This window comes from Culicoides brevitarsis, chromosome 1, assembly GCF_036172545.1.
Source record: "Culicoides brevitarsis isolate CSIRO-B50_1 chromosome 1, AGI_CSIRO_Cbre_v1, whole genome shotgun sequence".
Lineage (NCBI taxonomy): Eukaryota > Metazoa > Arthropoda > Insecta > Diptera > Ceratopogonidae > Culicoides > Culicoides brevitarsis.
The window spans coordinates 25,724,095-25,834,265 of NC_087085.1; the positions used below are offsets into that span (position 1 = coordinate 25,724,095).

Genomic DNA, 110,171 nt, shown 5'->3' on the forward strand with positions numbered 1-110,171 from the left:
AACTTCCATTAAATGAAGCAAGTAAATTAAATTAATACGCTCAAACCTTGTTTTAACACGATTTGAACTACATTATATACTATCATTATATTATCGAAAATATTTATATTCCTTTCATGTAATTAAAATGAGAATGCATTTTATAATAATAAATGCAATAAATATCATGCAGGAAATTCCTGCGTTAAATATCATGTTGGCACAAAAATGAGCATATTGCTTCATGACAATGAAAAATTGAAATCTATCGTAGTAAAATTTTAACAATATTAATAAATATATTGAACAAAATTTTATTAAAATTATTGTTTATAGACAAATATTTTTTAAAGCTCAAAAATTAGTTTTTTTCATCATCAATAAAATATTTGCCTTAGTTGTTAATAATTTTTAATAAACTAACTGATTCGTTTGTATTCAATACTTTTACTAATATTTACATTATTTTATAAATATATCACAATATTAAACAAAATACTATCACTACCAGAATTTTATGTACATTTACAACATATTATTTATTTTTTACATCCGAGGGTCAATTTAATTTGTGTAATTTTCGTACTACGCGAAAAGTTTCATAAATTTTTCGCATTTACATTAGTACACATTTATTTGTTGGTTTAATTTTTTTTAAATACACACATGCAAATACTAATTAATATATGATAATTTCATTTACTCTCATATTTAATATTAAAATTTTAATTATATCTATTAAATTTGTGTTTTTTTTCAATTGACTGTTATAGGGATCACATATGTTTGTAATTGATTTCGTTTTTTAAGGATTTTTTTTAAAGTAGTAGGTTAGGATAAGGCTAGATTTGCTTTTTATTCAATTTTATTTTTAGTGAATCGAAAGTGCTATGAACGATAATCCAGCTTGTGTTCATGTGCGAAAAATTCATCGGAGGAAACAATTTGAGAAGCAACAGCTTCATCATTCCAAAATATATAATCCTCTTACAGCTTCAAAATGTTTGATAATATCTGAAAGCGTGGAATTACAAGTTGCCACAATGAAACTACTACATTTGTGCAGAAGAATAACGTGAGACTTTTCTCTAAATTTAGTATGTATCAATGGATTAAGGGTAGATTATAATGTAATATTTTCTAAAAATCTTATAATTTATGATGTTATTTACAATTTTCGACTCGTTCGATGATGTGTGAGTTGTCCTGATTTTATTTTCATTCCGTATCCCATACACCATCACTTATAAATTATTAATCAATTTAATTTTCTGCCTGATTACACAAAAATTCATGGAAAAAAAATCATGTGAAAACATCGATTCCTACCGAATTAATGAAATTACCGAATTGTCAGTTTTTATTGCTTTTAAATTAAAATTCAAAAATTTTTGATTGTTATTTTATATATTACGAAATTCCGTCAAACAATTGAAAAAAACAACTCAAAAAAGGTAAAAAAATAAATTGTTAAAAAAAAATCTGGTAAATAAATCTACGCGTCGGTCGCCAATCTACGCATTAACAGATTGTATGATGCCGCTTGTAATAAATTATGGTCATTTTTTGTAAATTTCTTTTCTCATTTCATCCCGTAGCTATGGTTAAATTTTGATAAATTATGGATTTTTTCATGCTCCGCTAGTTAACGCACATCCAGTCGAACATTTATAAATATATATACAAAATTTTTAACTTTCAGACGAAAAAACAACAAAAGTATAATAATAAAATTTGACGTTTTTGTGCAAGTAATGATCCTAATATTAAACACAACCACGACAATCGATGTCATTGGTAATGGTTGGCATCTGTGTCGTTCATCGTCATCAATCTCGTGTCATTTATATTTCTTTTCAACACTGCCGCGGCGGCGTGGAGATCATCATCATTATTATTTATATTAATATTATTTTTTTAAACATAACTTTTTTCTTGTTGAAGAGACATTTTTCCTACGTAGGTATATGGAACAATACAACACACAGCTATATATACAAATGTAATCTTTACAAGTTTCATATTTTAGAACAATTCGCTTTTCTTTCGCTGTATACTTTAAAAACTTTATAACTCAATATTATTTTATGTTATTTTTCTTATTTACAATTTATACCGCATAATGACAATAATAATAATGATAAAAATATATTTTCATAGAATAACTTACGCTAATTAATTTAGCTCTGTGTGACAATCATAATAATAATATAATGAGCAACACTACCTGTACACATACACTAGAGGGAGAAAAGTAAGGAAAAAAAAAACAAACAAACACAAAACTTTTCAAATATATAATGCGAACGTGTTTAATTATTTATTGGCACAAATGAGAATGTTTGTGTGTTTGTTGTTACGAACTTAATTAAAATTTTTGCTTTTAAAAAAAATTATTAATGATTGTAACTTGAGAGAAATGTTTCGTCGTAACTCGATTCGTCGTCGCATTGGTACAAAATAATATTTAATGAATAAAAATTGGCACGAAAAAATTATAATTAAATCGCTTTATATTCCTTGAGCGCGGAGCAAACTTATACGTTTCATTCTATTCTCTTATATAATATAGATTCATTGTTTCTTGCATCATATATATATTTTACAAGATACATACATATTTCATAGTATATATACAATTCAGCGAACAACACGTGTTTCTCTATCCTTTTATATTTTACATTACATATCTATATGTGAGGAAAAAAGTTATGCAAGAGAAACAAGAAAAATGAATGAATAAAACACATCATCACAGAGTTGCCCTCGAACCTTACACAATCTTTCCAATATTACAACTCGCAACTTTTTTTTGTTATTTTTTATGGCGAGTACAACGCGCTTTATTACTATTGATATTCTGACGAGATACTTTCACGAGAATTTTCCACACAACCATCACTGGTGTTTTTGTTGTTGTTTCTCTCATTTTTTGTGTTGTTTGTTATAAATTGTTCAAATGTAAGACAATGCTGTTGTTGTAATGTTTTTCGTCGACGTCGTTCGTCGTCGTCATTACATATTGTACTTATACTGTGTAAATATTCTTAAAATTTATCTTACATCTAGTTTACAACACATTTGATGTGTGATCGTGTGATGGTGGTGGTGTTGTTGCGAGATTGAAGGTTATATTGTAGCGTGTGTGTTTTGAAGTAAAAGATAATTTTGACTGCTGTTGAATATTAAAATTTTCCTTTTGCATGCCAACATACATGAATAATATTAATAAAACAAGGAATATTTAGTGAAAAATGATCATACGTACATGTGTGGTGTATTAAGGGTCCTCAAAAATTTTAATTTATTTCTAGATCTCATAACCAAATTTTTGATTTTTTTTTTGCAAAAAAAAAATATTGTAAAATTTTTCAGCCATCCATAGCGAAATCAGAAAAAGGTCATCTAAAGGTCATTTTTTAAATTTAACTTAACTTAAAGTTATCAAGAGTACAATTTTTACTTCATTTTCGTAATTTTATTTCGAAATATAATTATGAGCAGTTAAAATTTTTTTTTTTGTTATTTTTCGATTGTTATTTTAACGATTTTTATTTTTTTTTAAATTAAATTAATTTTACTTCATTTTTTTTCAAATTTGAACTCTGAAGTTTAATTTTATCAAACAGATATTTTTGGAAATTTTTTAAAGGAGAACAGAAAAAAGTCACTTATCTTAATATGTTTTCGAGAGTAAGTTTAGTTCGTTTTTTGTAGAATTTTAATTTTTATAAATTATAAATTTTATTCATAAAACGATCAATTTAAAATATGAATTAAATTTCTAAATGCTCAAAGCTGAAATTTTTTATGATTTTTTTATCTTAAATGTCAAAAAACTTTCACAATTTAATATTTTATTCCCATTGAATTTTTTAGACAAATTCGTTTCCTTTAAAAATGAAATTAATAAATTTACTCGCTTAATTTTTTAAAAATGTTTTTGAGGACCCCTAATGGTGTGTGGAAAAAGAGAAATTTTAATGAATGGAGACAGTGATGGGCGATGACATTCTGAAGGTTTTTCCTCTCGATTCCAAGCAATTTATGTGACGACATTCAAGGTCGGTTAATTTCGAGGTTGAACATTCAAATGACTTACAACGTACTTTCCTGAATTCGTAGGAAGTCAATTTCTCCCTCTACTCTTTACTGTTACGCAACAGAAGCAAAACTTCTTAAACGGTAAATTAATGAAATTTTCTGTCATTGATAAACGCGGCGATATGAATCTCAACCCATCCTCACGCACAGATTTTTGAAGCAACATTAGACAAGACGTTCAATCATTCACGCATTTACACGCGCCTTGCCTTGTCTTAACTGGAAACAGAGCAGAAAAAAATCATTCAAAATGTCATGCAGCACTTGAGCAAGTGCCGAAATTGTACGAAAAGATGGTGGGAAGACATGAAAAACAATGTGTGTGTGTGAAAATGTGTTTGCACCTTCTAAAATAAAATAACACTTACAAGGTATTTCAGTGTGTTTTTTGCATGTCACATGTTGGGAGAGATAATATTTATGGAATATCACGTTCACATGACTTGAGATAATTTTATCCTTTATATTAATTTAAATATATGTACAAGTGCCTACAAGCTAAACAACATGAACTTACAACCGATATGATGTTGATTTTAAAGAGAGATTTCTCCGGTATAGGTGCTAAAGATGAGTTCACCGCAATGTGTGTGTGTGTGTGTCCTTATGTATCATCGCGCGTCACTTTTGATATGTTTCGGTTAAAATGCTGAATAGACGAAATTTAATCTAGTCATTGGTTGTGTTAGAATTGGCTGCAGCCGCTGCTGCTGCTGCTGCCGCCAACGTTTTACGTTCGTGCTTTGACAAATTATGTATCGATGGTGCACTTAAGCGCGAGCTTCGCGGCTCAATTTGCAACGAGCGCGTATACATTTCATCATCATCCAATAACAGTGATGTGTCGAGCAGATAAGAAGTTACTTTTGGTATGTGATCTATTTTGTAGGGCGTCTGTTGGAAATGACGTATTTCACGGATAACATGAGCAATCTGCAATAAACACGAAGAAAAAAAAAACGTTAGAGCACACGAAAAAGGAATGAAAAGAAGAGGAAGAACAAATATTCAATGTGAATGATTAAGGAATGATGATATTGCCTTTTAAGACATTATGTCGGATGTGTGTAGTACTTAAGTATGCCTGTTTGGAGCACCATTGATTTCTTTTTTCGACATCATTTCCACTGAATGGCGTTACGTCTTTTACGTGTCGATTATATTTGCACGTTGATGATGGGGAGTAACACGGATAAATTTTAATGAAATTTTGAGTACAATCAACACCGAATGACATTTCCTACATATCTCATTTAGATAATACACTGTAATTTGTTAAAAGGAACTTTCTATGGAATTGCGATAATCTCCTTTGTACAGCAAAGTAACGCATGTGACAATTTCACATTCATGCAGAGATGTTCACAAAACAAAATCTCATATTGGAATGTTATATTTGGTGAAAACGTTAAGCTCCGTCACTGAATGTGAGACAACATGTATGTATTTATTTAACATACGTGAAACAAGATAATCCTATTACTTCCTGTCAAATATGAACAAAAAATTCACAAAAATTTCGCGTGTAATGAAATTAATTGAAAATGACTTTTAAACGAGATCAAATTAACAAAATCTAAATTACAGGCGGCATTAATGTAAGAAAAATTAAATTGCTGAGGAAGTTTTTTTTTCTTTGGGGAAATGTAGGTTAACAGAACATATTTTCTTATAAGGGTGATACAATTGTCGAAAATGTTTTATTTATTTCTTGAAAATTTCTTTATGATTTTTCCATATATTCGCATCGATTTTAAAAATTAAGGTTAATTATAAATTAGAATTAAAATATAGACCTAATTAATTTATAATTTTTTACTAAAATTTAAAAAATACTTTAAATAATTTTTTAGATCGGTTCAAATTATTTTTCAAATTTTGTCCCTAGTTCTATTTAAGAAGTACCTTTTTGAACTTAAATAAAAGAAAAAAAATTCACGAAATTAATAAAAATACTTTTCAAAATTTTATATTAAAATTTTTATATTAAAAAAAAATTATGCTTCATAAATTTTTCAATTTAATTTTTAAATTTTTTTGGCTGTTAATTTTCACTATTTTTGTCTAATTTTTAAATCATTTTTAATATCTTTAAAAATAGTAGAAAGTTAATTGAACTGTTTTAACTTAGTCATTTTGATCAGGGATTGGAACAATATTATTGTTTATTTATTGTGAAAAAATATTTTCGACAATAATTTATTTTCCATATTTTTCTTCGACAATAATTTATTTTCCATATTTTTCCTCGACAATTATTTATTTTCCATAATTTTTCTCGGCAATTATTTATTGTCCATAATATTTTCACCCAATAATTTATTTATTGTAATATATTGCCATATATTGTTAAGATTTTTTTTTATTTTTTGTGAGTTTTCAACTAAAATTTGTTTTTTTTGTTAAAAGGTATATAATAATATTCATATTTTTAAAATCACATTTCATGGTTTTGTAATTTTAAAGGAAAAAAATGTAAAATTGGTTGTCAAATTTTGTGAATTAATTAATTTTCAGAGCAAAATATTGCTTTCAATAATTTTGCAATATATTGTCCATATATATATTGAACAATTATTTATGGTCTATATTTTAATTAAACAATAATTTATTAATGGCAATATATTTTATTGACAATATTATTGTTCCAATCACTGATTTTGATGAAAAAATATTTCAAAAAATTTCGAAAAAATTGAAACTAAAGTTTAAAAATTGAACAATTTTTTTTTTCTTTCAGAAAAACTTTCTGGAAATATCTAAAAAAAATAAATATCATGAAACCCAAAACATTTTCGAAAATTGGTTCACCCCAAAAGAATAAAAACATGTAAAAAAAAACTTACCATTCGCATCTTGGAGAAATTTAATAAACCATCTGGCGTGAAATCTGGCGTTCCTTCCTCAATAAATGACAAGTCAGTGAGATACATGCCGAGATACGGGATGCAAGGTGGATCACATCGATGTAATGCCTCTCGCATCACACGGAATCTACCCTCGGCACAAACGACAGCTTGTAGTTTGTTGATGGTGTGTTTGATCTGTTGTGCAGTTAAATAAGAGATACAAGAAAATAAAAACGAAACAGAGAAGTTTATATAAAATTTCTTGGATTTGACGTCAAGCAAATAACATTTGTTGTCATATTAGTCTCCGAAGTTTATCTGAGCAAAATGTACGTCGCATATATGCTAATAATCCTCTTTTGTTATGTATGCGACAAGTTCAATAGAAAATTCTTCTAATATTATCATGAAAAAGAGATATTTTTGTATGCCGATGCCATGCGAAAAGAGTTTGCAGAATGTTTGCTTAGGATGACATACGTAAATATTATTATCGAAGAGCAAACAAATTACTGGGAAATGTCGATAAAAGAGACAAATCTCAAGCCTGCAAATCATTAGAACCAATTAAGATTAATTCTGTGTGTCGTAAGGGAAGTTGAACTTGTGACCTTGGACCAAAACGAAGAAATAATTGGACGAAAAGTTCGTCACCTGAGTCCTTTCAATGTCAAATAAGGAAGAATTTTTCAAGGTTTTGTACAAATAATTTTACTCACATTTTTCGGAACTTTGTCCCATGTCTTCTTCAAACGGTACACTGCCGCATTTGTGAATGCAGCACAAATTTGTAGAACGCCATTAAAATTATGCAAACATCGACAAATATCTCCAACAGCTGTCCACTTTTCAATAGCAGCAATACGTGCGGCCATGTTAGTGCTACGAAGACGATGACGTTGAGAAAAATTAGAGATGAGGAGGAGAAAAATTTGTTTTTGTTTTATACTTTATGTTTGTATGTAAAAGCAATTTTAACACAACAACAATAAGGATCACATTTTTTGCCTCTTTTTAATGTTTTGGGACAAAACACACCGCACACACAAGAAAGAATGAAAGAAAGAGCAACAACATACCGTGAAACAATTTCTGAACTGACTAATCTTGCACCGTCATTAAAACGTTTTGTCATTTGGATAATATGCTCGGCACGAAACTTTTTATCTGCTTTCATCCATGCTTGACCCAAAAATTCTCTGTTTAAAAAAAAAACAATAAAAATTTGCATCTTTCAAAGTGGTGATGGTGACTTACTCGCTGCGTATCGCCAGGAAAATTTGATGGTCCAAAAATGTCATTTGCTCGGCAATCTCGAGGGCGGATAATGTTTCGATGCTCTCTTTGCTTGGTGTCTAAAAAAAACAAACGGAATAAGATTTAAATTGGAAACATTTACTCTGTGGACGAAAAACGGGTGAAATTGTCCCTTAAAATCCATTAAATTCCTTAATTATCGCTCAAGGGGTCAATTCATCTCTTAGTTGAACTCTTAAGAGGCATAATGACCCCATAGGACCCAAATTGACCCCTTAGGACCCAAATTGACCCCTTGGGACTCAAATTGACCCCTTAAATGAAATTTTTGATCTAAAGGGTCAATCTGACTCTTAGGAAATCAATTTAACAATTTAAGATATCAATTTAAATTCTAATGAGTCAATTTGATTTTTTAAGGGACCAATTTCACCCGTTTTACGACACAGAGCAATACATTCATGATACTCACAGTAGGTGGTGACAACAACACTTCCAGCTGCTTTCTACCCGAGTCAATGTCTTCGCGACACAATAATCGCAGTAATTGAGATGCCGCCCGATGTTCCGTTGGCAAGAGGTTAGGACTGCATGTAATATCATCAAGAAAGGCGATTGTTTGTGATCGCAATGCCGCATCTTGCTCGAAATCCTGAAAGTGTTTCGAGACCCAGTGGCGCAAAACGTTCAAGACCCGCATCGTGGCAGGCGAACTCACGACAGATTCTTTGCGATTACGAGCTTCAACTTCTGGTGGCTCATCTCGCGGATTGCTGGATGCACTGGTGGCAATGGCAAATGCTGCCGCAGCAGTTGACGTGCTACTCCTGAAAGACGTTTGCGACATATTAAAGCTTCGAACTTAAATTTCGACGAAACACAAGAAAAGATTCATGTATGGACTCAACTATATGGTGCAGAGTGTTGTTGACTTTTTTGTAGTTTAGACTTGTTCAAATAAAATATAATGTTCATGTCGCGTTTATATACCTTTTTTTTGCGTTCCCCTTTCAAAACTTGTTTATTTTTGAGTAAAATCATATGCGAGGAATTGCACTTTTTTGTTTATTTAAACATCAATTTGTAAAAAAATATTCAATTTATATTTTTTTTCTCTTTAGAGCTAACAGTTTGTAAACATATTTTCAAACTTGTGTATATATTAAAAGAGAAGTCAAATAAAAGAAAATGCTTGGCAAAGTTATGAAAGTAGAAAAATGTCATGTTGGAGTGTTTATGAGTGCCACTACGTTACAGAGTATATTTTTATAGCAGAATAAATTTATATATTTTAACGAGCTTGCAAATGCAATCTATTCTATGAAATTATTTTTATCATTCTAACTACCACTATTTCATGCTGGAATAACGCTAAAGAGTACTTTCAATCATTTTCATTTCATACAATTTTCAAAAGTATCATATGAATATCAAATTTTTGATAATAAAAAAATTAAATAGCTTTTCAATGGACTCTTGAATTTTTTTTAATAAAAAAGAAAATAAGTGCTGCAATTGACGTCATCCATTTAATGGATACGCCTGGTAAGTTTTAATCTTTTTTAATAAAACATTGCAAAAATCTACAAACTACTTAACAGAAAAAAAAATTCATGCAAAAAAAAAGCAGCGAAAATAATTTTTATTTTTAGCACAAAAACAAGCAGCAAATAGATTACAAAAAAGGGCGAAAAAACAGTGAAAAGTGTAGAAACAAGACTTACCAAAGCGGATCAGGTCCCATACTTCAGTAGAGTTATGCAACATTGATAATATATAGAATGATACAGAAATTTGATGATTCGAAGATTTTTTTGTACGATTTCGAGAAAAAACGCGAAGAAAAAAGGATTTTTATTTATTTATCATGTTTTGCATTGTACAGAGAAAAAAAGCTTTTGTCGTAAAGAGTTTACAAAGAAAAATCCTCTTTGGCAGAATTAACGGCATTTTGTGTAGATTTTAATATTGCCGCGCTCGTTTCAATGATCAACATTCAAAGCACAAAAGTCTGTCTACGTTTCGTTTGAAATAATAGTAATGTAGAACAATAATGATAAAACGTAAAATAATACAAAATTACAACAACATTTCTACCAGAACAAAAATCATTCGAGAAACAGCGTTTTTTCTTCTTTAGAAGAAAGGAGAGAGAGCAAGAGAAGGAGAGTCAGGTAAGCGAAAGACGATTGATAGAAGACTATTAATATTGATAAAGAAAACAAAAGACGCAAACCAATTCAATGGGAATGCGATGAACGATGAAAATAGGCTTCTAATTGAATGATGAGTTGTCTTCAGGAAATATAACAAAAGAGCATGAAGAAGATTGTTTGTTTGCTTGTTTGCCTTTCTTGTTGATGAAATGCTTGTGCGCTTGATGATTTAAGGTAAATTTTGAAGGATATTGTTGATTTGGGGATAAAAGGAAAATAATTGATCATTATCGCCCCTTCTTCACTGAAGACACAAACAAACAAGTACCGGTTATCAAGAAAAAAAAACAATATTTTTCAAGTGGATTAACTTGTATGTCAAAGTCAATCAGCAATTTTGCGAGTTAACTCCTTAAAAAAACATAAAAATAAAGAGGCGACACAGTAGTCGGCAATCCACGACGAAACCGACGACAATGTGAAAGAGCAATGCATGTGTCTTATTTTTTTTTTATTTGTCTAAAGATAAAACGTAAAATTCGTTTCGTTTTATGCAATCGTTTAGAAGAAAGAAGTATTTTATGGCAAAAATATTCAATTCCACACACCAACTCGCACAGATACAACACGCACGATATCTAGTTTAACATTTGAACGCCAGTTTATCACATTATCTTCCTGTTCAATGAACATATCATCTATTCAGTTGCTAATAAAAACAACAGAGGAAACGACAGAGAATTGGAAGAAGACTTTGTTTTTATTCAATTTCACACAATGCCAATCGTTTAACTTTTTTTTCCTCCTTTCTCTTTTTTTATTGTTTTGAAACCCCTTTTTTATTTTTTTTTTCGCTTCTTACTTGAAATGTGCCTGTTTGTGTGTGTGTGTGTGTGTGTGGTAACTTGACTTGTTTTTCTTCTTGCACTTCCAAGAAAAATATAAAATGATACGATAACCATCATATCGACTTGCCTACATAATTCGACTTTTTCTTCTTCTTCTGCAATTTTTCTTTCGATTTTATGTGAATATTTTATACATTTAATTTTATTGTTTGTTGTGTTTTCTGTGAGCGTGGCACACATTGACAGAATTTTTCTATTTTCTGTCATTTTTTTCATCTTTTTCTGTACGTTCGATGGTCTCATAATTTCCTCAGGTGTACTTCAATTTTATGATTATGCTTTCAATATCCGGGTTTTGTCCACCACCGCACTTTTTTCTACACTGTGAAAAATCGATGTCTCGCAAAAACCAAAAAAGAAAAACGTGAAATATGAAAAATTAGGAATATTGTTCCAAAAATATTGTTAAATCGCCCACAATTTGTTCTGAATCTGTTTAATTTCGTCCATATATCCCTTGGTTGATTGAATCATTTCAATGCAACAGTAAAATCCATCACAATTGACAAATTTGATGAGTTCAATCTTCAAAAAAAATTGTTTGAAAATTTTAAATTATTTTTAAAGAACTTTTTTTTCATAAATATTAAGCAAACCAAATATTTAAATATTTTTCAAAAAATTCTTTTTTTTATCTCTAAAAATGTCAAATGATTAAAAAAAACTTTTTCGTGGTATTTTTTAGGTTAGGAAACACCAATTTTTTATAGTGCACCTATGAATGACAAAACAAGCGACAACACAATAGGAGATAGAAGAAGACGAAGTGAAAATGGCCTCATATTGTATCTCTATGGCAATAAATAAGTCAACCAACTCCTTTATCTCAAAGCAAGAAAAGCGTCTTGAAAAGTGAACGGCACTAAATAACACTTCGTTCAATTGATTTGTATTCATTATTGGCATTATTATGCCAAAAATATATCCCTCCTTTTCGTAACACTGATTGTCCGAATAAATTTTCTTGCGTAGCCTTATCAAAAGCATAAGCAATTCAATTTATTCCCTCTGCTAAGATTTGAGAGTTTTGATAAAGTGTCGAGTATTAACTGAATTCATTTTCTTCGTCTTGTCTGTTCGTGTGCGTGTGCGTATTGTTATTGAGTATTATTATAATAATAAGTGCTCACCATGCCGATAAATAAGATTCAAGAGAATTGATTAAGTTCGGTGGGATTTGCGTCAGGCTTTGAGAGGAAGCTTGCTAAGTAGAAAATGAACCATTAACCACATACAACTCAAAGCAATCCCCCAGCCAATTCAATATACAATTTTGTACAATTCTCAATTAAATTTGTATAAAACACGTTCAAATTAAATATTCATGAATTACACACAGAGCCATCTAAATGGCGAAACAGAAAAGCACAGAAAATCTCATGTGAGAGTCTTTGTACATTATTGCTTTTTTTTTGTACAAAAAAAAAAGTTTTAAAAAACTTTATTAATTAAGCCAGATTACGAACTCAACATTTTTTTGTGTTTGACTAAGCAAAGCAATTTGAATTTACATTACATCCAGCAGCCCACACTTCTTGCAAGAAAATCAGAAAATATTTTTCGCCAAGAAATATCTTTAAAGAAGGTCAGAGTTGCGTTGTATTTGTGGCCAAGAGGTTACATTTGCGCACAATTTAAAGTTATTTTTAGCTTTGTATTAAATTTGTTCAAATAGTGGAGACGTCTGGTATATTGTTCTGCACTTTTAAAATTGAATGTCAAAATTTTAGTAACTGAAAGGTCGAACATACAAACTTTTTATTAAGAAGATGTCAATGTGTGGCTCGATCGAGTCTAGAACTAGCTGACCTGCTGTCACAACTCAAAGAAAGTTGATCCAATACTGTTCAGTGGGTGGACTTTTCATATATCCTCGAAAAATGAAATTGAAAAGTATTTGTTGGAACGAATTGCTTAACTGTATTTTATGAAACATACTAATTCGTGAAAAATTAAGAAAATTCGTTAATAAATTTAAAAATGACCTTGAAATGCCTTTTAAGCAAAATAGAAATGAAATTTTTTATAAGTAATTATAATTTTTCAAAACTTTATTGAATTTTCCCGGTATTCCATGAATCCGAGTACTCTTCAACTCTTTAAGAATTTTCGTGTAACGTACGAGACTTCCTCGAACATTGTAAAATTTTAAATTGTTCAATTCTTTTTCTGGGAAATCCGAAATTTTCCACGGGTTTTCCACGAATTTTCATCATCACGTATCACATATTTTCCAAGAAAGAAGCACGTGTTTAAAACTTTCCACTAAATTCTTGAAATCAATTTCACTGAATGTGCCTTTTGCTGATTCATGATTCAAAATAAAAAAAGATTGAATTAGCAAATGGCAAAAAGCCACATCGATACGGACAGACAGACAGTTCCGCATTTTTTTAAAAATAAATTTTAAAATGCGTCAAGAAAACAATTTTAACAATAAAGAAATTTAAAAGACAGTTTATACGAAAATTTTCAGCAAAACTTTCCGAAAAATAAAATAAAATTACACGACATTCAATGACAGCACACTGGCACGTTGGAATTAGAAAACAGTTTTGGTTATGAATACCAAATGAATGGAAAAAACTTTTTCCTTTTAATTTCCTTGATACACTTGCAAGAAGCCGAAAAAGCGAGAAAGAGAGATCAAGCGAAATTGACACGAAGAACAAGAGATAAGAAGCGTTCGATTGTCCATTAAATTTAAAATGCGAAAAATATACATCTGAATTTGCGTATATTTGTTGTTGAACTTTTATACGTGACACAATATTATTAACAACATTCAGCAGCAGTCTAAACGAAGGCCTCTTTGTTTCTACATTCTCTATTTATTATTATAATGTTTGTTTGTTTGATGAAAAAACTTTTGATGGCTCGTGCTGAATGTTTTTTTCTCCAACTCTCGCTCACTTGTAACTCTGAACGCACACACATAGGAAAAAGTTTAAAAAGTATGCCAATGTCGATTTCCGTGAAATGTCATTTATTATATTATTTTACTCGAACTCGACTCTTCCACCAACTCACTATCTTTGAAGGGTGTTCTACCGGAATACGATTTATAGCCTAACGCAGGATAGAAAAAAAAATCTGAAGAAAATGAAAAAAAAAGCGAAGAACGAAGAAAATGGGTTGATGGGTAATATTTAAAATTATTTGTGATTTACACGCATATAAATTTGATTTTCCTCGTTTTAATTTTTTTTTGCTGTAAAAACTTTACTTTCACTTGTTAAATTGTTGGGAGGAGTGAATTTGGTTTAGTGGTTTAGGTTTTTACTTTATTCTTCGAAAATAAAGTCGAAAATAAAAGAAAACGAAGATGAGAATGTTTTCGGTTAGAGAACAGAATGTAAATTATGTAAATTTTGAGGAATGTTTATAAATGAATTAATTCGTACTTTAGGATAATAATTCTTCGGCACATATTGAAATCAAATGTGGTTTTTGGTTTTTTAAGATTACGTTTCCGCCTCAGCGCAAATCTCTCGTAAATTGATTCTGTGGGCTCGATGGCTGAGTAATGATGATAACATCATCTTGTTAATAGTTTTGGGGCTTTTTAAGTTTCTTGTTTGTTTGTGTGGTGCAGAAAAACTTTTAATTTGTCTTGACTTTTGGTTTTCTCTTGTTCTTCATCGTTCACATGTGAAAATTTTGTTATATTTTCAGTGAAAGCCGCAATGGAGGAATTTTCACAAGGACACATGTGAAAATTAACTGAATTCGTTAAAATGATACATCCTTAGTTACGCGTGGCCTAAATAAATCTCTGACGTCATTCTTTTGTTTTTTGCATAGGAAGCCTTGAGGTTGTCATTTGATAATGCAAAAATGTTTCCAGTATTACATTTCGTTTCCATCAACGCGAAATTAGGGCAAATTTGATCGAAAAGTAAAATTAGAATCGAAAACCCATTAATTTCTAGCGTAATTCACCCATAAAACGTCTTCTAATTGAACGTTTGACAATTTCTAGTCAATTTCAGCGTTTTGCTCCTAAATTCTTATTATATCTATTGTATACGAAACATTACAACACGACGACGACGACGACGATGATGACGACAACAACACATTACAACACAAACACATTAAATTACATTCATTACTGGAAAATAACAAATTCGCCACGTTCAATTTTTATTATTATTGCACGACTAGCGAGATTTTTATCTTTTATTTGGTTCAACATAAACGAGAAAAAAAAGAAAAAAATTAGAATAAAAATAGAAACGTCCACAGAAGCGAGATTGAAAGGAGGAAGGAAATGACAGCAGCATAAAAATTACCCCACAACAAACGTAGAAGAATGCTGGAGAGCTTTAAAAAAATATATCGAAACCAAAAATATACTGGGAGACAATGAGATAGAAAAGCAATAATAGTAGTAGTAGAATCATTTAGAAGCAAAAAACGAACGAGCCTGAATTCTAGATAATTAACGTAAATTTGCATTTCCTTATTTTATTACGCTCATAAAATGTTTTCGTGTTATCTCATTTTTTTCTCAAGTATTTTATTTTATTTTAATCCAAAAAAAAAATTTTTTTCTATAGTTGATGATGGCATTGGAAATTTGTCACAAAAGAAGGACAATGACTCGAACTTTTAATTAACAGATATTTAATTATCTCTCATCACTTTTTTTTTGTGCTGAGAACCCGTAACATAAATTATCGAAAAATAAGAAAAAAGAAAAAAAAAACGACACGAAGAAGAACATTGACGATATAAATTCCATTGTTGTCAATAAAAAAGTGATAAGAAAGCGAAAAAAAAAGAAATTATGAAACACGAATTGACAGACAAGAAATTGAGAAAAAGGACATTAAGGAATCGAAAAGAATGAAATATTTGTAAGCGAAAGAATGAAAAAATAAAAAAAACATCATAAAAAAAATTCCGTTCGTTCGTTCACTCCGAGGATATAAAAAAAAGAAACAATTTTTTAATAAAAATTCTCACCTGCGTTGTGCTTGCCTGAAGGATGTGATGACGACACCCGCTTTGCTGGAACAGTGTGAGATGTGATCGTGCTGCATCGAAGGACGCGACGAAATGGTGCTAAGAGAGACACCGCCTAACGAACCGCGTGGTGTCGCATACATCGATGACGACATGTCATCGTCACTCTCGGAAAAGCGACTAAAACAAATTACTTATTATTGACAAATTTGTCCACTAATAGTGTGAACGAGGAGACATACCGTGGCGGCTCACGTTGCGGGGTGCCAAAAATACTCTTTCGCTGTCTCTCGGGTGTTTTCGGTGCGGAAAACTTGCGATGCGAAATACGTGGACTTGATTTGTCACTTGCCTAGGAAATAAAATTAGAGTTTAATGAGGGTGTTAAAAACATTTTTCTGTTTCGTGTTACGTTGTTGAAATATTTAAATTTTTTTGTGGCCCAATTTTTACTTGAAAAATTTTAAAAATTATTTAATTTTCATTCATGATTTTGTTATTTAAATAACATTTTGACTAGCTTTTCGTTTTTTACAAAATCACTCAGGCGACCTAATTTAATTATTTGACTTTTTATTACCTCTCCCCCATATCTGATATTCACGAGGATATTCAAATAGAAAAATAATTATAAAAAGGAACATTTTTAATGAAATATTCCAGATTGGATATTTACTAAACTTGGTTTAATAAGACATCAATTAAAAATTAGATGAGCAGCCACGTGACCAAAATTAGATTTAAAAAAAATCGATCTCGTGCTAAACGCTTTTTATTCAAAATTGTGAAAAAATTAAAATGATTAAAAAAAAATAATTTTTTTGCTTTCACTCAAATAAATTAATTTAGCTATATAATTTAAAAAAAAATTTCGTAATTTTTTGAAAAAAAAAATAAAATTGGAAAAAAATATTTTAAATAAAAAAATCGATTTTTTATTAAAAAAAATTTCAAAATAGCTATAAAATTTAAATTTAATTAATAAAATTTACCGTAGCTTGAAAAATTTAAGTTAATTAATTATAAATTGCCAGAAAAAATAAAAATCAGTCATAAATTGAAAAAATATTTCAAAACCAATATATTTTAAAAATTTTTTCATCATAAATAATTTTAAACATTTTTAAAAATAAAAAAAAAAATTAGGAGAGATAAAACACGAAACGAAATAAGTTTTTGAAAAACTTTATAAGAACAAAATTTTTTGAAAATACCAAAGGACACAATGCTTATAGATATGTAATCCTATTAAAGTGTTCTAGCATTTTCAATAATAACAGTGTCATTGAAATTTTATGAGGAACAGGGAATGTTATGTGAAAATGTTCGTTTTGGGAAGAACGTTCAAAGTAACGATGGCTCATTTGCATCTCGAACCACCTGTATATCATCGAAAATGAACAACAATGTGTCGTCTGTTTGCCTTACCTTAACACCTCCGTCGCCATTGAGCTGTAAACTATATCTGTGTTGACACAATGCTGCATGTGGAATAACATTTGCTGCTAAGCCAGTGCTAGGACGTCTGTCCATTTGTGCAAGATGTGGAGGTGAAATTGTCTGTTGTTGCTGTTGTTGTGATTGTGGCGATGTCGTAATAATTACGGTTTGTGGTGCATGACCTATACTTGTCGTCTGTTGTTGCTGGTTTATCGTCGATGCGAAATTTGTTGTTTTGCTCGGTGATATAATTATTGCCGAAGGGGGTGGCGAAACATGCGTTATTGCTGCCGTTGTGTTCTGTTGTTGTTGTTGCTGCTGCTGCTGACTGTGTGGTACAACTGCGAATGCAGCAATTGCCGAAGATGCCATTGCCGTTTGAATGGAATTTGTATTTTTTGTCGGAGACACCGTTGGAGATGTCGATGGAATTGCCGCAATCGATGTGTTGCTCGAACTGTGACCGTTGTGATAAATTTCTACGGGACCGAAACCCACAATCGAAGGTGTCTCGTTAGGCGTTTCCACGGGCGTTGGCGGTTGGACATTTGTCGTTGTCTCACTAATCACAATACATTGCTCGTCGTCGTCGTTTTCTTTCTGCAATAATTCCTTAAAATCTCGAACCGCACCTCGAGCACCGAATTTCCGTTCAGGCAATGGTGACTTTGGCGCCTTGCCATAGGGGAATTTTTTCTCTTCCGTTGGCGTATAATCTCCTTTATCGACACTGCCACTTCCAGTCGACCCCACTAATGTTACAGAGCTCAAATTGGATGGCGACGACAATCCACTGGCACTCAACAAATTTTCGATTATCGTGTCGGAGCTACTGGATGTCGCAATAGTTCGTGGAATAGCTAACAACGACTCGTCTGGTGGTTCAGCTTTTTTAACTTCAGCCGTTTCTTCGGTGTCTTTGCCTTCAGCATGCACAATAACTGTGGTTTGTTCCGGTATGTAACCCAAAGAATTTTGTTCGGAAAACGCAAATCGATTTTCCATCTGCTCTTTATACCCGGCAAGCAGTTTTCCGGTACTTGGTGGTTGCTGATGACAAATTCGTCGCGATGTCAAACGATTGAAACGTAGTTGACTCGAATCGCCACTCATGGATCTGTCGCGATCAGCGCCTTCTGAACAATATCCCGACACGGAACTGGCTGCTGATGTTCGACGAGGTGTTGCACGTCCATCTTGCCCGTAGGAAATATCAAGAAAATCCGTTTGTTGTTCACATTCGCACAACGGTTCCATCGGCGGATCGTAAAAAACGTCTTTCAGCGCATTCAACACCGTTTCGCCATCCGTAAATACGCGATATGTCAGCAGAAAAGTGTTGAGAAAATCTATCGAAAGAAATCTGAGATCCGTGAGACGTTGCAAGAGACGTTCGGGTGTCGCGTAACGCACTTGCGGTAACTTGCACGAATTGAGAGTGCGTGAAAAACGAATGTCAACGTCGTCTTTGAAGAGACGCGGATCTGTCTTGACCGCATGATGAGCTGCAAAGGTAAATCCTTCAAATGAATAAATGACAAAAAAAGAGAAAATTTGGGACAAACATGAAAATTAACACCGAAACATTAAGAGGGGTCACACGAATAAATACCTCCGGAAGAGCCACCGATTCCGGGCGACAAAAGGGAATGCATGTGGATGTTGTCCAAGCATTGCGAAATGTCGCTGATCCATGCTTCCTTGTCTTGTGGTGTCGGAGCGACCAAATGGATGCAATGCGTTTGCCGTGAACCACCTTTTGGTTCGATTATGATTTTGAAATCGCGATTTCCCGCAATTACGGAGTCAATGACACTCAATGTGCTGCCACGTGTTGACCCGGAGCACACACTGCCGTCTTCGTCGTCGTTATTCGAATCGCTGGGATCCTCAACGAGCGTCGCCTCGGCAAGTGCAATCTTTCCCACATCTGGTAATAAGTGTAATCGGCCGTTGGAAGCTCTGTGGAATTGAGATTTTTCGTAAAAATGACGAAAATTATAGAGCGGTCATAATTTTTTTTTACAAAATAATTTTTTTTATACAAAACATAGAAAAGTTGGTTTATTTTAAAAGTATTATAGAATTTTTATAATTTTTTTCTCATATATATTTTTATTTAGACAATTTAGGATATTCCCTCACAAAATTTTTATGTCTTCACTTATTAAAAGATAAAAAGTTTAAAAAAAATATTAAATCGCAATTTTTTTTCTCAATTCTTTAAATCTCTTGAATACATAAAGATTACAAAATTTTGTAAGAGCAAAAAAATAAACCAAATATCCAAAAATAATATATTTGAGAAAATAAATTATCGAAACCTTCTAATAATTTTTAAATAAAGTATGAAAAAATTCTTTTGCAAAAAAAAATATGATCGCTTAGAAACAAAAACTCACCTAGTCGCTACAATCATGTGGTTTGAGAATAAGAAACATTGTCGCACGGCTTCACGTTCACTTTTGAATGAAGCAAGGCGGCTCCTTATTCGCCCTCTACCTGGTGGAACTTGTACTAGGCTTCCTGAAATGGTATAAAGCTCTTACTTTCTAAAGCTCTTATCACGCATGCGTTAAAATTACAAACGGTCATTCAAATTTTGAATTCCAAGCTTTTTTTGACAAAACTTACGCAGCCACTTTTCATGTTTGAAACACATATTTTCATATAAACAGTTAAATTACTCACCTTGTCGCACAAAAACCTGGTTGACATCCAACAAAATATCGCATCCCTCAACAATCATCCGTTCAACTTGCAAATTTTTGCGTAAATTTTCCGTTTCCGAGACCTCGTCGTGCATTTGTCGCGACAAGTCTTCGAGTTGTTGTCGGGCATTCTGTAGACTTTTCCGTTCGACATGGTCATGTGGTGTGTGTGCGAGCAATTCGTGCAAAGTTATGATGTAACGTGGCACCTGATGCATCGGATATGTCAAAAATGATTCGAGCGATCTTCCCTGACACACAGGCTTGGCTTCCAATCGTTTCAATACTGCCGCAAATTGCGGATTACTCTTGCACTCGGTCAACACTTGCAAACTGTAATGATGGTTACGGACATATTCCTGGTAGATGCTCAACATGGGCAGCAGCATGTCGAATAGGTCACCTACAATATTTAATTTGATTCAAATTTGTTTCCTTTTTTCGTAATTTTTATTTAATAGCGCGGCTTACGATGTGCTTGCTTAAACCGCATAAAATTGTGATCAATTCCGATATTGACCTTTATGCAAAAAGGAATAAAATTATGACGAGGAAAAAAAAGGAAATAGTGCCGATAAAAGGTGTAAAATCAACATAAATAATAGGAAATCGTGACTAAACTCCTAATGGTGTCTTTTTAGGCGTGTATCAGAGATAAGCGCGCAACAACGTGAAAAGATGATGATGTTCGAAAATGAAAATATAAAATGTCATAAAACGAAAATTGCTCACCTAACACCAACGTAGGCCATGATTCCAACCGACTTGTGAGTCCCTTGTAGAATATTTGATGCAAGAAAAGCACCGTTTCCGAGTTCAAAAATATCGAATTGACGTCCTCGTGCGAGCAAGGTGGTCGTTTCGAGCTCGCTGCCATCTTAAAGGGTCTCAAAAAGCAAGCAACCAAAACTTCGAGTTGCTCCAAGTACTCTTCCTCTGCCTCGACCATGCTAAAAACGAGACTATTTCTTTTTCGCATACTCTCAGCATGCGGTGACTTGATATATTCCTCGACAATTTGCTTCCAACGTCGTCGACACAACCAGCCACGGAAGAAACTCTGTACTTTCTTAATTTTCCGCAGCTCAATGGAATCCTGCACGGATTCGCATAAATTTGATAAACTCGGCTCATCAACTATTTCGCAGGCACCCGTGCTAAAACTTCCTCGTTTCACGGGTGTTGCGGTACGCGATGGAGGTCGTGTTTCCTTTCGCAAAACGCACAACTGAAAATTAGATAATACACATGATGAAACCGAAAGGCAACATGAAGAAGAATTTATATAAAACTATCGTTACCCGTGAAATTTGTTTCACCCCTCGATTTTTTTTTTCAAGAGCAAAAATTAATCCAAAAAATATGCAATCAACGCAATGTTCAAAGTAGTTTTAAAAAAATGATAAGGTATGCAATAAATTTTACACGTCATATTTAGTAAATTTTCTTATTTTTTAACGAATTTTTAAGAATTTTTCTAATTTAAAACCTTCTCCTAGCTAAACTTGACAGTCTACAAAAAAACCAAGTAAAATTTTTTGAGCAGCGCTTGAGTTAATTCGCTACAAAAATTTATTTGGGTTTTGATTTGCAATTTCATAAGCTTCTAAACACATTTTGTAACGAAATAACTCCAATTCGGTTTCACAAATCTCTTCGGGGTTTTTTGTAGAAAATCGTGATTAATCAAGAGAAGGTTTAGGGATATCAAATTATGACGATTTGTTTGACGATTCGTGGAAAAATAAGAAAATTGGAGTGTAAGGTTTATTGCATACCTCAACAAATTGTATTTAAATTTTCGAAAATTGCGTTGATTGCATAGTTTCGGGGTAAATTTTTGCTTACAAAAATCTAATTAAAAAAATCGGTAGGTGAAACAAAGTTCACCGGTAACGTTAATTTCATACGAAATCGTAAAACTGCTAATTGAACATATTTTAATATGCATGCGATAAAAACAACATACCTCTGCTCGTAATTTACGTATTTCGGATGCCAGCTCATCACACTGTTGCGCGTACTGCCACTTTGCCGTTTTCTCGCTCTCAACCACTTGGAGCAAGTGAACATGTTTTTGCTCCAACTCCTCTTTTTGCAAAAGAAGCTTGTTAAAACTGTTCAAAAAAGAAAATTCTTTTAACTCTTATTCATTTCATCAAAGAAAACAAGTGTAGCAGGTGTTCACATAAATAAAATATAGAGAGAGACCAGAATAAATTTAAAGACGCAACTCGTGTGCAAAACATTATAAAAGGATGTTAATTGTTTTCTCCTAATAGACCATAAATTAAAATTATACAACGACGCGTAGGGAATTTTTATCATCATTCTGGTGATTTAAAACAATTATGAGAAGAGCGAAGAAGAGAAGAAACTATCATCATCATATTTCTTGAAAACAAAATAGTTTGCAAAGAAGACGCGAAACAAAACAAGAAAGAAAAAAAACATAAAACTTTACCTTGCTTCTCTGATTGATATTATCCATGCTGAACACTCTGACTCGTTTGCGGCTCTTAACTCATAATGTCGTTGGTTTTCCCGGCGGTATGATATTGTAAAGCAATGCTATTATTATGAAAAAAAAATAAATGTAGAAAAAGTTTTATTATTAAATAGATGGAAAGAGACAGTTTTTATTATGAAGAATCTTAAGATGGAAATAAGTGTCATTCGTAAACATTTAACCGCATTTTGTTTATAAGAGGTTTTATTTATTTTTCAACAGATTCTACTGTTGTAAATAAACTGACTTAAAATCTAAAATATCAAAAAGTTTAAAAACTAAATATTTTTTTTGTGTCACATTATTTCTGATCAAATAGTCCTTTAGCCAAAATCAATTTTTTAAAGAAAAAAAAATTTTTGAGAAACGACATAAACAATTTTTGAGGTTTTTCCGTTCTCGTTATCCAAATTTTAAAAATTAATAATTGCAAGAATATTTTTAATATTTTGTTTTAGGACGCTCCAAATGATACAGAAAAATGAGCTCTGATGCCCCATTTTTAAAGTCAAAGGTAAAAATGGGGCAAAATAAAAAAAAATGAAAATTTTATGAAAAAATTATCGTTTTTTGTGCATTTTCATATTTTTAAAGGAATTTTCAAATTTTTTAAGGAATTTTCAAAAATTTAAAAAGAAAATCAATTTTTATTAGGTATTATTTTTTTTTCGAAAATTATATTTTAATACAAATTTTCTTCTCTAAAAATATTTTTCATAAAATTATTGAACTTATTTTTAAAATTTTTCGACAGTTATTTTTTAATATCTTTTTCTTTAATTTTTAATACAAAATATTCTGAAATTTATTTTAAATTAGCAAATCTCATACTATTAGAAGAACATCAAAAATATTATTTAATGTTCAATTTTTTCTTAAATGACAAACATTTTGTATGAAAATAACATTTTATTTTTTTTTTTTATTTTGCCCCCTATTGTAAGATTTTCAAGCTTATAAAATTCGGCCTTTTGAAATTTTTTGCTTAAAGCAAAAAAAAATTACAAACAACAATCACATATGTTACCTTAAGCTCATAATATTTACGATCCATAATACATTACAAAATATTTTATTATTATTTAATGATGAGATTATTTAAAAACGTAAGTACATCATTTTGTATTTGAAAATGCATTTTAATAGTAAAAAAATAAAAATACGATTTGTTCAAATAAAGCTGATTTAAATATCTAAGCAACCTCTTTTAAAGAAGCTTTTACAAAGTATCATTGAAACTGCCGTTGGTTACCTTTGAAGTACATAATATGTTGGTACAATAAACAATTTTATAACAAATAATAAAAAAAATACTTTTTTAATTTTCTCGTAGTTGTAAAATTACACGAGAGTAAAAATACGTCATCAAAATACGTATTTTCGGAAAAAATTACGTCAAAAGAGCAAAAAATTTATTTCAGTATTTTTTTCAATTAATTATTTCGAATAATTAATTGGGAATGTTGTTTTTCAACTTTCTTTCTCATTGTAATAAATATTTTTCTAAACAAACCGTACAGTTAGGTTAAACTAATCAAAAAAGTTTTAATGATCGTGCTCATCATCTCTATCATTATTTTGTTGTAAAAAGAAACTTTTTCGCAGATATTTTTAGATTCTCTCATTATTTGTTGTTAAATATATATATTTATAAATAACTCCGTATCTATGGCCCAGCATATGGCGAACGAGCTACTTTAATGTAAATATATTTACCCTCATTTACTTCGCCCCAAGAGAGAAATTTCGGTGCGCAGCTACGTAATACAATAAATAAATTTATTCATGAACCTGATGATTATTTTGTTATGTCTGGATTTTTTCCATGATTTTATTAGCATTTATGATGTTTATTTAAACGATAATTTTCCACTGATGGACCCACTTACGGCACACTTGATTTAATTAACTTGCCATAGCAAACTAGATCAGTGTCACGTTATAAGGCAGACACAACACGTCTTTTGTTGCGTTAGTCATTCATGTGCTTTGAGAACTCGGGTTTCGTATACATAAACAACGTCATCGGCAACAATGCGCTACCATCACCACCACCACCTGAGGCATTTTCTAACAAAAAACCTTTAAACAACAGAGATAACAAATGAAAACAGTACACTCTTCTCGTATATCCTCTTCAACGTCGTCGTCGTACACAGAGAGGAAAATGAGAAAATTGTTTCTCCCCCATATTTGTATCGTCGTTGCTGTTTTTGTTGTTGTTCAAATCCGGCGAGTAAAAAATCTCTTTACGAATTTGGGAGCAGATAAGAGAAACATCACACAAAGACGATACAAAAGCTCGTAAATTCGGGGCACGTGCTTCAATTTTTTGGTCATAACATGCAACAAAAACGAAAAAAGGAACAAAACCCAAGTAAAAGGAGAACGAAACTGAGTTATGTAGGCAATGTAGGCAAACAAAGGAGCTTTTCCTCTTGTTACTCAGATTATATATTGACAAACAAAAGCTCAACTGTGCTGCGAGAATCCACACATAATACGAGTAAATATCCCCCTTAATAGAGAGGAAGAAGATAAGTTGAGTAAATAAATTAAATTATTGGACTGATAACAAGTATGGAATGATGATTAGGTGCCTGCCTTACATTTTCCACCGTCGTCGTCGTAATTGACGAATTTTCTCGTCCATTACACGGTCACTACTCATTGTTTGCGCAAACGAACGAGCATCAAAAGAAAGTTTTTTCTGTCATAAAAAAATTCTAATAATTTTTGTAAATATTTAAGGTAAATAAATTTATAAAATTGCGTTTTCAGCTTTTTTTCTTCTTCTGCCAACCAAGAAGGTGAATAGACCAATAAATTACTTCTGCAGAGAAAAAAAGTTGAACGCGAATGCCTTTTTATCCGCACGTTATTTCAAAATCATAACAACGTTGATGTTCTCGTCTGTTTTTTCCTCTTTTTATCATTAAAATGCTTGTTTGTTATGGCAAAAGATGTTTGTTGTAAAACAAGTTTAGTAAGATTTTTATGAACACTTTTATTTTGTGCTGCTTGTAAAAACATTGATGTCGATGTACGGCATCGCGATAACATCTGTCGTACGCGAACAATGGCAGGAGTACCTAATAATAATAAAAAAGTGACAATAATCACGTTTACTTACATAAAAAAAGTTTCCATATCACTTAAAATTAGACGTAATGTGATTGCTTTGTTTTGATGAGTTGTTTACCGGAGAAGCTTTTCGTTCGTCCTTTGTTTCGGAATACAACGCAATAAAAATAATAAAAGGGACAATCTTCATTTGTTGCCATTGAGCAAAGTGGCAAATATCCAACAGGTACAAAAGTCACAAGAGAATAAAAGATAATTTCATTTCATATTCCACTTCGACATTGCGAGTGTGTGCGACCAAAAATAGAATATCCTTTTTATCGTTGCTCCTTTTGCTGCTATGGCTGAATGTGACAAATGAAAATATGATGAGGTCAAAAAAGATTTGCTTAAAAGCCGGAAAAAACCTCTTAAGCCATATCCTTTTATTGTACAAAGAGTTTTGTTCTGTCAGTTTCTTTTAATTAATAATTATGTTTTTGTTTTAAATATAAACGATAACTAATATTTATTGATAAACAGGGACAAAAAATATTTAAATAAAAAACTTCTTTAAAAATATAACTTTATAAATATATGAAATTTTTAAAGCCAGTTTTTAAAACAAATTTAATTTTTTTATTCAAGTTTTCGAAAATTTAATAATATAAAAATTATTTGTTTTAACTAACAATTTAATATTTTCATGAAAATCAGAAAAATTAAAAGCTTTATTAAAATTAAATATTGTCTAGGATATTTTGAACAAATTATGATAAAATAAAAATAATTCAACTAATTTAAAGAAAGGAAAAATAAATAAATAAATATAAAGGTTTTATGTATTTTACCTCTATTAAAATTAAATAATTTTAATTAAAACTTCTTAAGCTTTTTTAAACAATAAAAAGTTTAATAATTTTTTTTACAAACTTTTATGATCTTTAAAATAAACTTTTGATTTATTAAAAAATTTTAAGATATATTTTTTTTTAATTTTAATTTTTTACATCACATACATTAACATGTTTTAGTAGCACATTTTCTTCATCCCTGTTGGTAATAAAAATACAGACATTTTACCAAGAAACATTTTGTCTAAATTCATTAAAACTGTACATTTGCATTTTCAAAATAAATTAAATATTATTATTTCGATAAATTCACCAGGGAGAAAAATAAATTGCATCTTGAGGCAAAAAGTAAGCAAAACAAATCAAAGTTATTTAAATGTTCACAGTCACTGCATTCGATTTAATGGTAAAAGTTTTACGTACATTTAATAGTAAATTTTCATTCGTTTGACTTTTATTTGAGGTGGGATTCAACGAACGAATAAAGTATCAACAAGTTGTACTTTATTGGATTTTATGTATTTTGTTACTTATTTTTAGAAACTATATTTGTGTTTCTCTAGGCTAAAAAAATATTTTTCGTTTGAATATAGATACTGATAAATTTATGTTTAAAGGAATCATACTTAAAATGAACTTCGAGTCAATATTTTCTTTAATAAAAAAAAACCAATCTTGAAAAATATTATTGCATAAATTGAGAATATTACGAAACATAAAAGGGTTTTTCCCAGAAAAATATAATAATATTTTTCCTAGTACCACGTATTCCAATATTTCTCCTCTCGTTTTTTTTCTAAAAATAAATAATATTTGACATATTGTAAATTTTTACGTGTCATTCAGTGACATTTTGTGTTTACTTTGATGTGATTTTATTGATTTGGATCTGCTTTGAATTTTCTTTTTATCAAATTTCCTTATTAAGGAAAAAACCTCTTATGCTTTTTTATTACATCAAGTTAATTAAAATTAAGATTTTAAAGATATTTCCACCCTTTTCAGTAACTTTCCTCATTTTCACGTTCATTAATGATAATTATAACAATAAAATGATGATGGAAGAAATTACTAACCCGAAACCATCATCGTCATCATGTGGAAGCGTAACTATGTGATTTTCCTCTGTTTTTCGTGCGTATCATTTTTCGTGTGTATCCATAATGAGAAATATTGATTTTTACTTACAACGCACTCAATGTCAATAATATAAATGTTGATCGTATTGAATCTACTTTCGAGAGACGCACAAATGAACGATAGTGTGAGATGTACCATTGTAATATTATTGCCTGACGAAAATATGTTTTGTGTTGCACGGAAAAAGATTGTGGATAATTAGGATGTTTTATAAATAAATATATCAAATAAATGTATAATTAATAATCTGACATGAATGATGAAAGTAATTGGCCTTATCAATTCGCCGAATGTATAATTAATTGTCTATATGTGTGTGTTTTTGTTCCAACAAAATATTTCGGAAAAACTGATGTTCATTTTGTGGTATTTGGAGTTAATTTCAACACATACCGAAATTTAATTGTTTCAATGGAATAATTACATTCTGAGGTTATTTATGTGTTATCTCGTTTTGTAGGTGAAGTGCTTCAAGAAGTCAGAACAATTGTTATTTACGCAATTAAAATTTTCCTTAATTTCTATTATCATTAAGCTGTTTATTGTTAAATTATCCGAAAATCGTAAATACATTAATGTCTGAGGTACGTCAATGAAAGCTATTATACTAAGTATTTTGCTTCGGTCGAGAAGTTGAGCTGAAATATGTTTACCCCATTTCGAAGAAATTCGTACTTGATCGGCCTTGAAGTGGTGTGTAGCGCTTTAATTAAATAAGAAGTTTTACAATAACAAAAATTAAATTCAATTGATATGTTATTTTTTTCGCCGCATTTTGAGTAAAAATGTGATGTGAAACCACGGGGTCAAAAAAAAAATTTAAATTACGTGGGTTAAAAAATTAGATAAACCACGTGGTTAGAAAAATAAATAAACGTGGTTAAAAAATCACGCGGTTATAAAAATATATGAACCACGCAGTTAAAAAAAATAAATAAACTACGTGGATTAAAAAAACTTACAAAACCACTTAGTTAACAAAGTCGAAATGCGGTCAGTTGTTTTCAGAACAAAAAATTTTGATATATTTCTTCAGAAAAGTTTAGAATTTCTTTCTTAAGAAATGCTACAAACAAGTTTTGAACAAGAACAAAAAAAGCTCAACCAACAAAACATTTAACAAAATAAATCAAAGTTTGAATTTTTAATTTATCTTCTTTCTTATTATCTTGTTTGTATTTTTACCACTTGTTGTCACAAATACTTTCTTCACGGAAAATTTCCAAGACTCGATTTAATTCACGCAAAAACCCTGGAGTGAATATATTTGCTCGTTTTTTCTCAAATTTCATTTCAGGCCAAGCCAAAAAAGAAAAATTAATCAAATTTCAAAAGATTTCCTAATTTTTTTTCGTTTTCAAATGATATTCAGGTAAAATTAAATGTTGAAACATTTGGGCTTGTTGCATCTGCCTTACTTCACTAATTATAAGGGGAAACCGGAGAAACCAGACAATCGTCTTTTAAAAGTAAATTTGTTATTAAGAGATACTTTTGTTTGTGTTTGATGGCAACATTTCCATAGAATACGACAATTGGTACACGGAATATTGTAATACTTAATTACAAGTCGTATATCATTAGGAAAGGTTCGGAGAAGGTAGTGTGGTAAGCAGAACAAAAGATATTTTCATGCCGCAACTGTTGAATGTGGTATTTGTCAAATAGTCCTTTTCCTTCGCAGTTGAACAGTTCATCAAGCTAATGAAAAGTTCTTTTTCGTTTCGTGACAATCAAAGGACAATGACAGAGTTTTTTTTCTGTTATCCTGCATTCTATCAACACAATGGCCTATTTGTAGTACGTGATATTGTAAGTGAAACGTGACATATTATTGTGTGACACTATTTAGATTTCATTTCACCGAGCGACAGACACTATTCTTATTGCATGATTCTATCAAAACACGACAAAAAAAAAATACAAACCTGTAACTTCTCCTCTTTGCTTATTTTTGAGCTGGTACCTGAGGCAGCATTGCCACTGCCAGAGACGCCACTGCCGCCGCCGCTTGACAACGTGTTTGATGGCACATATGACGGCGCAGATACCAAGCGTTCGCAGTAACATCCTTCAAGAAATATTAATCCCAACGGGCGCGATGACGTCTCGGAGTCGTAGTAGAAGATTAAATTCTGTGCGCGGCGGCGAGAAAAAAGAGAAATAAATATTTTTAATATTTGATGAAGACTGTCATCGTTATCTCGGAGACAGAGTTCGTCATCTCATTCATCATTATGACAAACAAATATACATTACCTGATACAAAATAAACCATCGTAGCTGCCACTTGTTGCTGTCTGATGTTCGCTTATGTAAATATCCGTGCTGAAATTAAATTTTTTGCAGTTCATTATTTGTTTTTCTTTTTCAACAGACACATAAAATTTCAATTTAACAGTGTTGTTGGCGGTCGTGTGTGAGGTACACGCCTTTTTTAAAGCGAAAAGTATAATTAATGGAAGTTTCGAGTTTTCTCTGTTTGCTTATGAATTATTACGCGTTTTGGATGTCTGGAGAGTAATTTAATCTGTCCTTGTCCTTTTGTCATGGAAATTTCAGTTGTTCAAGAAGTCAGGGATCAACTTTTTTTTTCTCTTTCAAAGAAAACAAACACTATTCATTATTTCGGATGCGATAAAATATTCGTTATCATTAATAAGTCACGCGTTAAAATTTCTTCCTTCTAAGAAATTAGTTTTTGCCTCGCAGCAGCGAGATGAAGGAGAAATGTGGGAAAACAACCTTTTGTATCGCAAATAAGTAAAATGGATCTCTCCATTATATTATTGTTAATATTATTAATACTCTGTCAAGATGTAGCGTTATGTGAACTTCCATTGGCTTCTCTCTCATTATTATTTTTTCCCACGTTACATAAAAATATATTTATTTTTTTGTTGGCTTGGACTACTAGACACGTGCTTAGTACAAGAAACCCGCTCATACATATTAATGACGAACACAGACTAGAGGAAATTCTAATCATATTGACCCAATAATTGATTTTGGCGAAATAAATATGGTTCGAATGTACTGTGGGAGGAACGTTTCTTGTTAAAACTTAATTACAATGATGATTTATCGGCAAAATGGGTAACCCACTACAATTGTACTTGACTTTGGTTTCTTTCAGACGGTTACGGATGAAATATTTTCTATCCATTATTTTTAATGACGTCTGTTCCTACGCGGCGTAAAAATATTCTCCTACGGATTGAAAATTGAAAAAGGTAACTCTTTAAGATACCCAGTGGGAATTTCATTCATATTTTGAGACCCTCAGGTAAATAAGATCCTCCAAAAAAATTCTAGAAGGTTTTTATAAAGAACTTTTTAGAACAGAGTCTTATTTTAAAAAGGGGTATAATAAAAAATAATTTTTTTCAGGAGTTTTTCAGGACAAATTTTTTAAATCCTTTGATTAAATTTTGAAAAGGAAGTTAAATTATTTTTTCTTGACTGAAAATTCTTAAAAATCGTTTTGATCATTTTTTTCCTCTTTCCACGCCAAAAATTTGAAAAAAAAAATAAAACCGTTGAAGAGACATGAACCTCATCTCTAAGATTTAAATACTCATATTCCTCAAAGGTTTTAAATTTTTTCAAACTTTTGGTGCCGAAAAATGTAAAATTTATTTTTATTTAAAAAAATTCAATTTTCAGTCGAATCTCTTTTAGCATTAAGGGATTATTTTCCTCACTTTTCAAACCGCATGATGATATCGGAAGGATTGTGGCTTTAAATTCTTGTTATTTTAAATAAATTTTTAATACAGGTGAAAGTTCATCTTTGATAAAATATCTTCTATGCTATTCCGACAATGACCTTTAAATAATAAATCAATTCTAAACAAATTTTATCAATTATGGGATATTTTTAAACCATATGTCTTTGAAATATATTAAAAGAGATTACTTTTCCCTGATGGGCAGATGAACTAAACTTCTTCTATAAAAAAATAAATAAATAAACAACTTTCGACCAAATAAACAAAAAAGTTTATCCTCTTCTGGCATACTTTGTGGAATTTTATTATCATGAAATTTAAAGTTTGTTTAGAGCTCGAGAGCAAATTGATGGTTCAAGATGATAAATTTTGAGTGGTCTTTATCACTCATTATTGTATTTCTTCTTCTTTTCAGTTCATCATGATATCTCTCGTCTGTTACTCAATAAAAATGATTCAATGTCAAAGTTTTCCAATTATCTCACTTTATTTTTATCGCACGAAGGATGAGAATGAGAAAAAGATAATAATTGTTGGCGAAAAAAATTAATTGACCCATAACTGACCATCACAATGTGGAAAAAAAAAGATTGAAGAGCGGATAGAAATTATCAACAAAAGAAAAAACGACGATAGGCAATTTGAAGTCGTTTTATTTCAAGTTACGATTAGTGTAGTTTTTTTTTATTGAGCTTCAACATTTTTTATGTTGTCATTTTCATAGGTATGAAAAATAAAGAAAAAAAGTCGATACTCATTTTTTTATTGAGCCATAAAGATTGTGAACTAATGCCTAGCCAGTTTCAGTTTTCTTTTACACAAAAAAGTACCCCATAGAAAGAAATATAATCTGCCATAAAATAACACGTTAAGTCTGGTAGAATAATAAATAAAATAGAAAGTGTTGATCATGATATAAAACATCGCATTCCGTACGGTTCTATGCCTTTTGACTCAATTTTCAACATGAACAACAAATCCATTACAAGTCATCACGTACAATTTACTGTGTTAAATGATTGTAACAATAGAAAGGAACATACACGAGATAACTTTTTTTTCTATCTTCTTCTTTTGTTTCTCGCTTTGAGAACACAACTTTTTTATGTTTACAGCGTATGTTTCCAATGTTTAAAAGTTTCAAAGAAAAGAAGCGTTTAACTTGTTTTACATCTGAATTTTTCACTAAGAGATAAAAATTTCCTGCAAAAAACGCATTTCAAACAATTTCCGATAATATTAACAGAAGCCTTAAAACTTGCTAAAAAGTAGAAAAAAAACTGCTTATACAAGGACACGAGTTGAAAAATGCCAGTCTAGTCTAACAAAATTTATGGACACAGAAAATCGTGGTAAAACGAGTACTTGTCTTTATTAGGTCTCTCAACTTTTGAAATAACGGTGCGATGAACTTTCGTATTTTTTTTTTATTATGATTCACATTTCATGAGATCGTAATTTTTAAGTGGAAATTCGTCTCTCTTCATGGGGAAAATACCACATCCTTGAATATTTTTGGTACAAAGTCCCCTAAGTTGTTTCTTTTTAAATAAATTTTCTTTTTTTACATCTTTATTTTTCTTTAATATAGAGGTTAACAATTTTTTGTTTCTTACATGAAAAATAGCAGATGTAATTTTTTTTTAATTCAAATTTTATGAGTTGTTTTTTTCCAAATAATTGTAATGACTAATTATTTGAGTCATAATGTTTAATTGAATTTTCTTTTATTATCATCTTATTTTGTGTTTTTTCTCGGATATTTATTCTCCGTTTAGGGATTATTTATTTATATTCTGGATACAACTTTAAATAAATCAAAGAAAAAGTAAAAAATACGAAAGAATTCTGTAGAGAAAGCAAAAAGAGTTTCATTTATTAAATTTAAAAATTTATTTTCATTCAAATCAAGCAAATTAAATTTTTTTTTTTTTTGTAAATTCTAAAATTTTGATATTTTTTTTTAATCAAAAATTTTAAGTTTAATTTTTTTTTTCTTAAAAATCTTTGGATTTTTATTAAAATAAATTAGATAAAACGTCTATAATTAAATACTTAATTAATTAATTTAATTTTAATTAATTTTTCATTATTTTTTTTACGTTTTTCTGTGTTTTCAAATTAACAATCAAGTTTGACTTAAGAAGAAAGAAAAAAATAGTTTGAAATTATAAAAAAAAATAATGCTAAAAAAATTGTAAATTTATTGATTTTTTTAATCAACAAATCTTAAATTTATGATTTTTTTTTAAATTATCGACTATGTAAAAATACTAAAATTTACGCAAAAATCGGTAGAAATTTTTGAACTTTCATCTTTTGTACTAGTTTAATAAATATTAATATTCAAATTGAAGAATAGTGGAGACGTCTGGTACTTTTGAAAAATATTAAACATAATATAATTTGTAAATCTTCTTGGAAATCTGTGAAAATGTTAATTTCGAGAGCACCGTTCGGCAATATCCGCCTTAATTTCCATAAATACATGAATTCACAACAAAAGATGAAGAGAGTAAGCCAAATATATATTTGCAGACGCTCTCCGTACACGTATCTGTTTGCGTAAAATATAATGGTATTTTATTACATGTTCTGTCTAAATACGTATCTGATGTGTTCCTCACTTAAAATTATTATAATACTCTACGCAAGCAAACCCGTTTTATGGCAAGAGAGTACATTGTAATGTAAATTGAAATGTTATAATCTATTTTAATGTTGGTGACGTTTTATACGGCTTTGTAAAAACGAAAGTGAGGAAACTTTCGTAGCCAGGTTGTTATCATCATCGTGTTTTCATTTGTACTTACGCTTCCACTCTCGGTGGCAGAATAATTCTAAAAATATGATAAATCTTCAGACAGAAACGAGGATTAAGCTGAATGATGTATACGTAATTTTTGCGTCAGAGATGATCTCTTTGAGTCTGTTTTGTACACTAAATACCGAAAGATGTCGAGTCTATTTCAGTTGATTAGGTATGTAAAAGACAGATATGAATTTGCGTGTACCAACGCCTTAATTTACACAAAAAAAAATTACAGAGCAAAGAAAATAAACACAGTAATCCACTTACCATCGAATGATCGTATTGTGCACGTTCCGACAACGTTTGAATTTGTGTCTCGTTAACACGACACGCTCTTTGCATCTTGGGACTCAGCATTTTGATAGGGAAATTTTTCTTGTATCCTTTTATGTAAAATATTAATTATATTTTCGCTAATTTCTGATCTAATTATAGCCTCAGTATTCCATTAATGTTCACTTGAGTTCATTCACTATATATTTGGTGGTGTCGTAGCCATTAGCTACTCATTTTTTTGTTGTTGTTGTAATATTTTACCCAGAAAATTCACGGCGACCCTTCTTCATTTTTGCAGCAATAATTATATTTTTAACTTTTTAACAAGATTAATCATTTAACATCACATAATACACAACATTTACACTACGAGATTGTTGAAGCATATTTTTTTGCTATTTGGCATCCATTTTAACGAGGAACAATGATGCCGGATGAATTCATTTTCATTAAATTTGAGATATTTTCACTGAACATTGTTGTTACCTGTAAAATTTTTTATTTTATTTTTTTGTTTTTCTATATTACAGATTTTTTCTCCATTATGAGTTCATTAGTAACTTCTGGGTATTTTATGGCTGCCGAAGCGCTAGATCTAAAAAAAAGAAGAAAAACAAAACATTAAAAGAATAAAATTTATCATATTATTCTTGAAACAAAAATAAGTTAAAAGAATCTTATAAGACATCCAATTGTTAATTTTATACAAAAAAAAATACTTAACGGTAATTCACACGTCCATTTCAATTGTACTTATTTTTGGAATAACGCATAATTACATTAATTTCGCTTTATTTAACGATTTCATCTGTCGTTATACACTGCAAAAAACTGGTGTCTCGCAAGCTAAAAAGTCCGCGAGACACGCGCGAGACACACGCGAGACACTTTGCGAGACACTTCGCGAGACACTTTGCGAGACACCATGCAAAATTTTAAAATTTTGTAAATTTTTGGAGGAAAATTTTTTTTTCGATATTTTTTGTAAATTTTATGATTGAAAATGGTAAACAGGTGAATAAATCAACCATTGTAAGCTTTTATTCGTGCAAAATTTACTAAAATTTCTAAGTTTTTTTTGTGACTTTTTATTTTTTCACCCAAAATAAAATTGAAATTAAATAAAAATAAAGTTTTGGTAAAAACGAGAATGAATTGCATTCGTGTATAAAACGAATGACTTGACCGCATTTCAATGTGTTCAATTCCATGATTTTTCATAAATTTTTCGAGTTTTCCCGAAGATATTTATCAATTTTCACTTTTCATGTTACTCACGAGACTCCCCTGAACATTTTAAAATTTTGAAATTTTTCAAGATTTTTCGATTTTCCATTAATTTTCCGAGTTTTCCCGAAAATTTTCATCATTTTTCACTTTCCATGTTACTCGCGAGACTCCCCTGAACATTTTAAAATTTTGAAATTTTTCAAGATTTTTCGATTTTCCATTCATTTTCCGAGTTTTCCCGAAAATTTTCATCATTTTTCACTTTCCATGTTACTCGCGAGACTTGAACATTTTAAAATTTTGAAATTTTTCAAGATTTTCCGATTTTCCATGAATTTTCCGAGTTTTCCCGAAAATTTTCATCATTTTTCACTTTCCATGTTACTCGCGAGACTCCCCTGAACATTTTAAAATTTTGAAATTTTTCAAGATTTTCTGATTTTCCATGAATTTTCCGAGTTTTCCCGAAAATTTTCATCATTTTTCACTTTCCATGTTACTCGCGAGACTCCCCTGAACATTTTAAAATTTTGAAATTTTTCAAGATTTTCCGATTTTCCATGAATTTTCCGAGTTTTCCCGAAAATTTTCATCAATTTTCACTTTTTATGTTACTCACGAGACTCCCCTGAACATTTTAAAATTTTGAAATTTTTCAAGATTTTCCGATTTTCCATGAATTTTCCGAGTTTTCCCGAAGTTTTCCACTAATTTTCATCGACAACATTTTCCAACGGATGAACACTCATTTAAATTTCCAACGGATAATTTTTTTAAATATGCTGTCAAATCTGTCAATTGAAAAGAATTCGCCAAACCTGCTAATTCAAACAAAGTTAAAGTGGCACACCACACAGACGGACGGACAGACAGACGGACGGACGGACGGACGGACGGACGGACGGACGGACGGACGGACGGACGGACGACATCACGAGCACAATACCGCATTTTTTTCAAAAAAATTGAAATGCGGTAAAAATAGTTAAAAACATCAGAAATAATGTTTTTTAAGGAATTTAATAAGTTAAATTTTCTAAATTTTTTTTTGTGTCCTGCAATATGTGAAATAAAGAGTAATAGGCTTCATTATTTGAGATGATTAGTTTTTTGATAGACAACATGAGTCGTTGTTGTAAATTTAAAAATTTCAGTTATTTTTTAAAATTTTTGTATTTCTATTCAAACAAAAATTTTGATGGAAAATCGAAAGATGATGCGTAAAAAATATATAAACTCGCGCAAAACATTTAAAATTTAATTTTAGTAGTTTTTTTTTACCAAAGAATGAATTTTATAATTTTGCCGAAATCTTTCTATTTTTTACTCATCAACCTACTCGGGGTCTACTTACTTTATATTTTTTTTTAGCTTTTTTCCATGTCTCATTTAATTTTTATTTATTTTTTGTATTATTTTTCTTTCATATGTTGGTCAAAAAAAGAAAAAAGTTAATATTCATAAATATTTTTAACAAAAAATTCTTAGAAATTTAAACAAATTTTGCAGAAATAATAGCTTTTGTTAGTTGCTTAATTCATCTACTAATCATTTTTAATCAAAAACCTAACAAAAAACTTCGAAATAAAATTTTTCCTTCAAAAATTTACAAAATTTTAAAATTTTTTATGGTGTCTCGCAAAATGTCTCGCGAGTGTCTCGCGGATATTTTTGGTCGCGAGACACTTTGCGAGACACCAATTTTTTGCAGTGTAGTGATTTTTCCGTAGGCCATCGAACGATATAAATGCATTAATTTATTATTATTATCGTTGAATTGAGTTAATAAATTAATCAAAATGAGCCTACAAGCGAAATTCCGCAGATAAATTTATTATCACGTTGTCGACATACAGGAATAAATTTCTTCTCGTTTGCAATGAGTCGGAGCTGTGGAAAAATGTATTATGTGACGGGATCGAAATTCGTTTCACAAAGTTAAAATATCAATTTTTTTGCTTTTTTCAGTAAATTTACAAAATAAAATTTTAAACTTTCCTGTTTTTTCCACAAAAATTTAATTTTTCTTAGATTTTTTTGTGTTTATCTCAAATTTTCCCGAAATCGTAGTTCGCACGTTCCCGCACTTTTTCATCACCACATTTTGTTACGGGAAACGTCAGGTAACGAAATTAAATGCCAATTATTACTCATTTGGCATGAAGGTTAAATGATCGACAGTTAACGCTATTAGTTCGATTAAATGGGGAAACAAATTAATTTTATTTATTTAACGAATTATTTCATGTTTATCGTAGAAAAACTATTTATTTATTTATTTTGCAAGAAAATTAAATAAGAATGAACCATCAATATTTTTCACGTGACTTTCTGTACCTGTTTTTTCAGATATTTATAAAATTCTTGATAAATTTTTTTAATCAAAATTGATTTTTTTTGTCAAAAATGGTATGATGAAAAAAAAAAAAACAAAATCACATAAAATTTTTACAAATTTTATAAAATCACGACAAAAATATATTTTAGGAGAAAAATGGAAATTTTTTATTATTTTTTTTTAAATTATCTTTAAAAATTTATAAATAAATAATTAATAATTAAATAAAATAATAAAAAATAATAAATAAATAATTAAATAATAATAAAATTATTAATTAATTTTTTGATTTTGAAAAAACGAAAATTTCTTAACTTTTTGCATATAAGAATTGGTTTCGAAACAAAACTTCGTATTTTCGAGGCTCGTTTGTTTTATTTGAATACAAATTAAGGAATGTAATGAGTCCCGTAATGATAATTAAGTTATTTCACTCGTTTCGCCAAAGCTCAAGAGACGATGCATTCCCACAATTTACATTTAAGCAGAAATTTTCTTCTATTATTTCTCTCATTTTCCGAGAATAACGAACAAAATTTTAAAAGTTAATGCACAGACAAAATCCCATGTCGGTAACTCAGCAACAGGTAAAAACGTCAATTCTATTTAATCTTCACTGTCATTCCGCACTATTTGACGATAATTTACTGTGGAAACTACGGCTGCTTTTACCATTTGATTTTATTGCTGAACTCCATTTAAATTGATTGACTCACTTTGTACGTGTCTGCAGCAGATTTTCTGCAAAAACCACAACAAACATGTTGCATAAGTCGCTCTTCGTGTGTGTGTGTATCGCGTATGTAAATATTATTTGTTACGGTTTACCTTCATTCCCCATAAATATTATAATATCATTATAATGAAAACAAACGCAGACACACTTATCTACACAAAATAACAGATTGTTGTTGTCAAAATAAATAAATTAACTTATCTCACATAATAAATAAACTAATGCTCATTTTTTTCTCCTAACGTGTCACACATTTTATAAATGATGGAAATATTTAATTATTAATGTTCAACGCTCATCCTCTATGAATTTTAGGTTAAATGCGTACCGAAAAGGTGAAAACTTACGGAATTTACGTACATAAAAGACGATGTGATGATAAAGGTTGTGACAACGTCAATACCTTTTACCAGAATTTCGTGTATTGTTATCCGTTTCGAACAATAAAGCAGTTATCGTTTCGACAGAAACTCAAAAAAAAAATCGATATGCCATATTAAATTCACATGACAGAAAATTTAATTCCAATTCGAATGTCATGTCTGGCTGAATTCAAATACTTTCCCTCAATCTATAATTCATAAATGACATTTTCATGTAATTTTTATTTGAATTACACCGAAAAAAAAAATTTTATGTTAAAAGAAACTTTTTTTTAAATTTCGTCACATGCTTGAGTTGGGATACTCGTAATCTCGTGCGCTTGTAACACGTCTTTGCCAAAGTAGGTCACGAAGACATTTTGCGGATCATATTATTTCCTCATGACAAACTTACGAAACGACTTGTGAGAATTTCCTGCATGTGAAAGTGACAATTTTCATGAACTTTGTTATACATTTTGCATGTTCACCAGAGTTTGTCGCATATAAAATTACTAATTGATAGCTCGAAAAGCAAATTTTTCATATTTCATAATATTCTCATGAGATTTTTTTTTGGGTCGGGAATGCATAAATGGCAAAGTAAATAAAGAGTTTGAGAGTTAATGTCATTAATCAAAAATGAGATCTCACATAAATTACAAGTCAAATAAACGAGAAAAGTGATAATTTTTGTTTCGTAGAATTTTTTTATTAAGGCCAATTCAATTTTTTTTGAATTTATGTTTTTTTTATTTTAATTTTAGGAAAAAAGTTAAAACTTTATTTTTTTTTAATTTTTTAACACAGTTTAAAAATTTAATTTTTACAATGAAAATTAAATTTTGCTTAAAAATTCTTATTTTAATAAAAAATATTTTATATCTTTGAAAAAAATAAGTTTTAAAATATTTTTTTTTGTCCATTAAAAAATGTTTGTGACAAAAAACTTCGATATAAAATCAATCCGACCTAAAAAATGAAATTTTTTCACTTGAAATTTTCGCAGCAAAAAACATATTTGCTTCACGATTAAACAAATAAAAATATTTGCAAAAAAAAATGATGAAAGCACGAACAGCGAATGAGTTTTTTTTTTCGTATTTGACGTCGTTATTTACGATTCAGCCACGTGGCTGGCCATTTATTGTCAAGAGCAAACAAGGGACTATAAAAAATTCAATCATAAAGTATTTTACGCATTGTTAAACAAAAAACAATTTGCGGAAAATTTTGTAACGGCACGAACAAGTGTATCATATTAATTAAAAAAATATGAATTTGTTTGAATAATTTTTCAAATTTTGTTTAATATTGTAAAATAAATCTAAATTATTGGAATCGACTCCATCTGATCAAAAAATATCTGAAAGCATTCAAATAATGTCGAATGCAGAAAAATTTTTGGAATGATATTCCATAAATTCCATTTAAAATAGTCAGACTGTCCATGAATTTTAAATCAATAAATTTATCTCGTAAAAACCCGAAAAAATATTTGTACAAATTTAAAATAAAAATTTCTTGCAAAAAAATAAAACACAAAATAATGTTGCGATATTTCACAATTTTTATGATAATGTGACAACAATCCTCGTGTAAAAAAGGGATAATGCCGTTATATGCTTGTTTTGCACTACAGATCGATACGTTTTAGCACACATGAAAAAAAAAACACACACAAAAGAGAGTAAAGACAAAATTTTATTCAAACATTCAACGAATCCAATTGTGAATGTTTTTTGATAACAGGTAATAAAATAATAAAGAGGAAAATTGAATATAAAAAATTCAGACAATCCAAAAAAAAAAACAAAATCCCAATGGAAAAGCTTTTGAATTGGATTTTATAATGATTTTTTTCGTGATCTGGGAGTTTCGCGATTCTTTTTATTTGATTCTTGTTTGGGTCTTTAATGTTGGCAATATCAAGGCCATTTAATAATAAAGTCGATGATATTATTTTTTCTCTTTATTGGTCCAGTTTTCAACATAAAAAAAAATCTCGGTACTTAACGAAACGGTCTTCTTTCGTTAATGCAGAGGAGTAAACAATTTTCAGAACGACGATAAAAATACGGAATGTAGGAAGGGAAAAAATACTTTCAATGAAAGTTGTTGGCGCATTTTCTTTTTTTTATTAAAAATATTCTAGAAGTCTTTCTGGTTTTATAAAAACATGGAAAATACGCTAACGAATAATTTTAAAGAGACAAAAATAGAAAAAAAAAGTTTTTATCTTTACGCTATTGTTATTATTATTTTTTTTTAATAAAATAAGAAAGGACGGGAGTAGAAAAATGAAAACATTTTCTAGTTCTGAATAAAAAAGAATAACTTGCACAACAATAGACATCAGGTGTAGGTAGATACAATATTTTTTTTAGAATATTACTGTTTAAAGACTTCCTGTCCCATTTTATCCATAATGGGACTTCAATGACCTCATTATACATCATTCAGTGAATAATTTATTTATAACCTTTGTGTCAATAAAAATTAATGCCATTAGATATTTTCAACCAAAGACATCTTAAGCAAACACTTTATTAAAATTCATAAAATGCAATTAACCTAAAGCGAATTACTTGTACCAACTTGTTGTCGTCATTCACCCACAACACGAGAACAATTGAGGTAAAAATGTTTCTATTTATTTTTGTTTTTTTTTTGTCTGTCATGGGGCATAAGCTTCTGCAAGATTAAGAAAGTCACACACAAACACACATACAGAAAAAAGGACAGGTAAGAAAATAATAACAATAAAAATGCAAGAAACGAGTGGCACGAAAACATTCATCCAACCCGCAGAAGAGAAGAAAACATCGTACAGTTTAAAAACATTCAACTTAATTACATTAATTTTTAAGGCCGAGGAATGTGTACATTTGTCTCGTCTGCTCCGTTGGCAACCATGAGCAATAAAAAAGCGGCTCATATAACAATATATGATAGCTCATTAAATTTTTACTGTATCTCTTTCGTGCATTATTCTTTTTCTCTTTTTTTTTTCATTTCAATGTCGGAGAGGAAAGTGTGCGTTGTTGTTTGAAACAATGAACTTGTACCTTACTTTTTCAACTTTTAATTAAAACTAATGTCGGAATTGCAGGTACTGGTTTTATGGCTTGAAACTAAAAAATAACAAGAATTAACGTCACACCACATGCTTGCATGTTCTTGCAAAAAAAAATAGAGTGGAAAATAGTTTCGAACAGAAAAGAAAAAGGAATAGAAAAAGCCACCTCTTGCAGTTTGAAATTTACAATTTCAATTTTTAGTGTCATCTTCAAAGTTCTTTGATTTTTTTTTAATTTTAAGATTTTAAATTTAGATATCATTAATATATTCATTTAAGACCTAATTTGTTTTTTGTAGAAAAATATTCTAGTTGTTAGGAAATTTTATCCATTTATCTAATACAAATTATCCGAAATTATACAGAAGCTTAATTTTAATCAAAATTTAACTTTTACAAAAATAACGTGTTTAAGATTTATTCATTTATTTTTTTTATTGAAAAACTAAAATTTTCATTTTCCAAAAGTTGATTGATTAGAATTAATATTTTTTTCGTAACGGAATAATTTTGTATTTTAATAATTGATCAATGATGGGAAAAAATTAAGAATTTTGCAAAAAAAAAAATTATTTTGAAAATTCTTTTAAAATTTCAGATAATTTTTTATTTTCTGAAAATTTTCATTTTATTTTTTAACTTTAAAAAATATTTTTTATTCAAAGATAGTCGAAATAAATTGTTCTTTTTCTGATTCTAAACTTTAAAAAAAGCCTTTTACATGAAGTTTTTATGTCCTCTTTATTTTATTTTATTTATTTATTTTATATTTTTTTCTAACAATGACTTCTGATTCATACATCTAGTATTTGTTTTATTTTTTTGCAAACAAAAAAGCTCTTTTATTACAAACTATGATTTCATAACATCAAAAGACTAATTAAAAACATATAGTTATGGTTTCATATTTCTGTTTCACTTAAAAAAAATCACATAAAATCTATCATGTCCGTAAAATATATTTTTTGTACTTTAAAATTTTATTGTGAAATCGTTTATAGCAATTTTCATTGACTTTAATTCTTTCTAGCAGCAAAAGGCACGTTTTTCGCCTAAAAGGATATTTTCAAGGTAAAAAATAAACAAAATTTTCTCTAAAAGCCGATTTGTATAACAAACATATTTATTTATTACTACCATGAATGAAATGAAGACGGCAAACCTAATAAATCATAAATTATTCAAAAAAAAGTAATAGTAATAATAGAAATAGAAAAGTATACGCTTCACAAAATTTTCATGCATATCCGATCGATTTGCTATTTTGATTGGAAAGGCAGTCAGTGAGCAACATCAACAACATGAACATTGAGATACAAAAATAAAAATGACAGACAATGAATACTTATTTGTTTCTACCGCAATCACAATCAATTCCAATCATCTCTCGTTGGGTTGCTTCTGACATGGGAAAATATCGAAAATATTCTGATAGTTTTAGATAAATTTGAGTTTGATGCTCGAATATGCAATTTTACAAAATTAGCATCGAGTTAAATTCAACAGAATCCATCAAATTTGTGGTCAGTTCCCATAAAATTGAATTAAATTTTCTGGAGGAGATTTGAAAAGGATATCTCAACTTATCTTCAATACAAAAAAAAGATTATTGATTGGCTGGTCGGTTGATTGACCCGCATCGCATTTGATTGAGGAAAAACGTAATCTAATCAAACACTCGTCTTACCATGAGGATTTTTTCATGGTTTTTTTATCGGTTCAGTATGTAAATGGAGTCGGTTACCGATTTTTTTGTTATTTTATTTTTTTTGTGTGCGATACATCATAACAAAAGAGCCTACAGTGTTGTTATTTTTGAAAAAAAAAACATTCGGGTGTAAATCTCGGTGTGTGTTTTTCTGTCTGCAGCTAAAATCGATAGAAATATTGCCAAAATGTTTCAAACAAACAACAAAAAGGTCGATAGGTATACGAGGATCCGGATGAACTAATCACAAAAATATGAACAAAAAAAGGTCCAATTTTGCAGTGGTGGTATGAGTTGCTTTTCCGGTGAACTACAATCAAGGCGACATGAGAAGAATCCCTTCGCTGTTTGTTCTTTCGCCATACTTTGATTTATCATGTAAGTTTGATTTTCTTATAACTTTTATATGAAAAAATTAATTAAAAAAAAAATATTTAGTCACAAAATTAATTTTGAAAATAAATAATAATTTTAACTAAACTTTTCATTTTATATTTTCAAGAGCGTTATTAACAATTTTATAAGTTATTTTTATTTTAATATTTTTTCTCTATTTTTATTTTGAAAATTTTAAGTACCTATACTTTTTTTAAATTTTATAAAATTAAATTTTTCGTTCGTTCAATGGCTTGTTGATATTTTAGTCACTATGATCAACTTTTATCCTTTTTCGCAATATTTTTTTTATTTTATTTTTATTTTATTTTTTTTTGTTTAAGTCAGAACAATCGATATTTCCGAAATCAGAAAATTGGCCTTTTTTAAGCACAAAAAAAATATTGAAACATATATAACAAAAATAGATAAAAAGGTGAAACAGAAGTGAGAAATTTTTTTTTCGCAAAACTTTCCCACAAAAAGCAGAGTTGATTTCGTGTTGTTTTTTCCATTTTTTTATTTGCAAATATTTGTTTTTTCTTTTATATTTTTTGTAACAGATTCTAAGAGATTTCTTCCAAGAAACAACCTTAATGTCACATGCCTATTTTTCCACTCGAAAACACATATCATAAATAGAATCTAGGAAACCATAAAATAATAATTATGGTTGGATAAACGTGGTTTTGTGGCATTTAACTTCATAAATTTTACAGTTTACCAACAAATTATTCATAATTTAGGGGTGTATTATGGGTTATTAACTAAAATTGTCACAAATATAGAAATTTTCATTAGTGACTTGAGAAACATTGTTTGAAAATATATCAAAAAGTTGCTGTTTTGTAGCATGTTGAATATTACTCAAACTTTTTTAATTAAGGATATATCTATTTCGATGAAAAACTACCAAGGCAATCACTCGAGACATTCACCATGACTAGTTTGTTAAATTCCACAAGTATTTACTGGGAATTAGTAAAATATTTATCTATATTGCTATTTGTGTTTTCTTTCAACGTAGGGTTGCCATATTAAAAAATTCAAATCTGTTTGAAAAAAACTCAAATTAGTCCAAAAGCTAAAAAAACAAATTATTTTTAATAGTTTTATCTTTAATATTTTTTTTTTTTGAAAAAAATGCGGTAGATTCGAATTTCCGTCCGTCCGTCCGTCCGTCCGAAACAATCTGTCTGTCCGTCCATCCTATTTGGTTGCCGCTTTAACTTTGTTTGAATTATTATTTTTTTAACATTTTAAAAAAATTATCCGTTGGAAATTTTTTTTTTTGTGAATTTAAAAATTCATAAATTTTACAGTTTACCAAAATTTAGGGGTGTATTATGGGTTATTAATTTTTAAAAATTCATTAGGAAAATCTTGAAAAATTTCAAAATATTAAAAAGTTCAGGGGAGTTTTGTGTAACATAAAGTTGAAAAATACTGAAAATTTTTTAATTATGGAAAATCGGATATTTTTCAAAATTTTAAAATGTTCAAGGCAGTCACTCGAGACATTCACCGAACTAAGTTTGTTATTTCAAAGTATTTACTGGGAATTAACTAAAAATTTTAAAAATCTATAAATGCTTTTATTATCCCAAAAAATATTTTGAAAATTAAAAATAAATTTATGAAAACTTTTGATCTAAAGTTCTTAATAAAATGTCAATAGCGAAAAATCTTTAATTTGGTTAAAATAGTAGTTAAAAAGTTTAAAAATTATTTGTTTGAAATTTTAAAATAGAAGTACGAAAGTTAGCAGCACCTTTAAAATATTCGACAATCGTATTGGCCTTAGGTTAATTGTTTCTATTTTTGGACAAATCTCTGATTTTCCTTTTGTTTTGTCCCAAAAATAAAACAAGTTAACCCTAAAGTAATTCAAAGACAAATCTAACATTTCCACAAATTTGACACCATAACAAATATTTTCACCTCTATCTATATGTCGATTCCCAACAGTTATTTTCAAATTGACTCTTCTCATAACACTAATGCTAAAATGCGGTTTGTAGTACTGCGTGGTCAAAACTGCCATTGGCCGTTTGTTCAAACTTTTCACGATACACTCAAACATATAGATCTGTTAAATGATGCGTGCATACGTAAAAAGTATCATATTTTTGGTAACCATACAACCTACACACGACAAAAGATGTGTAACGACGATATTTGGGTCATCCCTCTAACATTCCTTTTTTTCATGTGGCAACATACACATGATCAGGTAGCAGGCAGCATGACCATGACCGAGATATGCACACACGATTTTTCATCATGCTTCATGTTTACCAGGGCAATTACAGATAAAAACTTACGTAGTCGACTAATATCCGATTTCTGAAGCTTATTGTCTGGTGCACGCATTCACACGAAAATATGTTTTTTAATTAGTTACAGTTGTAAATGTTCACATGTGAAAAATTTTTGTTCCTGTAGTGTCAATGCTTAGGAGAGAAATAAATGGAGATACATTGAAAAAGTTTCGCGAGCGATGAATTCCGGGTAAAAATGAAAAGTTTTTTATGCACTATAAAAAATTCATGTCTCGCAACCTCGAAAATTTATGAGAAACGCGCTTATCGACAAAAGCTTTTTTCTTGCTTTTTTGCAACCTCAAGTACGTGCATCCTCTCTCCACCCCATAAAAATGAAAATTTTCTATGAAATTATCAAAAATCGTCTGGAAACTATCAAAAATTTACTTTTTATGGAACGAAATAAAAAATATAAACAATTAAAAATAATTAATTTTTTTTAAAAAAACTTTATTGGGGACTTTTTTCTCAAATTTGAAAATCTTTAAAAATCCTAAAATAACTTTTAATAAAAAAAATATTTGCCGAGTCGTAGATTTTTTAATCAAGTTTTTGTCTTTTTAATAATAAATTTAAAAATAAATAAATTAATATAATTATTTTTTTTTATAAATTTTTAGCTTTTTTTAACCAAAATTTATCATAAATTTTCTAAATAAATATCTCAAGCAAGTCTATTAAATATTTTACCTTGCGAGACTTGGCACAAAAAAAGTGCAAAAAAAAAAACATTTTATTTTCTGCGAATCGATTCCATCGAGACATTTTCATCATCATTTATGAATGTATTCAATACTTTCAGTAGGTCGTTTCCGAGAAATGCTTAAATTACTTCCGTATGCAAATAATTGCTTTTTGCTTGGTTTAGTTGCATTTCCCTTTTCGTCAACTTGTTGCATGGAATTTATTGTGTAAAGTTTTGTTTGAACAAGTTTCAGTGTGTATGCTACAGACAACTTTTGAATGGAAATAAGTGTATCCTGTATTTAAAAGTTTTTGTTTGTTCGGTTTTTTTTTGTGTAGACTTCAAAAGAGCGTAACAAACAAAATACTCAAAAGCACTGTTTGTGCTGTCAAAAGCAAACTGACCATCGTTGGATGCAAGAAAATGTGAACAAAGGACTCGGTGTTAATTATTAATGTGGAGAAGAAAGCATCAAACACAAGCCAAAAAGTCATCAGTCTTCCTCTCCACCTTTCTCTCGTTAGTCATTTATTTATTTAAAGATCCCATCTTGTTATTTTCTCTCCTTATTTTATTTTATTATTTTTTTCCTTGTATTTTTTCCTCACTTTTAGACTCGGTCGAAGTGCTTTTGCGCCATGTCACCCAGACATCTAATTCCTTTTTTGTGTGTTTTCTTTGCCATTAACATTACTCGTGTAATTTCCTGACAAAATAACGATTTAAATCATCACAAAATCCAATTTGCTTAGATTTTTATGTGAACATTCACCTTTCTTTATATTATTTTTCTCGGCTTTTATATTTTTTTGTAAAAGAAGGCAAAAGATTCGTTTTTACCCTTTTTTGTGACCTTCTTTGCTTCGTCTAAATCTTGTATATGTGTCTTCTCGAACACTCATACACACAAAAAAAATGTGTTTAAAATTATACTTCAAAGAATTTATGGTAAATTTGATTTTTTTTTTTAACTTTTTCACTTCTCGCTCGTTACTTTTTTCCAAGAAAAAAAAGACATTTTGAACTACATATGAACTGACAAAAATTATTGAAAAGATCTGAAAATCATGTCCTTTTATTGTCAAAAAAAGGAAACAAAAAATCGTTAAAATCATGACAGGATGACACACATCGCATAAGAGAGAGAGAGTGATTAATTGAACGAGGATAAAGATTACGAAATGTCGTAAATTTGTCAGAGGTATTCATACAACAAAACGACTTAATCCACATGTATTACAAAAGTCGTTTCTCTGAAATTCTCGACAAATTTTATAAGCTAATTTTCATAAGAGCCCAAAAAAATTTTAATGAATAAAACAATTATTTTTGTTATGACGGACTAAATTTTAAGAAGAGAAAAAAATGAGACATAACATCATGTATCAACAGAAGGATCAAAAATAAATTAATTCAGTGAAAGGTTGTTGCTCTTGTAAAATATTTGTGAAAATGTATGTCCTCAGGAAATTGTCAAAATGGGAAAAAGTAAGATCCGTTTTTTTCGTTGTTTTTATGCAAAACGAGAAAAATGTTCAAACTTGGAGTAAACAGAAAGATGTATGCAAATTAATTTTGTGTAAAAACAAGTTCATCGTGAATTTTTGACAGAACTTTTTTTTATTTCATTTTCTTTTTTAAACAGTCCCTAAAAATAGGTAAAAGTAAGGATATTAATACAAGAAATATATTTGAAATTCACTTAAAAATGTTCTTTGATATGATGTCATAAGCTGAAAATTCTTTTTACGTTCGTTTTACGGTTTAAAAAGAATATTAAATGAATTTCTTTACGGTTGCTTTAAATTTATTTCTTTTTTTCCACGAGAGAGAATTTTATTATTGATTTTTTGTAACGTCAAAGATTAATTTTAAAATTGATGAAAAATATATTCTCCGTTATTAAATAAAGGTTTAAACAAAAGCTCAAACAAACAAAAAGAATTTTTTAATAAAAACTTGTACAAATAAGAAGTTTATATTTATAAATGAGGAAAAATCAATAATGTAAAACATGAACGAAACAAACATTATTTTGATATGATTTATAAAGGTACTTTAATTAATTAAATAATTAATAATAGACCGAGTGTTCATTCAATTTTTCCTTTACTTTTTTAAATTTTTTCACCTTTTTAATTTTTTTTTATTTTTTCTACTTTGACTCATTTATTAAAAAAAAAATAATTTGCTTTTTGTTGCTTTTTTATATTTTTATCAGTATTTATTTTTTATTTAGTTGTATTTAAAAAAAACATTTACTTGATTTTTTTCCGAATTTTCCGCTTCATCAATTTTATTTTCTTTAATTTCTACTTTTTTAACTTTTTAAATATTTTTGTAATTATTATTTTTAAAACATTTTTCAAAGGTGTAAAAAAATAATTTAAATTAATTTATTAAATATTTTTTATTAATTGAGAAAAAGTGGGAGAAATAAAAAAAAGTTGAAAAATATTGAGAGATAAAAAAAAAGTAGAGAAAAATTAAATTCATTAAATATAAGTATACAAAAAATTGTAATAAATCTTAATTAATATTCGATTACGATTCATTATGATGAAAAAAAATAAACAGAGTATGTCTATAAATAAAAATATATATCATAAATAAATTTCAATTACTTTCGCGATTTAAAAAAAAATATTGAAAAAAAAAATGTTTTATAATATTATAAATAAAAAATTACACAAGTAACTCCCATTATTTCGATATAATTTCAAAATCAATCATATCTCCTGCACCAACAAACAAAGCAAATACAATTGCTCCTCAGAAGCTATTTAAATATTATGCATTCATATCACTTGTGTCTTACATTTCTCTGGCAAAAGGAATCATATTTCATTTTTAATGACAAAACATTTATGTATTCATCCGTATAAGTAGCATCGATATCGACAAAATAAACGCTCAACTTGAATATTTCATGGCATAAATTTTCCTTTGAACGCTTTGAACTTACCTTTGTTAGCGCAAGTGTTTGTCTGTCATTTGTTTCAATTTTCTTACTTTTCTCTGTGTTACTATTTTATTTATAACAATTCTTTCTAACACAAATATTTATTTTTTATTCAATTTTTTTAATCCAAGTAGATCCATATTTGTTTTATTTATCTTTTAATTCAATTTTCCACTAATGCACATTTTTTTCATAGAATTTCTACGTGTATGATGGAGGTTATGTGTGTTAAAATGCAAAATAAAACATTTTCACTTGTTATTGCCTCTTTAACAGCACGAACAAAAAAAAAGATTCAATTTTCATTCAACAGGCAATAAGCAAACACACGAAAATATATCTGGTTGGTATGATAATATGCAATATTCAGCACCAATTTTGTTCTCTAACGTATTTTTTCTATATTTATTTTTTTTTTTTGCAGCTTTGCTGGTATGTAGATTTGCTTTATGAATTATATATTGTGGTACATGTCGCTGTGTGTATGTTTATTTATAGATCCGACAGGTGGTTCGTGCTAAAGGCATTTATCCTGTGTTTCCTTCTCTTGCTTACATTTCGCCATGCAGACACTAAATCTTCTACAGACACAATTTTTTTCGTATTGCGAGAGGCTCACCGTTTTATTTCTATCGAAGGTAGGTAGAGAGTAAATATCTAAATATATTTCTTTCTTCTTTTTTTTTTGGGGGAAAGCAAGATTTTTCCTCCCTGTATTTCTTTTTTCAAGTGTTTCTCAATTGACGGCCGCCCGAAGACTGAACTCACGATTCTCAAAAGCTCATCATTTTGTTCAGCACAACAATTTTTCGTGTGTCGCCTGTGTGTGTTGGGTGTACGTCTTTGTACGTCAAAAAGGAGCCAACACAAATACGAGATACGCACAACAACCTGCTGCATGCGCAGTGCCATTGTACTAGAACAGTCACGTTTGTCTGGTAAATAAACGATGGCAAAAATGTAGTTTTTGCTCCTTTTTTTCAAGTTCATCATAAAAAAAGGGGGATAGTGTCCTCTTATAAGGCAAAAACACTCACGTCCTTTATTTTTTTTTTCGTGTCAATTGAAAACTCTCTTGAAAAATACTTACTTTCGCGAAAAACACATGGCTTTGGTACGCACTCCCCAACGTATGCACGAGCTCAAACAGGTTGCGTATAAAAACACTCGAACACAGCTGTACGATGCGTACTTGAAAAAACGGGAAAAAGGACCGTGAAAATACAAATAACGAGCAAAAAACCTACGATACGTGCGTAAAAATAGTACCAGTAGGCGCACAACAAAATTCCCGTTAACGTAGGCATTGTTTGTAAACGTTTAAAACGGTTTCCTTTCGTGGAAGAAATTTTCTGCAAAATAAAAGGGAAAAAAAGTTCAATGTCAATTTTTCTTTTTTTAACGTAGAAATAAAAAATTGCAAAAAAATTGCCATGAAACCTATTTATCATTGTGTGCCGCCAGATGAATAATGGAGTTGTTGCATTTGTACGGGCATTAACAGCACAATGAACGCTAATTTTCCCATCATCAAAACAACCTGTGGAGTTCAATGCTATGAGAGTACCTAGACTGCGCGCCAATGCAACAAAGAGAGAAACAGTTACAAGAGAATATTATTTGCAGAGAGCTTTTACTCGTGTTTTGTTGCGATTTGAAAAATAAAACATGATGATAAAGACGACACGCGACCAGCTTGTTGAATGACTTGCCTTCATGCTGATTACTTTCTTTCGTTCTTTCTTCATTTTTTTTTTTTTTTTTTTTTTTTTTTTTTTGAACAAGAGAAAAGTCCAGACCGAATCTCGAACGTGATAAGAAACGAAATGAAATGACAAAAAGAATTTTTATTATTTATCATTGTTTGTCTGAAAAATTCAAAAGACAGTAAATGACCAAAGAATGACACTCCGATTAAAGGTAAACTTTGGAGTCTAGAAGAAAGTGCGTCATCAAAAGTTGTGGAATGTAGAAAGAATTTTGATAAGAATTAATTATTATTTATTCTTGTTTGAAATATTGTTTAAAGATGAATTTATTACAAATAAGGATGACCCTTGTTCCACTTTTGAAATTCATAAAAATGCATGAAATACATTCATTATCAGTGGCAACAATTTGAATTGTTTTAATTCATATTTCTATTACTATTTCTATTATGTGACTTATTTTTTCATTTACTAAGTCATTAATTTTTTAAAATATTTTAGTTAACTATTTAATTTAATTAATTATTTAGTTTAAAATTTTAATAGTTTTTTTTTACAGAAAATCGAAAAAAAAACTTAAAATAACAACAAAAAAAATTATTTTCATATTATCAAATAATATTACTAGAAATATTAATAAAATAATAATAGTACTATTTTTACATAATATATGACATCGAAAAACAAATAGACACAATTTACATCACTTAAATCACTTTTTGTGTTTAGCCACTATATATCAATCGTCGTGTTAAGTATAAATATTTTTTTTTTGAATGGCAAATATTTTTTGGAAAAATAAAACCTTATTAGAACATTTTGAAATAGCAAATAACACAAAATAATTCAAAATTAAACCATTTTTAAAGTATTTTTTGCAAAAATATTTGAATATTTTGTGTCGGTATCAAACGGTAAAAAACGAAAAATTCATTTTGGCGATATAAATCAACAACTAACATCAACTCTAAGCTTGCTGAGATTCAAAATTCCTTTTTTAAAATTCATTATGTCGAATGTCGTTGAACTTATTATGGATATGAAGCGTACTATGTCAGCAAATATTACTACTGACCTATCTCAAGAAGTACAGTCAATCAGGAAAGTTATTCAAGACGAAGTGAAATCTTGTATTTCCTTAATTTTTCGAATAAAATCATACATTTCTTCAATTTTGAATAATAGCAGAACACATAAATTTAGGAATTTTCCATTGTTTACCGGTGGACATTTAATGTTCCCTCAAGGTAAATTCTAGAAAAAAATCGAAAAAATCATCAGAATTCAACCAAACATTAAAACAGCCTTAAATTAGTATTTTTTTAATCACAGATTTTGTTACATCGTTAAATTGACTTATTGTAAACAAACAAAACAAACTCAAATTATTTTTTTTAGAAGAATCATTCTAGACTCTAGTTCATAGAAAATTGATAAGGAAAGATGTTTTTATTATTTACCTTGTTATATTTGTATTATTGCATTCCGAGGAAACGGAAATTGTTTTAACTCCTTGCATCCGTGATACCTTTCCATATATTTTTGTTTCGGTAAGATCGCTTCATAATAATTAAATATTTCAAATTTTCCCTTACAATTTAAATAAAAGCATTTTTAAGATAAAATTATCTTTGATGAAATTTCAACCTATATACGTTTAATTTTTATTTCTTTATATAAAAACAAAAAAAAATGTAATGTCCTAAAATTCTAAAAAAATTTTTTGGTGATTTCAAATTTTTTAATAACAATTTTAAATTTTGTCATTAATCAATTAAAGACACTTTTATCATTTCTTTATCATCATCCCAAGTAAAAACTTTCCTGATCTTGTTCGTACGTAACAATGACTCATCATATATCTTCTATATTCACAAATAGACACAATTTACATCACTTAAATCACTTTTTGTGTTTACTTTAAATACATTTTGACAAGCTTTACAGCAACATTTTCATTGATAATAATTTCAATTCAAACACAAAACCTCACTACCGCACTATCAAACTTTGTTCACACATTTTTCGATTCAGTTTCAAATAGGCAATCGTCGTGTTAAGTAGACATAAAATATTCACAGCTTGATTAAATACTAAAATAAATAAAAAAAAAATACACAAAAAGTACGGAAATTATTTGAATGGCAAATATTTTTGTTTTCAATAGATTTTTTTGTGATCCAAGTAAAAGTTTAATCTGTTTTTAACTATTTTTTAAAAATTTCAATAAAATTCCCAAACGAAAAAAAACAATAATTGGTGCGAATTTTTTAACAAAAATATTTTTGCATATTTTTCCTGATTTTTAAATATTATTGAAAAAAAAGTAGGAGACATCTGTGATTTTTCCAATTGTTGTCGATTAAAAATAATAATCAAATAAAGTTCCCATAAACGTCAGAATAAATTGATTTAAGTTTGCATTAAAAAATAAAACATACACATGTGGCAAACTTGTAACAACAAAAGAACTCTATTGTAATAGAAAATAATCATTGTGATGGCTGGAAAACAGCAGGTATCTGATCGTGACACATTTTTTTCATGAAAAAAAAAAATTAGATAAAAACAGCCAGAGTGCGAATCGCTATTTATTGTCATTAGATAGACTTTTTTAATGGCTAATTGTAAGTCACAAAGGTATCATCATCGTGTTCAATTACATGAATGGACATAAAGATGATCCCAAACTCGATAAAGTTATTATCATTGAAGAGCTCTTTTTGTTTGCCATTTTCGGTGCGATTATTATTTTTGCAGCAAATTATCATCTTTAAATCCCCCGTTTTAAATATATGGAATTTCCTGAGTTACTCAAATAAAACGTGAATTTTTTTCTGTGTCGAGTGAAAAAAAAAATAAACAAACAACATTTTTCAAACATGAGTGAACTCTAATTGTTGTCGCAGCTTACGTATATTTTTTATGAATTCTCATTCTGTGCGATTTTGCGTTTGAACATGTTGCGAAGTTCAGTCAAGGAACAAAAAAAGAAAAGTTTATGATGTTGCTAATTCAAACTTTTTCTGCGATCTGCGTGTTCTTTTGATTGTCTTTCCATAAAAATATCACGTGCGACCTTGGAAGTGAATCATTTTTGCGATTTTTTGAGAAAATTTACCAATGTTTTGAAATTTTATGAAAAAGTTTTTTATAATGAAAAGTTAAAAATTTAAAAATATTTTAAAAAAAAGTGAATAACATCGAAAAAAAAATATAAAAAAGACATTAATATTTAAAAAAATCAAATGATAGCTATAAATATTATTATAATTCTTTTGCCAAAAAATATTTAAAGGAGAAAAAAAATATTTTTTTAAAAAATTAATTTTACTCAAAAAAAAATATTTTGATCTGTAAATTTTAATTTCAAAATGTAAAAAAAAATATTTTTAAATTTTTTTTGCAAATATTAAGGTTTTAATTCAAACTTTCAAGTCAAAAAATTTTTTCAATTTTTATTTAATAAAAATTAGTTTCAAAAAATTTTAAATATTAAATTGGGTGATATAATTTAGAATATAAAAAAAATCAAGGTTGATTTTCTCAAAAACTCGCTGCCATGTGATTAGTGTAGCAAAAAGGCGTAAGATATCAATCAAGATAAAACGTCTTTCCGTTTCAAATTTACTTTCATTAACAAAAGAGCACTTTATCAGACAACAACGTCAGAAATGAAACGATCATTTACCAGATATCGGCATTTATTTGCATATTTTTTTGTCATTTACAATTAAAATTTTTAAAAATCCTAAAAATACAAAAAATAAAACAAAAAAATTTAAAATGCACTAAAACTAATAATATATAATAATAATTATGGGATAAAAGTTTGCGGTAAATACTGTCCTACTACTAAAATTAATATTCTGCTTAGTAGTAAAAAAAAGATATTTTTCTTCTTTTGAGCAAGAAAGGGACGTCACAAAGATAGTATAAAAAATTAAGTTAAAACACGATTAGTTATGCACAAACTACATTCAATTCGATAATATCCATGAGATTTCTGTCTCAATCTCAAAAGTCTAAATTGTTCATTTGTTTTTTTTTTATTGTGGTGGCTGATATGGCGCACCATAGTTGTATTGGCCTTGCTGAGGCGGCATTTGTCCCGGTGGACCAGGTCTTTGCGGATAATTCTGATAGCCACCTTGATAACCGCTTTGACCCATTGGTGGCGGATATCCTTGATAAGCTTGATGTCCATATCCTTGATGAGGAGGATAATTTCCTGAAAAGAAATTTTTTTGTATCAAGTTTTTGTTTAATTTTTAATTAATTTTCGCATACCTTGTGGATAACTTTGTCCAGCAGGAGGTCCTTGATAGGCATTTGGTGCTCCGGGATTGGGGGCTCCAGCTGCTGGCGGCGGCAATTGTTGTCCAGGCGTTTGATTTTGCCCGGCATACGTGCTTCCTTGCGTATTTGGCGGCGATTGATACGGAGCCGTGCTTGGGGGAACGCCAGGAGGTGCTTGCGACGGATTTGTTGTGGGAGCTGCAGACGAAGTTGGCGGAGTTGGAGCATTTGGAGGACCCTGGGGACTTGGAACTGGATTTTGATAGTTGCTGGCAGCGGGAGCTGCATTCGGAGGTGCTTGAGATGTCGCGGGATTGGGTCCCGAAGCATTTGCCGGGGGATTTTGTGGAGGAGTGTAAGCACCTGTAAGCGTTTTTCATTGAAAAAAATTGTCGTGGAATGAAAATTTGAACGAATTACCTGGCGGAGGATTGTAATGTTGTTGCGAATATTGTCCTGGAGGACCATAACCAGCGGGATTTTGTGGAGGAACTTGTCCATAACCTGGTCCGTAACCGTATCCGCCGGGTGGTGGAGCAACTTGTTGCGGATATTGTCCTTGCGGACCATACATTTGAGGATTTTGGGGCGGACCGGGAGGATAAGAGCCTAAAATTCAATTTTTTTTCTTTGTGAAAAAAATTTCAAACTAAATTTTATGGATTTTACCTGCAGGAGTTGGTCCTCCTTGTTGATGTTGCGACGTTTGAGGATAAGCAGGATTTGCCGGAGGACCAGCAGCGCCACTATTAGGCGGCATATTTGCGTGATACGGCTGGGGAGGTCCTTGTTGATACGGATAAGGTCCATAACCGCCTTGATACGGCTGAGGAGGATAATGCTGAAGACGAAAAAAATATTAAAATTTAATTTTTATTTAAAAAAAAATATTTTTACCTGTGGATAATGCTGCGGCCCAGGCCTATTAGGTCCCCACGATTGCGGATACGATTGTGGCACGGGGGGAGTTTGCGGCTGTTGACCTTGACTCGCCGAATTTGTTCGTGGTGGCGTTGCGGGAGGCGGTTGCTGTGCCGGATTCGGTCCACTTGGTTGCGAAACCGGTTGATTTGGAGCGCCGGGACCACCAGGAGCTCCCGGTCGATTAGGCCAATTTTGTCCTTGTGCTGGCGGATTTTGTGGCGGTTGCGGACCTACCGTCGATACAGGAGGTTGCTGATTTGGCGGACCAGCCGGACCTGGCGGTTGTTGCAACGGCTGTGTCGGAGGAATGTTTTGTTCGTGTGATGGCGGCTGATTCGGCTGCGATTGTTGTTGTTGCAAAATATGAGGAGGCTAAAAACGCCAAAAGTCAGTTTTACACGACGAAATGCGAAAAATTCAATGACTCACCGGCAAAAGTTGATTGATGTTTTGCGTCGAATCAGCTAATTGCGCAAGATAGACCAAGTTTTTGTGCAACGCCTGATGATACGTCATGCATTCGTGACCCTTTCCCATCTGCTGGTAGTCCTGGATGGTCTGTATGAGACCCGAGTTCTCGTCGAGGATCTTCTGAATTTGCGCAGTCGACGGCGGGGCTGGCGGATTTCGATTGCCAGGATTCTGATGCGAATATGCTACCGACATTTTTCCACACAACTAATAGATTTCCGTCAAAATACTGATAAGCAAGTGCTAGAACACTACCAAGGGCACACTTTGAACACACCAATACCGCGATTTTCACTCTAATTACACACAAATATCGCGATTTTTTAATTTTTGTTCAAAACAGAAGCTCAGTTTGTCGCGTTCCAGTTTCGAATCAGTGCGTTTCGTTTGCACATCAGTTTCAATTTCATTTTTCAAAACGTTCCGCACCGATTTTGAATTTGAATCGGTTGAATTTCGGTTAAAAATCGGTTGTGAATCGGTTGAAACATTAACGGCACGCTGTTATTCGCGAACTTCATTCAGTTATTGTTTGAATTGTGATCTGAAAAGACGCGAACAACGGAGAAAGATTGAATTACCGGTATTAAATTTAATTTTTCGTTACATAAAAACTTGAATTAAGTAATTTTATCGCGCAAAGTAATTGATTTTAATAGAGTGATTATTCGAATTTGACTTAAATTATTATTTTAAACACGAGAGAAATTTAAATTTTATGAGTTTAGTAAATTTTCGAATTATTAAAATTACAAATAATAGAAAATCTGAAATTTAAAAAGTGTTTCGGGATCAAAAATCGTTTATTAAAGTTAATTTTTTTTTATTTTTGCACTTTTAAAAATTAAAATTAAAACAAATTTATATATTTTCAAGTGATTTTTAAGCAAAAGTATTAATATTGAGTAGTGTTTTTTTCATTTCTCATTAAAAAAATTATTTTTTTAAATTTTATTAACGAGGTTCTCGAACTTTTGCCTTCACAGATAAAAATTTCTCAAAATAAATTGAATATTCATTGACGTACTTCAAATTATCGTGCAAAAATTCTCACATATCCTCCTTTTAATAACTCAGCTTTGAATAAATTATAAACTGAATCATTTAAAAAACATCGAAAATTTTGTGCACAAAAACATTTCAATGTGAAATCTGCAAATAATTGCCATATTTATTCAAGTCATCCTGTAAAAAAAAATAATAAACCTGTTTCTGCACCTCATTGGTATTACCTAACTTTGTTTTTTTTTGTTCGTTTTATTCAAAAATCACCAAGAAGCAAAAAATGAATACAAAAAACGTTCATTTCCTATTGTTGATCTGACAATGTTGGAAGTCATCAAGTGCATTAAATAATTATGAATAGACCATGTTTAATTAAAATTCTTTGAAATGAAATCGAAAATTGGTGTCATTGTCACAAAAAACTAATTATTCAACTTCCATGTTGTTTAGTTTGTTACCTTCCAAAGATGTTTCGTCGTAAAAAAAATTATTAAAAGTTATTTAATTCATTTTTTGTACGAACAAAACTTTTTTTTTGTACAAATTATCAAATAAAAGATCGTGCACTACCTGTTCCTGCATCGAATAGATTATTATTAAAATGTTCAATGAAATATTTAACTACGGTACGAGACAAAGTTGTATGCATAAGTTTACGTATAAAATATTTTTTGCACGTGACGCGACTGAATTAACTGTTTTGTGTGTGAGATTGTTTGTTTGTCAACAAAAACATTGAACTTGATCAAGGACTTTTACAGCTCTCACTTTGCATCGATTTTCTATTAAGTTATTAACGAAAACGACAAATAATTTATCTAAAAAGGTCAACAATCTCTGATGGGAGCTTTTGTGAAACTCTTTCACAATATTTTTTGTGTTGATTTTTTTTACGTCATTTTAGTCATGTGATTTTTACCGGTCGATGATGGAGTATGATGATGACCCACTTTTTCAAGTATCGAACCTCGAAGAAATGTGTTTTGACGCAAAAAATAAACAAATAAACAAGAGATGTCTGAACAAAAAATAAATATTTTTTTAGCGCTTTCGCGTAATAAAAAATAGTGACTTAGGGTCTTTGACTGAGATTGACGAAGATTCACAATGAAGGATGGTTAGTGAAAGTGAGGTTTCAAAATACGCTCTAGTAAAAAATTAAATTAAAATAAAGCTTTTGCGATTGCTTATTGCATGACAGTTATGGATATCGAATGTGGTTTGAGAGTAACTGTTTTGTACTGCAACTATAAAAACGTCTTTTAGGCTACTTCAAATTTATTTCGAACTTTTTGTCTTACAATAATATTTAGGTAAAAAGCAAAACATAGAAAGGCCGCTCCAAATGAAAATCAAAAATAAAGTTCAAAAATTTTTAAAATAAAATTAGGGGTGAAAGTTTTAAAATGAGAAAATTTAAAAAAATTTTTAGTAATTTTTTGAAAAATATTTTTAGGGAAGAAAATTCATGATAAAAAATTATTTTCAAAACAAAAATTAAAATTTTTGGAAAATTTCTAGAAAAATTATAAAAATACACAAAAAAAAAATATTTATCTTGGATTTTTGACTTTTAAAATGGGACATCAGACTTTATTTTTGATTTTTATTTGGAGCGGTCTAAAGTCATAGAAAATTTATTAATGTAAATTAAAATTTTAAACAATTTAATTTTAACAATTTTTCAAAAAAAAAATCTTCCTTCTTTCGTAAAAACAAATACAAAAATAAATAAAAACAAATTAAATTTATTAAACTTGAAAAAAAAATTAAAACTGTAAAAAATCTATAAAAAAGTGAAAAAAAAAATTTATTAATTTTGTGAAAAAAATATTTAGAAAAGATAATCAAAAAAAACATGTTGCAAACTAATTCCGACATAAAAAAATTGAAATTTACGTTTTAAAAAAATCTTGAAAATTTTTTTAAAAAAAACCTCAAAAAGGGTAATTTTTGGGACATATAACAAAATCTTTTAACAGATTTGTAAAAGCCTTAATTTCTTTTTTCAAAAAAATATTAGTTTGGTTCAAGTTTTTTTGCCATTATTTTTCAAATGGCTTCTTCAACTGGTGGATTAATGTTTTTTTTTTCATTTCAGATATTAACGTTTGATTTGACTATGTATTTGTGAAAGGAGAATACGAGAAGAAACGAAGATTGTAGTCGTTGAACAACTTTTCTAGTTTTTATTCATTTTACCATCGTCTTTCGTACCGAACAAAGTTTTTAATCAAATATGGGGTAATACTTAGTATTTTCGAGACTGCTGTTATTTAATTTTAATTAAAACAAACATAGGAAAACTACCTACGCCTTGAGCTCATTTAAAGCAAGTGAAACGCCGAGCAACATGGAACCAAACAAACCCGAGGAAAAACAAGAGGTCAGCAACTTTCGTCGAATCTTACCTCAAGTCTTGGCAAGTACAGCAAAAAATTTCCTGTTGCTGGATCTGGGAATGTCAATTTCGATTCCAACGATAGTTATTCCTGCGTTGAGGGGTTTAAAAAACCGCGATCCAAATGAATTTCTGGAGTTTACGGATGTTCAAGCTAGTTGGTTTGGTAAATAAATTATTTTTTTTTTTAAAGAAATTTCTTATAAACTTTTTTGTTTTTAGCAAGTATTGCATATATTTGTCAACCTATTGGAAGTGTCCTATCCGGAATTGTCCTTGAACCACTTGGACGAAAGAAAAGTATGATTTTGGTGAATATTCCTCATATTATTGCTTGGCTCATGCTTTACTTTGCTGGAAGTGTGACGGAATTATTCATTGCTGCAATTCTTCTTGGATTGGGAGTTGGTTTCATGGAAGCGCCTATCATCACTTATGTTGGAGAAATTACGTGAGTAACTTTTAGTCGTTCAAAATGAAACTCAATAGTTTTGCTCAAATTTTTTTTCTATATTTTTCATTTAATTTTTAAAAATAAAATCACTGTTTTAATAAAAAATTAAAAAAAATCTTCTGAAAGAAAATCTGAAAAATTTTTTTTTGTAAAAATCATAAATCATAAAAAACTATAAAATCATAAATTTATTTCAAAAAAAAAAAATACGTTTTAAAATATTTTCAACCCAAAGAAGTTTTTCGTAATTTAACATAAAAGTTTATTTATTTTCAATATAATTTAAATAATTTATTTTATTTAATTTTTATTTTTTTTTATTTTATTTCATTTAACTGAATTTTTTGATGGTTTTTGAATTTAAAAATTCGATTTTTTTTTGGATCACTCGATTTTAGGATTGAAAACTATTGAGTTTAATTTGTTGGTTTCAGCGGCTTATTAATTTTAAAAATTAAATCATTTTATATTTTCAGTGAGCCAAGTATTCGTGGAATTATGACGGCTGCCGGTACGTTTTGATCATTTTTCATAAAAATCAAATTTTAATTTATTTTTTTTTATTACTAGCTGGTATTGCGGCTACTTTAGGATTCTCGACTGTATTTTTCCTTGGCACTCAAACAACGTGGCGCGTTGCTTCCCTAATTTGCTGCATGGTCCCCATTTCGACTGCAATTGCAATTTTCTTCGTACCTGAAACACCTTACTGGTTGCTCTCTAAAAATCGCGACAAAGATGCTCTCAAATCGCTACAATGGCTCCGTGGATGGGTCTCCGAGGAAGCAGTCGCCAAGGAATTCAGCGAAATGAAACGTTACAGCGAAAACGCCAACAAATGCACTCCATGCCAGAAAAATCAAGTCGCCACGTGCACGCACAAGGAAAGTTTCCGCGAAAAAGCGAAAGAAATGCTCCGTAAACGAACGTTGAAACCGTTTTTCCTTGTTCTTGCCTTTTTCGGTTTTTGCCAAATTAGTGGAATGCACGGAATGCGTCCCTATCTCGTACAAATTTTCGAAACTTTCGATTTTCCCATCGACTCGAACTGGGGAACGGTTGTCGTTGGCATCATGGCTTTCCTAGCGAACGTTGTGTGCACGATTTGCGTTAAATTTGTCGGAAAACGACGATTATCGCTTATATCGATGGCCTTTACGTGTCTCAGTTGTCTCGCTTTGTCATTTTATGCTTACAAAATTCTTCCGCCCGGCTGGTCTTCGTTCGATAAACATGATAAGGGAGCGATTCACGACTTGAACGGCCTGAACTACATTCCGATGATCCTGTTTTTCACGCTTTCGTTCGCCACGAGTGTCGGAATCATGCCCGTGCCATGGATGTTGGTGAGTGAGATATTTCCATACAAGACACGTGGCATGGCAAGTGGACTTGTGGCTGCTTTGAATTACATCATGAGCTTCATAACAACAAAGACATATTTGAATCTTGAGCGGACGATGTCGTTGTGGGGAACAATCTTCTTTTATGGCATTTGCGGCGTTTTTGGATTCATTTTTATCTTTATGCTGGTTCCGGAGACTGAAAGAAGAACATTGGAGGACATTGAGGTGCACTTTTCGGACAACAATCGGAAAATGACTGACAGGAAAATCAAGAAAAATACCAGTTTTGATGATATTTTGAATGCACAAAGCGGTAAAAAGGGAAAGCCAGAAGCGAATGGCTGTGATAACAAAGCATTTGAAACGCCTTGATTTTTTTTATTATTTTTTGTGTGTAAAATTACTATTATTATAAGTATATCTAAAGTTAAAAAATTCAAAATAAAATTTTATTATTGTTAGCTAATTAATTTTTTTTTTCAAGATTAAAGCAAGTGCAATTTTTTCAAGTTTTTATATTTTTTCTGATTTCTTAAACTAAATAATAAAGGTAATTTTTTTATTGTTAGAAATTGAAAAAATGATGAAAACTGTTAAAAAACGACATAAAAAAATATTTTACAAATACGAAAATACGAATCGAAATACATATTCGAAAATAAAAATTTGAAAATTTTAATAAAATATTGAAATATTTTTGAAATTAGCAAGAAAAATTTCTAAAAAAAAATTAAAAAGAATAATTTAATTGAATTTAATTTTTAAAATATCTTTTGGCAATTTTTATTTTACTCAAAATATTTTTTTTTTCTTTAAAAATGGATCGAAAATCTTTAAAAATAAATAGAAAATAATACAAAAATAGTTAAAATTTACTCAAAAACTGAAGGTTTTTATTCGGTATCCCTCTTTCTTATTATTTTGGATTTTGAATAATATGAAAAAATTTGTACTTGCCTGAATCACCTGTGAGATAATTAAACGTTAACGGTAAGATGGGAACGCCTTGTTTCTCGTATCGTTCATATACAAAGTATCAGATGTGCGTTTTTCAGGTCAACTTGAGTTATGCATTGACCGACAATGAAATATTGGCCCATATTTTGAACGCATAACTAGTCGAACATTAATAAATAAAGAAAATCCAATTAAAATATTCAAATTGTTTTGAAAAAAAAGTTGTTCAATTGCTTACATGTGAGCTTCAGTTAATTTTATGAAATATGGCTCTCATGTAACTTCTAGAATTTATTGAACTCGAATAGCTATGTTCAAATTTAACCAATTTATGTAGATACAATGCTATGCGATTAGTAGTTTTACAACTTCGCAAAATATTATTTTTCGGATTTTTGTAGATTTGAAAATCAAGTGATTTTGTGAACATGTTTAATTTTGATTTTTCATTCAGTTATCGACTTTTGACCAATAAACATCAGCATTAGAATTGTAAAAATGAATAAAACTCAAGAAAAATTTAACAAAAAGGAAGAAAAATCCACATTTAGGAGAATTTTACCTCAAATTTTTGCAAGCACAGCGATGAATTTTCTCTTCGTTGGTTTCGGAATGGGAGTAGCAATACCAACAATTGTCATACCAGCATTAACAGGCCTAAAGAATAGAGATGAAAATGAGTTTTTACGTTTTACGGATGTTCAAGCTAGTTGGTTTGGTGAGATTTTTCGACCTAAAATAAATTTAAGCATTAAAAAATTTAATTTTATTTACAGCAAGCGTTTCTTACATTTCGCAACCGTTTGGGAGTCTGTTATCTGCAGTGATTCTTGAGTACTTGGGACACCGAAAAAGCATGATATTAGTTGATATTCTTCACATTATTGGGTGGTTAATGCTGTATTTTGCCTCCAGTGTCGTTGAATTATTTATTGCGGTCGTTATTCTCGGAATTGGGGTTGGATTTATTGAAGCACCAATTTTGACATATGTTGGAGAGATCACGTAAGTTAAGTTTTCTAATAAATAATTTTATTCGAGTAAAGCAAAAAAGTTTAATAATTCACAAATTAATAAAAAATGATTTTTACGGTGTTTAAAAAAAAATAAAAAAAAAATGATTAAACTTATATTATTTTTTAAAAAAATTTTATTAGAAATTTTAAATAAAATAAATTAAAATTTTAAATTTTTTGATCAAGTTTTGCCTATTTTATTAAAATTTTTAATTTATTTTTTTTTTTTAACTAAACAAAAAAAATCAAAAGAATCTTATCTTATAAAAATAAAGTTTTTTTTGCTTCCATATTTTTGTTCCCAAATTTTGAAAATATGTAATAAAGTCCTTACATATTTTAATTTAAAAATTTGACAAATTTATTTTAGTGAGCCAAGTATTCGTGGAGTCATGACGTCAGCAGGTATATATTATAAATTAAAATTCCATGAAAAAAATTACAATTTTATTTTTAAATTTTCATTTCAGCACTTTTTTCTGCAGGCAGCGGATTTACATTTTTATTATTTCTTGGAACGCAGACCACGTGGCGTACCGCTTCCTTGATATGTTGCTCTGTTCCCATCGTGACAGCAATTTCATGCCTTTTTATTCCCGACAGTCCGTATTGGTTACTTTCCAAAAATCGAGAGAAAGATGCCTTTAAAAGTCTTCAATGGCTTCGTGGAGCCGCAAATGAAGAAATTGTAATCCAAGAGTTCAGCGAAATGAAATTTTACAACGAAAATGCGAACAAATGCATTCCATGTCAGAAAAAGCGAGTCACAATTTGCTCTCATACCGAAAGTTTCCGTGAAAAAGCGAAAGAAATGCTGCGAAAACGAACATTGAAGCCATTTTTGCTTGTGCTCTCATTTTTCACGTTCTATCAACTGAGTGGAATGCACGCCATGCGCTCGTATCTCGTACAACTTTTCGAGACTTTTGATTCTCCGATCGACTCGAACTGGGCAAGTGTAATTTTTGGCATTATGGCAACGAGTGCGAACATCGTTTGCACAATTTCCGTCAAATTTATCGGTAAACGACGATTATCGCTGATTTCAATGGCTTTTGCGAGTCTCAGTTGCTTTGCACTCGCATTGTACGCTTTTATGGTGATCCCGCATGAATGGTCGAGTTTTGACAAACACATGAAAGGTCCATCGGAGCAACTTGAAGACGGATTAACGTACATTCCATTCGTTCTTTTCTTGATTTTGTCATTCGCTACAAATGTGGGAATCGTTCCTATCCCGTGGATGTTAATTAGTGAAGTTTTTCCGATCAAAACTCGTGGATTGGCTGGCGGATTGATTGTGGCATTTTATACTTTTATCAGTTGCATCACCACCAAAACTTATTTGGATCTGGAAAGAGCTTTGGCAGTGTGGGGAACAATTTTATTTTATGGAGTAATTGGAGCAATTGGATTTGTTTTTATATTTTTGTTCATTCCGGAGACGGAAAAATGCACGTTGGAAGATATTGAGAGACATTTTTCAGATAATAAGCGCAAACTGACAGATATTAAAATTCAGAAAAATATTAAAGTGGACACAAATCAAAATGCAATGTCAGAAGTTCATGACAACAAAGCATTTGAAAAGAATTGAAAAAAGTTAATATTGTTGTTTTGAAATACAATCAATTTTTCGAAAATTTAGAATTTTCTTCTGAAACAAAAATAAAATTAACGTAAGCCACTTTAAATTAAACCCAAAATTTTTATGAGACCAAAATGACTAAAATGTGAAAAAAATCAAAATCTCTTCTAAAAATTATGTTTTACAAAAATATTTTTTTTTCTAAAGTTTGTTGAAAATTTTATGCATAATGAGAAAAATTTAATTTTAAATTTTTGATATAAAAAATAAAATGAAAATCAAGAATTAGGTAAGATTTTTTTTGTTTGTTTAGAACCTATATAACAATTAAAATTTTTGCACATTATTCCTGTAATACTGTAAAAATTTAACATTTTTTTAAATTTTGGTATTTTTTGAATTTTTTTCCGGTTTTTCGATTCTAAAATTTTAGCTTTTAACAAAACTATTCTGTTTCATTTGAATTTTAAAAAAAAATCAAAGTCGCTTTCATTGAACGGCTTGATCAGTGATGCATAATGACTCTTAATGCCAATCTTATCTAATTTCAGTACACAACACTCTTGACATTGCGTTGGATGTTGTTGTGACAAAACTACATATTTTTTTTCTATTTAATTAACTAATGCTCAGACAAAAATTCACAAACATTGGATTAACATTATCTTGTAATAATTCTGTAAATAAACGCGAGAGCAACAGTAACAACAAAACTTCATAATTTTCCAGGTACCTGACTTGTTTTTTTGTCTCTCACGAAAAAAAATGAGAAGTTGGTTAGCTACAAATAATCAAGTCGCCTCACTTTGGAGGCAGATCCTTCTCTCATTTCTGATATACTGTGAGTTCGGTCCTCACGCAATTGATAAGCTGCTGATTAAAATGTTTAAACAGCATTATCTTGATAAAGTTTCAATGTAATTTGAGATTTTTCGTCTCATCTTCTCCGCATTTCAACAGCTTCCGTCAATTGGGTGACTTGGTATTGGACGATAACGTTTAAAATGGATGTTAATTCCGAGTAAGATACAAATTTTACATGAAAATTCACGTTTTTAATGTGCTTTTCTGCCACAGCAATGAAGTCGGCTACACAATTGAGGATGTCCAGTTGATGCAAAATAATGGAAAAATTAATACAAAAACCGGAGCAGCGGAAATCCAAGAAGTTTCGGCTTTTCGGAGGATTTTGCCACAAGTGTTAGCGAGTTGCGTCAAACATTTGTTAATTTTGGACTTGGCGATTTCAATTAGTTTTCCCGCGGTACTGATTCCGCAGTTGACCGGTGTGAGAAATCGAGCTCCCGAGGAGACTTTGTGGTTTAATGACATCCAAGCATCGTGGTTTGGTAAGAAAATACAAAATTTCCTGCTTTTTTCGATTTTTAAGGAAATTTGAAATTTCAGCTAGTCTTGCGTTTATTTGTCAGCCCATTGGAAGTACGTTATCCGGAATAGTCTTGGAAGAATTGGGTCGTAAAAAAGCCATGATGATCGTTAATTTGCCTCACATTGCGGCATGGTTGATGTTGTATTATGCAACCGAGTTGAAAACTGTTTTTTCTGCAAATATTTTGCTGGGATTAGGAGTGAGTTTATCTTATTCTTAAATTTATGATATGCCAAAAATTATAAAATTTTTTTTAGGTTGGGTTTATGGAAGCACCTGTCTTGACTTACGTTGGAGAAATTACGTACGTGTAATCTTTTTGTTTGTGTTTGTACTTTAAATTGACAAATAATGAAAAAAATTTCAATTTTCAGCATTTTTTACAAAGTTTTTTTTAAAGAAAAATTTGAATTTTTTGAAATAAACTAAGAATTTTTTTTTAAATTAAATTGTAGATTTTTAAATATTAGTTTTTTTTTAAATTTAAATTTTAGAGCAACCAAATTAAGTTTGTTAAAAAAAATTAAAAAATCTATTTTTTTTAAATTTTAACCTGAAATTAATTTTATAACTTAAAAATTTTGGTAAAAAATGCTAAAAATTGATAATTTTTCTCAAAATATATCAATTTAATGATTTTTTTTAAATCTTAGCACTTCTTATCAGTACCTACCTTAAATACATTAAAATTAATTATATTTTTTCTTACAAATAGTGAACCTTCTGTCCGTGGAATTCTATCAGCCCTTGCAAGTGTCATGTCCTCACTGGGTGCAGCTCTACTTTACATCGTCGGTTCAAAAACCACGTGGCGAAATACAGCTCTTTTTGCATCAGCAGTCCCAATGATTACAATTGTTTGTCTCACATTCGTGCCAGAAACGCCAATTTGGCTTCTTTCAAAGGATCGCAAAGTACAAGCATTGAGATCACTTCAATGGTAAATTAATTTTTCACTTTTTTTTTCATTAAATTAACAATTTTTTCATGAATTTCCAGGCTACGTGGATGGGTAACTCCAATGACAGTCAAAAAAGAGTTCCACCAAATGCGTCGTTATGTCGAGACCTCCAACTATTGTCGTCCCTGCCAGAGACAAGGCATCAAATGTGAGCACCCCAAACCGACTCTTGGGGAAAAAATCAAGCAAATCACGCGCCAAAAGTCGTTAAAGCCACTTTTTATCATTCTCATGTGCTTTTTCTTCTCGGTCGTATCGATCGTGCAAACTATGCGTCCATATTTCATCCAAATTTTCGAAAAATATCACATGGCCATCGATCCGAGTCTCATGATGATTCTCGTTGGTGTCACGGCTTTCATCGGAAATATCACCGCTGTCGTTGGCATCCGGATAATTGGCAAGCGGAAAATGGTTCTTGCCTCAATGACGAGTACTGCAGTTTTTAGTTTCTGTCTTGCAGTGTATTCTTGGCGAATTTTCCCGTATGGCCTGAGTTCTTTTGATAAAGTTGATTTCACCGGAAAACCAGAGACTTACACGCCAATTGTGCTTTTTATGTCACTGGCATTTAGCACAAATTTGGGCATCACCGTGATTCCGTGGGTGATGATTAGCGAGATTTTCCCGAATCAAACGCGATCGATGTCTAGCGGAATAACGGCAGCTTGCGTGCATCTGATGTATTTTACTTCGACAAAATCTTACTACAGTTTGGAGACATCGATCAGTCTCTTCGGAATGATTAGCTTTTATGCATTCGTCGCGATCGCTGGCACACTCTTCATGTACAACTATTTGCCCGAAACTGAGGGAAAGACGCTCGAAGAAATTGAAGCGCACTTTTCTGATAACAGTCTCAAGTTGAGCGACCATAAAATTCGACCAACCACCGTAACAATTAAGCGATGAAAGTCTGTTGAACGAAAAAAAAAAAATATTTGCAATAAAAATGTGTTTCCTCAAGGTAACAGTTAAAACCTCGTGGTTTTCTTCGGATTTTCTACCTCATCATCTTAAGTTATGTACAGTAATCATGGTAATTGTTTTTCTTATCTCTAATGACGCCGTTCATTGTCCTATCTTTAGATCAAATATTTCGAGTAATCTGAGTGCAAATATTAGCGGAGTTCATTTAAACGTAGGTTTTTCATTATTTCTTTGAGATTTAACGCAAAAACATGGGAAACTAGTGTAACCCGTGAATTTTGTTTCACCATTAAAAATTTTGCCCAAAACTCTGCAATTAAAGTAATTTTTGAAAAAAAAAAAATTAAAATATGCAATGAACTTTACGTGCCATTTTTATAATTTTTTTTTATTTTTCCCGAATTTTTTCATTAATCGTCTATTTTTTTGTTTTTTAAACCTGACACTGTATAAAAAAAATGAAAAAATTTGAATTGTTTTGTTACAAAATTTATAAAAAATTTTTAGTTTTCATTTCATTATGTAACGATTGAAAAAAATTTTTAACGAAATAACACAAATTCTGCCTCACGAATCATTTTAAGAATTTTTTCTATATGTCAGGTTTAACTAAAAAAAATTTTGAAATAGAAAATTTAAAAGGATTATTGGAAAAATTCGTGGAAAATCAAGAAAAACTCCTAAATATGTATGTAAAATTCATTGCATACCTCATCATATTTTATTCAAATTTAATTTGTAAATTGCGTTTATTGCATAGTTTTTGGGTTGAATTTCTGTAAAAAAAAATTACAGGTGAAACGAAGATCAAGGGTGCCGCTAATTTTATAAATATAGATGAAAATTGTGGTCTTCCTCGCAAAATAATACGTTTTCGACATTTTATTGTGCCCTAATTTAGATATTTGTTGTCCACAAATAAGATGAACTCGTATCTGGCGTAGATGCTCGACTTAGAATTAAATGATTTTATTGTATTTTACACTCATATTCTTACAACAAACGAGAGATAGCAGTAATATTTAATATATATATCTGTCAAAACCTTTTTGAAACGACTGATAAACTCTTAGTCAGTCTACGGTGGTGAACTTGAATGCACTTCACCCGCGATTCCGTCTCTCATTTTACGTTGTAATCTCATTCAAACATTTTGAATCATGGATTACAAACAAGAAGAGTAATAAATACATTTTTTTGTGTGACGCAATTGAATTTTCAATCAAATCCTTTCAGCTCCGAAAAGGGTGTCTACCACAAATTGAGCCTCATGGAGAGCGAATACTTCAAGAAACAACCGAATGTGAAGCCAATTAGTGCATTTAGGCGAATTTTGCCACAAGTGTTTGCCAGCGCGGCACAAAATTTACTTATTCTGGATTTGGCAATGGCAATGAACTTTCCCACAATTGCGATTCCGGCATTGCGAGGCATTCGGAACAGAGATATCGACGAGGTTATTACCTTTACGGAGACGCATGCATCGTGGTTTGGTGAGTTAATGAGTCACATGTGATAAAAAAAAATTTGACCGTTATTTTTAGCAAGCATGGCCTTTATTTGTCAACCGATTGGGAGTATCTTATCAGGGGTGATTGTGGAAAAGTTGGGTCGAAAACGTGCAATGATCGTTGTTAATTTGCCACATATTGCTGCTTGGTTGATGCTTTATTTTGCGCAGAGCATTGAAATGGTGTTTGTTGCTAATTTACTGCTGGGACTTGGAGTTGGATTTATGGAAGCTCCTGTTATCACTTATGTTGGAGAGATATCGTGAGTATTTTTTTTTTGTTTTCAAAAAATTAGACCGCTTTCAAATTAATTTTAATTAATTTTGTCGAGAATGTTGAAAAATTTTATTAAAAAAAATATTGAGGTGATAAAATTTAATTAAGAAAATATTTTTTTTAGATTTTATTTAAATGCTTAAGATTTTATTGTAGGTACGTTATTCATAAATTTCAACTCAAAATTTTTTTAAATTTAATTTTGGTCACGTGACTAATTTTCTTTAATCAGAAAATATTAAAAAAAAAAACAAAAATGCTTTTAAACAGCTAAAACTTTTTTAAATTCAGTCATTTCATGTTAAATAGTATTTCAAAACAAGAAAAAAATTTTTTTGACCTTTCCTCTAAAATTTTTTGATAAAATATTTTTAAAATAAAATAAAAGAACCAATTTTAATTTTTTTAGTGAGCCCTCAATTCGTGGAATTTTGATTTCAATGGCGCAAATCGGTTATGCGCTCGGCTGTTTTATTCTTTACCTCATCGGAGCTTCCACCAATTGGCGCAATACCGCCCTCCTCTGTTGCATTGTTCCCGTTTTTACGATGTTTGCCGTCAGCTTAGTGCCCGAGACTCCGTTGTGGCTCCTTTCGAAGGGCAGAAAAGCCGAAGCGCAAAAATCGCTGCAATGGCTCCGTGGCTGGGTGCCAAAGGAAAATGTCGCACAAGAGTTTCACGACATTCAACGGTACAACGAAGACTCGCACCGCTGTGTGGCCTGCCAAAAAACCGAACAAAAATGCAATCATCCGAAACCAAGTCTGGGACAACGATGGAAGGAACTGTTCCGCAAAAACACAATGAAGCCATTTTTCATCATTTTTTCGTGTTTTTTCTTCTCGTGCTTCACGACAGCAACCTCGATGCGTCCTTATTACATTCAGATATTCGAAAAATATCAAATCGAGCCGAACCAAATGACGGTATGGATTGGCGTTGTGGGAGTTTTGGCGAATTTGGGTTGTGCAGCTGGCGTAAAGTTATTTGGGAAACGTACAACGACGATTGTCTCGATGGGAGGTATCACTGTATTGAGTATCGGACTTGCAATTCATACGTGGAAAGAGCTGCCACGTGGATTGACGTCATTCGACAAACTTCCGAGTGATCAAGAATTTGGGGGAAGTGCTTCAATTATCGCCATGGCACTGTTTTTGGTAAATTTTATACTTTTTTAACATATTTTTGTGAAAAATTTTGAAAAAAATCATTTTTAGGGTCTTGCTTTCTGCACAAATGTCGGAATTATCTCTGTACCGTGGATCATGGTAAGCGAAATCTATCCAAACAAAACACGTGGACTCGCTTCTGGACTGACGGCAGCTCTAAATTACACAATGTTCTTCATTTCGATCAAAACTTACTACGATCTCGAGACCAGTATTTCATTATTTGGCGCAATTTGTCTCTACGGTGCCATCGGATTCCTTGGAACGATATTTATTTACATCTTTTTGCCGGAAACGGAGGGCAAGACCTTGGAAGAGATCGAAGAACACTTTTCGGACAGCAAGAAAAAACTTTCAGATCGAAAAATTGTATCACAAAAACTTTTAAACTAAACCAAAAGTCTTTTATTCGCAAATATTTGTGGCGGCACTCCATAAAGTGTCGTAAATTTCCTTGGAATAATTGATTTGTGTGCGCACCAAGTCAATATATTGGGGATATGAGATTGTATTTTGCTCCGGAATGGGATCCATTCGTGTGTGATTGACGGCCAAAGGAACATAGGTGATGGATGAATTTGTTTGTTCGATGACGGCTTTTGCTGTTTTCTAAAAAAAACACAAAGTTTAATGAAATTTCTGACAAAAATTAATATTAAACATACCAAATGCAGTTCAATTTGATCACAAACCGAGTAAAAATCCTCGAGATATTTATCGTAGCGAATTGCGGCAGAGTTATCGACTCCCTTTCCGTCAGTCTGATTGTTGTGGTGGATGATTTGGGAGGCAGCGTTGATAGTTTTCTATTAAAAATGAATAATTTCTGTAAGATAAAGTGAAAAATAAATATAAAAATGACACTTACGGCCAAGTTTTCTCGCAACAAAGGTAGCAATTGCTTCGCTTTTGAAATGTTGTCCAAATTGGTTTGAGGCGGTGGTGCTAATTGACCCTAAAAATACCAAAAAATGTGAAAAATAATTGTTATTTACGATTAAAAGCAGAACTTACCATTTGTGGTGGGTGTTGGGGAGGCATCTGAACTGGCATATTCATCTTAAAATCCTTATTTTTCTACAATTTTTGCTGAAACTTAAACTTGCAACTTTTGATTGTTTTGATCCAATTCTAAGTAGGGTTGCCAGATTTTTCTTATGCACTCTTTTTATTCAAAATTTTTTATTCAAAAAATTTTCAGGGTTTTTTCCAGATACTTTCCGATTCTGACAAGATGAATTTTTTTCGAAAAATTTTTCATAATATTCTAAGAGTTTGGAGCTTTAAACTTTAGAATGTACTTTTTAAAATGAATTTTTAATTAATTACTTTTTTTTAATTTATTTAATTGAATGTGATGAATTCTTTTTATTACGAAATAGGACAATTTTTATCGATTTAATTAATTTTTTTTAAATTAGGTAATTTAATATATGTATTTTGTTTTTTCAAAAAAAAAAAATTATTCACAATTAATAAACTTTAATGACTTTAATAGTTATAATAAATTAAATTAAAATTTACGAAAATAAATAATTCTAATTTTTTTTAAATTTGAGCATTTAAATTAAAAAAAAAACAATGTAATTGATTTCTTAATTTTTTTTTTTGAAACTTTTAATTTCGAAATTAAAAAAAAAATAATGAACAATTGGCAACCCTAAATCGTTCCAATTCCCAAAAATTCATAGAAAATGAGACAAATCACAAAAACGGAATGAAAACGAAATCAGTCTTATTTTGCAGGTCGCGGGAATCGGACGCCTTTCATCATTGTCTCTAGAAATTACGATTTATTTTTCCAAAACAGACGATTTAGCAACAAATTTCGCATCAGAAAGTGGTCAGAAGTGCAACAATGGCGGTGTATTCATTACCAAAAGCACGATTGTGAGTATTTTGTGTGAGAAAATGCGAGAAATTAATTGGAGTTCCACGCCTCGAAGTTCTTTGTTTTGGTTTTTTTGTTGTCTGCTGCTCGCTCGCCTTCTGCTCAGCGACTGGACAAACGACGGAATTTTGTGAATGGATGCTCTCTCGACGTTAATTAAATTAGGTGTTACGGCTTAAGGAGGACACGTGCTCCATAGAGTACCGAGTGCCAAGTCGAAGATAAATTTTTAATGACGCACTTTTCACATGCCTTGGCGAGTGCTTTGTGAGCTTTTCATAATTTTCCGATAACTGGCCGTTTTAGTATATGTTCAACTGTTGGTGAAACAAGTGTTTCACAGAACATTTGTACCTATAAATTACTAGAAAAAAAAAGCGAAATAAACATTGAAATTAACATAAATTGGTGACACATAAAGAGACATTTGATTAAATTTGATTAAAAAAATACGGGCTAGGAAGTCATTGTACGATTTTACGAGGTTCGCGGTTTGTTATTATTTTTTTTTTGTGTAGTAAATAAATTACAATTATGGTCAAGGTCATCGTTAAGTGTGTGATGTGAATTTTGAATGAAAGTGCAACGAATGGACTCGAGTGATTGAACTCCAAATATTTACTCACACAGAGTGATGATAAGAAAATGTGCTGATAGGAAACGGATTTTTTTTTTTCGTGTTTCAGTATACAAAAGGTCGGAAATTTTCGTCCTATCTCACATCAGTGGAGCTCCAAGTGGAATATTGTGTCACGAGCTGTAGGTACAGGCAGACGCAGTAGCCAAAAGAGCATCCAAGACACACAAGGCGGCGGCCTAGTCAATGCGAACAAGTCGTCGAGTGGGGATCACCATCATCATCAGCACCATCACAAACACTCTAAAGGTAAATTATATAAGAAAAAATGGCTTAAGAAAGCTGGTGCGGGTTGGACCTTATTATCTGTTTTGGATTGGTGGATAATAGCTGGCGGATGGTTCACATGGAGTGGCGTTCTCTTGCGATGGACCCCATTGGGCTTTTGTCTTATTGCGGCGGCACAGTGGCACTTGCATAATCGCGAAATGGACAAGAAAGGTCTGCCGCGTACGGCGACACAATGGCAGGTAAGCCCCGCACTTCTCATAAGGCCCAGAATTCTAGATGAAAATCAAAACATAACCGAAGATTTTTTTTTTAATTTTATCAATCAAAAAATTTTAGTACTGATTTTTTTTTTGAAATGATCTTAAATTTTTAAATTAATTTAGATCAAAAGTCAATCAAAACAAATAATTTTTTTAAATTAGCAAATATAATATTTTTAAGAATTTTTTGGTTTGAATAATTTTTTATTTATTTGCCCAAAGGTTTTAATATTTAAATATAATTTTTAATTTTTCCCCCTGTCTAATATAGTGTTGAAAATTCAGAAAAAAAATTTAAAAAAATTCAGATCATTTTTTGATCTTGCGATTTTTATCTAGAATTCCTGTCGAGGCCTTTTTAAAATCTTCCAACTTCAAAACTTCATAATTTTTTTTCATAGATGAATGTTTACCGATCGTTACCCTTGAGAATGGTTAGTCGATGCTGGGGATGGCTCGCGGATTGTCGTGTCCCAAAGCCGTGTCGCCCAATAGTTTATGGCCTTTACTCTACCACATTTGGCGTCAAAATTCACGAAGCAGCTGTTACGGATTACAAGTAAGTGAAATTCGATTTTTTCTGATTTTTTACAACTCTTTTGGTACAAAAAAAAACACAAAAAATAAAAAGAAAAGAAAAATTGCTGGAAACTTGATATTTAATTCAATTAAAATCGTTTGACATGGTGCACTAGCATGTGAATTGAATCATTTTCTCTTGCTGTGCATCGAGTAACGAACAATTTTTTTCATAAATTGATCAAATTTTTTGAATTGAATTAATAGATTGGCAACCGACGTAAGATATTTTCAAGTTTTTTCTTTTGAATTGGTAACAAAAAGCTCCTTGTTTAATGTCCTACGCTTTATCATTTTGGTTTCGGTTCAAAATTCTGGGAAAAAAAATTAAGGCGATTAAATTTATTTTTTTCAATTTTTCGAAAATATTTTTTTTGCTCTGAAATCATCAAAGACGAAAATATTAAATTCATTCGCCTTGCCTTGTTTGCTAAAAAAATTAATAATAACGTTCGTGTGTTAAGTAGACTTTTAATGTGACGCAAAGCTTTTCGTCAAACACGTGCCTTACTTTCGCTGCTTATTAACTAACAATGTTGCTTACATTCTGTTGGTTAAGGAATGCTTTTACTTTTTTCTGTTAAAAACTTTTCTCAATTGTTTTCTAATTTATTTCTTTTTTTTTGCATTTTTCTTCCTTTTTTGCTGTTTAGGAGTTATAGAAGCTTAGCTGAATTTTTTACCAGATCCCTTAGAGATGACGTACGAATTATTGATCCTATCAGTAGCATAGTTTCTCCTTGCGATGGTCGTGTTTTACATTTTGGTTCAGCGACAAATGAACAAATTGAACAAGTAAGTTGCTTTTTGAACGAAATTTGACGGATTTTTGATTAAAATTTTATTTATTTTAGGTGAAAGGTGTCAATTATAACCTCGAGGATTTTCTGGGTCCTCGATGGAACTCCTCCGAAAAATTGAATTATGTAGATAGTCTTAAATTAAGTGCCAATAAAGTAAGTTTTTTCATTAAAAATAATAATTTTAACAGCTGCTAAAATTTTTTTGTACTTTTTAGGAGGATACAGCATTGTATCAATGTATAATATATCTAGCTCCCGGTGATTATCATCGCTTCCATTCACCTTCCGTGTGGCAACCGGAATTGCGACGTCATTTCGCAGGCGAACTTCTCTCAGTCAGTCCCAAAATTGCCAAATGGGTGCCCGGACTCTTTTGTTTGAACGAACGTGTTGTCTACACTGGCAAATGGAAGCACGGCTTCTTCAGTTTTACCGCAGTTGGTGAGTGACCTTTCGTTTTTTTAAAAATTATTCAGTGATAAGTACCCGGATGTTCAAATTTCATTGCGACATCATCTCATATTGCGTTGTGAAAAATGTGATTCAGTTTGATAAGGCAGCCGTTGATGCACCACCTGGTGGTACACATCAGGCCATTCCGTGTTATCTGGCATTTTCGATTTTTATTTTGTGCTAAACACGTTTATGAAATCCAGAAAAATCCGAAAAACAGGTACAAAAACGAGTTGCATCGTAATTTCTTGTACAATTAATATTTTTTGTCAGGTAAAAAAAATGTTGCACGTTCTCTATTTTTGGACTTTGAAAACCGGCTTTTTACACAATTTAACTTTTTAAAATAAATGCAACATTCTTATCAAATTCAAACAAGTCTTATCAGAATTGAATTTTACTGATAAGAACTTTTGTAATCGCTTCCGTAAAACTTTCGATGCATTTGATGACGTTGAGTCTAGGCCGTTCCAAATAAAAAATATTGTCCAAAATTTTTGATATGAAATTCTCAAAAAAATTATTAAATAAAAGTTTTAAAAAAAAATTAGATAAAATATGACTAATGAAAATTGTCTTTAAAAATTATAAATTTTTATTTGTTCATTGAAAAATTTGAACAAAAAATCAGAAAAGTTTTTGAACAAAAAAGTATTTTTTTTAAATATTAAAATTTTATCAATTTATTAAAACTTTTATTTTTAAAAAAAATCTTTTAAAATTAAAATAAAAAAATATGAAAATCTCGCAAACATTTATTTTTTATAATTTTGCAAAAATATAATTTAATTTTTAAATTTAAATTTGATTTTATTTTCTTAACTTTACATTTCGGAAACAAACGAGAAAAAACATTTATTTTGCAATGAATGTAATTAATTAATTTGACAAATCCAGCTTTAATTCCAAGAAATTTCAAGAATTCACACATGCCTTGACTTTCATAACTTGTTTTCATTTGAAAAAAAAAAACTGCCAACCACACTCACACGCGAAACCAAAATATTTACTCTAGAGACATGATTCAAATAATTTTTTTTCGTTTCAGGTGCAACAAATGTTGGTTCTGTCCAAATCTATATCGATGAGGAATTAAAAACGAATCGCTGGCTCGGCATCAAGCCCGGCAAGGACAAGTACAAGAACTTTGACGAACTCAAACTTACCAAAGAAATTCAGCTCAACAAGGGCGAGTTACTCGGACAGTTCAACATGGGCAGCACAGTCGTCATGATTTTTGAGGCACCGAAAAACTTCAAGTTTAACCTCACAACCGGTCAAACAATTCAACTGGGCGAACCCATTGGAAATCTCGCTGAAAATTACAAAGAGTCCCTCATTTAACAGAGAGCCTATTATTGCTATGCGAGATATTTATAGTGATAACTAGCAAATGATTTTCTTCTTAGTTCATAATTTTTTAATATTTTACCTCATCATGATTATTTTTTTGTGATTTTTTTTCTCCACCACCGTTTTAACCATAAAATAACGTTATTTTAGAACAGTTGTTGCCATTTATAGTCCCAATTTTAAGTTTTAGTAATTTTCTGACTGAGATTTTAAGTTAGATTACGAATACATACAAAGACGAGCTCGAAACTCATTTCATGTGATATAATTTTTATACCTAAAATTACGAAAATAAAGTAAAATGTAAGAAAATAGTAAAACGAAATGAGTTCCGACGAATGCAGATTAAACGATACGAAAGCACAAACATCATTAAGACTATCTAGAAATTCATAGATTTGATAAAAAATAAAAAGTAGAATTGAAATTTTATTTTTCGATTTTCAAAAAGTGGAGTTTAGGTTTTTAAACTTTAGAAATAGTTATAAATTGAGAGAAAATTATATCAAAATGACATATAAAAAAAATATATATTTTTATTAGACGATAGATAGACTGTTAAAATGCCTGAAATTGTAGATAGCTACCCAAATAATAGAGATAAGAATGAAAAAATACAATAAAGACGATAATATTGATAAGTTTTTTCAGAAAAATTTAAAAAAATTGTTTGTTTTAAAAATACTTACAAAGTAAAATTTTTTAAAACTTACAATGTAAGAAAAAAATCTAAAAATTTTAGTATTTTTTTTATATTTTTATTAATAATAATTTGTTCTTATTTTTTCTTCTTAATAATTTAATTTTATTATTTTTTTAATACATTCATTTCACACATGACTGATTCTTTTTTTTTTAACTATATTTTGGTTGAATCGAGCAATATTTTTTTTTCGTATTTCATTTTAAGGGATTTTTTTTGTGATTTAAAAAAAATGGACATTTTTCCGAATCTGTAATGATTTTTATTTATCTCTAAAAAGGCTCTTCAGATTTTTTTGCAGGTGAAATGTTACATCGAATAGATAAAAAGGTGAGAAAAATGTTTGATGTGAGTGTTTGTTATGTGTGAAAAATTTAGCGCTGCTGGTTCAGTAATTGGTTTGGACTAAAATTTAAGGAGTTTTTTTTATACAATTTTGTTTTATACGCCTACAGTTTTTTTCTTTTAAATATTCATTCTATCTAAAAACTAGATTTTTTTTTTCATTTCTTGGGTACAAAATTTATTAATTTTCATAATATTTTATATGATAATATAATTAAAAAGGGTTTTTTTGTATTATTTTATTCTTACAATCATTAAGTCTAATTCTTATCCTCATGTCAGTTATTACATCTAAATATTTTTGTGTGTGTTAATTTTTTTCGTTATTTATTTTTAATATCGGATCCAATTTCATTGTTGTTCGATCGTATTTATTTTAATTTTAAAAAATAATTTTAATTTAAAAAAATGTTACAGGAAACGTTTTGATTGTTTTTTTAAATGTTTTTTTTATAAATTTACTAAAATCAATTCTTTTGTCAATCTTTCTTTCTCTCTATTTTAATTAGTTAGTTTTAAATATTTCATCCTTCATAAGTTATTCTTTCCTAATTTTATGTAGTTTTTTTTTTTAGAAAAAGAAAATAAAGAGAAGATTTCTCGAGAAAAGAATTTTTTACTATTTGACACGCCATTTCATGATTAGTTTTTAAATTTAATTAAGTTTCTAATAAAATACATAACAAATATTACGCGTTTTTAATTAATTATTTTATTATTAATTATTACATATACAGTGAATCATCATCACAATTAACAACAAAAATTCTTCCTATATAAAATTACTCAACAACTGTTTTGTGGTTTCCAGTGGGTTAGTTAGTAAAATGATGACACAAATTTTGAAAATAATTAAAATTAAATTTTTATGCATTCCCAATTCCATTTTATCATTTAGAAATAATGTTAAACTTAAACAAAAAATGTTTTAAATAAAAATAATTATTAGTATCACATGCAAATCATATTCGCCTTGCCTTAAAATTTATGTTGTATGTTAATATCTGTGATAACAGTGAGCACACAATGCTTTTTTCATACATACTCACGAATAATGCTAATTTTAAAAATTAAAGGCCGCTTCAAATTTATTTTCAAATTTTGAAAAAAAAAAATATCGGAATGAACAAAATAATTTAAAAATATGTTTTGAAATACTCCTTCACTTAAATAGCTATTTTCAAAACAAATTTTGATTGTTTTTTATATTTTTTTGTTTTTAAAATTGAAAATTTTTTATTTTATTTTTTAATTTCAGAAGTTTCGAAAATAATTTCTAAAAATTTGAATTTTTAAAAAATAAGTAATTTTAGAGCAGAAAATTAGAAATATTTAAATTTTGATAATTACAAATAAATAACATAAAATGGTAAAAAAGGTTAAAAAATTTTTTTTTTTTGAAGCGGCTTAAAGACAAAAAACAATATAAATATAAGCTTATAATTTAGTACGAAGAAGCCAAAAATATTTAAATAATTTTTTAAAAATAACAGTCAGAACCACAAAACATTTTTTTTTAAATATAAAAACATTAACAAAAGATTAGAAAGCCAAATTAATAAACGTGCGTCAACGTTCACATTTTTTGTTTTTTTTTTTAAATTTATGTACAAAAGTTTTTAATTTTATTCGCTTTAAAAAGTTTGTTAGTAGTAATCGTAAGACCTGAAGAGAAATTGCTCGTAATTTTCTTTGTTGACAGTTATTTAAAGATAAAACTGCGAAAAGAAAAACGATGCAAAATTTAGAGTCAGTCACAATTCCATTTTTCCATTCATCAGATCTCATTCTCATGTCGAACATTATATTTTATGATATTTTTTAACTAGTTTTCCCTTAAAATGTGTTTTTTGAGAACTATTGATATATTTTCTGTGTAAGGAGGTTACTGGTTGATTTTCTTTGCTTTCATTTGATAATAAATGATCGAAAAAACAACAATATAATACATTTACAATATTTATATATATATACTATACATATAAAATAATACCTGGGCGAACTTTTGTGAATTGTCAGGAATTTTTTATTATTTCTATTACACTTTTTCTTTTTTTTATCGTTATTTATACGGTTATTCTCTGTTGTGTGATTTGAATTTTAAACAATTTATGTTACGTATTTATAAAAAAAAATGTTGGAAAACGATTTTCTTTAACCTTATACGGAAATCTCATAATTTACATCGTAAATGCTTGTTCGGTCTGGCGTTGTAGTAGCATTTTGTCGATTGCTACTGTTTTGTGGACCTTTTTCGTTATTTTTTTTATTTGTGTGTGTTTGTTGTTGTAGTCGTTGTAGTTGTTGTTGTTGTAAATAAATAATGTTTGTATCAAAAGAAGAAACATAAAAAAAGAGAAAAAAAGAAATTAATTTAATTATACTTGTCATGCACGCAAATGATATCAAAATGAGGTGTAAAATGTTCAAAATGACGAAATGAAAGAACGAAAAATAATAAAAATTTAAATGAAAGTATTACCCCCTTGTGTGTTCTGTGACGACGATCCTTGTCCATTGTTGGCGGCATTGTTCTGCTGGACCATTTCGATGGAGTCGCTCATTTCGAGGGCACGCACAAAGGACATTGGCCGGATGTTCTGCGGTTTTCGCTTAATTTGCGGCGATCCCGCAGCAATGGCTGGCGGAAAAACTTGCACGCCACCTCGCAATGCGGGATGATAGGAGCCCGCCGCTGCCCCCGTTCCGTTATTGGCACCGCCACCGATCGAGGAAATTTGTTGCTGCTGTTGCTGTGATGATCCGTTGTCGCTGTCTATCGACGATTGATGACTGGCTGCTTGTGTCATAAAGCGCTGTAACACTGGTGGTATCGAATTATTACTAGTTACTGTCATATTTCTAAGTTGTTGTTGCGGATTCTGTTGCGATTGCTGCTGCTGCTGTTGCTGCATTTGTGATGCTATCTGAGGATAATCGTTCGCGTTGTAATTGGGTGATGTATTTTTCCACACATAGACGCCCTTTTGCGGACTGCCAGCGAGTTCGCGGATGTTGTCGGACGTGTTGTTCGTACGTGCGTACGAAAGTTCGTTATTTTGTCGCAGCAGCTCGCCTTCGGACAGATATCGACGCGAATCGACACCCGCTTGGTGATACATCATGCCATTCGAGTCGTAAGGCTGCTGCTGTTGTTGTTGTTGCTGCTGCTGCTGCAATTGATGATGGTACATTTGCTGGGCTTGCGACGTCGTTGGCATGTACGAGACGCCGGGATTGCCGTCGCTGACTTGATGGATGTTGTAATACGTGTTGCCGGGCTGCTGTTGATTCATCATTTGCACTTGAATGAAGTCGGGTCGACGTGGTTGCGTCGGCGTACCGGGATTCGAGCGTCTTATCGGACTAGAAATGGCAATTGGAGTGGCGATGCCGAGCGCTTTGATGCGCTGCTGCATCGTTGGCGTCGCATTCGAGAGAACGGTTCGCGTTCCCTGCGAATTGGATGTCGTGCTAATCATTGGCAGCTGTTCGGGAGACAACGTGTCTGGCGTATACGTGCGTCCAGAGCCGTCCATTTGACGATGTTTGGGATATGGGCTGTGGCGCGGATACATTTTCATTTGGAATTGCTGTTGTTGCTGTTGCTGCTGGGTGCGCGGCGAATCTTCTCCATTGTTGGCATCCATGGAGGGAAGATAAAAGTTACTTTTGGAACCGTGACGTTGCAGGGGAGGTGTTGGTTCGCAATCCTGACTCTGACTTGCCTGCAATTCCATGTCGTTATCGGAGTACTCGCGACCAGGTGATAACTTGCTGTAATGTGTTAGGCCAGCCTGACGAATGCCATTACCCTGATCTGTGTAAGTCTTTACCGACGAATTTGGTTGCATCTAAAATTTAAAAAAAAAAATAAATTAATTTTGAGTTGGTTTTAAAAATAAAAAAAACGAGTGGGACTGAAAAAGTTTTTAGAAAAATGCCAAAAAGTGTTTTTTTTTTGTTTTTTCTTAGCGATTTTTGCTAAATTTTTTAAATCCTACATTCAAATTAAATAATTTTTTACCGTTCATTTATATTTTTACTACAAATCACTTATATTTTGTTTTGTTATTTTAATTTTTAAAAATTAATAAATTTGTAAAAAATTAGTTTTGGAGAAAATTAATTTAAAAAAAATTGATTGAAATATAATTTTTTTAAAAACTTTAAATTTTTAAAAGTTTCAGAAAGCTCAACAAACTTTGAATATTTTTTTAAAAAAAGTCAAAACAATAATTTTTTGTCCCATTTGATTTTTTTTGGAGACTTAAAAAAGAAAAAATAATAGGAGAAGCAAAAATTTAAAAAAATGAAAACTTAATTATAAAAAATTTTTAAACCTTATTTTCGAAATTCAAAAAATTTAAAAAAAAACTTACCTGATTCTGCATCATTCCAACCACATGCCGATTATTCATGTCTTGCTGCGGCGGCAATATCGTACTAATTGGCGGATCGCCGCTACCCCGTGACGTCTGTTTCACCACATACTTTTGCGGCTTCATTAAGCTCGGATATTGCGGCCCGCACTGGGCATAGCAACAATTGTTCCAGCAACCCCGCGAAAAGGGATTGTAGCCTCCTTTGAATTTACCCGTGACTTGCTCGTTCGTCGTACGTCCTCGTGACACGAGCACCATATGGAATCCCGTTAGGCCAAATATGGGAATCGCCAGCAGAATGACAATCGCCATCAGGAGCATGGCGACGATGCAATCAACTTGTGCCAACTTGGTCTTGTTCTTGAGCACAAAGATGAGGGAAAGGGTGAAGATGCTCAGCATATGAATCGACAATGACATCAAAAAGAAGAAAAAGAAACGGTAATTTCGACGTCCGATACAATTGTTGACCCCTGTTTTGTTTTTTTTTTATAGAATTCGTGGAAAAATAAAAATAAAGGAAATAGATAAAGTTTTATTCCGATTATGAATAATTGATGGAATTGGTAGAAAGGTTACAAGTAGAGAGGATTAATATTTGATTCAAGGTCACACTTACACGGACAGTGATGGTCAAAGGTATCGATGCAGTGATTACACACGGAACAGTGCGAACAGCGAGGCGGCCGATAAAATTTGCATGTGATACACCACTTCATTCGCACCGTAATTCCATTAATTTCCGCATTCTTGTACAACGGAGCACGAAACTCATCCTCCTTATCTTCATCCGGCGGCGCTGCGATAATAATTTTATTAATGTCATTACGGCGTAACGATATGAGCAACGGATAGCCTTACCTTTCGGAATGACACCGGGATCCATGAAAGTGGCGAGTGTAAAGTTCGCAATGACGAAAAATGTGATGAGACCCTGGAGGGCCGGAACCCACTTGTGATGATTCATGTAATAGTGACACGGATAGTAGAAAAAGGCGAAAGTCGTGCCGAGTAGCAGCAACCAGGCAAATGTCGCTGGTATCACTCTTGTCTTCATGTCTATTTATATTTTTATTGTTTATTTGTGACTTTTTTTTTCTCTTCTGTAAATTCGAACAAAGGAAACTTTTTATCACTTTTCTCACTTTTTCCCCGTTCGCGCGCGGCCTTTAACGAAACAAGTGTGCAAAAACAACAAAAAACTACTCTTCAATTCGTTCTACAAAGTATTTCACTTTGCATATATTTTGTGTCACAACATACTTCTTCAATGCCCATAATTATGCGAGTGATACGATACTAACATGCCAGCACAGACACTTTCATCTTTTCCGTGGTGTATGGCGTTTGCATATAACACACAGACACCTTTACGAAAATTTTTTCGTGAAAAAAGGTATTCTTATCGTTCCTGCAACGAAAAGCGAAAAAAATAGATTAAAATCGTGCAAATTGCAAGTTTGAGCACGCATCCGGTGCTTGTGCGAGTTGCAGCAAGACTTTGCATGATAAAAACTCACTTTTATCGCGAGACACCAGACCGATGAAATATTTTTTTTCCTCCTTACTTAATGTTGCAGCTTTTGTGGATTGCTGCAATTTCTGGACACGTTCGCCACTTGTATCTTCCGTAAGGTTGTCACTTTGTCAGTATGAGCTAGATTAAAACTACTTATTTACAGCAAACACTCTGTTTTTTCGTGATAAATTAAATTTAAGTCCAAATGTTTTCTTGTCAAATGTTTACGAATTTAATTGCCATTCTGCCAATTCGGATTTATCACTTTCATTCGACTCATGGGTACTGTGATCCGGCGAACAACAAACTCGGAATCGTTGGAACACAGTACTTGCGAGACGAATGAAAGTGATAATATGACCCAGGCGACAATTAAAATATATAAGGTTGTGCATCGGGTCTGTTTACCGTTATTTCCATTGGCGGACACGGAGAGGGGCTAAAATTTTCCGTAATTTGAAAAATTTCTTTATTTCAGGCTAAATTTAGAGAAAAAAAAATATTGAATTCACTAATATGTGTTTATAATGAAGAACCTTGAGGCCTTACGAAAATTAGAAAGGAAGTTGAAAATCAAATTTTTAATAAAAAATAAATAAAATAAAAAATTTAATGATTTCCCAAATTTGGATTTATCATATTTTCATATCTCATATTTTTCTCATGATTTCAAAAAAATTGTTAGAGTTTTACGGGATTTTAAATCCTAAGATATCGGAAATTTTTTCTTAATATTTTGCATACTCTTGAACATAATCATTAAAATAAAATTAAGAGGAATGAATATTTTTCTTTACAAAATTGATGAATTTTCACAAAAAAAAAAAAAAAAAATGACTTTTGAAAAAAAAAAATTCAATCAAAATTTGAATTACCATCAAAATCCAGAGATTCAAAAAAAAAATTTTTTAATAAAATATTTTGATTATTATACTAAATTTTATACCTTGACAAAAATTTCAAAAATAAGACTATTTTTCAAAAAAAAAAAATGTTTTTAGATTTGTTTCAATTTTTTAAACATTCTAACGATATCTTCCTTATTATTTATATTTAAAAAAACACTTCAAATATTTTTGTTTTGACAAAAGTTAAAATATACCGAAAACTTAAGTTTTTAGTAGAAATTCCATAGGAAATTTAGATGACTTACATGAGAATAAATGGTCATGTGCAAAGACAATGAAAAATGTGTAAATACCCGCAATAATAGTAATTTTAAGTTTTGTTTTTCTTTAATAGGATTCTATTTTTCAAAAAACAAAGGAAATAAATTTTGAGAGATCCAAATAAAATAATAGAATAAGGATAATTCCAAAAAACATACGGATTTTATTTGCATTTCTAATACAAAAAGAAAATAATAATAAAAATTTTACACTCTGTGTTTATTTTTTTCTACCTTTCATACATAATAATGATACTAGGTACATACTAACAATTAAATTACATCAAGTCTTATCTTGCTTTTAGTTTTCATGTTTAAAGTAAATATGTAATATATGGTTAAGTACTCTGGATTAACTCTTTAAATCTCTTTTAATTCTAATTCAGTTGAAAATATGAAAAAGTCTCTACGTAAATATAAATATTATTTTTTTGTTTTTCAATCTTTCTCTCTTACTTTATTTTCTTTATTGTTCCTGTGCTGGAAGACGTGCCTGTTGACGAATCCGAATTGCTGGAATTTTGCCTTGTTAGACCATTCACCTTTTCCTGTTGCACTACCGGGGCGATTTCTTGGTCTGGCACTTCTTTATTTTCGCACTCGTCAAAATTCAATCGAGTTTTTTGATTCTCCTGAATGGAATTCATTCGTCGCATGGACATGTAAATGGCTTCTGGTTTGCTGTGTTTCGGCACGAGCGGCCCCACATTTATCGTATTCACTTGCGTCGGTGGCTCCGTGAAAACTGGAGGCTCGTCCGCAAATTTAATGGGTGACGTCATGAATGTGCTTGTTCTGTTGTTGTGCTTCGATGGTCGTCGGCCCAGCGTGGATGAGATACGAGGAGGTGGAGCGGGCGGTATCTTGTTGAAATCCTTGTTGACGGGAGACTGCGGCATCAAGAAATACTGTGGCGGTAGCGAGAGACGTTTATAGGATTTGTCGGGATTTTCGTCGTAGGAATCAATGGTGTCGACGTCTGGCAGATAATCCGGTAATACTTTGGGGAAATTACGTCGCTGGATGCCAAGCAACGCTTCTTCGGGTGTGAGGGGTGTTCGTGGCGCGGTATCGTCGTCGCGTGACGTGACATTGATGTCGTTAATGAAACTTGTTACGGTTTCGTTGTCGTCCGATGGCGGAGTTTCGAAACGTAAGGGAGCTGCTTCTAATTGAGTTGGATCTACTTCAGCTTCTTGACAAATTATGACGTCCTTGGCAAAACCATAATCGCTGTTCCGCGATTTAATTAGCTCAATTGGCTCTTGTCGCAAGACACTTCCGCCACGACCAGCTGGTGTTGCATCAACGGACACACTCACTTTTTCCGGCTTCAAATGGTGCTCTTCTTGCGTTTGATTGCTGTTTTTCGATCCGATTGAACTGCACGTCGTCATGTCCTGCGATATCCAGTCCGTTACTTTCGTATGGGCATCCACTGTGCTCGAGCTCAATTGACGACTGAGGATAAATCCCTTGCCATTTGATAAGCGATTAGCTTTTATCGCCTCATATGTGTTACTCTCATTACGACGAATTATATCCATAATGTAGCTATCATCCGTTTCATTATACTTTGACCTTTTTTCGTCCGTCATTGCGTCAAACATGTTCTGGCTGTATTTACGATTCAGATTCCGCTTAGTGATTTGACGTCGCACAAAAAAGCCGATTATAACGAAAATATTAAATACGAGAAATAGCAAAACGATGCCAATTAACATCGTCAATGTTGATTCCGACTTTAATATGTCATGCGTTTCAATGATTTCCTCTTTGCCGCCAATGAATTCGCCTCTCGGATGGTGGGAATCGATGCCAGATGGCGAATTCATAATAACGGGTTCATCCACAGGCGCATCCACATTATTCAATTTCTCATGTAACGCACGAAAGGGATCGTCGTGCTTCAAGGGTCTTCGTGTCTTCGGCGCAAAATAGTTCATTTGACCTTCATTTATGTTGCCGCTACCACCTACAGTAGGTCTCCGCACCACCACCGGCGGATATTTCGTCGTAAAGTCAATAAATGGAGGCGGAAGTACCTTTGGATGCACTAATGGCGGCGATGGCGGTGGTGCTAATTGCAACTGCTTATTATACTCGATCGGCAATTCGTGATTCCAAAAGCGCATATATTTGTAACGGTAACGATGACTTACGATTGGCGTTATGCCCAAATGCAGATAACTTTGATTAATTGGATTAAATTCGGGCCAATCGACATCGTAGTGCCGCCAATCTTGCGGTTCCATATTTAAAAAGTTGTCGCGCCACGGTGCCTTTGGATTGCCCGTTTTCGCGAAATTTGTCCAGTATTTCATGATTGCCTCGGAGTACAAGCGTTCTTGCGAATTAAAGTACGGCTGGAAGGTGCTCATGAACCCCAAGGGGGCTCCAAATACGTACGGTAACTCTTCCCCTGCGATACTTTGTGATATCTAAAAATAGAAAATTTAAAAGATTTATTGAAAGAAGTATCATTTGTTTATATATTTTTCAATTTTTGACGAATTTTCCGACAAATCTTAACGTTCTAACAACTATTTTCATGATATTCCAGGAAAATTTTAAAGTTTTCAAAAATCTTAAAATTTTTCGATGACTTTCCGGGTTTTTACAAAATTTTAGACAATTTTTTATGAGATTTCATTGAGGAAAACTAATCGACAGACAAAATCACCAGTACATACCCGCATTTTTTACAAAATAAAAATTGAAACGCGTTAAAAAAAGAGGATTTTGTTTCGAAAAAATGCAGAGCATGGAAAAAATATTTAGAGGATTATAAATACTTACACGTGCATATTCGCCACCTTCCGTGTTGTGAGAAAAAACATACATATAGCATCTCGGATTTACCTTTGACAAATACAAGCCTGTTTGAACTAATGGCGCTGTTACTCGTGCATCAGATAATATTTCAAGCAAAGTATCACGATGCTCTTCCGCAATGGCTTTCGTTGGATCATCCGAGTAAATATCGTTATATCTTCAAGAAAAAAAAAAAAGAAAATTGAAAAAAAAAGTTCAGAAACTGCATAACACTAACAAGAAGACATTTTTGCTCGAGAAACAGACAGACAGACCACACTAAGCAAGATTTTCTGTGAAATCTGCACGAAATTAATGACATTCTCTTTATGTCAAGAGAGAAGAAAAAAAAATCGAGGACATCTGTTTCAATGTAAAATGCAGGAAAAAGTGCATCAAACACGTTTTTTCGTCATAAAAATCTGCATTTTTAGTGCGATACTCACTCCTTTAAGGTTGCCGCTAACGCTAAATCGCGTCCCATCCCGAAGCGATCTTGCATGTACAACTTGAGCGTATAGTCACGCTCATTCGCTAATATGCCATATGTTAGCGAAACTGCATTCAGCGAATGGTAAGATTCTAATTCCGTCATTCCGTACAACAAATCATATCTGAAAAAAGCAGAGCAAAAAGGAAAAAATTACATTTCCATATTTTAATTAAACACACATGTCATGTATTTATTTTATGATTATTATTATTTTTGCTCGTTACCTGCTGAACACATCGGGATTTTGCGCCATTATGGTGTGTGCCGCACTGGGAATCACGAGTCCATCGATGATTGGGCCGAAGGTCGTACTGAAATTCGTTGTAGAAACATTCACGCGCATCAGCTCCTCGACAGGCGTCTGTCGAAGGCATCGCAGTAACAAGTCATCATCGAGTGGACAGTTCAGTTGTCGTGCTACTTGCTCTGTCGGCGACACCGGATTCGATGTGAGAGCCCAGTCCGACAATGCTGAGCCCGACATGAGAATTGCGCGATGAAATAATCCCTTGGCCACGGGAGAAATCATCAAAAAATTGATGCAAGCGGCACCTTGACTGTGACCCATCAACGTCACAGCTTTATTATCGCCGCCAAATGCCTCGATGTTGTCCTTAATCCATTGCAGGGCCGCAATTTGATCGAGCAAACCAAAATTACTCACAGTATGGTCGCTAAAACCCGGCTTCAGAAATCCTAACAAGAGAGAGAAAATTTCATGTTCAACATTGTTCTTGCCGAATAAATGTTTGGAGAATCTTTCATCCGTGCATTTACATTCATTTTGCGTTGTTAATGGTTGTAAGCGCAACAGAACATTTACCTAAAATTCCGAGGCGATAATTAACTGTAACAACAATGACCTGTCCGTAGCTGGCCAGTATCGTGCCGTCGTACGCATTGCCGCTATTCCATTCATAAGACTCGCCGTGGATGTAAACGACGACAGGTAGCTTGGTGTGCGGCATGTGACCATCTAAGTACGGGGAATTTCATTAAAATTTTCGGTGGTGAGGAAAATTTATAAACAGTGGATGTTATGAAGTGCAAAAGATGAAAAGCGATTATTATTCATGTGTTTAGACGACTGTGTGTGCGTACGTAAATGTTTAGATTAGAATCAAACGTTTATTCCAAAAACACTGAATACAATGGGAATATGGATGAACAAGTCTATTTTGTTGTTTAATTGATGAAAATTTACACAAGCACATTGCATTGCAGTTTGCGGCTCATAATGAAGATAGCAAAATACTTTGGCAACAAGATTGTTGCCTCTCTCTCTATTTTGATTTCATTCAACATACGTAAATATTAATCAGGGACGGAAAAAATATGTATTGATACACGAAATATTTATTAAAATGTTTAACTAAATTTTTAAAATGAAAAAAAATTACAAATTTGTTAAAAAATATTTTGAGAAATTTAAAGATATTTGTTTTAAAAATAAAATTAAATCAAAAAAGCTCTTCTTTTTGAAAATAAAAATAATTAAAATTTTTTTTAAGTGTTTGGATGTTAAATGAATTTTTTTTCCATCAAAGTCATTTTATTTTATAATATTTTCAAGTTTAAACTGAAAATTTAGGAAAAAACGAAATTGAAAAAAATAATTTTGTGATCTAATTTTTTTTTCATTTAAATTTCAATAAAATTTATATATAAAATTTTTCTTTATTTAAATAAAATTAAAAAGGGATGTTTTTCTCTACATTTCTTGCTTTTTCTTATTTTTCAATTTATGATTTTAATGAAAATTATTAAATTTAAATAAATAAATATTCTGTTCTTTATGATTTTTTTATTCCAAAAATTTCTTTTAGATTTAAATAACACTGATTTACTCCTCAATTTTTTTCGACAAAATTCATGGTTTGACAAAAATTTTGATAAAAAAAAAACAAAAAAATTAAAAGATTAAAATTTGATAAGAATGATTTAGTTTTCTTTAAAATCTTATAAAGATATTTAATATTAAGTCAAATATTTCCCAAAATCTGGAATATGAACAATAAAACTAAGCTCGAAGAACTCCACATTTCATAAAACGAATTCTCTCGTAGTAAAATAAGATCAATTTAAATTCAACAAAAAAAAAAAAAAAATATGAAAATATTTTTCTTGTCCCTGGTAATAATAGACTGTTGGACTGATTTACCCAGAAGTAAACAAAATGAAATATTGTCTGTGATTCTGATTTGAAATACATTTAAATATGTAGCACAACAATTACATTGATGTATTCATTATTTTGAACAGAGATAGGACTTGATCTTAATGCCAAGGTATTCAATAAATCTTCTTTATGGTCTCGAGCTCTTTGCAACGAGCAACAAGAGATTGTTGAGGAACACAAAACAGAGTCAACACAAAATTAATCGCTTTTCAGACTGAATGACTGAAGAATGAATTTCCCCGCAGACTCGAGGACGATAATAAGAAAAACTCACCCCACGATGGCACATAGACATTCAAATAGAGACAATCCTCATTCTCGTTCTTCAAGTAAGTCAAGAGACGTTTTATCTGATCGTATCTCCCTTTGGACAACGTATTTGTCGGATCGTTAATGTTCGGCAAGTTTTGCGGGCAGACTGGTGCAAATTTCGTCGCTAATTTGACATTTTGCCACAGCGGAGGTGCTCCGGGTGGCATGAAGCGTCTGCTACCAACGGGCGCTTCGGCATACGGAATTCCGAGAAATTGATCGACATTCGATAATCCCGATTGTGGGTGCATCGCACGGACAAGTCCCTTGATTCGGCCTTGTTTGATGCGAATTTCGTGCGTTTCTTGTATCTTCGACGTGTAATGTGGCTTTGAAAATGTTTGATGGGGAATGTTTTGGTGGTAGTCTGAATTGTAGTCATCGTCATCATCGTCTGCGATGTCTTCATCTTCAATATCGACATATTCGTCGTCGATGTCGGCGTCGTCTTTATCGTCAACGGAAGGAAAAGGCACCGATTTACCTTTGAAACGTCTTACTTTACCGAAAATGTGATCGTGTTGCTCTTGTCGGTCGGATTTTGGAGCGGCATGCAACTCATTTTTGTAAATTGCCACACCGGGAATGCTGCTGTCTGCGTCTGTGTGTGGCGATGTCGTGGATTCTTGTTTAATCTTAATGACACTACTTCCTGCATCGACTCCAATACTTAAAATTAATATAAATAATGATGCTGCAACTGCTGCTTGTCTATTTATTAAATTGATTTGTGGTTTCATCGTTTCTTAATTGTTTTTTATTTCGTGTTAAAAGTCAACTTTTCTTCTTCTTTTCCATAAATATCGCGCTACGTTTACAATTACTATGACAACTATTGATATTCCTGCGTGAATCATTAAATCTCTGCATCATTTAAACATAATTCATAGCGACCGTGTCACAACACAACGTTAATATAATGCACATTTGTTGTTTAAAGGCATCAGAGCAGACGACATTTTTTCTTCTTCTTCACTTTATGTACATTTGATGTTTGTAACATGTGTTCACTTTATTGCAATTCGTCGAGTACCGGCTTTCCGAACAAAGATTTCCAACAATTTCAGTTATTTTCCAATTTATGTCTGACACAATGGGTCTCGGTACTTATTTTCCTCTGTCGTCTAGATTTTTTTTTATTGAATACTTGAAAAGGTCAATTGATTTGCATTTATGTACTGCTTTTGTATGAATTCGTTACACTTTTTTTTTAAATGTTTGTAAATAACAATAAAAAATGTTAAGTATTTCAAGTGAAGAATGCTCTCAACGTTTTTTTTACACCTATTTATAATCTTTTTAGATCTCTAATCTATAAATAACACACACATAAAGTATTAGCACATCTGTACGATCGTTGATATTTTTCCTTTAAAATTTTTCATCGTATATTTTTGTATATAAAACAGTATATAATGATGTTGAAAACAACAACAAAAACAATATTTTGCTGCCAATTCCGCATAAATTACAAATATTATTATATACTTGTATTTTTTTCTCGTAGTAAATGATCGTTTCGTTAATGATGTCGACTTGGAGGCACCCGAAAATTCTTTTTTGAAATTCTTTGATATTTTTTATGCAATATATTTTTATATTTATACACACTCGTTCTATAATTCAAAAATTTCTTTATTTATTAATAACGTAATTAAAATGCATTTTCACGTTTATTTTTATACGAAAATTCTTGTATAAATTTTTTAAGTTGAATTTTTCACCTCTTATAAAAGATTTTTTTTCAATTAATATTCATTGACTTTTCACTTTTTCATGAATAAAAAAATTTTATTATTTGTTTTTCAATTTTTATTAAATTTTTCTTAGGTGATTGAACTTTTTCCTCTAAAGTATTTTTTTTTTAAATATTTTTTTTCAGGTAAATGTAGCAATTTTATGGACTGTGTAAATATTTTTTTGTCACTCGCCGTACAATAAATAAACATACACATATGTTTATCCAATTATAGAAAATAAATAAGAAATATTTATTTATTTTTAGTATTAAATCCACGAGAAACGCGTCTTAATTCTACGCGAAAATCCGGCAAACTAAACTAAAGTCATATAATAATAATAAAATAGACTCATCGTTTTCACTTAATGTATTATAATGGGTCTGTGTGTGTGTGTATGAGATAGATGTGTGTCGCGCGAGAGAGTCGTGTGTTGATTTTTTTTTTATTAAAACATTTTTGTGGGAATTCTTTTAATGAGGTGTTACGGCAAGGAGAAAATTCGCCGGAAATATAAATTTTCTCGAAGGACTTTGGTTGAAAATTCGGAAAATCCGGTCAAAAACGCCTCGAAATTCCCGAAAAAGATCGGAATCCATCTACTCGTCCACGCTAAAAATAGCTAATGTGAGATACAGATCAAAAGTGCCATCAACCGTATGTTTCTCAACACAACGAGAAGCGATTTCCACTTGATTTTATTTCTCTGTGTGTCACTTTAAGTTGATTTCCGCTCAATTTTTAGACTATTTTCGTCTTGCTATGTCAAACACTTATATTTTTAACATATCTACTACTTTATACTCTTCTTGCTCATCATCAACACACATCGCACATATGGCAAAATGAATTTTCTTCGGTGTACTTTTTGTTTTTTTTTTGAACGCGACCGTTTCTTTGTATGTTTATACAGATTTTGTTGTTGTTGATGCTGTGTCGTTGATGATGATGATGAAAAAATAAAAAAAAAATGTTTGTGTGTTTAAGAATTTCCTACAAATAATGCACACACGTTTCCATCTGTGGGGATATGAAGAAAAAATAAAAACAACAACATAAATATATACACTTTGACCATTTGTTGACAAAACGAGTAGCTAAAAATAATAAATAAACGTACATACCAGTGAAATAGGCCGCTACACATATTCCGTTCACGTTATTTATGATTAATAGTTAATTATGTATTTATTGAAATATGTCTTGCACTTAAATCGTTTAACAAACATAAATGTTTTAGCGGTTTGAGTAGCAAGTGAGACCGGCTTAAGGGATTTTGTGGTGAGGTTTTCATGTTTTTCTCTGTGTTATTTCAAGATAATAGTACAAAAGAAACATTTTCATGAAAAAATAATGAAAATTAGTTCTTTTAAACTTTTAATTATTTTTCCAGATACACCAGATGAAAGCAAATCCGCTTTAATTTAAAAGCAACAAAAAAAAATATATGAATATGAAAAATTTCATAAAAGATTTCAAAGACAATAAAAAAATATTGTCGCGTGCGATGCAACATGTGCATCTTTCGTTACATCTCTTTGTATCAACTTTATTTTTGTAAAATGTAAAAATGTTGCATGTTATAATCCGTTTTAGGTTTTTTTTACTTATTTCGCCTCTGTAACAACAGCAGTTGTTGTAAATATGCGAAGAAGCACTTGTGAAAGCTAATTTGAGCACGTGTTGAATAATATTTTGTTTATTTTCTTGCTTTTGGCTTTTCATGAGATATTTTGTTCTTGCAGCGATATTACATTAGTATTATGTTTCTATTATCAAATAACTATCATTAATTAATGTTATAAAATTACTTTATTAAAATTAAACTTTTACACACTCTGAAAAAGATTAAGTTAAAAGTTTGTGTGGTAAAAGTTTCAAAACTTATTTTCCATATTATTAATCGTGTATGAATATTTAAAATGCATGAAACGGAAAAATGTTGAACAAAATTTTGTGCTGTAAAATTTTATTTTAGCAAAGACATGAACCACATCATCAAACAAAGGGTATTTTAAAATAATGAAAAAATTATAATTATTTTTCGTGTAAAAAGGATGTTTACAAAATTTAAATCAAACTTGTTTAAATTCGTATGATATTTGTTCAATATCAAAATTAAATATAAAAAAATAAATATATAAAAATCATTTAAAATTGGGTAAATTTAAATATTTGATAAATTTAGCGCTATTTTTCAAAATTTTTTAATCATTTCAACAATTTTAATTCATTTCAATGGTTCTCATCATATTATAAGGATAATAATAAAATTATTTTGATATTATCATTATAAGGTTCAAAAGAAAAAGTTGTAAGAAAACTTGTGTTTTTTTCTTCATTCATGAATGAACAAATTATTATTTTTTCACTGTGTCTAATAAAAATAATTTTACGATTAAGCCTGGCAAAAATGCACTTCAAAGTAGAAAAATTTAAACTTAAAAAATTTAAAAAAAATCTATTTTAGTTGAGATATTTTTTTTTCAAAAAACAAAATTTATATTTTTTATATTTAAACAAAGTTTAAATTTAATTTTAAAATTTAAATTAAAAATTTAAATAACAAAAAAAAAATTATACAAAATGTTTAACTTCAAAAATTTACAAAATTTAAAATTATCATAAACAATTTTAAAAAATCTGTAATTTTCCTAAAATTTTGTTATTTAAAATTTTCTAATGCATATTTTAAAAATAAGCAAATTTAAAAAATTGAAAATCAAAATTTCAAGAAACAGTGTTTCTCAACAGGAACGTCTAAGAAAATTACTTTTTCATATTTTTGCCACGGTTAACTATCATTTACTATTACAACTAACTAAAGCAAAAAAAAATAATTTCTTTAAAAGGTAAATGAAAATAAAAGTTTCTTTTAAATTTGATTAACGTTGAAGTAATTTTTTTGTTATAAAACAAAACTTTATGTAAAATTTACCTTTAATGAGCTCGTTTTGCGTTTTATAATTTTAATGATTATATTGTGCTTTAGCGAGACAAAGTCTCTCTTTCTTTTTTTTAAAGTGAAAAAATAGATAAAATTGTAAACAAGTCATTAAAAAGTTACAAGCTTTATTATCAGTGTGTTATGTATATATATCATAAAAATATTGACAATAAACGTTTCAGTCGTTTATCGCAAAATGTTTACGAGATTTATACGTGTTTGTTCTTCTTTTTTTTAATATTTTCTGCTGTTATTTATATGTTGAGGATACAACAGAAAACAAATAACGATCCCCAAGGACTTAAGAGCTAGGAGAAAAATTTAATAAATTTTAACAGAGGAAGAAAATTGTACAAACAATTTTATAGGTAAAATTTTTCACCTTTTTTAACTAGAAAAAAATTCAATTTTTGTTTCTTCTTTGAATATTTTAGTGTTAAATCTGGTCACTTACTTGAAATAAATGAATATTTAAACAGGATGTTGAGCAAAAACGAAAACCAAATTGAAAAGACGTTCGCTTAAGGACATTCAACAGTTGTCCAAAGAAGTCAAGAAGAAAATTCAAAATTAAACACTTTTCTGTGTTGAAACGTGCAAGTCGTGGTGATTGGCATACGCTTTACTTCTTTTTTATAGTTTTCAATATTTGCCGTTTCAATACTCCTAGAAAAAAAAGTGTTTAATCTCATTGAAATCTGGCACAAATCAATTTCGTGTTACCCAACGCAACTTGAATTTATGTCTTTCGCTCTGATTTTTATCCACACATTCTTACTAGTTAAAACACGGCGTTTTATGAGTCAAATTTTTATGATGACGATAAGAAAAATGTGTGAACTTTTCCATCCATGGACTGGTGAAAGAGTATAACGCAAGAGATATTTGATAACGTTTAATATTCTCCCGACACAATGGAAGGTCCGTGTTCGATTTGTGTCATTATGTTGCTACTGCCTTCTTTATATTCATCGACTTGCTAAAAATTGAGAAGAAGAGAAAAAACGCGCGCGCTTCGTAATAATAATAAAAGGTACTGAATTGCCAAAAGGTGAACATAAATCAATATTCGTTTATGTCATCGCCTGCTTTCCCTTTTCGATTTTTTTTCTGCTAGAGTTTTCTTTTTCTTTTAAATCCTCTGCTGATTGTGTAATATAATGTGTCAAGCCAGCCGAAGAAACGAAGATGAACGAAAATACTTGCCAAAAATGCCCAATTTTGTGTGTTTCTGTGTGTGTGTGTTTATTTGTGATAAATAACAATGAGATCAAATAGCTAGGTCATTAGATCCAATAATATCAAATAAATAAAAGTGAATGAGGTAAAGTACGAGAGCGCGTCAAACACACAAATACCCACAGCACCACAAATGTCGACAAGTTATCAATGAATGAACAATAAAAATGGGCTTCACCATATTTTTTTACTCAATATTTGTGTGTGTCTGTATGTGTCAGTCCAACGGGGTTAACAATAAACAGAGAGACTGATCCTTTATTATTACTATTTTTCCGATTCAACAGAAGTGCCATACGATATTTATATACATTATAAATGAAGGGAAAGCAAAAAAGAGAAGAGAAAAGCTTCAAATGTCTAAATGTTGATTATTAATGGAATTGAAATAGATCTACTTCTTGCTACGAACAGAGCAGTTACTCTTTCGATTCTTGCACTCTTTGGACGAAAAACTGTTGAAAGTGATCCCTCATGGAATTAGGTTGACTTTTAGGGTGTCAAAATGACCTCTTAAATGAATTTTCTGATCAACTTAATCGAATTTATAGTTGATTATCCTCAGACTCAAAAAATTGATCCCTTCAAAGGGTCAATTATGTCTCTTAAGATTGAGGGATCAAAGTGACCCCTTGAAGGGTCTCATCTTTTGAGTTTGAGTATTATCAAGTCCAAAGGCGATTAAATTCACTTCTTTAGGGGTTACTTTGACTCCTAACGGGTTAGGTTGATAACTTCAGGAATCAATCTGACCCTTTAAAGGTGAACCAACCTATTTGAAGTAGGTCATCGAGAGACCCTTAAGTCTTAGAAAGGTCAAATTGATCCCTTTTTGGAGTATCCATCAAGAGTTCAATTTAACCTCATAAGCCTAATCAAAACCTCTTAAGGGTCTATCTATAGGGTCAGAATAACCTCTTCAAATGATTACTTCTTTACGTCTGTTGATGGCTAGCTTCAAGAAAGGTTAAGTTGTCTTCAAAGAGATCAGTTTTAATCCTACAATAGAGTTAAATTAATCCTTCGGGTGATCAGAATATTTGCTTAAGGGTCGATATGACTCCTAAAAAGTCAATCTAATCCTCCATTGGATCATTCTTATCCCTTTTTCGTCCGTGAGGAAATAACACGCTTGTGTAAGCAATGGAAGAAAATTTCCCTGACAGCATCGCATGTTTTGTTTAGTAATTCTGGATGTGCGACAAGTAGGATCATAAATCTAAATACTTCTTAAAATATTGATCAGCAATTTTTCTTTTGAAGAATTCAAATCCACACACAAGCTTCGTACAGCATGAGCTTGACCTTTGTCACCAACAATAACGATAAATGTAACGAATTTTGAACCGTGTAATAAAATGTTGTTATTTTGGATCAACATAAATCTCTTCAGGCGTGCCTGAGTTGAATTTTAATTTTTATTGCGAAACCTGTTATCGAGTCACTTATCGTTACTCAAGAAGAAGGACTTTAACAACTCCCGCAACTTGTCATAATCGACCCGTAGGCGACAGAATAAATTTGGCCCAAATATTGATTAGACTAAATTGCGGAATTCTCTAATGTACTTTTATTATTAGCAAATCCTTACTTGTTACGTATTTCGCTGAAGCATGAGGACAGATTAGGCGAACATAATGGGGACACATTATAAGATGTTTTTTCGGAGATACATTTTGCTGAGACTAACAAAAGTTAACCTTTAAGCCAATTTAATGTGCTTATCCGGTATTTGCTTTACTTCCTCTCCTTTTTTTTAATAATAACACAACACAAAACAGTCAAACCTACATGTTGTCGAAGAGAAAAAAAAAATAAAATAAAAATTTCCTTGTCTTTTTACAACATGCGAAATGTTGCGTTTCTCTTGTAAGGATGTCTTGAAAAATCACAATGGCACGACGACGTTGAATGTTCCTAATAAATCATCTTGACTTATACTACATTAACTCCAAATATATTAAATATAATACCGATTTTCCGGTACAATTGGCTTATATTTGCTCCAAATTATAATTACAAAGGACGATGATTGTCTGTTGAGGCATGTGGGAGAATTATTCGTGACTTTTCCCCGAAAAAAAAATACAGAAAATAATAATATTAACATGAAAAAGGGCATGAAATTATCTTCGGATAATTGAAAGTTTTGCATGAAAATGACAAAAAGGGGTCGACGTCAATAAAATTCATCAATATTTGTGTGTGTACAAAGGAGAGAAGCAGTCGTAGCAAAATTCAGGAAAAGGGATAAAATTTTAGCTGATTGTGCTTTCTAATTTTCAGTGTACACATTTTAAAATGGCATGCGAGAGAGAACGAGAAATTGCTACACACATTTGTCTTTCTAAGTAAATAGATATGTTTTCAAGAGACAACAAGCATGGAAAGCTTCTCGCAATGCAAACATCGTAAATATATTAGAAAGGGATCGGCTGGCATGCGGTTTCGCTTGTGCTACGAGACTTTTTGAGGAGACAACCGAGTCCCGACTTTGTGATATCACGTAACATTGAAATATAATTTCTTCTTTTTTCCTCGTTGTCGTCGTTGCTCGTCGTGGTACGAGGGAAGATTTACAGTCAGATATGTCTTCAGTTGTTGGGTATGGGTTTGCATATCATCTGCTGATGTTCACGTTCTATTTTACACGAGTTTAAATGGGTGATAAAAGCATTTCACATTTTATGATTGTCGCACACAATCTACAAACCGCCACAATTTAATATGTGTTGCAATAACTTTTCTGCAAAGCCAGCTAGAGAGAGAAAAAGAACAGCCGTGCAGGAAATGTCGCTGGATGTAATGTACGAACTCACTCGTCGCTCTTCTAGTAAGCCTATAAAAGTAATAATAAAATGATAAAATACTTGTACGAAATAGAATTATAGAGGTCATTAAAATTTGTTTAAAGCGAGAGTGCTTATGATTGAGTTTGCTCGCACACACACACACTTCACACATTTTTTTGCAGGTAGATATAAATTTTAAATCCTTGGCGGACGAGCGGTGTGCATAAAAAAATATTTTAAACGGAAAAGGCGTAAAAAATTTAACATTTTTATAAAAGGTCGGTGTGATTAATATTAAATGACGTACGTTACGTAATTTTAGACGCGCTGGATTAATTATGTGGCTTTTATTAGAAGAAATAAAAAATAAACTTTTATATGAAGTGCAGACCTTCCGTTGTGAGCTTTTACCTTCTCAATGGCGTCGTCCATTTATGGTGTCAGAAATTTAGGGGGGAAGAAAGATAGCTATTGTGCGACTTGGCACAGGTGCTTCGTGACTAACTACGAATCAGAACTAATCCTGAAGGACATTAAAGAAACCTTGGACCAGCTGTGGGAAAATTGTCTCTGGGAAGTTGCTCGTTGTCTCTGCTACAAGTGAGATAACCACGTAAAGAATTGCATAAACACAAGATTGCCGAAGAGGAATGTGGTGGAAATTAAAAATCTGTCTAAGCAGTTCGTTTGATTTAGTTGTTAAGTGCCATCTTGTTTGCTGATTTCAATATTGAATCCCATAAATTGTGGAACTTAAGTAGCTCAAAGCAGTCGATTTTTTGTCTTTTTGTCACAGCAGAAGGATGCTTCCCAGTTTAGCGCCAAACCAAAACAATGTGGTTTTTCAGCAGGATGGCGCTCCCGCGTACTGCACAATTCCTGTAAGAAATTATTTAAACATTCAGTTTCCTGGGCGATGGATAGGACGATCTGGTCCATTACAGTGGCCTGCCAGAAACCCAGACTTAACGCCACTAGATTTCTTTTTCTGGGGATTTTTGAAGCACAAAGTGTATTCACACAACATTCGAGATGTGGAACATTTAATGGTTTGTTTCAAAAGGTTATTATAGATGAATGCAGTCTTGTCACACCCCAAATGATTAGAAATGGAATAAATGCATTTCCTAAAAGAATCGAGAAGTGCGTTAATGCCAATATTGCTCAGTTTGAGCATAATTTGTAAATTTTTTCGATTAAAATAAAATATTTCTTTATTCATTTAAAAATACTATATTTTTTTGACAGGTAAGATTATTGCGAATTATTTTCATGATGATTTAAGATGTTAGAGACTGTTAAAATCAAAAAAATCATTATTTGTAAAATCTGTATATAACTGTGAGAAAATCTTTCAAAATGTATGAAAACTGTAAAAATTGCAATAAACGCAAATAAACCGCATCAAACAGGGATAAATTGTCAAAAAATGAGAAAAACTGAATGCGGTAAAAACTGTGAAAAATCGCGAAAAACTGCGGAACAAACTATACGGGACACACTGTACATCTTTCTTTGATAAGTGCGGAATTGAAAGAGAACAATTTGGTGCTACGTTGCAATTCACGTTCCGAGCCCCTCCTATAGACTTCTACTTTTAGGGGAGCGGTGGTCTAAGAAATTCCCCATTTCACACGACGCCGTAAATGAATGACGCCCTATGTGTTGTAACATAAAAGTATCATTAACAATGTAATAAATGTCAGATTTAATCTCGGAAATTGTGTGGTATCTCTCTCACACACACGCATTCCGTTAGGAGCTTCTTTTAATAAAATGATAATATAAATTATCGTAAAAAGATTTGTGATGTGAGCTCTCTCGTAAACTCGAACACAAATCACAAAGTAACGAAGTGAATAAAATATTTAAATGCGAAAAAAGTGTTCAAAGATTTTCAAATCATTCAGAAAATTTTTTTTGCTCGCAATTTATGAAAGACGACGATGACATGGATGGTTAAATAATTTCGACGGAGAAAAAAAATATTAAAAGAGATTAATGTTAAATTGGGTTTCAGACGTTTCAGATCAAACAAAAAAATGTCATCGATCCAATAATTTCCTTTTTGTAAATGGTTGTTTAACTATTAAGGACTAGCAACCGAAAATAATCATCTTTGACGTTGTCTGTGGATCTTTCGATGAATAGTGATATCTGAGCATTCATCGGAAAATTTCCAAGAATTTTGTCTGCAACTATTTCTTCGATTCATTAAACAATTACAGATTCAAAAAATTGGTTTTAAGTGCATTGAGAAGGATAATAATGCATATATGAGAAGGATTACTTACCTATGACTTTTCCTTACTACGAGATAAATTTAGTTTTTAATGACCATTTCCGAAAACTTGATAATCGAAAACAATTTCTGAAAATCCGGTTATTGGATTGAATTCAACGAAAAGTCATAACATGTCTAAGTGGGACCAATTCCCAGTAATTTAATTTAGAAAAACAGAGCAAATGTGGTAAATTTTATTTCATCTCAATTTATGAAAAGCATGTCGTACCTTTTATGTTGTTTCATTTTTTCCATCTCTCGAAAGCATGTTCCATTGAAAATAAAAACATATTTTGTACGCCAATGCATGAAGAGATGTCTACTCTCCGTTAGAACAAACATTAGGTGAATGTGGTGCCTGCAACAATCCTTATTAAAAATTCATAGAACAAATTTACCTTTTTCATTTCTCGAGAGTTTTAGACGTTTTATTACATTGTATTATGAGGTTTCGTGCTCAAGACGGTTGCTCATCCAATCGGAAACACACAGACGAGAGAATGATTACAACACCTTCGCTCCTCTGCCATGCCACACCAGGCTTTTTAATTTAAATTTAAAAGCTTCCTTTTGTAATTAATTGAACCGAGAGAATTCTTCGCACCTCTCTTCACACATTTTTTCTCTCAAATCATTCCCATTAAAGTTAATTATGTTATGATTAATGTTCTTTTTTTTCGCTTGAAAAATCACTTTTAAGCAAAATTCTTCGGGCGGCATACGACGAACGACCAGCACAAAACGAAGAAAATGAACATCTTTTGTGTGTTGGGTGTACAAATAATTTAAATGATAAACAAAAATTTTTTTTCGTTCGTTTATTTGTGTGCTGCCGACAGGAAAATTCTAAGCAGATTATTCGCATTGACTTGCAAAGCTCTTACAATACTTACAGTTTCGTCACCTTGCGGAAGGTAAACATCTCCATGCAATTTAAAATATTTTGCTCGAAAAGAATTTCTTGCTAAACGCAGAGAAGGAATGTCTTTCTTTATCCGTACACAAGTTGCTTAGTCTAGCTATTATCCGCGTTACAAAGGATATTTGAGGAAAAACCCAAACCGCCAGAAGATGTATATGGGAGATATACGTAAAGAGATAGAAAAGATAATATAAGCTCAAGATGTTAGAGAGGCTGTTTTGGTGCTAATACAATGACATAAAAGGTACAAGCAACAACAATTGAGATAAATACAGAGGAATTGTGTGGTAGTGATGATGCAAAGAAGTTGTCCCATGACCGTCATTTGAGCGCATTTTTAACGATTTTAAATATTTAATGACATAAGCTTAAATTTGCAGGGAAAAGAAAACAACCAATTCCTGTTTTTTTTTTATTTCCGTTGGCAACGTGACTGAGAGTGTAAAAATATTTAGGATTTCTTTGCCACATTTGAAAGAAAAATTTTATGTCCGTCTGTTCATGTCTTTTTGCCATTTGCTAATTCAATTTTTTTTTATTAAAGCATGAAATTAATTTCATCGTAAAAAATTAAAGAGAATTCCGAAAATTTTTGAAAAATAAAAAAATCTTGCAAATAATCTCGTGATAAAGTAAAAATTTGTGAAAAACCTAAAAAAAATCGAAAAATTGGAAAACCTTGAAAATTTTTGAAATGTTCTAGGTAGATTATTTTAAAAACTGATAACTAATCTAAAACTATGGAAAAACCCAGAAAAATCATAGAATCGAAAAAACTTGAAAAAATTTAATATTAAAAAAAAATAAATGGAAATTTTGTTAGTCAAGTGAAAATGAATGAAAAACTCGAAAAATTTTAGGAAAATTAGAAAAAGAAAACATTTTAAAGTATTTTAAGGGACTTTAGTGAGTAAAGTTAAAAGTAAAAATTTATGGAAAATTACGGAAAAAACTCGGATAAAAATTTGAACATGACGTTTTAAAATGCGATTAAGCTATTTGTTTCAACGAATGTTTCTCAATCTCATTTACTTTTTTGCTTTCATCGCTTCTCGTTGTCGTTTGCGTGTCTAAAAAAACTAAAAAGATTGTACCCGTATAGAACGGAAGAAAAGGAGGAAGTTGTAGAAGTCTCTTTCCATAATATAGAGACATAACAGATACAGAAAAAAATGTAATAATCATAGTAAAGGTAACTCAAAGCAAGCAAAAAATGCCACTTTTTGCGTCGTTGTTGTTGTTGTAATACTCCTTATTTTATTTTCGTTTTTTTTCGCCTTTGCTTGTGCCTTGTCTTATTATCATTATCATAGGAAGTTGTTTTGTTGCTGCTCTCGCTCATACATTTTACTTACTTACCTTTTCCGCTCCAACACACAATAGACAACACAGCGACATTGTCGATGTTACCTCGACGTTGTAAAACCGAGGAGAAAAGGTAAGATAAATAGCATCACACGGAGCAAGAAATAAAGAAAGCACGAGAATAAAAAAAAAACATGCGTACCCATTCAAAAGAGGCTCCTCTTCCATTATGTTAATTTAATATATTTATGATGTGTTTTGCACATTCTTTCCAATTTTCTAGAGCTAAAATTTTCCGCATCTACTCGCCTCACAAAATGTAAATGTTATGCGTGCTTAGATTCGTTTTTCTCACTTTTTATTGCATAACAAACTTGTTATTTTATTTCGGTTCATTTGATTTTCTTCTCCTTCTTCATAAAATCTCCACACCTACCACCGGTCCCAATATTCACAAATTTAGTATTTCTTTATTCATTGTGAATATTAAAAATAGAAGAATATTAAAAATTTCTGGAATCTGTGAGATATCTCACCAATCTATACAATTCGGTTCAATTTGTTGTCCACATTTTCATAAAATTGATCGAATTTTTAACTCGATTTCTGTATTCATGAAAAAAATCAACTTTTACCGAAATGGTAGAAAAAAAAAGTTTGAAATATATGCAGAAATCCTGTTCTAATCAAAAGTTAATTTGAAAACTCAATGTGCTGTCGTTACATGGAATTTATTTCTAGCCAGGCATAGGCAGAGCTTTTGTTTTATACCGACAATTGAAAAATATTTTGTAGACGCCAGCAAATTATTTGTTGATGTTTATTGTTTTTTATGAGAATTCTCTGTGGAAACGGGGACACAAAGCGGAGTGAGATAAATGTTAAAATATGTAGATGGTTGGCAGTAAAAAAGATAATGACAATGGTGCGAGGGAAGAAAAGAAACCAGGGAACGAGTCATAAAATGCAAGAAGAAAAAAAACGACAAATGGAAGGAAACGACTGGTATAATTTAGCGATTCATTTGTCATTTGTTCCCATACATTTTATCTTTATTGCGTGCCTGTCTAACTCGATTCCGTTCAACACTTTCGAGGCAAAGTTCGTGTGAGTGGTTTAATATCATCTCATCTCATCTGGTAAAAAGTTTTAATGGATGACACTGTTGAAAGTAAACTTTTCATTTTGCCTTTCTCTGTTGACGACAACATGGCATTGTGTATGTCTGTGCAAAACACCCCCTTAAGCAGAGTTACTTTGAACACTTTTTTTTGCCTCGCTCGCTCAACGACAAGCCAAGCAACTGTTGACACACACTCGCACTTGACACGTGAAAACAAGTACACGCAGAGAGACACACCGCCGCTTGACTCTTCTCTGGCACACAAATAATCTACATAATAAGTGAAAATATTTGACTTTGTTCTGGTTTAATGACGACAATGATGATGCTTATTATAATTACAACAAACACAACTTGGCATACGGAGAAGCGCAATTTCTCAACGTTGCTGGATAATTATAATTGTTTGTGGCAAATATCGAGAATAATTATGCGTTGAAGGGGATGAGCGAAGCAGACAGACATAAATTACCACCTAATTGGAAGAAATTTTTAATACCTGTCGAAATGATGGAAATTTTTATGTTTGTCGACAATATTGTGAGACAAACAAGCATTACTAATTTTATTATGTGGTATGTCGGTATATGAAATTTACCAGGAGATGCAAATTGTGTAAAAAAATTTGGATTAAAAGCATTCGTTAAAAATTAATAGCTTTATCGCATTTTACAATTTTTTTGATTTTTTACAGATTTTACTCAAATTTTCATTTATTAAGTTACTTACAAGAATTTTTAACAGTTTAAAAATTTATGTTTCCCTCCTTTTCACGAAAATTTGTTTTCTGGGTTTTCTGAAATATTTCTTTGAAAAATTTAAAAGTTGATCAAGTTTTTAAAATTTTTTTTTTTATTAATTTTCTGATTTTTTACAAAGTTTTCTGAATTTTCAATTATTTTTTTGCTCAAGAAACAAACGTTAAAACGATTTTTTTTTGACTAAGAGTTTTTTCTAATTTTCCTAGAATTTTCCATAGTCTTTCCAAAATTTTTAAGAATTTTCATCTTCAATGAAATGCATTGTATGGTCATGGGAATATTTGAGATGTAAAAATATTTTTTCAAAATTTTAAATTTTATTAGGAAAATTCAAAAATTTCCATAGGATTTCCACGAATTTTTGTGAGAAGCAAGATTTATATAAAAAATTTTCCACTACAAAATACGTGAAGTAATGAATCTGCTTCTTCTTTATACATAATTTGAATTAGCAAGTGGCAAAAAAGCACATCGGAGCAGACGGACGGACAAAATCGACAGAAAATAAATTTTTAAACGCGGTAAAAAATTCCCAATAGGAAATTACCTTTCTTTCCTGTTTTTCAGATTTTTTGCTCGTAACAAAGTTAAAAACTCTTTATAATTATGAATAATAGAGGATTAAATGTTCGTTTTTGACAAGTCTTGAGACTTTTATGTAATGTTACCAGAGAGTTGTTCACGTCAACGTGTAAAAATTTTTTTCTCAATAGAACTTTCGCCCTACGACGGAAAGGAGCAAAAAAAATGTACTAAACAGAAGAAAGCTCTTGAATTTTAATGTGCCCATTAAACATGTGTTTAAATTCTTAATGTGTAAACTTTGCGTATCATTTACTCTCGCGCGCGCACTCAAGTACCATCGTCGCGTTCTGTTGCGGTGGCGAAGGTAAGGCAACAACGACAACGACGACGACGACAACCGCACACGGGCACATCGACGACAATGATATTAGCATGAGAACAGCATATCAAACATTAACATGATAATATATATGAGGAGAAAATTGCGGTTAAATCTACTATTTATGTGCGAGTTGCGAGTAGCTAACACAGTTGTCACAATGACAAAAACGGAATGTGGTCGATTGGACTAAATTAGGTGCCAATGTCTTGCGACAAAGGCTCCACACTTGATATGCAACATTCATTCTGCTCATTTTGATGGGCAAATTTTATTCATTTCACCCGAAACCAGTATATTTGCCCCAATTAAATGAACAATGGAACAATTTCTCTATGGTTATTTCTCCATCGTTTCAATTGCGAGAGCGGAACGAGACGAGGAAAATAAAAGGGAATAAAAAAATTGTATAAATTTCAAAACCACAATGTTGGATGATTTTTATCCAGAACGTAGGACGATTTGTATCGAAACACATAAAATAAAAATATTAATATTCCAGTCATTTATGGCATTTATCAAGAAGGCTATCGTAAACTAACTTTTGCTATTCAGCTTTTTTTTCCTATTTTTTTTACAACTTGCAGCAAAAATAAATCTACAAGGAGTGTCTCGAGTGGCAATTATTGTTTTGCTCTTTTTCCCATGAATTTCTCTTTTTTGTGTGATTAGATCCTAAGAAGTACAAATCAGTGCCAAGGTTGCTGTACTTATCCTGCAAATAAAAAGGAATTTTTGAGCCAAAAAATAAATTAAACACATTCTTTTTTTACCAATTGTTTGATTTCTTTTTTCATTAATATTTATTTTAATTTCATTATTTTATAGTAATTATAATTATTATATGTATTTCTTTAAATATGTATATATTAAAACAATTTCCATTAAATAACTAACTATACAATTTTTTTTAGACAATAGAACATTTTTTTCATTTTTATCCTTTATCATAAATATATATATTTATTTATTTATAAATGTAACTATAATAATAATTTATTTCTCTATAAATATTTCTGGTATTTATAAATTTATTTTTAATCTAATTAATTATTTATCAA

The 110,171-nt window shown here is 30.8% G+C and overlaps 9 protein-coding genes across 14 annotated transcripts; 5 read left to right on the forward strand and 4 right to left on the reverse strand.

Moving 5' to 3' along the window:
• Positions 1 to 4,752: 4,752 nt before the first annotated feature.
• LOC134837511 (ras-specific guanine nucleotide-releasing factor 2-like) lies at positions 4,753 to 35,234 on the reverse strand. Its single transcript, XM_063852893.1, is given in 20 exon segments — positions 4,753 to 5,016; positions 6,930 to 7,127; positions 7,652 to 7,814; positions 8,012 to 8,131; positions 8,190 to 8,287; positions 8,662 to 9,016; positions 9,914 to 9,934; positions 16,225 to 16,404; positions 16,455 to 16,559; positions 16,774 to 16,817; positions 17,659 to 19,169; positions 19,277 to 19,626; positions 20,067 to 20,190; positions 20,356 to 20,778; positions 21,108 to 21,603; positions 22,345 to 22,492; positions 22,840 to 22,946; positions 29,870 to 30,076; positions 30,201 to 30,269; positions 34,752 to 35,234. Coding segments are annotated over 20 exon segments (5,073 nt in total). The 5' UTR covers positions 34,842 to 35,234.
• Positions 35,235 to 53,757: 18,523 nt separating this feature from the next.
• On the forward strand, positions 53,758 to 63,660 carry LOC134836723 (facilitated trehalose transporter Tret1-like). 5 transcript variants are annotated; one of them, XM_063851921.1, is made up of 6 exons: positions 53,758 to 53,818; positions 61,069 to 61,211; positions 61,269 to 61,534; positions 61,591 to 61,819; positions 62,299 to 62,333; positions 62,393 to 63,660. In XM_063851921.1, exons 2-6 carry the CDS (start codon positions 61,207 to 61,209, stop codon positions 63,538 to 63,540), a joined length of 1,683 nt encoding a protein of 560 aa, XP_063707991.1. In that variant the 5' UTR covers positions 53,758 to 53,818; positions 61,069 to 61,206; the 3' UTR covers positions 63,541 to 63,660. The 5 variants fall into 5 exon arrangements, with proteins under 5 accessions (XP_063707991.1, XP_063707993.1, XP_063707995.1 ...); XM_063851923.1 differs by lacking the exon at positions 53,758 to 53,818 and adding an exon at positions 54,318 to 54,392; XM_063851925.1 differs by lacking the exon at positions 53,758 to 53,818 and adding an exon at positions 54,374 to 54,452.
• Positions 56,004 to 58,313, reverse strand: LOC134837034 (proline-rich protein 2-like). The gene is made up of 6 exons (XM_063852346.1): positions 57,921 to 58,313; positions 57,465 to 57,863; positions 57,237 to 57,408; positions 56,988 to 57,176; positions 56,559 to 56,930; positions 56,004 to 56,499 (listed from the first exon to the last, which is right to left on the reverse strand). Exons 1-6 carry the CDS (start codon positions 58,155 to 58,157, stop codon positions 56,318 to 56,320), a joined length of 1,551 nt encoding a protein of 516 aa, XP_063708416.1. The 5' UTR covers positions 58,158 to 58,313; the 3' UTR covers positions 56,004 to 56,317.
• A 963-nt stretch (positions 63,661 to 64,623) lies between the features above and the next one.
• LOC134837512 (facilitated trehalose transporter Tret1-like) lies at positions 64,624 to 66,738 on the forward strand. Its single transcript, XM_063852894.1, has 4 exons — positions 64,624 to 64,843; positions 64,902 to 65,130; positions 65,512 to 65,546; positions 65,612 to 66,738. The coding sequence occupies exons 1-4, from the start codon at positions 64,624 to 64,626 to the stop codon at positions 66,736 to 66,738; spliced, it is 1,611 nt and encodes a 536-aa protein (XP_063708964.1).
• Positions 66,739 to 67,638: 900 nt separating this feature from the next.
• Positions 67,639 to 70,047, forward strand: LOC134837046 (facilitated trehalose transporter Tret1-like). Its single transcript, XM_063852358.1, has 6 exons — positions 67,639 to 67,750; positions 67,807 to 68,078; positions 68,137 to 68,318; positions 68,377 to 68,423; positions 68,835 to 69,059; positions 69,119 to 70,047. The coding sequence occupies exons 1-6, from the start codon at positions 67,734 to 67,736 to the stop codon at positions 69,990 to 69,992; spliced, it is 1,617 nt and encodes a 538-aa protein (XP_063708428.1). The 5' UTR covers positions 67,639 to 67,733; the 3' UTR covers positions 69,993 to 70,047.
• Positions 70,048 to 71,075: 1,028 nt separating this feature from the next.
• On the forward strand, positions 71,076 to 73,362 carry LOC134838002 (facilitated trehalose transporter Tret1-like). Its single transcript, XM_063853433.1, has 5 exons — positions 71,076 to 71,190; positions 71,247 to 71,503; positions 71,555 to 71,783; positions 72,207 to 72,957; positions 73,018 to 73,362. The coding sequence occupies exons 1-5, from the start codon at positions 71,171 to 71,173 to the stop codon at positions 73,360 to 73,362; spliced, it is 1,602 nt and encodes a 533-aa protein (XP_063709503.1). The 5' UTR covers positions 71,076 to 71,170.
• LOC134838005 (mediator of RNA polymerase II transcription subunit 29) lies at positions 73,345 to 74,247 on the reverse strand. Its single transcript, XM_063853437.1, has 4 exons — positions 73,984 to 74,247; positions 73,838 to 73,924; positions 73,635 to 73,775; positions 73,345 to 73,578 (listed from the first exon to the last, which is right to left on the reverse strand). Exons 1-4 carry the CDS (start codon positions 74,026 to 74,028, stop codon positions 73,375 to 73,377), a joined length of 477 nt encoding a protein of 158 aa, XP_063709507.1. The 5' UTR covers positions 74,029 to 74,247; the 3' UTR covers positions 73,345 to 73,374.
• Positions 74,248 to 74,721: 474 nt separating this feature from the next.
• Positions 74,722 to 79,821, forward strand: LOC134838003 (phosphatidylserine decarboxylase proenzyme, mitochondrial). Of its 2 annotated transcripts, XM_063853435.1 has the most exons (8): positions 74,722 to 74,859; positions 75,547 to 75,746; positions 75,828 to 75,967; positions 76,390 to 76,547; positions 77,221 to 77,362; positions 77,422 to 77,523; positions 77,586 to 77,811; positions 78,872 to 79,821. In XM_063853435.1, the coding sequence occupies exons 1-8, from the start codon at positions 74,828 to 74,830 to the stop codon at positions 79,165 to 79,167; spliced, it is 1,296 nt and encodes a 431-aa protein (XP_063709505.1). In that variant the 5' UTR covers positions 74,722 to 74,827; the 3' UTR covers positions 79,168 to 79,821. The 2 variants fall into 2 exon arrangements, with proteins under 2 accessions (XP_063709505.1, XP_063709504.1); XM_063853434.1 differs by having other exon boundaries at positions 75,547 to 75,967.
• A 2,050-nt stretch (positions 79,822 to 81,871) lies between these two features.
• Positions 81,872 to 93,834, reverse strand: LOC134837513 (uncharacterized). Its single transcript, XM_063852895.1, has 11 exons — positions 93,030 to 93,834; positions 91,427 to 91,579; positions 90,828 to 91,299; positions 90,557 to 90,724; positions 90,096 to 90,288; positions 87,790 to 89,737; positions 85,471 to 85,668; positions 85,229 to 85,408; positions 84,607 to 85,082; positions 82,707 to 84,078; positions 81,872 to 82,473 (listed from the first exon to the last, which is right to left on the reverse strand). The coding sequence occupies exons 1-11, from the start codon at positions 93,832 to 93,834 to the stop codon at positions 82,385 to 82,387; spliced, it is 6,054 nt and encodes a 2,017-aa protein (XP_063708965.1). The 3' UTR covers positions 81,872 to 82,384.
• Between the last annotated feature and the right edge of the window lie 16,337 nt (positions 93,835 to 110,171).

Coding starts and splice junctions, on each gene's coding strand:
- LOC134837034 (XM_063852346.1), bottom strand. CDS start 58,157: ATGTCGGTAGCATATTCGCATCAGAATCCTGGCAATCGAAATCCGCCA. Junction 56,931..56,987: donor ACATTACAATCCTCCGCCAG/GTAATTCGTTCA, acceptor AAACGCTTACAG/GTGCTTACACTCCTCCACAA. Junction 56,500..56,558: donor TGGACAAAGTTATCCACAAG/GTATGCGAAAAT, acceptor ATTTCTTTTCAG/GAAATTATCCTCCTCATCAA.
- LOC134836723 (XM_063851921.1), top strand. Junction 61,535..61,590: donor TGTTCAAGCTAGTTGGTTTG/GTAAATAAATTA, acceptor TTTTGTTTTTAG/CAAGTATTGCATATATTTGT. Junction 62,334..62,392: donor TGGAATTATGACGGCTGCCG/GTACGTTTTGAT, acceptor TTTTATTACTAG/CTGGTATTGCGGCTACTTTA.
- LOC134837512 (XM_063852894.1), top strand. CDS start 64,624: ATGAATAAAACTCAAGAAAAATTTAACAAAAAGGAAGAAAAATCCACA. Junction 64,844..64,901: donor TGTTCAAGCTAGTTGGTTTG/GTGAGATTTTTC, acceptor TTTTATTTACAG/CAAGCGTTTCTTACATTTCG. Junction 65,131..65,511: donor ACATATGTTGGAGAGATCAC/GTAAGTTAAGTT, acceptor AATTTATTTTAG/TGAGCCAAGTATTCGTGGAG.
- LOC134837046 (XM_063852358.1), top strand. Junction 68,319..68,376: donor ATATTTTGCTGGGATTAGGA/GTGAGTTTATCT, acceptor AATTTTTTTTAG/GTTGGGTTTATGGAAGCACC. Junction 69,060..69,118: donor GCATTGAGATCACTTCAATG/GTAAATTAATTT, acceptor ATGAATTTCCAG/GCTACGTGGATGGGTAACTC.
- LOC134838002 (XM_063853433.1), top strand. CDS start 71,171: ATGGATTACAAACAAGAAGA. Junction 71,191..71,246: donor ATGGATTACAAACAAGAAGA/GTAATAAATACA, acceptor AAATCCTTTCAG/CTCCGAAAAGGGTGTCTACC. Junction 72,958..73,017: donor TCGCCATGGCACTGTTTTTG/GTAAATTTTATA, acceptor AATCATTTTTAG/GGTCTTGCTTTCTGCACAAA.
- LOC134838005 (XM_063853437.1), bottom strand. CDS start 74,028: ATGAATATGCCAGTTCAGATGCCTCCCCAACACCCACCACAAATG. Junction 73,925..73,983: donor CCCAACACCCACCACAAATG/GTAAGTTCTGCT, acceptor TGGTATTTTTAG/GGTCAATTAGCACCACCGCC. Junction 73,776..73,837: donor TGTTGCGAGAAAACTTGGCC/GTAAGTGTCATT, acceptor CATTTTTAATAG/AAAACTATCAACGCTGCCTC.
- LOC134838003 (XM_063853434.1), top strand. CDS start 74,828: ATGGCGGTGTATTCATTACCAAAAGCACGATT. Junction 76,548..77,220: donor GCAGCTGTTACGGATTACAA/GTAAGTGAAATT, acceptor TTTGCTGTTTAG/GAGTTATAGAAGCTTAGCTG. Junction 77,812..78,871: donor CTTCAGTTTTACCGCAGTTG/GTGAGTGACCTT, acceptor TTTTCGTTTCAG/GTGCAACAAATGTTGGTTCT.
- LOC134837513 (XM_063852895.1), bottom strand. CDS start 93,834: ATGAAACCACAAATCAATTTAATAAATAGACAAGCAGCAGTTGCAGCA. Junction 90,725..90,827: donor AATCCCGATGTGTTCAGCAG/GTAACGAGCAAA, acceptor TGCTTTTTTCAG/ATATGATTTGTTGTACGGAA. Junction 82,474..82,706: donor GTCACAGAACACACAAGGGG/GTAATACTTTCA, acceptor ATAACGAAAAAG/GTCCACAAAACAGTAGCAAT.